The sequence below is a fragment of the Dinoponera quadriceps genome, unplaced genomic scaffold (assembly GCF_001313825.1).
Source record: "Dinoponera quadriceps isolate SergipeBrazil2010 unplaced genomic scaffold, ASM131382v1 scaffold1395, whole genome shotgun sequence".
Classification (NCBI taxonomy): Eukaryota; Metazoa; Arthropoda; class Insecta; order Hymenoptera; family Formicidae; genus Dinoponera; species Dinoponera quadriceps.
This window is the reverse complement of record NW_014556488.1, coordinates 1-103,683: the sequence shown is the minus strand read 5'-3', so window position 1 is coordinate 103,683 and position 103,683 is coordinate 1. Positions and strand designations below refer to the sequence as shown.

General features: G+C 44.9%; 7 protein-coding genes and 2 non-coding genes across 16 annotated transcripts; 4 read left to right on the top strand and 5 right to left on the bottom strand.

The window, feature by feature from the left end:
* Positions 1-298: 298 nt before the first annotated feature.
* Positions 299-2,664, bottom strand: LOC106747598 (iron/zinc purple acid phosphatase-like protein). Its single transcript, XM_014625263.1, has 8 exons — positions 2,364-2,664; positions 2,103-2,204; positions 1,764-1,958; positions 1,354-1,681; positions 1,104-1,286; positions 828-1,047; positions 559-753; positions 299-481 (listed from the first exon to the last, which is right to left on the bottom strand). The coding sequence occupies exons 2-8, from the start codon at positions 2,197-2,199 to the stop codon at positions 389-391; spliced, it is 1,311 nt and encodes a 436-aa protein (XP_014480749.1). The 5' UTR covers positions 2,200-2,204; positions 2,364-2,664; the 3' UTR covers positions 299-388.
* Positions 2,665-4,568: 1,904 nt separating this feature from the next.
* Positions 4,569-50,250, top strand: LOC106747595 (MAGUK p55 subfamily member 5-A). 7 transcript variants are annotated; one of them, XM_014625254.1, is made up of 19 exons: positions 4,574-5,602; positions 7,016-7,128; positions 7,289-7,346; positions 15,476-15,536; positions 16,346-16,427; positions 18,608-18,693; positions 19,278-19,434; positions 20,089-20,279; positions 39,564-41,004; positions 41,383-41,748; positions 42,269-42,442; positions 45,016-45,241; positions 45,509-45,744; positions 45,817-46,147; positions 46,207-46,421; positions 46,741-46,940; positions 47,010-47,182; positions 47,238-47,402; positions 47,471-50,250. In XM_014625254.1, exons 1-19 carry the CDS (start codon positions 5,539-5,541, stop codon positions 47,959-47,961), a joined length of 4,830 nt encoding a protein of 1,609 aa, XP_014480740.1. In that variant the 5' UTR covers positions 4,574-5,538; the 3' UTR covers positions 47,962-50,250. The 7 variants fall into 7 exon arrangements, with proteins under 7 accessions (XP_014480738.1, XP_014480740.1, XP_014480741.1 ...); XM_014625257.1 differs by having other exon boundaries at positions 4,601-5,602; positions 39,564-39,774; XM_014625252.1 differs by having other exon boundaries at positions 4,569-5,602; positions 39,564-41,748.
* A 1,954-nt stretch (positions 50,251-52,204) lies between these two features.
* Positions 52,205-67,968, top strand: LOC106747563 (protein stoned-B-like). The gene is made up of 13 exons (XM_014625204.1): positions 52,205-52,444; positions 55,200-57,640; positions 57,761-58,602; positions 58,663-59,019; positions 59,076-59,238; positions 59,304-59,502; positions 59,576-60,070; positions 60,144-60,378; positions 60,493-60,661; positions 60,855-60,969; positions 61,069-61,387; positions 61,561-61,771; positions 61,835-67,968. The coding sequence occupies exons 2-13, from the start codon at positions 55,233-55,235 to the stop codon at positions 61,977-61,979; spliced, it is 5,658 nt and encodes a 1,885-aa protein (XP_014480690.1). The 5' UTR covers positions 52,205-52,444; positions 55,200-55,232; the 3' UTR covers positions 61,980-67,968.
* Positions 67,969-68,929: 961 nt separating this feature from the next.
* On the top strand, positions 68,930-79,341 carry LOC106747722 (tubulin-specific chaperone cofactor E-like protein). Of its 2 annotated transcripts, XM_014625557.1 has the most exons (8): positions 68,930-69,215; positions 74,267-74,426; positions 74,512-75,116; positions 75,230-75,617; positions 76,166-76,335; positions 76,547-76,655; positions 76,932-77,036; positions 77,333-79,341. In XM_014625557.1, the coding sequence occupies exons 3-8, from the start codon at positions 74,524-74,526 to the stop codon at positions 77,483-77,485; spliced, it is 1,518 nt and encodes a 505-aa protein (XP_014481043.1). In that variant the 5' UTR covers positions 68,930-69,215; positions 74,267-74,426; positions 74,512-74,523; the 3' UTR covers positions 77,486-79,341. The 2 variants fall into 2 exon arrangements, with proteins under 2 accessions (XP_014481043.1, XP_014481042.1); XM_014625556.1 differs by lacking the exon at positions 74,267-74,426.
* A 156-nt stretch (positions 79,342-79,497) lies between these two features.
* On the bottom strand, positions 79,498-92,669 carry LOC106747723. Its single transcript, XM_014625558.1, has 6 exons — positions 92,401-92,669; positions 82,460-82,529; positions 81,667-82,215; positions 81,336-81,564; positions 81,174-81,264; positions 79,498-80,802 (listed from the first exon to the last, which is right to left on the bottom strand). The coding sequence occupies exons 2-6, from the start codon at positions 82,509-82,511 to the stop codon at positions 80,692-80,694; spliced, it is 1,032 nt and encodes a 343-aa protein (XP_014481044.1). The 5' UTR covers positions 82,512-82,529; positions 92,401-92,669; the 3' UTR covers positions 79,498-80,691.
* On the bottom strand, positions 90,293-90,365 carry Trnar-acg. The gene has a single exon. It is a non-coding gene; the product is annotated as a tRNA-Arg (tRNA).
* Positions 92,670-93,338: 669 nt separating the features above from the next.
* Positions 93,339-93,412, bottom strand: Trnai-aau. The gene has a single exon. It is a non-coding gene; the product is annotated as a tRNA-Ile (tRNA).
* Positions 93,413-97,049: 3,637 nt separating this feature from the next.
* LOC106747797 (short-chain dehydrogenase/reductase family 16C member 6-like) lies at positions 97,050-102,893 on the top strand. Its single transcript, XM_014625703.1, has 8 exons — positions 97,050-97,246; positions 99,486-99,645; positions 100,673-100,827; positions 100,925-101,102; positions 101,315-101,444; positions 101,591-101,711; positions 102,154-102,279; positions 102,459-102,893. The coding sequence occupies exons 2-8, from the start codon at positions 99,505-99,507 to the stop codon at positions 102,526-102,528; spliced, it is 921 nt and encodes a 306-aa protein (XP_014481189.1). The 5' UTR covers positions 97,050-97,246; positions 99,486-99,504; the 3' UTR covers positions 102,529-102,893.
* Positions 102,807-103,677, bottom strand: LOC106747798 (retinol dehydrogenase 10-A-like). The gene is made up of 3 exons (XM_014625704.1): positions 103,233-103,677; positions 103,027-103,156; positions 102,807-102,950 (listed from the first exon to the last, which is right to left on the bottom strand). The coding sequence occupies exons 1-3, from the start codon at positions 103,425-103,427 to the stop codon at positions 102,826-102,828; spliced, it is 450 nt and encodes a 149-aa protein (XP_014481190.1). The 5' UTR covers positions 103,428-103,677; the 3' UTR covers positions 102,807-102,825.
* Positions 103,678-103,683: the final 6 nt, after the last annotated feature.

Below are 103,683 nucleotides of genomic sequence, written 5' to 3'. Positions count from 1 at the left end.
ATATATATATATATATATATATATATATATATATATGTGTGTATATATACTTATACATATATTTATATTTTAACAATTAAAGGATTATATTGTACGCGTCTTGCATTTACTAATTTTTTACTCGCTCATATGTAAATTACACCAAATATTTTATCGTTCATGCATATATTTCAACTGTGACATACGCAGTTACACATTTAACAATGTGTACTGAATTCAAATTATATTCACATAATACATAAATGAAACTAATGAATAACAACTTTACTTACTAACTAATATTCACTAGACATATGCGTAGTGTTTTCTCCATGTGTTTATATTATACATTCTATTTTTTATTGCATGATATTACACATTTATCAAATTAAACTAAATTTGTATCACGTTATTCCGTAGAAACTTCTACATAACGTGGCCAAGACTTCTCTTTCACCAGCCAAATTCTGTCCAAGGCAGCACCTTCTTTATCATCGGACACCTATTGTACGATGGAAACAAAAAATTTAGCAAATTTCTTAGGATATTCGAGACACTTCTAAGATTCATATTACATACCTGTTCCAGGTACAGATGAGTTTTATTGAATATTTTCATCCTTGTGTATCCATAGTCTGAGCTACGATATGCGGACCATTCTGGTCGTTTTGGGACAAATTTCTCTCGACCTTCTTTGCAGCCAGCTGATCCTGTAATTATATGTACAGGAGCTTTGTAATTTTTATATGGCTCCTCATAACTACCATTGTACACCTGCAATTACATTTTTTTATTGTTACTCTGCGAATTCTTTCCAAAAAAGGAATAACATAATAAGAGACAATTACTTGGAAGTTATACATGGGCCACATTCTTTCATAACTATGTTCATGCGCCCATATCTCCAAATCTACTTTGTGCTTGAAGAACAAATCTTCCAGCCCAAACCAATTTAGAAATGGCAACCCAACTCTAACTAAACTTTGGTGATTGGTGCAGTCGTCTGCATTTGCATTGCTGCAATACATTGGCCTGTGCCCAAATGTTACTATCCACGGCCGCTGAAATCTGCAACAATAATTCTGTTAACTTTTATTCTCATTAAGATCTAATTGATGATATACCTTGCTTCGGGTTTATTTGCTTCCCGTAGATCCTTGTCCAACCATTCATACTGTTTGATCAATTGTTTTATACCATAATTCATAAAATAATAAGCTTCAGTTTCTATAGCTACGAAATGTACAGGACCTATATTGAAACTGTACCACAAGCCTTCTGAGTCACCAGGCATCGTGAATCGTGCTCTGGAAAATCCATTGAAATGTCAACTTTTGACAACAAGTGAAACTTACCGATATTACTCAAACCGACCTGTAATTGCTAAAATTGTATTTTTCTTCGTGATTACCAGGTACAGTCATGTATGGTACATAAGCGGCGATAGATTCAATTTGTCGCATGAATTCATCACCTACACGTGCGTCATCAGTGTGCATATCATAAGCAAAATCACCAACGTGAATAGCAGCATCGTATAAGCCAAGTTCTGTCTCTTCTTGCAACCGTGGCAAACTCTGTGCGTTCTCATTACCCATGTCACCAAAGATAACTATCTGTGGTGACCAATCTATAGATTCTTTAGGTGCAGTCCTTATGTAAAATATACTTGACCATCCATAGCGACTACCGCAATGATATACTGGTAACAAGAGGCAAAATAAATATTGCTATTAAAAATATGAAACATTAACAGTAAAAAGAAAATAAGATATATAGCTTACTGTATTTGCTGTTAGGATTTAAATTTTTTAGCCATACTCTATGAATATATTGTTTTTGCTTTTTAGCTCCACCATCGATGAAAAGAGTAGAATTTCCTTTAGCTCGGAGAACAAGCCCACCTATGCCATATTCTACTATTGATTCTTTAGTGTCATTTCTTGTGCTCCATGTTACAACAACATCATGAATGTTATCTGAAGATCGTACAGAATAATTAGGATTACTCGTATTTCTAGTTGCTATTGTTCAAAGAAGCATTAAACAGTCCACAAGTATAGCTTTTACTGAGAGATTGCAAACTTCATGTAGTTTATATATATTGAAATAATAAAACTTACCTCCGTATGAAAGATGTACAGCTTCTGGCTGATAATATAGCACACCAAACGCAGTAGAAAGGAAGGATAAAATTATAAACGTAATACGCAGAAGCATTTTGTCTACAACAAAAATTTTATTATTAAATCACATTTCACTCGACTATTACACACTATGTACGCGAGTATATTGGAAAAGAATTTCGTTCTGCTGCGTATACTGAATTTATATTTGCAAATAGACCGATTTATAAATGACGCTATTAAACTTGTTACACCTACCAATTTAATACGTCAATCGTGTCACGCGAGTGTCAACCGTTCCAGAAAGCTGTACAGAAATAACTGCATATCTGGGCGTGCGTGCGTCGGAAACAAAGAGCAATTACGCATTATCTAGAAAATGTACATGTTGTCTACATCCGCTTATCATAGTGATTAATGCTCTAAATATGGCATTTAAAATACTTGACTTCTTTGTTGATTTCCGGCAATAATACTGTAACTAATCAATGGAGCGATAAGACGCGTACACACTCGAAACAAGCTTGCTCGCGACATCGCTCGATGGCGTCAGGTAAACTTTTACCATGCAGAGGATTGGTAATTATTTGAAAAGTGTAGTTTCCAAATAATCCGCTACGAGCCGCTGTCATTCCAACTGACAAATCGAGATCATAGAACGTTTCAACGACAAACTTCTTTTATTTCCAAGCAGAAAGACTTTTAATTCGAGAGATCTTTGATATTGGATGATTGCGATAATAATTACAAGGTAATCGATTGTTCTCAATGTTTTATATCAATCAGATTAGCTTTTACTATTCTTAGTGGTACAACTCAATAACGGATCAGGCAACTTGTGTGTTCAAATGATACGACTGAAACGTAGATTGGAAGGACTTTTATTTTCAAATAAAATTCTATATAGTATGCATACGTTATTATGATTGAAATAATCCAACTTGCGCATCATAAACTGATTCTCCCGCATAAAAATGTATGTGTACGTTGCATATTATTATAAATATAAGCGAGAGATATTTCGTCAAGAAAGATAAGAGAGAAAACAATACGAACATGTTGTGCAAACTGGGATGCAAGTTGAGCGGATTTATAAGGCACGATTGGATCTGTAGACGTCCATTCGTAATTTTAATCGTGCACACCAGCATAGAATTATCGTTTAATGAGGAATAAAATCGCGAAAGTTAAAAACGTGTGATTTAGCAGTTCCGCTTTAAGCGAGATCTAAGGATGTTTAAGCAAAATTCAAGTAAAAACTCGATTTACGAATAACCACGGGTTACCATTAATCCGTACTTGAAGTAAAATGTTGCCGTCGATCGTAGACAATAGGACGGCGTTGCGTATTCCGTACGACGATAATGCAATTACATAAGACAGGAGCTGAAGAAAGGAGATCGCATGTGTACGTGCGATCGAGCGAGAGAGAGAAGGCAGAAAGGCAGTTACCAAACTAACATCCCCTATATTGATCTTACGGTCTTGCAGTTCTCTCTGTTCCGCCTGCACGCGTTTCCCGTGCACGTGCACCTGCAGGAACGTGCGAGGATCTTGCGGCTCCCCGAAGATAAACAGGTATTAGATATTTATGCCCATACGATAGTCCCCATTTCAAAGCCGACCAAATTCTCCAAAACTTTGCGAATAACTGTGTGGAGATTCTTGAAACGTTTGTGTTCGTAGAATTTACATAAGAGTAATTCAACGATAATCAAGATGTTGTTCGTATCAGAAACGTATTTTATTGTCAAATTTCATTTGCGTAGAAACGATTATTCATATATCGAAATTATTGAAGCTTCATATTATTTCCGAATTGTGACAACGTGCTTTGATGGTGGGAGATCAGTATTTTTGTATAAATCGGATCTTCAAGTATATCGTTCGTAAATCTCTCGTAATCTTCAATTCTTTGTACATCCGTATCACGTATTTCAGTCTGTTACGATTGCAATTTTTGTTTTATCGCTTTCTCTGGGTGTCTACTTGATCTATTACACGCTTTGAAAAGTGACACAATATGAGAATTACGAGAGAAGCGAACTCGTCCATCGATCGTTAGTCATTCCGAAGGTTCCTCGAGTTACGGAACAGAACAGAAGCGGAGTTAAAACTGAAGAGATTGCGCGGAATAATGGTTTTTCATTTAACTTCCGCCAAAGGAAAGTTTCCCATCGAAGTCATTATAGGAGCCGCAGTCAACAAAAGCTAGTCGATAAAACGTATAGATATCGGTGACTTTGGATAGCTTCTCCCACCGCAGCTTTGTTTCTCAGCACAGAAAAATGTCGAAAGCTCCCGATGGTTGGGACTGGCGGGGGTTGCCGCCAACGGGAGGACGCCGGCGCGTTGCCGACGCCGCTGACGCCGCTTCGTGGCGAGGGTTGAAGGCGCTTCGGCTCCGGAGAAACGGCGGTGTCACCGCCGCTGTCGGTCAACGCACACGGGTTCACACCCATCGCTGCGGGTGTGCTTTTCTTCCACCCCCGCTCGGTTAGTTAACTCGCGATTCGGCCGGGGGTGACGTTGCGCCGCGAGTGCGTCGTGACGGAAGAGAAATCCGATGAGCGGGAATCGCTCTGGAGCGGTGCGGGACATGTCGATCGCGGGATCTTCGACTTCCGTCGTCGCCGCGCTACCTGGAGCGACGTACATCGCACCGTCAAGGGTGTGAATCGCGCGATGCTGTCGATCGTCGGCGCTGGAAGACCGGGACGTCGATCCCCGCGCTGCGATGCCTCGTAACGATCGTCGCCGCACGAGGGGTGGTAGCGCTATAACGCGAGCAGCTCGTCGGAGGTACGCGCTTCCGGCACCGGCACGACGGGACGATGGCCGGCTGTGCGAGCACGTTCAATAAGACGTGAACCGGTGATCGCTAGGGAGGTCGCCGTAAGGATGTAGGGGGGCCCGCGCTATCGGGCCCCGTGGACCGATATCGAGAGGAAGGAAGAAGAACGTAAGAGATAATTATGTGTTCCTTAGCCCATCTCTCAGGTGGCTCCTCGTTATTGAGCGTGTCTCGTCGTAGTTGCGATTTTCTTATGCCACCCTCGTGTGGAGCATAGATGCCTTTTAGTGTTCGTTTAACGGGGAGAAAGAAAGAGAGTTCTCGACGTAATCAAGTGCGGTCAAAGGCGCGGTTAAATGCGCGTTGCGCCATACGAAAGAGCCGAGAAAAGTGCGTTTCGCGAAAAATATCACCGTTGTGTTAGCAGCGGCCGAAGTAGGTCACGAGGTCGATACTAATACGAAGTGAAGATGCAAGAGGAAAAATGGCATGTGCTAACGACGTTAATAACCGATTTTTCGGCCCGTCCGTACGCTCATAGTGCGAAGTAATTAGTGATTTACCGTGCACGTTGCGCGCGGAGTGCCGCGCGAGCTAATCTAATAGCGGACTACCCACCGAGGATAATCACTAGCGAAAATGGTCGATCTAGGAGGATACATTATTATACTGACGAATGACGACGGGAAGTTCAAGTTGTACGGTACGTATGCAGCCGTTCCGGACCTTGCGCTCCGATACGTGTGTGACGATCAAACACGCTTATTCCTCGATATATATCATGCAATTTTACACTTTGAATCGGATCTTTCGGAGTATTTAAGTAATCTATACTTCGAATCCGCTCACATTCCGTTCCTGCCTCGTTTCATCCATTGTACGTTATCTCGGCCGCTCCGACGAATATTTATTGAATGAGCGCATCATCGTTTCTCCCAACAGACGGTTATTTCTCCTAGAGATTAGCTTCCGTCAGCCTCGCTCGAATATGGCGATTGTGTAGAGAGCTGGAAACTTAAATAGGAAGTGAAAGTTTTCTCGTTAGAGATGATCACACACACGAGCGTCGCATGCTTTCGGAAACGGGAAATGCGCGACGGACGGATTTCCGATTTACACGGCGTGTTACAGTAATGCGCGACGATTTACATGGAGGACGTTTTGCGAGGATGTTATTTATAGGCTGACCTTTATGTTTACTTATCGTAACGAGCGCTCCAAAGAGGACTCGCTTATTTTATGTTTAACCCTTTCCTCATTGATTTCTGTTCAATGATATTCCTCTTAGCTAAAGGTGGCCGTCTTCTCGTTATATTTCGAGGATAACGTCATCGTGAAAAAGATGCGTAACATTGGGAATGTTGGTACAACCTGCGCATATGCTCTGCAGTTTTTATATGTTTCACAAGTGTAAATTAGTCCTCGATAAGTATATTTATCCCGAGGACGTTCAATTAGCAAGCAAGACTAACATTTTCAAAATTTATTATCTTCCTACTGGCGGGAGAGGACAAAGAGGAACGTCTGTCGACAACAACGTTGTCAAGTGTCGTTTTGTAATTTTCTTTTTGGCTTGTACAAGCATATATTTGTCTCAAATCACATTAATCATTAGTAGTCATCTTTTAATGATATCTGAAAATGGGCTCAATGAGATGCTGTAGACATTTGAAACGTAAAAAAACACGTTGATGGATCGATTCGTGTTCTTGACGTCTCTTGATTGAATTTCGCCGGAAGAAAATAATTTTGCGCATCATCCGATTTTGCAGAATTTAGAAAAGGATACGCCATTCGACTGGTTTTATAGTTCGCTTACGGCTCGCCCGATGCTTTTTGAATGGTCGGGCTCATTAACAAATACGTTCGCGTTTGCGAAGCAGATTATGTGTTACATTCACGGATGCTTAAACAGCGATTTCTGTATGCTTTAATGATTCGTTTCACATGGATCATTGAATGCGCCATCGCGTCTGAGTGCACATTGAAATATCCGTTCAAAACAAAACGTCCGTACACGCGGAATATACCGAAATCGTTCGTTACTCTCTTCATTTAGTATCTTTGTCGTTAAAATTCTAAATCATAACGGGATTATATGCTTGTTTTCACGCAGGATCGCCGGCGGATCATGCGGATTCTCTGGAACTGGCTGATGAAATTTTGGAGGTGAACGGTCGCACCTTGGAGAATGCAACGCATAACGAAGTCATTCAACACGTACACCAGGTAATTCATTACAACTTTCTTCTCTTCTTTTTCTCGTAAACTATCGAACTTGAAAGTTGGGGTAAATTAACAAAAAAGAAATCGACACAAGATACATATATTTTCTTTTCATATTCATGTGTTTAATTACACTTAACAAATTGTATTTGTTTATTTCCAGTGTATAAAGTCCCGAACAATATGTCTGCGTCTCCGGAGAAGAAGCGGGAACAAAATGGGTGAGTCGATTATATTTTTGGTATTTGTATTCTCAATTGCAAGCGGTGACTTTTATCGAAACCTTACTCGAGATTATCGAAACTTTAAGGAGAGCAGAAATAAATGAAGCGTGGAAAAGATAGAGTGGTATCTTCTTCGCAAAGTGAAAGCGGCACAATTTCCATGAGATTGTTGATCGGGGATCATTGATAAGTATTCTTAACAAACGTAATAATTAAAAGCTCGCGAAAGACGGAAGGAAGGCAAAGAAATCTAGAATTAATCGGAAGTGGCATAGCCGCTTTTCATTTGAATTCACCTTACGCCTGGTTATTTCAAACGTTGGCTCGACATGTTATTCTTTGAACAAGTGTTTTTAAAGCGAATGAGACATTCCATCTCGCTAAGCCGAACGGTGTTATTGTTTTATCATAAACGTTCCTCAAGCAAACACGCACGAATTCAAGTACATCGGTTGGCTACGATCGATCCTGACTCGCGCGATATCGTCGTTCGTCAGACAAACGCATAACATTTGATCGTTGTGTTAAGCTCGACGACAAAGTTAATAGGGGGAGGGGGTGAAAGTAAGACTTCGGTCATAGATAGCGGATTGCAGCGATATAAAATTGGATTCGATATCGACACATTTCTGCCGGCTCGAATTTTTCTCGAGCGACGATCGAAATTATAGTCGGAGTAACGCTGAGAAGGTTTGAAAAAAGTTTTCCTCATCATGCACACGAGAACATTTTACATAGGTGAATTATACGCATCAGCGGGTTCTCATTGCAATGATTACAACTCGTTTTTGTTCTTTTATACGACAAACGTAACGCAACGATTCGTTCGTATGAATGGCGCCGCTGTATCCCGCGAGCGCGCTGATAACAGGTTTATCATAATCGATTTCAACCTTCTGGATCCGCCGAGCGGATATTATGTGCGAGTTAATTCGTCCGATTCACATCCGTGTCACAATTTGCGCCAGTGTTGATCCAAACTCAATTATTATATATTTCGATTATTCCAATCATTATACTCTTGTTTGTCCGTTTGGTTGGAGAACGTACATTCATTTAAATTTGACCACGCAGCGCACATCTCTGATTGAACGCGATCTCCGGAATTTTCGGGCAGACCCATAAACGTGACAACACACCTGGAATAATCGTCGGCCGCGATTTAATCCGCGTATACACGACAACAAGAAGACGTTTGAAAGGAGGATCTCGCACAGTGGCGGCGCGCGCAAAAATTTGAATGGCGCTCGGCAAAATCATCGGCCGATTTCGGCAAGGCTCGTGCGAACTCGGCGTTCGTCAGGTAAACCGCTTGAGAGGTTGCGTACGGTATCGCGGCCAGGCAGGCCGGGGTGGGAGGAATGGAGAATCGCGGCGATAGGCAGGCAGGTAGAGTCTCAAACGAGGCAACGGTTGCACATGGCGGACCAGGAGGCATAACCTTCGAATGGTATTCCTTGTCACGCTCCGCGCCGCTCGGCAGTACGGAGCAGACATTCGTACGCGCGCCGAGCGATCTGTTCCGCGCGCGCCCTCCGTATCGCGAGGGTACCCACAACGCGCCACGACGACGACGCGGTCGGGAAGATCGTCGCGAATCGCGCGCGACGTGTGTGTTGCGTCCCGCCACGGGAATCGCGCGGATGGACGACGACGACGAGACCTCGTGGGTCGGAGGTGAACGGTCTGTAGCCGCGCGTACGTGAGGAAGGGGTGCGTTCGTGAAAAATCAGTGGTGCCGCGCAGAGTGGTGTTCCCGCTTCCAATACGACGACAACGACTACAGAGGAAAAAAAGGCGAGTCTCTCTCTCTCTCCTCGTCTCGCTCTTTTCGCTCCTTTCTCGGCGCTTTAACAGCGGTCCCGCGTCTCACGGTGACTCTCGCGCTTTCGGGGCCGCGCGGTACCAGAGCGTGCCAATGCTTCTTTCTCCGTTCGTCGTCCTTCCTCTCACTCCCTTCCTCTTTCCGTCCTCCCTCTCTCTCTCTCTCTCTTCCCCCATCTCTTGTGACATGTCGACTTCGCAATACCGCTTATTTCCAATACGTACGTTTTCGAATCGCGCTTGTAACGTTTACGCTCCGGTATCGCGGGTTGTAGCTTGACTTTTATCGCTTACGTCGCACGATCAGTCGACCAGATGTTATTTACATTTTAATCACACGTCGTTTGTTCATTTTCTTTTTTATCTCTCTTCGAACTTTCGTCCGCGCGACATCAGCTTCCTCGGGTTGCGTTGACATGTTGGCACGAGTTATTTTACCCGCGCGAAGATTCCTTCTTTTTCATCTATTTATTCGCTCATTCCATTTTTTTTGTAATCCGACATTATGTTATCCTCGCAGTGAGTAATTATTTAACCCTCTTCGTATCCTCTTCTTTTTCTATCTCGTCACCGATAATTAAAAAGTTCGCGTTAATACATTAGCCTTTTAATTCGATATGAATTCGCACATAGTCCAGGAGGTTCTCATATTTTCTCTCTCTCTCTCCCTCCCAATCTCTACTTGTACACAACACGGCACTTTTACGAAACGTTTCTTACGCCTTGAAAAAAAGCCAAGAATGACTGGCGAATATCTATAACATGTTCGGAGGCGTGAAAGTCGGTGTGTCATGTTCCAGTCCCATCGGTTCTGAATTTTGTTAATCCTTTCAGACCCGGTGTTGTTCGTTATGCAGAACGTCTCTCTTCTCCGTCAATTTTTTTATACATGTAACACATACACACGAATGGATTCGCAAATGTCCCGAAATATTCTTTTTTCCTTCCCGCGAGTGAAGAAGAGGAGAATCGTTGTTCGGCGCGCGGCCGTACTTCCGTGTGCGTACCGGAATGTTTTTTTCCCCGACGGAGGCTAACAATCGCGCTGCGCACGGTGCGTGTCGTGGTGGTGGGCGTATCCGCGCGCGCTCCTGGATGTATACCGACACGTCAGGAAGCGCTGTGTTCTGCTCTGCTCCGCGACGCGCGCTCCCGAACGTTAAGCCGGCGCTGATAAAGGCCGGGAGTCGACCGAATATATACGAACATGAGTCGCATTTTCATTCCGATTGAATCGCGAGAAATGTACACGAACGTCTTATCTTTTCCGTTGACTTTGCGGGGCGTTGGTTTAACAAGGTTAGCCCGAGACGTTGGAAATGAGCCAGTCGCAACAAGTGATATATCGAGCCCCGGTATCCGCCGTGTTTGTCTTTCCGCCGAGTCGTGCGATAAAGGCAGAAATCGATCGGCCGTCCACGTATAAATTAGGCGCGATCACTTAAATCGTCTCGCGCGCGCACTTTCTCTCGTGATGCGCGTTTAATTGTTTCGTCCCAACCTGTTGAATTCCATTCGGATCGTAGGGCGGGGAAAAAAGTGTATGCCGCAATTTTTGCGCGACGTGCGACTAACGAATCGTCCGTGATCGTTATTACATCCGCGTCCCGGATTTCATCGCGCGCTCGGATTCTTTCATCGCGTAGCGGATTCTTCCCCGGCGCACACACAGAGCTTTACGTCATTTGCGATTTGGAAGAACCGGTCAATCCCGCGCGATCGGAAAATGATTTGGCATATTCTCGAGAAGAGCTGACCAACGATTTTCGTTTATCGTGTTTAGCGGTAACACGAATCCAGCGGGCCTTCCATGGCCCGCGAAACACATCGCGCGCGATGATGTAACGCGTTAAATAAGTGTCATGTAATCGTTCGCAGATGTTGCGTTCGTGGTATTTTTATTCCCCGTCTCTATCTTAGATAGCCATCGATGATTAAGTATATTAATTCGCAAAAATTAATTGGATTCTCATTACGGATAATGATTGTAGTTTTTTCCTTCCCAAAGAGAAGAAAAAGAAAGTGTGTGTTACCTTCTCTTTACGCGTGCATATCGCGGATTACTTTCGAGTTAATTTCAGCTAAAAAGTTGATTCGCATCGCGTCATTTAGAACAGATATTTAGACGTATCGTTTCGTATTGATGTAATTATACATCGCATGCTCAACGTATTGGAATACAATGCCGAATAGTGCGCATAGTTTCTCCGGAGAATTCGACTGACAGTCACACGCCAAGATCGCAATCTCGAATTCGATGTAGTTACATCTCGGGGAAACAGTTATCGCGCTCGTAAAAGTTAGCGAACCGTTAGCGATTGTCTCTCTCTCTCTCTCTCTCTATTACCTCCAATAAATTGAGCGATGCCTTTCGTTCCAACGATTTGCCAGCCGTTTCGCGTTATTCGCACCAAATAAATGCTATATCACTCGGCCGTGTTTCTTATTTAAATTGAAACACGCTAAAGCAAGTGCACGAAAGAAAAGTAATCGTTTAACAAAGAGCGGGTGCAAAAAGAAGGAAGAAGCGACTGACTAATCCTTTCTTCGAAAGATGCGAATTCGCAACGTGCACGATTTCCTGGAGATGACTAACAGTGAACATTCATCGCGCGATTTACGTTTTTCAATGATCAAAATTGACGTTGGAATCGACACGTGTATGTTAATTTCGCATCTCTCTCTCTTTGTTTTAGTTGTAGCTCGTTTGGGACGATTCCTCGGACGACGAATGATAAAAAAACGTTGTCCCTCGTTTAAATCTCTTATCAAACGCACGCATGCACACACAAATCGACAGTAAGTTCGAGCGCGTCACGGCACAGAGTCAAAACATTGTAAACCATAGATTAAATATCCGGACATCGCCAGGCATCTTGCTTTTTGTTTGCTCGACTACGTTGCGCATATATATATATACACACACACACACCATTGTGGTGAGTCTTATACAGTTAGAAAACTGGTTTTCGCTTCCTCCTGCCGTCAAACCGTGCCGTTCATACGATCGAAACCGTCTTGCGGATCGGTACACTTTAGTTTCCACTTGTGTTTATCCGTAGGAGACGCGGAGGAAAAAAGAGCCTCGGACATTATTTCACGACATTTGAGAAAAGGATGCGAGAAAGTCGGCCCGTTTCAAACACCAACTTTTGCCAGCGTTATCCCGCGTTGTACCTTTCCATTTCTCCACTTTCTCCGTTTCCGGAGCGGCATTAATCATCCGCGAGTTAGCCGCGTTGTTCAGCTATCGTTTATCTTTCGAAAAGCGTTTCAGCTTACTGACACTCGTGTGGAGCCTTGACGGTGCCGCGCACTCGACGTGTGCGAGCATCTAGTTACCGTTCCACGACCAAGTAGATTCCGCCGGACCATTTGACTCCCGACGTTGATATCGAGGCAATGCATTGCTTGACCCGAATTTACCGAATTTGTGAACGTAGGCGCCTCTCCTATCTCCGCCGCTGCCTTCGCGCCTCCATTGTGCGCCTCCGTATTTAACGTCAAATGCGATTTGATTCTGTTGTGTGAATGTCGCATTCATTGCACAAACATAGCAGTTCTTGCCGTTTAAACGCGAACCGTAGCTACTGCTGTCGTCGTTGTCGCCGACAAAGAATTTGCACATTAATTACGTATATATTAATTGCGTTATTAATTTGCACATAATTAATTTGCACGTTAATAAAGTGATACTGTACCGCTGCGCCGCTATTATTACTATACAGTAATACAATATTGGCGCGCTGGTAATACTCCCATAATGATTAATATTTTATGTATCCGTGCGGTTTCGCGACTATATCGAGTTCTCTCTGTTCGCGGAGCGATTTGACGCTTCTAACGTGCGAATCGCTTCCTTCGAGCGATATTCGTTTGATGCCGGCGGATTCTTTGACTTTGCGCGTGAAAGTTTCGCTTCTCGTTCCTTCCGAAAGTAAATTCAGCAAAGCTTCTGGCTCTCTCGCATCGTGCTATTCACGCTGTCAGGAACGTTTCACGACGCGACTGAAAACAAGTGGAATACGAGGACTGTTTTCGAGATGAAAACACACTTTCGCCGAATTACCGAGCCACGTTTGAATACGTTTTGGAACCGCGCCAAAACATTTTGAAAAGGAACCAGAACGGAGGAGCGTCGTGAATTTTCTGCGTTACACACACACACACACACACACACCCCTCTGTCGTTCGGCGGCATACAAAAGGCTTTAAGGTAATGATTGTAGCAGGTAGTGACACGGAAAGCTTCGTGCGGAGACTAGAGCTTTTCAGATGATATGCAATCGCACGCTGCCGTGCACGAGACAAAGTACGAACAACGCGCGATATGCGTCAATCTTATACACACCGACTGACATCCCAAACTCGTCGCATAACACAGCTGCCATGCGAAAATTCGTTTTTCATCCAGAGACACCGTTGAACTGCGAGCGAGTGAGGAACAAAGGAGGCTCGTTGGGACTAATTCGACGAATCGCACATTATATTTGACATTAATTACTCCTCGCATCGCGAAGACAAGGCCCGTGTCACTCAAGGAGGTCGGACAAATTCGGGAGTTCGACTGATAATTATTCTCATTTTTGTTATTTCGAAGCAAGAAGCGGGGAAAGTATGCAGAATTAAATTGGAATTCTTGTTCGCGAATTCTCGACAGTAAAAAATGTCTCGAGGTTGGTCCCTGGAACGAAAACTGCCGCAGACGTACATTTAATCAGCTTCTCCATTCGCACCAAAGCGGATTGTGAAGAAACCAGGTCGGGGATCGCGTCAACTCGTGGCAAAAAGAATGAAACGATCTTCGAGAGAGAAAGAGGGTCTGCCCGTATTTTAGGAATTTGTGGATGGTCCGACATATCGATTTTCGGCCTTTATTCCCTCGGTCTTTCGCGAAAATTGTCTATCGCGAGACTTTGGCACGAATAATATATAACTTATAAAATATTCTGTCTTTGTTCGTGCCGCGTTAAGTGCGTTGAACTGGCGCTCTCTCTCTCTCTCTCTCTCTGTCAATTTTTATCGTCTGTGCCAGCGAGTAGTTCCAAATATAAACTCCTTCGTGAATGCGTCTGTGCTATCCATTCTCAGTTGCCGGCTGCGGGCGGAGAGTTTATTTTCTAGTTTCGTGACACGTGCACGCGAATACCGTCGTCTTTCGGAAAAGATTTCGGCGTTCTCACGCGGTATTCGATATCAACTTGCGAACAGCTACGATCGCAGCGAGTGTAAATTTGGTGAATTTTGCGCGGACTGCTAATTACGACTATTGAAACAGCGCGTTAAAAAGAATCCTTCTGCAGCAGTGTGAGGAAACATTGGCGCTCATTTAGTCAATTAACACGGGAAATTTCCTTGGATTTGCGCGGTGATAGCGGACGATTTTTGCCGAGCGTAAAGTTACGCGAAATAAAATTCGCGTAAAAAAAGTAGATATTTCTAGTCGCATTATTCCGGTATGCTCTTATTAATAGAACGTGGTTAAGAATAAGTCTAAATCAATGCAGTTCAATGCCGATTAATTAAAGCGTTGCAGAGCAGCAACATCTCGTCCGCAGAGTGCGTACCGTTGAAATTTGTCGTTTCTCCCGTTGAACATGTCGAAATTCTTTCGCAAGTTGCTCTTCTGTGGTTGCGTATCGCGGCCCTCGGCTCTCGACAGCCGGTCGATCGTCGTCATGGACGAGTCGATCGTGGACGATCCGCCGAAATTCGCGGAACTGTTGAATTATGACGCGCAATCCGACGACGTGGGGAAGCATTTTGATCTGTCGACTATAAAATTCATCGACGACGAGGAAGCCGAGGAAGATGCGTCCCGCACTAAGAACGGTAGCCGACGATCGATCAGATTTTTCTTTTTTTATAGAAAAGTGGGTTGATACGCGGTAGGTTCGCGTTATTCCCCGCTAAGGGACGATATAAATAACCTGCGGCAGGCAAAAAATTACGAGGACAATACGGGCTTTACGCGCGCGTACAAAGTTTTGTGCACGGGCGTATTGCTCGTGTGTGTGCAAGGGCTGAATTCGCGCCGGCACTTTGAGGGACGGTCCTCCCGCTCTGACCGCGCGAGGGAAAAAGTGCGGGGCAAGGGAGATATTAAATTAATGGAAACACGCCGGGGTAAATGAGAAAGGCAGGGAGAATTTGTCAGGCTCACGAAACGCGCTTCATTCTGCTCTCCGTTACAGCCGCGGCCGGCCGCCACCATATAGCACCGCGGCCCGGTAATGGGTCCTTTGACGCACGCTAAATATGCGATAAATTTGCCTAATTAATTCTTCGTGAATTCTCGACAGAAAAGCTGGACGGGCTAAACGTTGGGCGGATAGAAGACGCCTGGGTTATCGCCGTCGAAAGGTGAGATAATGAACGTCCCACCCCGCCAAGGTGTCTGCAAGGCGAGGATCTAACGCGCTTCTAGTAAATATGTTCCCGGAATCGATTAAACGTCATATAAAAGGCGCTAATGTCCAGAATGTCGGGCGAATGTGTTTTTGATCGAATGCATCATCTAAATGTCACGCATTCGAGCCGATAATGACAGTTCGCGACGGGGAGATGTCGCGAAATCAGGAAGTTCATTTTCACACACGAGTATTTTTTCCTTCATCATTGTCCCCCCCGTTCGAAATATTGATCTGGGACGAGCGTGTTATCTTGTGTGTAGGGCGGTACCGCAGCAGATATCAATAATACAATACGACTCGTTGAGAGACGCACAATACGTGCCGTAAATATATCTGCAAGTATTCTCTTGTTTTTTTCCTCTTCTCACGGCCGTGGAATTTACCCCTTTCAGTTTCGTTCGAACGTGTCATCTGTCTCGGTCGCGCTAAGATTGCATCGCTCAATCGTGTTCTTTTTCATCCGAGAAGATTGCGTCCGTTAAATTCCACCGTTTCCCGATCGCACCGATTATCGCCTCCTTCCGACGGAGTACCTTTAATAGAAGCGGATGATCTCTTGTCGCGAATTAGATTTCGCAAAAAGATTTCGATCGCAGTTTATAAACGGAATTACATCGCGTTTCCGAGAGAGAGAGGCTGAAGCGGTAAACATTAGATTCACGAGTGCGACGAAGACGGTGTGACTCACTTTAGTATCTTGTTCGCCTTCCCGAGGATAAACGCGACGGCTTTTCAAACTGACATTTTCTCTGCCTGCAGAAGCGCGAGGGAGAGGCTGCAGAAACTGACGGCACTGAAGAAGATTCAGCCGCGCGACATCCAGGCTATTTTACATCAGCAGGTACGTGAGACGTAATTAATCAAATCGCCCGTCGATATCGCGATCCCGCGTCTCACCGCGTCGCACGAAAAAACTCACCTTTTACACTCCAGAGCCGAACTCGGATTCGCCCTGCGCGAATGATGCTTCGACTTTTTCAAGTATTTCTTGAAAATTCAAAACATTGCTTCCCTGAATCTTTACCAACACAGCTCGTCATAAATTCAGTCAGCATCCGAGACCTTCGAGAGCGGCCTTAATCGCCGTCGACAGAAATGACAAACTCGATCGCGCATAAAGAGAAGCGCGTCAAAGGACATCGCGTTCATCGCGCGTTGTCCTCCAACGATTTTTATTCCCCTCGCGTCGGAAATACCGCGGCGCGCAAATGAATCGATCGGCCGCGAGCGAAATCGTTACGGAGGCTGCTTATGAAACGTGGAATGCGAAGCGCGGAGAGTAGTGAGAGGTGAACCCGCGACGATTATGCGCGGCCTTGCGTACGTACGGGAGCGGTGTGTGCGTGTCTCTCTGCACTCGCTCGCGCCCGAAACCCGGCATCTCGATTGCGCAATAACGAGTTCCAGCGATCGTCGATGACGCCCCCGTGTGCCCGGCAGAGGCGTCATCGCCGAGAGGAAATTACGCGGAAAGAGTAGTACGCCGGAGAAAAAAAAAAGGAACGCGACATTCGCGCGGTGTGAAGGTATTCCTTTGCACGGCCGTTTCAAATTTGAAACGCATCGACAATGTTTGATAGTGTGATGTACATCATGTTTGACTTCCTATCAATTACAAACGGCTTGCTTTCTCAGATCGTTAATCTTGCTTTATATGTAATTTATCTCGAAGAGGATGCAATCTTTAATTTGGGTAATGTGTGAAATACAATTGAATATAACGATGTTATGTCAAATGAACGAATAATTTTAAATCACCGCGCTACGTCAGCTGTTATCCGAAACTGACTTTTGGAATAGTGAATTTCTCAGCGTCGTTGCGCACGCTCGCTCGTTCGGTTCGGGAGAAAAGTTCCGCGCATTGTTCGTTATTTACCGCGTTGAGATATTTTCGAGTAGTATGCGGGATCGTTTCGCGTGATACGGCATGCGGGTTTAAAATCTTGCAACTCGCGCATCTCGTAGCGCGCATACCGCGAGAAACACCGTCGGAAAATGTCTCGCAACACCGATCGGGCCGAGTTTCCTCGATATTACCATCAGCCGTATCGTTCCCAATACTGGCTTAAACAAGGGTGTGTCGCGGCTTTTTTTTAATATTAATACGCAATTCATTTCAATGTTAGGGGCGGAGATAACGGGATTGGCGGTGTCATTTGGGAAATTGTTCGGTCATTTTGTCAATCTTTTTTCCCCGACATCGGTGTTGGGACGGTATCGTGCACTGAACGAGACGCTTAAGAAGACGTTCAGGTTGATGAGCCCTCGTCTAAAAACGGGTGTCCACACGTAATCTAGGCTGAGATGTTTATCTGGAAAAAGAAAAGGGAGGAGCGGTTTCCCGCTAAATTGTTGTTGCTCCCTTGAAACTAATGTCACGCGTTAAGAAAGAGACCATTGGCGCGCGAAGGTAATTAGCACCGGCGCTATTGTATATATATTTGAGGGAGGACAATTACAAGAAGAGTCGTTAGTATTCTTCCCTCTTGACGATATCCATTGTGACATTGTCCCGCATTCGCTCACTTCGCGTGTTTATCGTCGCTGCGCAGCAGCACGGCTGACCGGTTTCCAGCTTCACTTATGCAATACGACGTGCAATGTTGACGATTAATTTTTTTATTATGTTACCGTGTTCGTGACGAATCAATCCGCCTGGTTGGAGGGTCTGACATTGATATCTTTTAAAATTAGCTTAAAGCGACGCATGGCCGCGGATACGATTCACGCGTTGGAGGTGAAAATAAATGTGTCTTCTTCTTTTTTGTTTATGTTGACACAAAAATGTGAAGTGAAACTGTGTGATCGGCTTTTGCCGTTATTCATGAGGCTAAATTGAATACGTACTACTGTCACATGATCGCGGTGTAGCTATCCATTCGATGAAATTTTTAATCGAATGAAAATGCAACTGTGATAGGATTTACCGTTCGCTCCGAGTGTATCGCTGAGATACACTAGCGAACGCTTATTTGTCAATTAATGTGTGCTATTTAGCGCCGTTTATGGTGAATGTTTCAGATAAACGACGCGGTAGCGTCCACGAGCGAGGAGTCGGCTCCGAAGGACGTGACGAATGACCAAATTACGTTTACTTTGGCGGACAAGTGAGTTACATTGTTTTTATATAACCACTGTCCTTAAACTGGACAAACCTGTTAATTTTTAACGCGGTGCAAAGCATCATATATGGATAGAAATTATGATTTATTTACCATCGTATTACATCGGAAAGGCAACCTGGTTGTGACTTTGGTTGTACGGGATCTTCGTTTTTAAACTTCTGCTTAAACAGCATCATCATTTTTTCACGGTCCGCGTACCTAAGTTAGAGATTAAGGATAATTTGCGTCGAGGATATGGCAGAACGATGTTCCTTCACGGGCGTAATGCTCGTAATTAATTTCCGAAGACTTAATATCTCTCGGGGATGTTCCTGTCAAAGCGTAATAAACCTCCAGTGCCTGTTGTAATCGGGAAAATACACGCAACGCCCATAGGAGGCGTCGTTACGAAGCGGATGCGACAAATTGCGATTGTCGCGATTGATATCCTTTCACAATGCGTTTGCGCGGCCCATTTTTTTGTTTTCGATACAATAGCGAAAGTCCCGGGGAGGGAGCGTTCCTTTTTATAATTATCATTTATCGGTGACGGCTTCATTAATTCGTCCTGGGCTTGATTGTTTCAGGGAATTGGGGACGAATGCTTTCTCCACGAAACTTAGCAACGGTACGATTCCCAAGGGGTTAGGGAAAGAGGCGGAAATCCGAGTGGAAAACACCTCGCAGGAACGGAAGGACACTTTGGAGAAGCAACACAGCTATCCGGAAGAGCCGAACCTCTTGGTTAGTAATAGCGCGAATCTTCATTTCTCCTCGAATATATGTGCGCGGATAATCATCCGTGCGCTTAATTGTGCATTCCTTCCATCGCGACGGCACTGATAGCGCGTCGTCGCTTACATAAGCACATCCGTTGGATTTCTTAAGCAATTATTAAACAGTTTCCCGGAATAGTAAATCGCCATTGGCAGTTTATCGTGCTTAATTGCCAACGTTGAGCACGTTAATAAGCGCCTCCTCGAGCTACTATTATTTATGTTCTATAGAACGAATTAACGGTCGAATAATCGCATAATTTCTTTTTTATCATCATGTTCCGATGTGTTGATTTATTCGAATGAGATGAAGCGGATGTCTCACTAAAAGTACCGCCTTTTTAACTCGAGACCTCGAGAAAGTATACAACAAAATTTTATTGTTCGTTTAATTTAAATTCAATTTACCCGGGCAGAATTTTAATTCACGACCCAGTTGCAGTTACAAAGCTATTTAAAGCGGAGCGTTACAAAGTCACGAGCGAGACGGTGTCTAATTAAATTTTCGTTAAGGAGAAATTTGTGCTGCAAATTGATCAAAGGGCACATAGACGGGACAAGGTGTGTCTCCCTCTGTCGGATATCACTCCCGTTAAAAACACAAAATTGTTTGCCCCTACAGCAACCGGTGCAGAGCGGGAGAATCGGTGAACGTCGAGCGAGCAGCCCTTTCCAAAATGGTCGGACGGAAGTGCTGATCGGCGAGCCGGAGGGCGGCCCGAGGTCGCCGCGGGGATCGACGTCTTCGGCGGTGAACGACGGCAATTTCCTGAATCCACCGGACGAACGAGACTATCCTGAACCAATTTGCAGGCAAGTACATCGGACTGTGAGCGAGGGAACTTTTTACGCTCCGTGTCCTCTAAGTCGCTTAATCGGCTCTCTCCGCCATTGCGACATCGTCCTTTACACGTGTCGTGCAAACGACGCTTGTATTTCGACGTTTCCTTCGCTAAAACATCCGGCGTATCTTTACATAAATTCGATATTTTAAAGGTTTTATTGGTGCCCGCTCATTAATTACCGTCGTTCACTTATCCGGACGCGTAATTAATGACCGATATCGCGCCGCGTGTAACGGGATGATTGAGTGGGGTCTTGGCGAGAGCGCGGCTAGGTCGACGAGATATAATTTCGTGCTCGCAACTAGCGCGCGCGCTTTATTAACAACTGTTTGAATTTTAATTCTTGACTCAGATACCGCTCGCTCTGTCGTATCTTCGACAGACAGTTGTTCGCAGTGAGAGGAGAGGATCTTATTTCAGTTTTATTCTCTCCCTCTCTCTCTCGAGTTTTCAAGTCTGCATGTTCTGCTTTACCGCGACGGGATAAATTCAGCCGACGTCCGCAGGATGTCGCCATCAGCGTACTTAGCGCGATCTTTTAAAATCAGCCAGAACTCCCAGTTACCGAGAGATGCGAAGGCTCTACGAAGCGTTACGACGTGGCGCCCCACTTTTCACACTTTTTATGTTTCGTCATGTTTTACAACCGCGCGGCACTGCGCTCCATCAGTCAACATTAACATAGGAATACAAACTGTATCAGAAAAAAGATTTCACCGCTCGCAGTTTTTTTTCTCCGTAATTTACTGCGCGCACTATTTTCCGGCGAAATCCAATTCGAACGGTTTGCAGAAGCAGGCGTTTAATGCAAGCACTGAAACACGTACGATTATACGTTCACGGTTTCTCGATCGATCATGCGATTAAGTATCAGCGAGTGGGCTAATCTAAAATGCAACGTAGGAGACAAAGTCCGCAATCAAGGCGGAATCGATCAGTGGAGAGCGCGTCTCTAGTCGATAGATCAAATATTCTCTCTCTCTCTCTCTCGCTCGTTCTCTTCTAAATAATAGTCCGCTGAAATCCCTGGCACCCGAGTGAGGGCCGACTCACTCGACAGAGTCACTTCGCCGGTATTTCACGCTCGCGACACACCCACCCGAGTGCCGGTGTGAGTGCAGCCTAAACAATGCGTTTTCCAGTCCTCGGTATGCAGCGTCCCGACAGAGCTGCCTCCTGATCCCCCCTTCCTTTCTCTCTTCTTTTCTTCTCTCGTTGGATTTCGCGACCTCGCTCCTCCATTCTTCATCTCCTTCTCTCCTCGATCCTCTCTCGGCTTTCTCCTTCCTACCTTTCTATTCTTCTTTATTTCTTTCTTTCTGTCCGTTTTCTCTTTCGCACGAGAGGGATGCACGGTATGAGGCGGAGAAGAGAGACGGCACGAGTAGTTGGTATCCGTAGCTTCTCTAATTTCTCCCCGAGAGCGAGGGAATTTTTCTTATCGCGCCGCGAAATTTTTTCCCCTCGCGTTATTTTCACGCTCGGTGCGCAGTATCCTTCCTGTCCACGAAGAGCGTGTCCTTTCGCGCTCGCGATGTTTCAGGAACGACGACAAGAGCTCGTCTTGGTGTTCCTCCTCCTCCTCCTCTGTTTCGCATTTCTCTCTCGGACGCGAGCTCTCGAAATGTAATTCTTCGCGAATCCTGCCGCGAATTTCCCGTTGTCTCGCGTTTTTTCGCAACGTCACCCGTCTGATTTTCTAATTTAATAAACAGAAGCACGACTCTCTCGTCGCTCGGCGAGGCTGTTAAAATTTCGCGATAGTTCTTCGTCGTTGTCGGACGCATCGGACAACGAAAGATAAACAATAATTAACGGCGCGTGGAAAGTTTAATGGTGTCATTACGAGACGCGTCGGCGAGATGGACGGAAATCACTGTCAACTTATTCATGAGCTCGCGCAGAACGGTGCGAATGAATGCGCGCTATTGACACGAGGTACTTTTAACGAGAGCCCGTCGTAAATGGCCTCCGAAAATGAATGCTTCCGTCGAGGATGGCCACTCGCAAAACGTCCAACAAGCGATCTTTGAGAGGAGTTGGTATCGCCCTTCTTCGGGATCGTGATCGGTGCATCGCGCCCCAGTTTCCCCGCCTTCAAAGCCGAAAGATGCATTTCATGCGCGGCGCGTTCTAAAAGCTCGTAGCTATTGTGGCTAACGCATTTTTTGGCAGAATTCCATTTCAGGCATGTTGGTTTTTTTTTCTTTTATTAGTACACATCGCTGTGTATTCCGAAGCACTCCGTATCCTCCCAGACCGCCAAATATTTTTGTCACCACCGTCTAATTCGTTTTTCTCCTGAAACAGAATAGCGGGATGTTATAATCGTTGTCTGATAGTGGAAAAGGAGAATCGACGAGCAAACGCGATAGCGCGGACAAATTTTCGCGAAAAGTATCCACACGTTTAATATCTTTCGCGCGTCTCCGTAATCCCGCGTCAACCGTTATCCGAGGCGCCGATATCGATCCGCTCCTTCGTAATCGATATCGTACGGCAACTGCGTTTATGCGCGTCCGTTGACATTTTTTCACGTCGTAGCGGGACATTTGCATTGAACAGATCGAGCGACGACACATGATTGCCTTAAAAGTACGACAGTGTACCGTGATCCAGTATGGAGTAACCTTCGCCGACGTGTCGTCGCGTTACATCGAATTCTCGTGCATTGACGTTACTTTTTTTTATTTGCGCATACTGTGAAAATATTATCGAGAATGACTGATAAAGGAATCGCATTTCGCGAATATCTCAATTCAGGGAATATTTCAAGCGGAATATTCGTCGCGTGAAAATCTCCGCGAACGAGACATCCGCGAGCCGTTCTTTTATTTTTTTTTTCAAACCGGTCGGAAAAAGCGGATAACAATTTGTGCGGGAACGTGCTAGGCTCGCGGTCGATCTGCACGACGGCAGCCGGAGGGGGGCGATTTCAAGCGCATATCTATGATTGTGAACGTTCCTTCTCGGTGCAACTATAGCGGCTAGAGTTCCTCTCGTTATAGCGCGCGCGGTGGCATCGGCTCCGCTGTGTGTGACACAGCCACGGAATACCGATTGCTCACTCTCCCATGGCGTTTCCTGTTCCGACCACGTATCCCGCTTTCGAAACGAAAAAAAAAAAAAAACACGCAGAAGGAGGAAGAGAGCGATGCGTGGATGGGCGGATGCCGCGGGAAGGTGAAACAGCGGTAGAGAGAGAGGATCGACAGGGAGGAAGAGATGGAGGAGGGTATAGGTGGTGCAATGTGGATGACAAGGATCGGCGACGTTGTATATATGTACCGACGACACGCCTGCTGCCCATTGTTCACGTCTAACGCATTATGCGCATCATTCATGGCCTTTTACGCCGAGTCTGTGCGCCAAGTTCACGTTAACTCTTTCGAACAGTGATCTGAAGTCAGGTAGATTCTACGCGAGGGGAGAATTCCTTCCACGGGAAGGTGGAACGAAAGAAACTGCATTACTTATCCATGAGATCTCTCGTTTTTACGCGAGAAAAATTCATCTCATATCTCTCACTCTCTCTCCTCGCGAGATTATCGACGAAAAACATCTAATTGCTCGTATCGTTCTTTCGCGCGTCATACGTAACATACGGCCGCGCTCTCCCGCGCACGCGCATTTTTCTTCATTGCGCTCTAATTTTTTGCACCTCCGAGGAAGGCAATAACTCCGTGCGAGTTCCTCCGACTGTCAGCCGCTCTTCTGGAAGAGAGATCGGCTGCGCGACTTATGGCGATCCAGGTCGGTTACGTTCGGCGGATAACCCGGAGATGTGCGTTTCTTTAAATATCACGATGTTAAAGTAGAACTGTGCAATGAGACGCGGAATAGGGTAGTGCGTTCGGACGAGGAAATTCCGGGCTCTGTAATCTTTCGAGACGACTGTCGTTCTTCCCTGACCTACTATCGATATAGCGACAGAAATAACATACCGTACATTTACTCCGTACATGTAATCGACATTTTAAATGTCGCGAAAACCAAGCTGCCGTAACACGCATGGAAAAAATGACGAAAGATCAAATCACTTTTAACAATGTTATATCGCACGCATCAGTAAGATCCCAGTGGGCTATTCTAATTGACGTTTAATACACGCGCGATGAAATGAAATGGAACTTTTGTTGTTAAGTCACCGTTCATAGAGAGGAAGCAAATTATTAATACCTTACCGCCTGGAAGCCTATTAATAAGCTTTGTATATATAGTTGTTTTTAACACGATTTGAACATTTTTTTTTAACGTGGTTTTGGAATATATCCGAAAGAACTTTGAATCGTTTCCAGAAGCAACGACAGTATCGAGGAAAAAAGCGTTCAAATTCCGTGTTGTTGAAAGCAAATACAACGGCGATGTCGGTAAAGCAAAGTGTTAATAATCCCTTGCTTCCTACGTACCGTTCGTCGGCCGCGAATTTCGATTTTCACGGGAACGTAACAGATACGCGCGGGACATTCGAAGGTTTTCCGACTGTTCGATCCTCTCGAGCAAACTCGTCATGTCGTATAAAAATCATGCGTCGAATAATAATATTGCTGCATAGAAATTGTTCCTCACGTTAATTTCCCACGAAAGAGTATCTCCGCATAAAAGCGCTCGTATCTCCGGTCGGTGGAAAGTATAGAAAGAAAGCGGCGGGTTTAACGGTTCGAATCCCACTTTTCCGGCGGCGAACGAGAGCGCGCGCGTTCGACGAACATTCGATGCTTGCACTCGCGCATTGCAAAGCTGCCGCTCGTCGGTCCCGTGGAAATATACAGATTAAGATACGACCACGCTGTCATTACGTTACGTCACGTTATGTTATTTGTACGATGCGCCCGACGATTATACAATTACCGCGGAGAAAGAACGGCCATGTCTGAGGCTTCTTTGAGGGGAAAAAAAGGGACGAGAACGGAACTATTATTTCGAAAGAATTTATTAAACGAGCGAGTTTACCTGACGCGGTAATGACGTGATCCTATAATTAGTCGCGACTTTCTCGCGCGACAGACGGCCGTAAACAGTTCTGTAAACAACCGCCTGTTGCAACAGGCGCTCCGAATGTAAACTCGGCAAGGGTACGTCGCCGTTCCGTCGTAAATGTCGGGCCCTTACCACTCGTAACACCATGTATGACGTTATTCTATCATTTTACTGTCTTATATGTATATATATACAGAACAGCGCAATCCCGAGTCGAATTGATTTTACGTCTCCGCGTAAAATCTGTCGCGCCGCCCTCCATTGCGGAATTAAAGTTAGCAGAGAGAGGAAACGTGCTCCGGCGAATATCACAACGACGATATGTTTTGCGGAACCTAATAAAACGTTACGCCCGAGTAAAAATAGTGTTATACGCTTTTTAGCTTCTGACTAGGAGGCGAGCGTAAAGCCACTTTGCAGTGGGCGGAAAAAAGAGAGGATCCTCTTCGTTCTCGGGACGCGCGAAACAATTACCGTGGCCGCGGTGTGCACAAGTTGTCTTCCTTTAGTCACTTTTAGCTTTTCGAGTTACTTTGACAAATTCAGCGGGAGTGGATTATTCCCGAATAAGAATGCGGTACAGTCAACGGTTAGGTCGTCCGCAAAGTCGTAACAACACACACGACGCGTTCGTGCGGAAAAGTAAATTTCATTTCTCTGCGATACGGCCGACGATTAAACGATCGCGTCCGAAATGTTCCACCGAGAAAATAGACCGTGATGAGCGCGACCTACATCGCGCGAGGATGCAAGGATCGCATTGGATTCAATCATATTCGAAACTTCGGCGACCCATTTCTCGCCTTCGCGGACGGAGGGACGGGAGATTCTGAAAATAGCAGTCGGACAATAGTGGCTTACCGTTCGCTGGAGGACAGACACTTTCAGCTCGATATCTTCGACTAGCAATCGAAGAACTTGGCTCTAGCAGGAAGTTAGGTTCCAGTAGTGATTCTTAAAGGCGGTATCTTCTACTATCCGATTGAGTAATGCTAACGTAATGCACGCGGACAAAGTAGTTTTACCACGCTCGAATCCGCGAGCTGTTCATCGGAAAACTAAGTGGATGGCGCGATGAAAGCTCGCGTCGATGTGTGCGATCTTTTCTGCAAAAACATGTTTTCCCGAGACGCGCGAAATTATCGATACCCGCGATATCTGCGTTTACATTTTTCTCCGTCTCGTTAACGCGCGTAACTCCAAATTTCCTTAGATATCGCGAAGAGAAGGAAGAATGGTCGGTCCGAAAAGTTTGGTGTATCCTATTTAAATGTGTGGGAGGTAAAAGCTACACGCGAATAATGGCTTGTGGCCGTTGACAGGAACGGTCGTTAATCAAGCCGATTAATTGAGGAACCAGCCGCACGAATACCGCGCTATGGAAAACGGTACTTAAATAGCTTACCGATCCTCGCGTATAACGAAGCACAACAACGAGGTATCTGGGAAATGGAGCATTTCGCCGATGCGTTTCCTCTACCGCTGCACGAACGATGATGATAGTCGCCGTGGCGTCGTGTACATAGTCATCGCATACAATTGCGGTAATAACGCCGCCGGGGTAATGTCTGCTCGAACCCGTTTACGTTTGTTTTTTCTTCCTCTTCGCTCCTCACACCGGCGAAACGTAATTGATTTTCCGCGTAACGCGCTAGACGCGAACCTAGACGTTTTCTCGCGTTCGCTTGAAACTCAAAGGTATACTTACGAGAGGTTTATGGAAAAATCACTCTCAAGTATAACTGTGAAGAAATACATTAACACGTGGAAAATAAATTGTTGTCTCGCCCACTAAATCAATTTGAATTTTCTTCGAAGCGTTTCTCGATGATATGCCGTTCGTCTTCTCTTACCTCGTAGTCGGCTTAAGGAATTGTTGCCTTTGTTACCGGTCCGTTGACGTCCGTGCATGAGAACGGTCACAGATCTCATTGTCAAGGTTGGGACTGCTACACTAATTGAAAGTTCATTATATCGCGTGTCTATACGCGCGTTTCTTGGCATAAACTCAAATCCAATCAACACGCGCGTACGGTACATCGATGTGTAATTGCTCAAACACATTTCCGTAATGAATTCCGCGTTCCACTTAGTTCCGGCTATTACTTTCGCTATTTCACCGGCTCGCCCGTCGTACGTTGTCCACGGAAAGTAGCGGAATGTTAAATTTGATTTATGTTATGCGCGGAAATTATAATCAGTTCTTCGCGACCGTAGAAAATTCAAATCAACCGCTTGGGCGCTTCGAAATTTCACGTTTCTTTTTGTTGCCTCGAACGAAGTTTAATGGAGTTGATCGAGCGATTCGCCGAGATGTTAATAAGCGTACAGCCAATGTCTATTCGCGGAAAATTATTCTCCGCCGAGAGCATTTGATAATTAATACGGTTTCTAGTTCGGAATAATGACTTCTCGTCGCTTCTTTAGAAACGTCGACCGGGTCCCATGGTGTTTTATTCAGAGCTAATGCATTCGTTACTATTCACAACGAACGTGTTCTAAGGTGATTAACGCGCGTACATTTTACGAACGATAATGGAATTCCCGTTTGTAAATAATAGGTACTGCAACGAGTTATAATAATGAAGTCAATGAAAACTTTCTTCTCAATGCGATGAACTTAGAGTGTAATAAAATTTGCTGGTCTCACGAAGTTTACTGTAACGCAATTTTACGGTATTTCTTTACCTAGAGAAATTGTCATCTCGTAGTAGTAGAGACACGGCTCGGTTAGAAATTACTTCAACTTTTTTCTCTACTACAGATGGAAGATTTAAGAATGGAACAAGTAACAAAGCTGACGGAAAAACGATTATCTTGGAGAGTGAAAATTATACATTTTTTTTTTACTCTTGCGTAGGTCAGGAACCATTTGTAGAAGTCAACTGAAAATTGAATATTGTCTGTCTTTTTTTCGTAAGAGAGATTTTCAAGTGTAGAAGATGCTTAGAAAAAAAGTGTTAAAAGAAGGACCTGAGTCTAGGCGTTTACCTGCGACTATTTGAATGTATCCGATGCCATTGTAGATACGGCGGTCCCGTCGTTTCAACTTTCTCAAGAATTCTGTACTACGTGCTCTGCCATAATACCATGATAGTCAGAGGTTCGGGATCCGACCTCCTGTACACAGAACAGGTAGGGTGGATCCACCGACGTGCGCACCTGCGTTTCCTGTCGTACACTGCACGGAGACGCACACCTGGCAGACCGGAAGACCGATTGCTAGCATGAGAAATGCGGCCCATTTTTTTTTACATTCGTTAAATGTTGATCCTTGCGAGCTACAGGGTGTTGGAAAAATATTAATGTAAAGGAAAGTGAAAAGAGGAGGAACGAGATGTTAAGAGTAGCTGAGTGTAAATACGAATTTTTTTCCTCAAAATCAGAATACATTTGGCTTGTTTCTTTGTTTCACACAATTTACCGGTACAGGAGTAATATGTTTGACGATAAATATGAAAATGGTAAATCCTCGAATGCGGAAAATGGAAATTTTAATACCCGAAGGAAAACACTTTCATGAGCAAGTTCGTTTGCTCTCGTTACACCGCAAACCTGGGAAAGTAATTACGTCGGAGGAAGTGTGTGCGTGGATTTTTCACTCGCTTAATTAAAAAGCGAAGACCCGCGCGAGAGCACTTTACCTTTCAAACGGACTTCAATTATCAAAGCGGAGGACTCCGCTTTGAAGCCGCATTTCTCGGACACCGCGTATAATTGCGCGTAATCGCATCTCATGCTTTGCGGAACGTTCGGCGTTCCAGAGACATACACTGTGCACTGGAATTTCCAGTAAATCAATGAATTTTTCGGTCAAGAATCGGGTATAGTTGGTTGGTGGATCACATTACTCTGCGCGCGCGATTCGTAAAAATTCGGTCTATCGACACCGCGTGCGTCACAATTTCCGCACTGAGCGTCACGTCTCGACGACTGCTGGATACGTCACGGGAAGATCGTATCGTATACCTGCGGAACATGTAGCCACCGTCTTCGTCGTAGACGGGGAAGGTGAGCCCCCTCGTCGACTGCCTCTTTTATTTGCCGCAAGTGACTCATCGAAGGGGTTGTCTATCGCGTGTGTAATCGAGCACATGTTAGCTGCGCCGCATATATACTCACAGGTCGAAACCTCGTCAGGTGTGAGCGCAAGCGCCACGTGTCGCACGAGAGAATCAACATTTTCATATAAATAGATCCCCGAGACCACGCTGGCGCTACGATAGCGTACGCAGGAGGGGGAAAAAAACGTTGATTCATTGTGATTCGGTCAATGGTGGAAGGTTTGGAGACACGCTTTTTCTCGTTAAAGAGTCGTCCCGAAAGAAAAATTACAGCGCCTTCGTTTCCGATCGCTAATTTATCGATCGAGTAGCTTGTTTATTAGTAACAGCGGCTTCTCATCATCTTTGTGGGTCGGCGAGATAAATTTCTGACATTTTCTTCCGCATAATATGATAAGCGTTCCTCCGAATCAGCACCGCCAGATTTGAACGGAGGCGGCGTACCTACGGCGTCGCGCATTTATGCATGAAACGCAAAGTGCCGCCGCAGAGATCTCTTCGTGCGACGTGACAGCGTTATTACGCACACACGGCGATAAGCTTTCGATATCAAGCACCGACACCGATAAGCTACATTCCAGCCAGCAGTTCTCTCTTACCTCGGCGCCCAGTCGTCGTGTCAACAATTTCGCTCCCGTTCATCGCGCGCGTGTGGCACGGCTTGTTTTTACGGCGGTACGTTCACCCGCGCGTTATCGATAATTTTCGATAGATTTCATCCGCTCGCTTTTCCGCCGGCGAATATGGTGCCATGGTGATGTGGATCGACCTAAACCGGGCGTGCGACCCGTGCAAGGCATGCTGGGTATGCCTCGCTCGGCGGCTCGGAGTTTCCATTCTTTGCAGGTAAATCGCTGAGAGAGGAATTCCCACGATTGCGGACAATCAAGCGCGTCCTTAAAAAAAAGGGAGAGAGAGAGAAAAGAATTTGCGATAACACGTCTCGATCAGCTGTAACATATGTCGACAGCAGGTGTTGACTCGCCAAAATATTAACGAGGCGTTTCATCTTCATTTTTACGTATCTCGTTTTTTTTTCGACGAAATAGGACACGCTCTTCCTCGGTAGAGTCGTCTTCATCAAATCCCAATGTCGGAGCTTTCATTAAAATTTGATGCCGCGAATCGCATATATCTCACGATATATATGTATATCCGAGCCAGATATTAATATCTCGCACGTATCTTTCGACGATTCCGCTGGTAACACGCTATCTTGACAGATCGCAATGTTTGCGAGCGTAATAAATTTTCGCGCATTAGTGACTTTAATTAAAGTGTCCGTGACAATCCCGGCTAGCGCACCTCACGCCACTGCCGTAGTAACTGTATATTCGGTAATATCCCTCCGTGAATTAAGTGAGATTATCTGAAATGCGGCTCTTAGCAGATCCCTCTTTCACCGATTTCGTCCGAATATTACCGTGTGTCTGGAACGAGACAAAGGCCGATTGTTTTCGACACTTTACACATGCGACTGTTTACCGAAATCTCGTTACTCGGCTCGTAATTGGCTCCGCGCGATGGGGAAGGCGAGGTAACTACACGGATCATTAAGTGGCTGTCTTTTACGACGCATGTGGTTCGGCATTACGCGCTTTTGGTATTTCATCTTTCTGTCGGCATTTTAAGACTACCTACGAGCGAAAGCGACCGAATACCGTTCTGCTAACGCCTACCTACTGGTACCGCAGGGTACCGGGAACTCCGGGGACAAAGCCACTCGCAACAAGAAGACTTAGACGCGCGAACGTGAGGATTTCGTAGCCATGCGGGACTTGTGAAGCCGGCCGATGCGAAATCTATTTTACTCGGAAAGTCCATGAAAAGAAAGATCGGCATTGTACTCTGCGATTCTTGGGCGCCCATAGAACACTTTCAGTTGAATCTCGAGTTTCTGGCGATCCTATACATACACACACACACACACACGGGGAGTGCATGCGCTTCGAAATTTCGTGGGGGAGTTAAACACGGCATCGACAAAGCGCGCCTTCCAGCCTTCGAAAATCGACACGCTGTGATCGTAAAAGGCGAGTCGCGTAACGCGGTTTATAAAAGTGATCACGTAGCCCATATAAAGCGCGCTCTCTCTCTCTCTCTCTCGTGTGCCAAGGTGTAGAACTCAACTCGGTATTGCGATTCGTGCGTGCGCGCGACACTGCACTCGCGAGTTCGACGACCCAATATATGGGAGATCAGTAGACAAACAGTAACCGATAGGTGGATTAATCCACTCTGGAATGGAAACAACGAATGTGTTCTTGACGATTGACATACTTTGACAATGTCCATGGCCCAGTCGAGATAGCGATAAGCTACTCATTGATCAACGCTGCTTTCATTTGGACGAAAAAATTCAATTTATAGAACATTTAGAAACAGATAGATCGAAAGTGAGGGAGGTTATCGTAATATAAATTGGTTTTTAATGCGCGACGAATGTATATTCAATCTGTTAAATAATGACACACACACTTTAAAGCGATTTAAGAGATGCGTGTTCGTTTCTGGGAGCGGCTTTGTTTTATACATGAGCTTACACTTGCGAGAATATATTTGAGTATCTTCACACATTGATCATAATTGAAGGATCAATCAGCTACTGCAAATTCTACGACGATATAAAATGCACGAAAGCTGACTTTCAACACAATGTAGAGTCCGCATCATTTCTTGACATGAACAGCTTTTGTTACGAGCCACCTAGGATTTTTTTTCCGCATCTCCTAAGAAAGCTTCAGTGGCACCATACAGAACGAATCCGGAGAATAGCTGGAGCCGTGCCGAATTCAGTCACCTACATACCTTCCGTTTTATGTAAACCATATCGACGCCGATTTGTAGTTTTCTAGTTTTGAAAAGATTGGAAAAAAGCTAAAAGGAAGAGTCGAAGAGGAGAAAGAATGAGCACGGTAACCTGACTAAAATGCGGGAAGAAAAGAATCTTCGTCATTACTCTTGGCACAGATAGTGATAAAATGACGACCCGGACGAAAGGAGAGATAATAGCACGACCTACTGAACTACTCGTTCAATAAACGGATGTCGGAACGATGAAGTGAAATACATGCATCAGCCTCGTTGCATTTTTGCCCATTACCGCGAAATATTTCCGCGAGTCTTCGTATGAACGAGCGCGTAATATTTGTTTCCATATCACCTCTTTCGGCGGAAACGAGCTAGCCAGAACTTTATCATTCTCGCGTATTTCGCCATATGGAATCATCCAGCGAGAGGTCTTTTTTCGCCAGCAAGTTTCGCAATCAATTCGAATTTTACATCAAGTTGGCGTAATTTGTTTTCGTATCTCGGAATTATGATTGAATTCCTCGGTTAAATTGATACGCACAGCTCAATCCAGCGCGTCGCGAATGTACAATGAGAAATCTTCTTCAGGTATTTTATTGTGCAACTTACCCTTCAAACGACATTCGGACGTGACACGGATCAGTGAGCGCGCACAGCTGGATCTAATGAAGGTTTTAACACAATCGAATCGATAAATATTTCCGCGCTGGAAGTTAATCCAAACGGGCGTTACGGAACGCTCGAATAATGGATGTTGCGCAATGATCGAGGGCGGATACTCTGTTTCATTTGACACGACACACACTCACAATCGCGAACAATAAAATTGCAGAAAAAATCTGCACACAATATCAAGGTGTCTCACGATACCATTCAGCGTCCTGTATCCAATGGTCGAATGCCTCATCCATTTGCGATTCCCATCGCGGCACTTATAATGCATACCGATCCTATTGAAACCGTGTTTAACGCGTATCGATTTGTTTCACGGCAAAAGTGAGGCGAGTCCATTCGATGTAAGGAGATTTTCATGCGAAACTGAATCTATTACAATCTCGACGAATGTGATTACTTTGACGAATTTTAGCGTCGAATTCGGTCTAAAAATAATTCGGTAACGAAAGGTGCGTTTTCTCATTGGTACGGCGTTCCAGCCGTGCGTTCTGCCACTTTGCGGCGCCATCGTGTCCTTCTTTCGTACGGAAGAAGCCTCGGGCGTAGAACGTTCAGGAAGCAAGGTCGGACTGATAATCGTGAGAAAGATGAAAAGGATCGTCGAATCAGCTGAGAGTCGAAATACTACGCGAACGAGTTGTGTGTGCCGCGCAACATTAACGTGCGTGCACGTTCCATTTGTGTGCGAGTTGGCGCGAAGACGGAGGTGGGGAAGAGAGCGAGAGACTTCAATGCTGGGGCCACGTGATCGCAGCAAAGAGCGGAAAAGGGAGGAAGATGAACAGAGAGAAGGAACGAAGTGAACCACCTCCGAGCGTCGTATAGAGAAAGAGCAAAAGAAAAAGGATCGAGAGAGGACAGGTCCAAATTCGTCTGAAGGAAGACAGACGCGCTGCTGAGGACGGACAGAGATCCAGAGAGAGGAATGCAGGCCGAGTCGGGAGGGAGAAGAACGAGGCAAGTTGGCGAAGAAAGATGGAAGAGGGGATCTGCGAAGCGAGAGGAACGAATGCATAGAAAGAGACACTCGGTGTTTGAACCGGTGAACAGTCGGTGGGGAAGAAAAGAGTGGGAGAGAGGTAAGGCAGAAACGCGCAGCTGGAAGGTGAGCGCTGGAGAGGGAAGAGGGAGGAAGGGAGGGAGAAAGGAGAGGGAAGGTATGATAGAGGGGGACAGATTGGACAGGTAGAAGAGAGAGAGAGAGAGAAGGGGGCACCGGCTTGGTTGGCTCTCTCGAGGTAAAGCGAAGCCAACAAACTCGCGTCAGTTCGAAGCTGGAGGGACGCCAGCCCTCCTCGCGTGTTCTTCGTTTACTCCATTCTCGTACTCCCCTACTCGCTCGTGTTAATCTCGAGTGGATTGCGTGGCATCTCTCGGCAAAGTTAAAATCGAAGCAAGTGTGCGTCGATCGATCGGAGTTGAATCGATCGTCGCGTTGAGTTTCGACAAGGCGTGCGATGTAATTAGTAGGCGGTTAACGGAGTCGGGAATATCTGTCCGGCGGGCCAAAACCGGTACGAACGTTCTCCATGCGATATAGTGCGCGCCGCCACCGCCGCCGCCGCCACCAACTCCTCCTTCAACAGCCTTCGGAAGGTGCATACACCTCCTTCGTCGCCGAGAGCGTCCGTCGCGTGACCGCACACCTGTGCGTGTGTGCGCGTGTATTACTGTTGGAATGTGCCACCGTGAGACGCGCGCGTAGAGTCAACGAGGGGCGCGATAAGGTCGAGACGCGCAAGGTGTAAAAGTGGTTCACGAGGAGGAAGTGAGATAAGGACGACGCGAAGAGTCCGGTTTCGTCGTGCAGGGCGTTGTTGCGTTCGCAGTGAGGAAGAATCGATCGAGAGAGATCGACTTTGCGTGGGTGTCGTAGGATCGGCGCGTCTCCGTGGAATGCTTGAGGCCGGGGAAAGGTGGAGAATGAAAAATCGCGCAGCGATCCCATACTCGGACGGAAGAGCCGGCAAGAATTCGCCCGCGAAGAGAGGGGCTTAAATATTTAATCACGCCGGCGTGGAAGTGGGGTGTGGTAAGAGGAAGCGAAGAATCGTGTAGAGAATGTAATAATGTTTCGCGAAGGTCGGACCAATAGCGGATCATTCGCGATGCTATCGGCGAGTCGACGCTAGATAAATATCTCAAAGACAAAAGGAAAACGGATAAAAGTGTGTATATCGGGGAAGACTAGGAAGAGGAAGCGAAAAAATCGGCGGAAGGTCTCAGCGGCGCGGGACCGCATTGAGATTCTCCGCGGCTCCGTCGCGCGAGCGCCCATGAGGTTTGAACGAAGGACGAGTCGTTGAGAGGGCCACGCCATGAGAATCCTCAAAACGCTACACTGGTAGGTTTCCAGCGCTCGGTATCCGCGCGTATCGTCAATATATTCGACAAAATACACTTGTTCTTTTTGTGCATCTCGTACATCAAAAGCTGCGTGTTTTCACGTACCGAAGTAGCTGAAAATATTTACAATTACAATGATGTACACACAGTAAACGAGAGTTTCGCCAGTATTTATCGGAAGCGATATTTCCGATTACATTACAATATCGCGCGAAAGTTGGAGGATGTTGCGAAGATACGCCTCGTGTGAAATTATACAACGCGTAGCATTTAATTATCTACGCACGCATGTCCGAAAGTACGTGTTAATGGCAGCTTGCCCTCCGCGCAACGTTCCTTTAATTTTCGAGCAGCGCAAAAAATGTTCTTCCAGACGAGCGGAATTATGCCATGCGCGAAATCTGTGTCCGCGGCTCTTAATTAAAGATTCCCGCTTGAGAGCGGAGGAGAGGATAGTGAAAAGGTAGGGAGGCGCGCAAAGGTATTCCGTAGGGAGAAAGCGAGCGCTCGCACCCTGTGTGTAGGTGTGTAATATATTAACTTCTCATGAGATATAACCGCTTGATAGTTTAATAGCAGCCCGTACTTGTTATCAAGTGCCACTTATTGCTCGGCGCTCGCGGAAGATCTCAGTAATGACTATGCGTTATTACCATAGTTAGGGGGTTACAAATACGAGCGTAAGATTGTCCATCCAATGATTTGTCAACTTGCGTGTCGCGCACAAGCAGGGGGCGATCCAGTGAAACACGATGTATGTGACAGTTGTTCACGAAGTGTCTGAGTCGTTCCGAAAGAAACAAATAGAAAAGCTTACTCGACGCGAGAGCGAACAAAATTGGTAAAGTTCGGCCGAAATACCGGGAATTCAAGGTAAAAAATATATGTGCGATAAAATCCTCGTCTCTACAAAAATCGCGCTGGGAAGCGTATCCTGACTCTGGGAACATTTAACGCGAATTCTCACGTGGAATTCAAAACAAGGGGAGATCACGTGTTTCCATTCCCGACTGCGCGGCACTACATGCCCCCTTCTCCACGGGTATCGTTAAGTCAGGGACGGATACACCGAATCGCTACGAAAGCCTAACCGCCCGTTCGCTGGCTTTTTCTTGCACGTGGAATGATGTTTGGAAAGAGAACGAAGGCGAGAGGTCGATCGCGGGAGAAATTCTTGCGAAGAATTTCCACAGGAATCGCCTCGAAGTTCGCCACGATGTAGCTTAGTTTAAGCGACACCGAGGTGTTGTAACGTCTATTCATTCCGGTGTAACTCGCATTACATAATCAAACTCGTGGATTTCGCACGCGATTATACGAATAATTGCTCGGGCCTTGAGCACGCCTCGATCTTCCGCTAAATATGGGTAATTACGTGCGTCGTAATTTAGTGACTTGATTTCCGCACCACGGACAAGCCGCGCGATCCCACATCGGGGGTGATTATCGATAAATACCGTTATAAAAATTCATCTCCGTGGTGATCGACATTTCAGGCGTTGCACCACCTTAAAGTCCTATAGAGAAAACTGAGAAAATCAATTCTAAATGTGCTATTTCATTAACGAACATTGCTGTTCGATTGCTATTTCATTAACGAACATTGCTGTTCGCGCGATCCAGTTTCTGGCGATAACTTAATCCACGATATTGCCATTAATAGATTGTTATTACACACACACACACACAGTGACTCATCACGGTCGTTTTGTTTCGCATATTTGCGTCAATTTGGATATTTAAGCGCATAATGACGCGGCGGCACGGTACGACGCATTGTTAAAAACTCGAGTGAATGGAGTTTCGCTGAATGCAGCTGCGCATCGGTGAGAACATGACGGTACGCCCAATAAAAATGTCGGCATGAATGGAGAAATTAATTGAGAAAGTAAGAGTGACCTTTCGCGAGGAGTCACGATTTGTATAGGGAAATGCGACACCGGTGGTACACTCATCATTAGACTCTTGCATTCCGTTTTGTAAGTCGCCCCCGTCAGGAAGCCTGTGTAACTTACTTTCACTCGTATATTCTGCATGGCGTGAATTTTTCGACGCAATTAGCGCAAATTGGTAGCATCGCTGTAAATGCGACAAAAGCTGTCTCTCATGGAAAGCAACATTCTCCGTGCAATTAAATTTCTGCATTATTTCATACGAAATGAGATAGAGAGAACGGAGAGGAAGTTTTTACGCAAAGCGTCGCTTCGCACTGCCTGAGAATGAAGAAAAAAAAAAACCTTTTTGCGAAATCCTTGAAATCATAGAACTGATCTCGCAAATAATAAATCTTGGATTCGCGAAAGCCGTTGGAAAATCGGTGAAAACTTTTTAATTAGACTTCTTTCTTGAAAATTCCTCCGTTTCAATGGAAACTCACGAACGGGGCGCGAAAGTGTGTCACATTTTCATTAAGGTTTCATTATTCGCACGGAGAGACGATTTTCGATCACGTCATGGTATCGGCACAATGATAGCTTTTGACGACTCGATTTAGTTAACTCGCTGATAAAAGCGTACGGATCGCTATTGGATTTAATCGATCATGATATAATTTAATTACATTTATACGTTACTACAAATGTCATTTTTCATTCCGCATTTTTCACTCCGCGTCGACCGCTTCGCACGCTCGTATGGATAGTACTTTGCACGCGTGAATCGCGTCAATTTTTACCGGCATTGTCACATTTTCACGAATACGACAGACGCGGTTTCGTCGGATTATCGACAAGAGAATGCGCTTAGTTTTATGTCAAAGGAATTCGCAACTTTGGAAAAGTCACACTTCTCGAGACTAGGCTGACCCATCCCCGTTTGCCTGTAAATGCATCCAGACGCGACGCCAGCCTTCCTTCCCTTTAAAAGCGATCCTTCTCGAAGGCCTTACCGTGTCGATCAGTGCGTGCTGCAGGCGGTATTCACGCAGACCTGCTCACGTTTTCCGTTACGGAGTCCACGTGGAACGAACGGATGCGCCGATCCGCGTTCGCATTAGCGATCGGTTAACTATTGGAAAGTACGTGTTTCTTACTGGAGGAAAAAAAGAAAAAAAAAGAGAGAAAATAACGCGGCGTTTCCTGGGCGAAATCCGTCTGGACGTCGCAGAAATTAGGTCTCGCTCTCCGCCTCTTAATGATATTCTATTCCCGCGAAATAAATGTGTTTGGAAACGTTGCGTGCTTGCGGAATTACGCGAGCGAGAGGAGGGAAGAGGAAGAAAGAGAAGATTCGGCTTTCTTAATTCAACGATCGAGAGATTGAATCTTTTCTCTAAGGCCGAAAGACCGAAAACGCACGGCGTCATTAAGCGTCCGCGTATATTGAATCGCGGTACCGTATTTCCTATCGTCTTTGTTCGCGATTTCCATTGTCCCGTCCTATGAATGTCCACGCGCGTATTTGCGTAAGGACCGACGAGTGTAATGGCGTTCCTGTGTTGAATATTCTATACCCGGTGATCCGCGAAGAGGCCTATCGCCGCTGCGACCTTTGTCGCAGGAATCTAATTTCCGAAACAGAAGAAAGCTCGCCGTGAGAGAAATGATATTTGACGAATTTTTCGAGATTTTTTCGAGCTTACTTTCATGGTTTTGCCAACTTTATAACGGAGAAATTACCGCCGAGATAAAGCGGCGGCTGACAGCGCGTAATACGTATATTTTAGGTTTATCGTATCGAAAGTTTCTTTCCGGTCTGCATATCCTCGGCGCGATCGAACGAGCGGAAGATTCTACGTTCATTTGAAACATCATATATAACATGAGAGTCGCGTGATACATAAAGCGGGTTGAATTAATTTCCACCGTCATGTTCTACAAAATTTAAAGGTACGAAAGGAAGGAATATTCATGGCATCGCCGTCGGCACGTGCTACCAGCGATTGATACGCACGACCGGCTCAACATAATTAAGCGCCGCATATATATTTTGGGACTTTTTTTCTCTCATATTTCACCAGCTCGCTAGGTTTTCTCGACGTGAAAGTATTGAGACCATTTGACCGCATTGCTTATTTACTCCGCTGCCGTGCGTCCAACTTGAGAAAGGTTTGCGCTATAATCTCACTCTTTCGTTGAAGGCAGCAGCAAATATTGATTTTAATCGCGTTACTATGCCGTGATTCTTTGACTCACTTTCCATCGCGACCTTTCTTAATGATACGTTGTCGCACAGTCAACATTGAGTTAGTTCGCACCTCAAAGTTATCTAATTAACCGCACGTACCGCTTCGTAACAGCTGGCAATTTACCCCGTTGCGTGTGAGAAATATAGCCTGGTTATCCTTCATTCGAGTTATTTCCCCCAATACAGTTATCTCGCGGAAAGGCAACCTTGATACACGGTGTCGAAAGAATAACGCCTTCTTCTCGTTTCAGGTCCCGAAGGCGTAGCGGTAGTGGCGTGACGGACATACACTCTCAGCAACAGCAGCAACAGCTGCAAGAGAACAACAACAGCAGCTCGCGCGACGCGAAGAAGCCGCAGGAGGGGCCCGATGAGATGTGGGCCCCTGGTGCCCTGGGCCATCATCGGGAGCTACCTGTTGATGTGCCCGACACCCTTCTACAGAAGGCCTATCCCAATAAGGTAAAGAATCGCTCTTCCGATTATAGGAACGGGCTACAGCACCGTCCCCGTAGCGCTAGCGACCTCTCCCTTAACCTTAAAAACGAGACCCTTAAGACCCGCACCATCGCGGACGGACGCGTATCGGACGACGTGACCGACAACGGGCTTCAGCCTTCCATGCTGAAGATCGAGCTAAAGATCGAGGACGAGGAGGAGGAGAAGGCGGTGAGAGCCGGTGAGAAAGACAAGTATCACGGGAGCCCGTCTCCGGACTTGAAGAGCACCTTCGGGGATTTCGAGGAGGAGAACACCGCCGGGCAGAAGGAGTCCAGCGTCGACGTCGAGGACGACTATCCCTTCGCCAAGGAGGATTATCCCACCATGTTGAAGACCTGCAGCGACGATTCCGCGAGCCCGAGGAGTTCCTCGGGCAGATCGGACAGTACCGCGCCCCTCGACACCAGCCTGATGCTGAAACCTGGTAAGAATCGCAAAGATTCGCCGACTTACGACGTCAGAAGGATAGACCTCGGCTCTCCGTGCAGGTCGGTGGTGCCTGACATCAAGGTAGCCCCGCTCTTTGGTCGCGCCCGCGACGCGACCTCCTTCGACAATCCGGCGTACGGGCTGACGGACTTGCTGATACGCTCCGACGAAGTCTCGGACCTGACCAGGCTGATAGACGAGCAATGCGCGATCCCGAGGATACCGAAGGTCGACCAACAAGATCAAGCGACGGAGCCCGCCGCGCAAGCCGAGCTGGTGGTGGGCAAGCGGTCGAAGCGCCGTCAGAACGACGAGCGGCCGAAGGCGCGCAGCCTCGACATCGAAGAGCTGATCGGCTCGAGCGACGATCTGAGCAACCTCTCCTCCTCGTCCCGACAACGGCCGAAGAAGAAGCGGCACCAGCAGATCTCCAGCGGCTACTCCACGCTGAGGAGCGAAGCCTCCGGCGATTTCGAGCAAGATCGCAGCTTTCTCGTGATGAGCAAGGCTTACCGCGAGGTGGCGGTCGATTGTCCGGCGGATTTCGTGCCGGTCACCAAGTGCCATCCGGTATACCCGCCGCCCAAGCACAGCGAGCCGAGGCGCGATCGCGAGGGAAGCGTGTACGCTACGATCGCAACGACCAGCGCGACAGCGCTCGTAGCCTCCCCCTGCCTCTCCCCGAACGATAATCTGTCTAGTGCAGATGGTAGAGAGACCGTAGTCGCGCGTACCGTAGACCGTAAGCACGACGCCAACAAGGTAAGGATCCGAGCCAAGAGCTTGCTGCTCGACGGCTTGCACTCTGTCGTCTACCACGAGCGCTGCAATTCGCTTCGCGCTTTCAACACGCATCCCTCTAACACGCTTGGGCCGGCCCCTAACAAACCCGCCACCGAGCGGACGTCGCGATACCGGAAGAGGTCCGCTCGCTCCGCCCTTCGATACCGGCAGTCCTCCGTTATTTTCCACTCGGAAAAGCTCGCTTTCTTAACGGGATTCGATGACTTCGCGTCGTGCGGCGCTTCCTCCCGTCTTCTCTTTCCGAATGAATCCGCGGATCCTTCCCAAAAGACAGATTCCTCGCGCGAGCTCTCCGATGACACGCGCGTTCCTCCGGACAGCGATGATAACTTTCAGGACGATTCGTCTGACGCGCGGAATCGGACGAGTTCCAACGAGGCTGAGCGTTCGAAATTCTCGGACGCCTCGTTCACGTTTCCCAACGGTATCGGGAAATCTCACGAAAGTTTCGCCGGCGTAATGCCTCCGAGGAACGAGCCTTCGGATTTAACGTCCGATTATCAGACTTTCGCGATTCGCCTCACACTCTCCGACTCTGACTTACGCTCGACGAAAGTCTCGTGGCGCACCGTAAAATGGAGCAAAGGGAATTGTCCGCTGATTTCGCACAATTCTAACGAACGTATGGAGCAGGGCGAGCCGTCGACGCACACTTTGGAGAACAGTATAAGCGAATCGCACGAAGACGTTCTTGGACAACAGGTAAACCGCACAACAGACTTGGTTCTTTCGCCTGAACGAACGATTCGAATGGTGATCTTTGTACCTTGGAGATTTTCACTTGCGTTCTTTTTTTTTTTTTTTTTCAAAAGATGTGCCGACAATTTGTCCCGGGAGATAAAGTCGTTTAACTCGCAAAGAGAAAAGAAAAGAGTGCAAAGACGACCGTTGAATTAAAGAGGCGAAATGAAGAGCATGCGTGTGGGGGGATATCTAACACGACATTTTACTTCTGCTTGGTATTCTTGCTTTCTCGTAACGCACGCATCTCTCTCTCTCTCTCTCTTTCACTCACATTTTTCTATCGCGTCCTCTAGCTTTCTCTTTCATCCTTCTGCGTGTCGCGGCTCTGTAAGATATTCTTGATCTGAGATGCGAATAATCTGTTTCGGAAGTAACAAGAAATAAGAGGAAAAAAACGGACGAAAGATCCGGCAAAGTAGTTTGCGCGACGGCAAGCACGTGGGACCATTAACACGGGTTGTTTGGAATGCATTTTTAGGCCGGTCTCAACGGGGTTAAACCTGCCATCCCGCCTCGGGACCAAAAGAGGGCACCTGCCAGACCGCCGAAGGATAATCTGCGTCTGTCGACGCAGAACAATAATGTCGAAAGCAGCGACAACGCCAATGCGGAGCCGACGCAACAGCAGCTTCACTCCATCAGGAAATATCAGGTAGGGGACGAGAATATCGGCGTCTCCGTATTGTATCGTAAGCACGCGCGAGATAAGCGATTTGCACTGCGCGGCAAATCTCACAGAAGGAGAACACGTGACGGAATGTCCGTTTAGGGAGAAGAAGAAAATATGGACCACTTACGATACCGCCGTACTTTTACATGTCTCGCCATCAGAGTCATCAAGCGAGTTTGACAAACGTTACGTATCAATAAATGGGACCGCGGTAACTCCGCTTCCGCGTGACGCAATCATTGTCATAAAAAAAAAAGGAGATCCACGGTATTTGCATATTGGAAGAATTGACTGCGTAATAACGCGCGGTCGTAAAACGCCACGACGATTCTATCGTCGCGGCCGTAAAACTTTTTGCCTTCGTCGACGATGGAATTTACGATTTTGCCCTATGATCGAATTAAATCGTTAATGGGCAGTTCGGCCGGAAAAAGTGGGGGTTTTGTGGAAAGCTGTAACAGCCGTGAGAGTGGCGCGCGAGAATTTCGTATGGGAAAATAGTAATGATCGCGTTGCGTAACGATGCAGTAAATGACAGATCGTTATTTAAGAGAACGTACAATTCGCTGGCCACGTGAACATTTGCCCAGGAAATTGCCAGCCGATGACAATGGTTATTGAAGCGTCGCTCGACGTCGGCCGCGCTATAGTTTCCGAATCTCCTACTCCTCCGGCCGAAGTTTGATTGATAAATGAGTTCGCGGCGCGACCTTGCGTGTGCGACGCGAAATTAATTAATTAGGCACATCCGATCGGGAACATCTCCGTCGGACGAACGAAATTATTCAACAAACGTCAATTAGCGGCCGATTTTATTCATCATTTGTCGCCGTAAGCGCGAGTACATACGAGCGTGTGTTACAATGGTCAGTGTCTCCGAAACGCAGAGGTCGTTAGCCGGAAAAGCCAGAAGAAAGCTCTGAGAAAATCGTAGATAAGCCCCGGAACGTTTCGAGTGTCGGTGCTTGAAATTCATACGATCGCTGCGGTGTCTATGAGTGTGAAAGATGCCAGAACACCTTCTGTGGCTGGCGTCGTCGGGACCCCCGAGTATGTTTATCTTATAGAATCCTCACGCCGCTTTACCTGCCTTAAGTCAAGTGTGGCCTGGAATGTAAAAGGTTCCGTACAATAGTCTAAGATTACACGGCCCGACTGTAGCCTTACGAACTTTCGATAGTAGTGTGGACGTAGGGTGGTGACTANCCCCCCCCCCCCCTCCTTTTTTTGTCCGGATCTTCTCCCTGACCTCAGTTTCTTGATCTGCCTCAAGGAAACCGGCGCTCCAGAATTCCAACCCCACGCTCGTCCCGCTCGATATCTCGAAATACGCCACCAGCTGATATCTCAAATTGAATTCTGGCTTTTTATTAAACTTGTTGGTCGTGTTTCCTAAACAGTTTCTCCTCTTTCTTCATTTTTAATATTTGCCGCACCGAATTTTTCCTCCTTTCGAATGAAATGAAATTTTATTTATTACTCGACGTATAAAGTGTCGCGAATGAATTCACGTTACAGTTGAATTGCACAAAAGTTGCACGTATGCGCGTGCCATCTCGTGGAAAGCGTTGTTTTTTTTTAAAAGCCGGGATTTATCGGAATTCTTTTCACAGTCGCAATCATTAATACAGCACGCGTTGTCTAGCGCGCTGCTCCCCAAGCTCAGGTTCCACGGGAAACCTTATGTCCACTGTCGCGGTAAGCAGGGCTTCGCTGAAATATTTCTATCCTCACACGGCCGGTGCTGCGTCCGTTATATAAATGAAAATTACGAGGATGTATTTCTCTTCTCGCGCGACATTCTTTATCGTCAGCCACGCGCACGCATCTCGCGATTTTACGTCGGCGAAACGCATCGGCTGACTAACACCGGCTTTATCAGCTGACGTCGTCGGTGGGCGTAGATCACCGAATAACAGCGACGATAATAGCGAATTCAGTGAAATTCGCTCGCAAGTTGAAGATTCATCGAAGATAAAAGATGTGTTTCGTCAATCAGATCTCAATGAATATCGCTGCTGATGTCGAAAATCGACAATCTTAACGATGACACGTGCTTTGCTGAAAATAGAACGCGCGGAATTTGTTACGTCCGCACAGATGGAACATACGCGCATTGATGCGCCGTCAGATTTAGTTGACACTTGGAACTAAAAGCGTACTTCTTCTCTGAATATAAGCCGCTTCGGAATAATTGATCAGACGGCACATATTCACAGAGACGTTCGATCGTTCGTTCAAGGTCTCTTTATTTTTGCGCATAAGTTCGCGGTCGCCCTTGATATGCACGCCGAAATATATCGGACTCCTTGAAAGATGCTCTCACAAAGATATATTACTCAGGCATGGGAGCGGCTCACTTTCCTCACTTTTTCAAGAATGAAACTCACTCTATTTTAAACCGCTCCCATGCGTAATTATATGCTCCAACAGCAATCTCTCGGATAGCAATCTTTCGAAATCTTGGACGATTTCCAGGATGCGAGAGAGAGGGGTATCTTTTTTACATCTCGTGGTATATGGATCGTTTTTATCCGGTTATGTCGCAAACACAGGAGCAGTTACGGAAGCGAAAGGATGAGGAAGAGAGGCAGGAAATACTCAGTCGTTCTCTCCGCGGCTCTAAGAAGCTCCAGGCTTTGGAGAGCCACGCGACGAGTCTCTCTGGTCAAGAAAATCTTGCTTACGCACAGGACGAGGTGACCACCGGCATCAGTCGAGTTGCTGCGCAACCCACTCCGAATGCAGTCCAAGAAGTGGAGGAGCCTCCCAGACCCCTCAGTAAGTCATTTTTCTTCTCGCAATGCACTCCCGCGAATCGATTGTAAATAAGATTGAGAAAAATCGGCCGCGATCTTATTGTATCGCTCTTTTCATTTCATTTATTACGCTTCCTCTCTTCAATTTGTGAAATTGCCGCAAAGAACGTTTAGCAGATATTGTCGCTCGGTCAAATTCTTCTCTTCTCTTCTCGCACAATTCGTCGACGCGATGTAAATAATAACTAGAACACGAAAGTCTCTAACAAGTGTGCCTTTCGTATTTCAGCGTATGGAGAGGTCGTCGCTACGCTGGAGAGGCTGCAGCTTCAACTGCGGAATATTTCAGGTGCTCTTGGCATTTCGGGTTCAGGTGTCGAAGCTGAACTCGAGGCGGTCCGGACGCTTTTGGTGCAGCATCGATTTGCGAGTGCTCTGGCGACGCGTCACACTTTGAAGAATCGGCTGAGAGCGAGTAAAATCTTTAAACATCACGTGGACGACGCAACGAGCCTAGCGCGGGACGTACGTGAACACCGTGCAACGATAACGGATGCAACGATAATGGCGCTTGTAAGTAAGAACGTGATGTTTCAGTGCGTGGACATCCTGGAAAAATGGCAATCGTCGGCGACCGCAACAGGTGTCGGCGGAGCAGAAACAATAGCCGCGGTGGGGGAGTTAACGGGTATTCTGACGAGTTACGACATAGAAGCTTTGCTTCTCGCGCACGACTCCATCGTCTCGTATGTGGACGGCTTACAAAGGAAGCAGAGCCCGGCGTCTTCGCCGCCCAGCGGCCCGCCCAGCCCTACGAGCAGTTGGAAGGACTCTCGGGTGGTCGACAACATCAAGATCATCCGAATCGAGAAGACGAACGAACCTCTGGGTGCTACAGTCAGAAACGAAGGGGACGCTGTGATTATAGGTACGATACGATGCGTGCGATCCGCTCGCGTGATCCTGTCGACGACGGTTCTTTTCTAGGACGTGTCGTACGTGGCGGTGCGGCGCACAAGTCGGGCCTCTTGCACGAGGGCGACGAGGTTCTCGAGGTGAACGGAGTGGAAATGCGCGGCAAGACCGTCAATGAGGTCTGCGATATTCTCGCTGGTATGCAGGGTAGTCTCACATTCTTGGTGCTTCCGGCTCCGACAAGTCACAGAAATAATTTATCCAACAGGAGGGAAGACACGACACAGGTACGATATATTTAGCACATCCTACATGCGGGGGTGAAAGAGCAAATGTCAGATTCGAGTAACGAAATAACATTGATTACTTACGCTTACGATTTCTAGCTCAGAGAAACGTCAATACCATTTAAGGTACTTTTACCGCCTACGGTTTGCCGCGAATGTACAAAAGCGCATGCCACACATATGAACGCGTGACATTTCTTCTTTTGACTGTGAAACAAGAGACATTGCGCGTATAGAACAGAACGACTGTCCCAGTTTCGATGTATGGAAAAAAGAAAATTACAGAGTGACGATTGTGTGAAACATTGTCTGCATTTAGATACACATACGGGCGCACTTTGACTACGATCCCGAGGAAGATCCGTACATACCGTGCCGCGAATTGGGCGTGAGCTTCCAAAAAGGCGACGTGCTCCACGTAATTTCCCAAGAGGATCCTAACTGGTGGCAAGCATATCGGGAAGGCGAAGAGGACCAGACTCTGGCCGGCCTGATACCTAGCCGAGCGTTCCAACATCAGTGAGTAAACTCCAATAATTGGAGCAGCCTGCGATTGTATTACGGCCTGACCCACATTCGTATTCACAGACGCGAATCTATGAAGCAAACGATAGCCGGCGACAAGTCGACGGTGCGCGGCTCGAAGAAGTCCAGCACGCTACTGTGTGCGAGAAAAAATCCAAAGAAGAAAAAGCGAAACAAGTTCGGCTCGAGCTTCAACGACGATGGGTACCCCCTTTATGCGACAACTGCCATAGATGGTACGTTGGAAGAATGGTGGAACGATTCTTATTACAGATCACCGTTTGCCCACAGATTACGACAGCGAGGAAGTGCTGACGTACGAAGAAGTCGCCTTATACTATCCTCGTGCAAATCATAAAAGGCCAATTGTACTGATCGGACCTCCTAATATCGGCCGGCACGAACTCAGGCAGAGATTGATGCAAGACAGCGAACGTTTTGCCGCAGCGATTCCTCGTAAGTGTCTCGATAACCGATTCGGGGATGAAAGGAAGGAATTATTCAGAGCGTGTGTTGTTTCTCAGACACAAGCCGCCCGAAGAAAGACTCCGAGGTCGATGGTCAGGACTACCATTTTATTTCACGTTCTCAGTTCGAGTCCGATATCCTCGGTCGGAAGTTTGTCGAGCACGGCGAATACGAGAAGGCGTATTACGGCACGTCCGTCGAGGCCATCAGGACAGTGGTTAATTCCGGTAAAATCTGTGTCTTAAACCTTCACCCCCAGAGCCTCAAGATCCTGCGGAATTCGGATCTAAAGCCGTACGTTGTGTTTATCGCACCACCGAGCCTCGAGAAGCTCAGGCAGAAGAGGATCAAGAATAACGAGAGCTTCAAGGAGGAGGAGCTGAAGGACATAATCGAGAAAGCGCGCGAGATGGAGGACAAGTACGGCCACTTGTTTGACATGCTCATCCTGAACAACGATACCGATCGGGCGTATAATCAGCTTCTCACGGAGATCAATTCACTCGAGAGGGAACCTCAGTGGGTGCCTGCGTCTTGGATTCAGTAACCAAGAGCGACGTTGCAGCCGCGCTTAGCATCGTTGCACGTGCTCGGCGACGAAACGGCCAGTATTGCGGTATCTGTTTGCAGGACAAGCGCTTTCAAGCGAGGCTTCGCGCGAGTCTGATAGATATTTGAAGGACTGGTTCTTCTACAGGTGCCTGTTATATAGTTTTATGTTTCTTACGCAAATCTCTCGAATCTTCCCCGAGTTATTATACTGCAAGTACTACTACCCGTTTGACAGAGTCTTCCGCGTGTGTGTTGTCGTATTTTGGTGCCATGAAAACGATGGAGGATCATCATCGGAAGCAGAACCGGGAGAAAAATAAAGAGAAGAAATTTTCAAGGGGAGAAACAGAGAGAGAATACCCCGCAGGAAATTCGACAGACTATTCCCCGACTAGTAGATCGTTTGGAATAGAAGCAAGAGTATCCTCCTCGTGTATCCTCACACCATGACGGCGGGCGTTCTCGTGGCTCGGTTGCATCAACGATGTTTCGAATTTTGAGTGACGTGTATAATCAAATCGCGGACGATCATCGGCCGAATTTAATATTTAAGTTACGCTTAAATTTCGAACAGAGTCGCTGCAGCTCGGCCTACGTCTCGAAGTAATTCCGACTGAAAGACGTTCCTTCCCAAAGTATTTATGCCCTCAGACTGATAAACGGTTAATTGTTATAGATGCGCGATTATTCAGAAGTATCATCCTCGGTGCGCCAAAGCATAGCTCTACCGAGAGCGTATCTTTCGCTCTTTCTACATCATTAGCCCATTCTACGTGAGGAAACGTACCTGACGACTTGACGTCGTCTCCTGAGAGTGAAAAATTTCTAATTCTCGGCGACTCGTGAAAATACTGTGTAATTTTCTATGATCATGCATATACGTATACGTTTTGATAAACTTTGATAAGTGGAGGCAGCCCTCTCGATCCACATTTTTTAAAAGATCCCCACAGCGTAGCGAATGTTGACGCGTCGCGGAGTTCCGCGTAGAATATCTACCTTCTTTGCGTTGTATCGCATCATGTATCGTACGTACCGAATAAACCACACGCCGCATACGATCATAGAAAGTCGCATATTTTTTTCACGTGACTTTTGATTAGAAATTTTTGCCGATCCTGCTTCTATTCTAACCGAGCGCAAACCGTTATATCGTTAGGAAAAACGACAAGTAAAAAAGACGAGAGAAAGAGATAGGGAAAGATATTCCGAAACGACGATCCCGCGAAAGAGAGAGAGAATGTAACGATACATAAATATATCTCTTCGAACGCATGAGGAAACGTCTGCGATCTCGAAGAAGGGTGAAACTCGCTTACCGTTCGCCCTAGACAGTTTCGTGTTTGTTTAGAGAGCAGAAACTCGTGTTTCTAACCTGTAGATTCGTTAAACGCAATAGACTTAGACTCGACTGTGGTCGTCGGTATACAAGCTTTCGGAAATTTCGCGTAAGAAATGACAAACAAAAAAAAAACGATTGTTTCTCTCGAGTGTTTTTTTACAGGAAGCGATTACTATGATGCGTCAATAGGATAAAAAAAAGGTGTTTATCTGTGTCATTGTGTCGCTACGAATAGGGATCGATATGAAATAAGAAAAAAATAAAATAAAAGTAGTAGAGAAAAACCATCGCGGTCTTTCGTTGGAAATTATACGGTCCGGTATAAATCGCATCGTAGCAATGTGCGCGACGTGTGTCTTGCAGGTATTCTTGCGTTAAGCAATAATAATAATTGCGTATCAACGGAACGGGAGTCTGTTTTGTTTCCCGATGAATTTACACGACTCTGGTAAAGTTGGCAAAGATGTGTCATCAATTCGTCTAGAGACTGTGGGCTACTGTATCGTGATTAGATCAGTCGTAATGTTAGTCGATCGAGAAAAGATAGATGCACTAAATTCAATGTGAAACAGTTGTAAAAGCGGACGCGCTAGAGAGATGTCTTCGATGAAAAAAAAAAAAAGTCATTATCCCCATTTTTAGCTATTTAAATCAATTCTTCTAAGCAAATCAATGCGTGACGGTTCGTGCCAAGTATCAGACCGCATGTGAAAGGACGCAAAACTGAGATGTGCCAAATAATTCTGGATTATTTCCAGAGGAATCCAGGTCTTAAAAAAAAAAAAAGAAAAGAAATAATAATGCGCTCAAAGGCACCTTAGAATTTGTCAGTATACTGAGTATGTAAATAATTGTGCACTTGTATAGAAAAGAGAACAAGGAAAGGAATGTTGTTACTCGAATTATTATTATTTTTATAATTATATTGATTACTCAAATTTATTATTATCATCATTGACATCGTTATTGTATATTTCGTGCCCTTTTGTCGAGTGATCACGATAGACGAATGCTGTTGAATGGTCCTCTACGTAACAATGGATTCGGAGGAATCACATTTTTACCCAGCTCAGATATCTGTGTCAAATTAGCGAATCAAATTTTTGACAACAGTTCCTCACTTGGCAAACTTGTACGTTGACGAAGATTATGTCATAATTATGATCATTATACGTATGATTCTGATTGCCGTCATGATTATGTAAACACAACGGTGAAAGTATGTACATTATTATTCTTATAATTATTGTTATTATTCATATTATTATTAATTATATTAATTTTATGTGTAAAATAAACGTACAATTTCAAAGAGAGAAGAAAAGAATATACATATATATATATATATGTATATACACACGATGAGAAGATATGCGTATATACAAATGTATATACATCGTATATACACGCATACATGTATCGTTGGAGTCGAAGGATTACCGAATCTCGTCGAATATACGGCCAAAAAAGTCCCGGTTGCAAAAAGTAATATGTATTATTTCCACTGTTGTTACCGTTTCAGTAATACAATTCAACGTCAGAACATTAAAAGAACTTTTATTTCTCGTTGGTGAATAGAGACAAAGGTTCGTTCCGCTCGTCGTTTGATCACGTTGTTAAAGAATAAAAAGTTTATTTCGTATATTGTCAAGTGGTACTACCTGAAAAATTAAAGGTCCTCCGACCCGAGTCTCGCTGTTTGAAATGATCGTCCGGCACATAATAGTCGCACTACTACCTCGAATCTTTGTGAAGGACGGTGGCGGCTCGTAACGGAGAAATTTGGAACTAATTTTCCATGCTGCGGTCAAACCTTACTTCTAACCCACGGGCTTCTCGTCAACACCGCTAGGTGGCGCCAGGCAGGCAAGATTTCCGCTACAAGCCGCCATTAATTTTAACGACAAATCGAAGTCATAATTTTCAAACAGAGCAGCAGCTCGCATCGTCAAGCCAAAATATCGTTTTCTTTACGATCAGTATTATTTAACAACGAGCCGAACCTCTCAGTTTTCAAACAGTACGGCTTCACAACAGGTGAGAAGATCTTTTATTCCCGAATATTACGACGGGCTATACACCACCAACTTCTTTTTCTTCAGTCAGCGATCATCGATTGAACAATGTGTCGGATAGACATTGTCGCTATTGAGTAGTAAGGGTCCTACCCTTAACATCCACCCCCGTAATTTTACGTTTAACTAAAAGTTTCATCGTATGCGACCACAAATATGACATCGCGTTAAAATCTCATACGCGCATATATTCTCTTGTGTTATCTTGATCTTTTCAACGTAAGCGTTGCCTCATACGAGCGCAAGTCGCAACGAATTTGTGTATGATAAACTTTCAATCAAGGTTGATCGCGTGCTCGCTCGATGTATGACGAGTGGCGCCTACAGCAGCTGAGGTGGGCGTCGGGGTGATCCTCGGCTATCGAATCGCAGGGGCGTTCTGACCTATTTACGGGCCCTAGACCACGTTTGTCATCCCCGAGACCCGCACGTAAAACTGAATTGATAGAAAGCAAATTCGTCCAATTTACCGCTTTCGCAATTCGGCTGTTACGCAATAAGCCGATGTCGAGACGGTCCAATGAGAGAATTTGTCTCCCGAAAAGGAATTCTCCTCATTGTTCCGACGACAACGTATCGTGTAACAGACCGAAGAGATAAAGGGTTTTTCGGGCGAAAAAATCGCTCCCGAAATTGCGCGAATTTGGGGTTCGCTTTCTCTCGACTTTTCGGAGCATCGCCGCCGCCGGCGTCGCGAAGCTCGGCGTCGGTTCGCGCTGCGCCGGGGGCGGTGGGTGGCTCGGCCGCGCGCATGTTTCTTCTCCGACGGAAACGGATCGATGCTGGAAATAGCTCGGCCCGCAGGAGAGTACGAGGTGAGTCGCCTTCGCTTTCGGCAGGGCCTTCGTGCCTCTCTCTCTCTTTCCGACACCCGCTGCGTTGTTCGTTTCCGGAAAGTAAATAAGCTTCCGCGCCAATCGTCGTCTTCAAACGTCTGTCTTTTCTTCTCGGCGCGGCCGTGTCGTCTCCTCCTATCTCTTTCTCGAACGACCCGGGGGTCAGCGGGATGACGCGAAAAAAATGTGTACCGCATCGACGTGGCGACTGATGAGGCTGAAATCGTGAGTATTACGTGTGCACGACACACTCTCTCCAAGGGCACCGCTACCCCCCTTCGAAAGGCGCACAAGGGTGCTGCACCACCCCCGACGGTAGGCACACACGTAATTCGCGAATTGATCGCGAGCACCGCCGGAGGAAGCTGCTCTTTTCGGCCCGCAACAGGCGAGCTTGTTCATTGATCTGACGACGCAGCTCCGGAATCTGACGTAATCGGATCAACCGCTCCAGAATGTTCTCTTCGACGCAATTAGGACGGATGTGTTACCGTTAGCTAGAGACGTAGTTGTTGCTCCGCCCGTGATGGTCGCTTTCTGTTTGCACGTTCAATTGATTTTATCCCCGCAGTGGTCCGTGCTGCAGCTTACGCGGAGTAATAAGTGGTAGAGACACACGTACGTACATCACCGACTGACATTCCGCGCGTGCTAGGAAAAACGTCGCGTCGTTAATCGTAAGTTGTACCATTTATGCCCCGATTCCCCCGGTGTGCTATAGCACCTCATTTCATCTTTCCTCGGCACACTGGCTTGAAGAGGCGCGGTATCGACGATTTTTAGCCCTATTTGTAAGATAATAACGGTGCTTTTTCTTCAGTAAGCAGTTTTACACAGACATTAGAGATCACCGATGAATTTGAGAGGAGCGATTCGTCGTCTTAGAATTAATCAAGTAAGACTTTGCGCATCGAATCCTTCACGAAGCTGCGTCGAGGCGATCACGAGAGAAAATGCCGGGAATGAGAAAGATATCGCATAGCCGCTCGCGTTTATCTGAGGAAAAAAAATCACAGCAGTTTGTCCGGCAGTGACAGCACCGAGTCGTTGGCCCTTGTGCGCTTCGGCTAACCCAGCAAAGTCTAGTATGTAGAAAAGGTCATCGGTTTCCTATCTTATCCCGCGGTCGATTGTACCGTCGCGCGCGTCGTTTAATCATTTTTCATCGAGGAAGTTATTGATTTTTCTCGTCCGCGCGTTGTTTCTCCAAATCCGTCTATCACGCGAGCGCCTCGAGAGATCTCGAATTCAGACGGAGAATTCGCTCATGAGGGAAAGAGAGATGTCAGCAGCTCCGTGAGAAATTTTTACAAACGACCGAAATAGATGAACCACGCGCGTGTTGTCTCGGCTCCGAGTAATTGCCTGCAATCGGCAGCGGTCATTTTACGGGAAGACGAGATTTAATCGGAATAACAAGTCCAAGTTTCTCTCTCGTATTGCGACTGACTTCCGATAAAGTGTACAGGGTGTACATAGAGTCGCCCCGGAGGCGTGAGGAATATCATTACGACTGCCTCTCCTTGAAACGGCTGTAGAATGACAGATGCGATTGGTTATTGGATTTTGGATTTTATCGTTCGTAGTATGACCCAATTAAATATAAGCCAGATGGACATTTTTACGGAACATCGTCCCTGTGACGATGCTTTCACAGTAAATGGCGCTCTCTCTCTCTCTCTCTCTCTCTCTTTTGAGAGCGTGGCCTTATTCTTGAGAAAATGAAAGCAGCGAATTTGCATCACGCTTCACTTGACACGCCAATCGAGGCGCTGATTGCTCCCTTTTTTCACGAGCATAATGTGTAGTTGGGATTTTCATTAGTTAACGAGAGTTCAGTCTGGATGCTTGAAATATTGATAAACGTATAGCGCAGCCATGAGCGCAGGAAACAGCGGGAGACTCGCTCTTTAGAACGAGCATCAGCTTAACCTAAGCCGCCGCGTTTCAAGTGTGAGAAATTTTTTATGACACCATGAATATCGATGCGTATTTTCCTGCGTTCTAAAATTATTCGACCATTTGTCCGTTATAGCGTGGACTCGTTAATAATACGTGACGTTAAGACACAGTTTACGAGCGTAAACTGAATTTTCTCCCGTCACGGCGGTTCTTTCTTTTTTCGCGTATCGATCATAGTTTCACGACACACACGCGCGCGCGTGTACGCAGCGGTGCTTCGCAGAAGAGCTGCTCAGCGACCTGTGACAAAACGTAACTACGCCGAGGGGTCTGCGGAAGGGTGTTACCGCCGTGGTGTAACGTACAGCACGTGAGCTGCGTTTGATAGACGGGATGTCACATTCGTGGTTAATATCTCTGTTTCATCGCGGAAAGACTTCTCTCCCTTTAAAGAGTCGTCGCCGAGGGTAAAAAGTGGCGATTGGGATGTATCGTCATTGCCGACACGTATCGGAGGCACCGGTGTATTAATGAAATTCCATCGAGGTGTGTTGTTTGATTAAAACACGCCGTACGATCGTAGGCTTAATATTAGCGTATATAATACGATCGTTTGCAGCACACCTGATGTTTAACTTAGCATAAGATAATAAATACGTTTCGTTATACGGATTTGTCACGTCCGTACATTTGAAGGAACTTCGTTTCCAAAGTGTTATATCGTCGTAAAATTGAGCGAGGACCACACTCAACATCGTGAACATTTCGGTGGGATCGAGAGGTACATCGGCGAATCTATCGGTTTTCTATTTAAAGCGTGATTATTCGTAAAGGACGTGGATTTATAGAAGCTCTCAATTTGGTGATTCGCCGCGATCGTTATTCTTGCCTCATCGGACGACGCGGGGGAAAAGACGTTCGGCTACTGCACTGCGATCGATCGGCCTCTGGCAATGATCCCAGACGCAAATTTCTATCCGATGATGTACGAAAGAGCGTTTAGCACGCTTGATGTTGGCCACGCGACGAGAGAGAGAATATTACGCGCGGTCCTCCAACCGAACGTCTCTGCTTGCAGGAGCCTCTCGCGCACAACGGTAGGTCTTAGAGGATGCACAAACTAGCCAAAGGCCTGAAGAAGAAGAAAAAGCCGAAGAAGGGGAAGAAGGGCGCGGAGGAGGAGGAGTTCGATCCGGAAGAGCTCGAGCGTTATCGGCGCGAGCGGGCGGAGGCCCAACGGAAAGCCGAAGAATCCGGAGAGTCGACCGGCGGATCCGACGAGTGGAAGAAGTTCCAGGCGTTGACGGCCGGCGTCGACTCGGTCTTGAAGAAGACCCAGGGTGACCTCGACCGGATCAAGTCCACCTCGTTCTTTCAGCGGAAGGCGCCGTTGGAAGAGAAGAAGGTAGAGGAGAGGAAGTCGTCCTCGAAAAAGTGGGTGGGCTTCGACGAGGAGGGCAATCCAATCGAGCCGCCGGAGATCGAAGGTCAGGCCAAGAAGGAGGAGAAACCCAACGAGGACGGTTTCGTGGACGTGCCGGAGGACGAGGATGAGCCGGAGGACTCGGCCGATGAGGACATCTTCGACACCACTTACGTGGACGTTCTTCAGAATATCGATGTGCAATTAGCTTACATACCGGACAGCCCGACCGAGGAGGAGGCCGGGGACGATCCCTTCGACACTACCAACGCCGAGAAAGTACTCCGAACGGTCGACAAGAAGGGCAACAAGTTAGTCAGCCTAGGCAATGCCGTGGAGGTTCTGTCGGGACGAATCGATTATGTGAGCACCTGTAAACTCACCAAAGGCAGGAGGCCCAGGACTCAGCAGGATTTACTGTTGGACGATTTCGCGGAGTTATCGGCGGAAAGCGCGGAACCGGTGAAGACTCTGCTGGACGACGACAGCGATCTTCCAGACATCCCTGTTGACTTGACGAAATTGCCAGCCGTGCTAGCAAGACCGGAAGAAGCTGCGATCGAGGAGAACGGCCCGTTGGACATCTCCGAGTTTGAGGTGCTGAAGGAGAAGACTTCCGTCTTGGAAGAGATCCCCGATTTGGAGGACGGCGAGTTCGACTTGGATGAGTCGATTCGCCTCGAGCAGGCAGACGACCCGTTCGCGACCAAGGAAACGAGCGACTTTCAGGGAGAGATAATCGAGGCCAGCTTCGAGGCGGCCACCTTCGCCGACGAGGCCGATCCGTTCGACACCACCTTCGCGGATAACATCTTGCCGGGTAAAACGGAGCTCAAGTTTATCGAGAAGGAGCTGGAGGAATTGCCCGTTTCGGAAGTATCCATATCTCTGACCGACCCCGCCGGCTTCAACAGGGACTACGAGACCGGTTTGCTCAAGTTGGACGATGAACAGAAGGACGAATTGCCTAAGCAGGATCTGCTAGGTGGTTCCAGCACCGATCTCAGCCAATTGGCGGACCAGCCGATCGCGCCAATCGAGGAGATCACTTACGTCGATCCTTTCGACACGTCCGCGGTGAAGGAGCTTCCGCCCGGCAAGACGGAGCTGAAGGTTCTGGAGAAGGAGCTACTCGGCGGCGAGAACGACGAAGATTTCGATCCGAGGAAAGACGAGGCACAATTGGCCCGACCCCCCAACGTAGCTAGCAGCGAGGAGGAAGAGGAGGTGGTACACTCGAGAAACGAGAGAAAGACATCCGGCCGACCGGCGGTCCTCGAAATTCTCACGAAGGCGGTCGCGTTCGAGCTGCCGACACCGTCGAAGAGACCCGATCTTCTCGCGACCAGCGAGGAGGAGAAGACTCTACCTTCCAAGCCGTTGACACCGTACTACTCGCAGAAATCCTTGGAAGAGTCACTGCCGGTGGAGGAGGACGATGTCGATCCCTTCGACACCAGCTTCGTCAATAACGTCGCGCCGGGCAAAACGGAGCTCAAGCTCATCGAGTCGGAGCTGTTGAAGCAGGAACCCATGCTGCCCCACAGCCTGAGTGATCACGACTTTGATCCGAGAACCAACGCGGAGCCGACCACCAGGAGGCAGAGCGACTTCACGGCCACTTCGTTCGGCAACTTGAAACAGTCCTCCTGGCCGCGGAAGGTAGAGGAGCAGGAATACCACCGACAAGAGAGCCTGTTGGACGCTGAGGTCGAGGTCGACGCGAAGCCTCTGACACCTAGGATCGAGAGCAAGCCTATCGAGGAAGAGATCTCATACGTGGATCCTTTCGACACCTCCATCGCGACCAACATCCTTCCCGGCAAAGCGGAGCTGAAGATATTGGAGAACGAGCTGCGGCGGATACCTCAGCAGCCACCGTCGAAACCCGTCATCTTCCCCGTGGGCAAGGCCGACGATTTCCATCCCAGAGCGGACGAAGCGAAGGACTTTTTGGCGTTGGACGGACAGGAGGAGACCGGCGACAAGGTATTGACGCCGCAGCAGAACTTGATCTCGGATCCCTTTGATACCAGCTTCGCCACCATCGAGCCTGGACGGACCGAACTGAAATTGCTCGAGTCGGAATTGATGAAGTAATACCGTCGCGAGAGCGGATTCTCAAAAATGCTCGATCCAGTTGAAATCGTCCGAAGGGAGATCCGCTTATCAACGCGTTCGACACGCAGATCTCGTCGCGCCGTTGGTTAATCTTTTTCACTCGACTTTACGCTCGCAATGGATCCCAAGGGCGGAAATCCGTTCCTGATGGACGATTACGCGGCAGAGACGGCGGGCGGTCCGCAAGGCTCGAATCCTTTCCTGCAGGATTTCGCCGACACCGCGAGTTCCGGCGAGAATCCATTCTTGAACTTCACCGGCGGCCAGACGACGGTCGACTCCACCAATCCGTTCGCCTCCTTCGGCATTGAAAGTACCGCGCCGACAACCGATACACCAGCAACCAACGTATTCACTAGCCAACCATCCGACGGTGACTTCGTCACTGCGTCCGACAATGCGAGCGTGGTGGACCTCTTCGGCGCGACAACGCAGTCGAGCACGGTGGTGAGCCCGCCCCCGTCGAGGAACGGCAAGCTGCCGCCGAGACCACCGCCACCGAGGCCACAGCCGCCGGTTAAGAATACGAAGGACCTCATACTGTCGGTCACCGGGGCGATGGACGCGACCTCGAACCATCTTCTCGATCGCTTGCAGATGACCCGAACGCCCAGTCCCACACTGATGCACTCTCCGTCGCCCACTCCGGAGCACAGCTTCGCCGATCTTCTGGACGTCGACAGCAACGTGCCGGATCTGATCCCGGACGACAGCAGGAACGTCGTCGAGCCGCCGAAGGACATTATGGACCTCTTCGACGCGCCCAACACGGACGTCGGCGCGATCTTTCCCACCTCCGTGAAGCAGGACAATCCTTTCGATCAGCCGCAACCTGCTTTCCCGATGGAGAGCGACCTCGGCGGCGGCGGTGAGAAACGGCCGTCGGTTAGCTCCGTGACTCCCTTCGAGGAACCCGTCGTCGAGCAGCTCTTCCAAGGTTCGTACTCTTCATTGAATTATCCGACGAAAAATCGAGTTTCACCGAGTTATCGCACAGGAGCGGATGAGATTCCCACCAGCGCGAATTTCTTCGACACCACCGCGACGACGCCCTTCGACGTCACCACCGCTCAACCCTTCGCCTCGGATCTGCTCGGTGACTTCGGCGAGACGGCGAAAGAACCCGCCGGCGGCGGCTTGATCTCCACCAGCCCCATCCCTGGAGCGGAGTTTCCCGAGGCTTACCGGCCCGAGCTGGACAACTTCGCCGCGACGACCAAGGCGATCGAGGACACCGGCGATTCGTTCGACGCTTTCGCGTCGAAATTCGACAAGGCCGCCGAGCCGGAGAGCAACGGGGACCCCTTCTTGGACGCTTTCGGCGGACCAACCGCCATGGATACTTCCAGCGACGGTAGGTGGACGTTGCGTTCGCACCTGCGGATACTCATCGACGTCGGTCTCTTTCAGTCTGGGGAGACTCATCGGCGGCTGGCTCGGAAACCGCGGTCACCGGTTTCGGGGAATCCGACGGCTTCGACTCCTTCTTAAGCATGACAGCTCCGCCGCAAGATACGAAAAAGGCCGAGTCCGCGGAGTCGGACGAGGAGCCGGATTTCAGTGTCTTCATCAAGTGAGTGTGAAAGAAAGAGCGAGAGAGAGAGAGAGAGCGTGTTTTCAACACGTGATGTTTTTCAGACCGAAGGAAGGGGATCAAATCGCAACAACGGAAACTGGGCCTGTACCCACACTGGCGCCGCCACCCAAAAGCCCGCAGATACCTTCGTACACGGACTCCTCGTCGCGCTTCAATCCCTTTGATAAGTCTGGAATGGCGCAGGACGCAGCGATATCCGAAACCGCTCAGACAGCCGAAATGGCTAGGACGGATTCCCAGGTGATTCCGTGTATCTCACGCGTTTCTGACGACACGAAGAGATCGCGTTCTGAGCGAAGAAATGCGCTTGTAGGAAACGCCGCCCACTCCATTGTTCGACGAGGACGTCAGCCAGCCGCTCGAGGACTTCCCCAGGGTGACTTACACCGGCGATGGCTGGGAGATGCAGCTGCGACAGCCGAACAAGAAGAAGATCACGGGGCAACGATTCTGGAAGAAGATCTTCGTCAAGCTGGTGTTTCAGGGCGACAGCCCGACTCTCCAGTTGTTCAACAACAAAGACGACAAAGACCCGTTTCAAGAATTACCTCTGCTCGCCTGTTACTCGGTTTCGGACATCGGTGCCCAACAGTTCGATCAGTATGGGAAGATCTTCACGGTGAAGCTGCAGTACATCTTCTACAAGGAAAGGCCCGGCGTGCGACCCGGCCAAGTGACGAAGGCGGAAAGACTCACCAACAAGCTCAGCCAATTCGCCGCGTACGCCATCCAGGGGGATTATCAAGGGGTCAAGGAGTTTGGGAGCGATCTAAAGAAATTGGGTCTCCCGGTTGAGCACGCACCTCAGGTAAACGATTTTACGACGACAAGCCGGCTGCGATAATATCTCGGTGTGTAAATTAAGTCGCGATTTTTTCCAGATCTCCCAGTTATTCAAGCTCGGTTCCCAATGTTACGAGGACATGAAGCAATTTTCTTGCACCGTCGAGGAGGCTCTCTTCAAGCTGTTGGCGCACCGAGATCGAGCGCTAAATTACAAAATGGAGGAGGTTCAGATAACGGTAGTGGATGAACTGTACGTCGAGCAAAACTCCGAGGGCCACGTGGACAAACAGATCGCGCGTGTTCGTCTCTTCTTCCTGGGGTTCCTCACTGGTAGATATTTCGTTTCGCATTTTATCATCGAGATACACTCACTGTAACTTGGAAAAGTCATGAGACTTGACCTTCATCTCGCGTGTTTTCCTGAAATTTAATTTCTTCCTTCAGGTATGCCCGATGTAGAATTAGGAATAAATGATATGTGGCGACAGGGTAAGGAAGTTGTCGGTAGGCACGATATCATTCCTGTTGTAACGGAAGAATGGATTCGCCTGGAGAACGTCGAGTTCCATGCGTGCGTCCAGCAGGACGAATACGAAAAGTCACGGATAATAAAGTACGTGGCAACTTTGCTGCGATAGAATGTTCGATCTACGCTAATCTACACAAATCTAACGATCCTTCGTATAATTACACATAAAAGAATCCTTTGCATGTGTTGTCGCTAAAAGTTATTTAAAAAGAAAAGAAGAACTAATGCAACATTTGACACGCATGTAACTAATTTCCCCTAACTAACATATCCGAAGGTTCAAGCCGCCGGATGCATGTTACATCGAACTGATGCGGTTTCGTGTAAGACCGCCTAAAAACAGGGAACTGCCGCTTCAGCTGAAAGCTGTTATGTGTGTCACTGGTAATAAGGTAATTCCTTTCGTATTTAACAGATAGAGACCCCCTCTTCTCGTTGCGGCCAACTTTCCTAATCACTGATTCGTTTGACACCATCTTACGTACCATCAGGTGGAGTTGAGAGCGGATATTCTCGTCCCGGGTTTTGCATCCAGGAAACTAGGCCAGATACCATGCGAGGACGTGATGGTTCGATTCCCTATACCCGAGTGTTGGATTTATCTCTTCAGGGTGGAGAAGCATTTCAGGTATGGCTCGGTGAAATCAGCGCACAGAAGAACCGGCAAGATTAAGGGTATCGAGAGATTCTTGGGCGCCGTCGATACGTTGGAACCGCAGCTAATGGAGGTCACTTCCGGTCAGGCGAAATACGAACATCAACATCGCGCTATCGTGTGGAGGATGCCCAGGCTACCGAAAGAGGGACAAGGTACCGATCTTCTCTCGTTTCGTCCTAAAAGTATCCTGTTTCACTCGAGGTTTTCATTTCATTTCCTTTTACGCGAGCCAATTGAGCGATTTCGTGTCGTGAAGAAAGGATCTTTAAACGAACGAATTCAAGCGTTATCCCGCCGCCTCCAATATCGTTTATTTGCTCCCCAGGCGCGTACACGACGCATCAGTTGGTTTGCCGTATGGCTCTCACTTCCTACGACCAGATCCCCGAAACTCTCTCAGAATACTGTTACGTGGAGTTTACGATGCCGGCGACGCAGGTGTCCCACACGACCGCGAGGAGCGTCAGTCTCCAAAACAGCGACAGCGACGCGCCTCCGGAGAAATACGTGCGGAATTTGTCGCGTCACGAATACAGGTGAGTCGATAAATTCCTACATCCTAACACCGAGGAGAGAACCCATTGTCGGCGTCTCTTCAGGGTAGGTATCGAGCACACGCAGGGAGAAGGGCCGGGTGCGTACGTCTCGGCGACGATCTCGAAGAAGATACCGGAGTCCACGCCGGAAGCTCACAGCGAAGTGTCCGACACGCCAGCCGAGTCCGATTCCGACTCCTCGGAGTAATGTGGACGACCGATCGATCATCCGCGTGGTAATAATAATTAACAGGAGGAGAAGAGCGTGTTACGTTAAGTCGATCACGGCAGTCGCTTAAGAAGGTGAACATAGGTAGTACACCGTGTACTAGTTTGTACGCAGAGAGAAAATACGCGCGAATCGGTCGTTTCGCAAGCCCCCCNCCCCCCCCCCCGATAATCATCCTGCGAAAGCGTAACACTTGGTGCGAGAGTCTCAGTCCATCGGCTCAGAATCGGCGGTTACGACCGAATAAAACGGAACCAGGTCGGCAAAGGCCGAAATAAGTCGAGATTCGCAATAAAAATATCTCACAATCCGGCACGAGATGCCGAACACGAGATTCGAACGAAATAATTAAAGTGCGCACGGCAAAAAGATGATCCGCTTGAAATATCTGGTAGAGCAAAAACTGCAAGCGTCTGAATTATCCTCATGAGGTTCGCTTTCCCTCCCGTTCGAATTGCAGGCTGGGGAGGGTCGGAGAAGTCTCGGCCCGCATTCGCGCGTAATATAGTGGTTAATGACGAGTAAGTAACAGGAAAATAACATGTAAGGAAGGACAATACCGCTTTTTCGTTCAGTTTAGCTCGTTAAGTCGTAGAACACTCGCAGTGAAGAAGGCTTTGTGTCCATGACGTTTCAAAGGCGCGTCTCAGCGTTCTCTCGAAGCCCCATAGATGATGAAAACAGCCATTCTCTTAAACGGACGGACAATAAATGCTATTCATAATTAGACGCGCGGTTTTACCGTACTACAAACATCATTATCTAAGCGTTTAAGAAATTTTCACGAAATTGATAACATTCTAATGATTCCTCTATTGAGTTCTCCGGCGAGTGAAAAACGCATCGCTCTCATATCTTGCAGATACATCACGTCGTCGTTGCGATCAGAGGGCAACCGTTTGTTAGATGTCATTATGATTTTCTTCTTGACACCAGCATATCCCATTGTTTGAGCTTACAGATGATCTATGCGTATCGTTATCTAGTCGTTGGTAGGTGCTATGAATTACCGATCAATGATCACGTTTATTCGTGTGTTAGGGCCTGTAGGTTAATGTGCGGACAACAATAATAATGAGGTATCGACAATTCTACAACGGGAGTGTGTCTAATGCGTGCGTATTATTATAAGGTTGTGCGAGAGTTCGTCTAGTCTCTAGCAATACTTGCGTAAGAGCGTAGCCATAGTCGATTGAATGACTAATTTCGAAGAAGCGAATAATCTTTAAGTGCTTGTAGCGGTAGAGAGTTGTAAATTCTAGAGGTAAGTTTCTGTTTCCTTATCGTTTTACTTTGTCGTTAATGGTCGGCACGTAACATGGCCGACCTGTCGCAGAAAAGCAGCGTACCAAAGAATAGGATTAAGGTGGTATCAGTGACATGATACGCGCGAGATACGTTCAAGTATAGAAAAATCTCCAGTAATTATATATATATATATATATATATGTATGCTATAAAGAATAAGCTAGTCGTGTTTAGAGCATCTATTTAAGGTATTGAAATAATTAGAAACGTAAGTTTCCGTTATGTTTTGAATTTTTTGTTTACACGTTCTCAACTTGCAAAATGCCTGCAAGCTAAAAGGAGTCTTTCTAGTCGTATTTATTAAGAGAATCGTATGTGACGAATATACGTCAATCATACGTTAGTTGTTGTAAGATCTAGATTAAGACTCGGTTAAGCGTAACTTCCGCCAACACTCGGCAGTGTATGCCAACAAAGTCGTAGTGTAAGCGCGTCTGTTAATCATTAATTGTCACTCTGATCCGCGACGACGTAAATTCGATTCCATTCCCCGGCGATGTCAAGTCAAATTGCACTTTCAATTCGAGACTGGCACGATTAAAATAATGAGAAAATGCGTTTTCACCTCACATTTATTGTTTAAATTGAAATTGAAACAGCTTTGCTGGATTTCTCCGTGTTATTTCTCTCGCAACATATTGTGGGTAAATTTGTTAATAATTTATTATCTCACCAAAAGTTTCAAGTGTGCGAGAAATCGGCAAAGTCCAACATCGTCGGAATCGACGATGCTCTTTTCGGCTTTAGAAACAACGCAAAGCTTTCCGAGCTACAGTGTTAAGGTTTGTTTGAGTTTGGTATCTTAAACGGATTTTGGGCAAGTTCTTCACGGAAGCTTGCACCAAGACGTGATGTTTCCAGCTCGTGATCTCAACATACGCGTAATCGTACCGTCGTGCAATCCAGAACGGCGCTCGTGTATCTAAGCAAAGAAAAAAAAAAACACATAATTACAGTTAAACGTTGCATGTATAGATTTTAGAAAGGAACAAGTAGTTGGTGAATAAATGTGGTTCTCTGACGTGTTTGCAATGACTCTGCGAAAGAATGGATGGCGGTGAAGTGAGGAGATTGGACGCGATATGTATTGGAGATTTTCAATATTCCACGGAAAAGGGAAAAAAGAAATATATTCGTCACATGTTTCTTGTGATTCTGCGTTTGCTTTCTAATAGCCTTTCTTTGTCCCGGAGGGAGGAAGAAAACAGAGTTATAAGAAAGACAAACATATACGCAGAAGTTACAAAGAAGTTACACAAATTGTCTCTAAAGTTATTACACTTTATATAAACGGCGCATTACGATGCAACTAGTTGGTTTGATTTATAATCGTATTTTAATACACAATCACGTAATGCGTTAGAAAGCTCATTGTAGCGTAGGGTATGATATACAACTCGAGTTAGTTTCGTGAAATACGGTTATATTCTCCACTTCTGTAAAGAGTATAGTTTTCGATGTTAGCATGTGTGCGAACAAGTTAGGCGTGGTATTAGCATCACAACCTCCATTGCAATATATAAATGTGCGTATTGATCGATCCCTCGCATTATTTATCCCCATAATATGAGAATTATATCGTAGAGGCGAACCCTGTTGATTTGGCATCAAGGAACTAATTGTAAAGGAAAGCGTATGATAATATAGAGCGATCGTTGCCCCTATCATAATATAAAATGTTCTGTACAGGTGAAGAGAGTCTGTAAAGATAAAGTCTAGTCGCGCTTTTTGTGAAACCGATATATTCATATTTAGCAATAGAAGATACGAAATGTGAGAGAGATATTGCAGCGAGCGGTGCATATGTGACGCAGAAATGAGGAAATAATGTGCGAGAATACTGCTTTTTTCTCAATTTGCATTCGATCACCCTTAAATGAGATCATCGTAAGAAGAAGGCTTTGTTGCGCGCTTTGATCATGTATTTGCCACGAATAAAGAGCTTTGTAAGAAGGTTTCGCAAGAAAATTACATCGGACGATGTACTTGAAACTCGAAATCCTTCGATACATATGCCAAATTCTGCTACATTGATTTTAGAGAACCGTTCTTTTTCCTTTTGTATCGGGGCGAGTTATCACTTACGAAAAGTCTGCCAAAGAGATAACGAACTGTACGATTCAACATGTGTTCAAAGCAAATTAATTTTTTTACACCGTTAAGATTCAGCGGAGAAACATTGAAGCACGTAAATGTATGTTTTGTCAATTCACGTAATATCGATGTTAAAATTGCACGTCGCTTGTGTGACGCCAGTGAACATTATTTTAGCGGGTGATAACATTTAAGGGTTAATCGACATCAACCTCGCTGTGTGAATCTGTGCCGTGTCAAACGCTTAAAGTTTCGTTTCACCGTGGCAAATAGCAATGTATGCAAATATTACCGAATAAATAACTTAAGTTACATATCGTAATCCAGAGCTTTTAATAGAATAACAGTGCGAACTCAGCATGCGTGTGAGCGGTGTTCCTTCTAAGCTACGCAAGCGCATAAGTCACACCGACGTACAAGCAAATTTTGACCAATTTGATATCGTGTGTACTTAGTATTTTAGGTTTGTTTGTAAACGGTGGCTGTCGCAGAAGGCCCTCCACTTTTCTCGCGGACGCTCCGAGGCAATTAGAGGGAACATTGCGCGTATAAGACATATATATATATATACATATATGTATGCATGTATAAGTTGTTGCAATATGAAAGTAAACCAATGTTTCCCCAATTTAATTTAGGCACGGAACCTCGGAATTTCGCGGAATTCCCGACTGTAAGCTTTTATATCGAACTGAAACAATAGATCGCACACAACAATAGCAAGAGTAATAAACAAAAGGATGCACGAAATTTACGATTTAATTGCACTTTGATTTCAAGAGAGAATTGTTTACAAGAGTAAGTAATACTCAGAAAATTATGTTATCGTATTCCCGAAGCAAGCAGTGTATTTCTCGGGAGCAGGGAGAGGGAGAAGGGGAGACATTGAAATAAAGCGTATATATACAAATATAATACCCGAAAAATATGAATAACGTAATACAGAAAGTCACATCGATTCGTTCACTTGTTAAAATTTCCTCACCGTTACCTACCGAATGTGAAAACTTCTCCACGTAACGTCTGACCAGCAGCAACTGATAGATCGGCAATCACCAGAATATTTCTTCCTGTGCAAGATTCATGGTGTAATAATACATTGTTGGTATGCATCGCGGTATCGGTAATTTTAAGTCACTGGCATTTCCGCGCTTTGGAATTTATAGGGCGATCGTTAATCAACGAACGGCGTCGCAAGAGAGGGAAATAAAGTTTTCCTCGAAAACTTCTCCCATGAAAATCTTGATCGAGAGAGCATTCCATTGAGAAACGAAGATACTAAACTAAAGAGCTCTTTGAATACTGAAAACCATTCTCACTCAGTGTTTACGTATGTACACTTTTCTGGGATAGGGATTCCTAAACTATAAAAGAGAAGGAAAGAGAGTATGTCTCGACAGATGCTACTTTCTACCAGGAAAGATCCAGGCAGAAATAAAAAAAGAAAAGAATCAGTTAAACGGTCGACGAACTTTCACTCAGAATATGTCATACGAACAGTCTATAGGAAAAAGGAAAATATCGTCGGAGACATTGGCCTGAGACACTTTCGGGAGTTTTTGTCTTAGGATAAAGCGAATTTGCGTTTTAAGTTGAGCGAGCATGTTGCAAAATTACAATTTAGACGCTGAGACGACACGAATTATTTTCGCCGTTGTGGCTATACGCTCTTGTGGTGATGCTGGTATAATTCGCGTGTAACTATTATACATATAGTAGACACTTTTCTCGCGAGTCCGCAAATTAACGTAAATTAACAGATTGTATAACGTAGAGAACAGTGTGGTGCGTAGATTAGAACACTTTTCATTTCGGTTTCTCAATTTGTTTCACCTTCTCGAAAAGGGCATCAGCCCTTTCCCAGTGCAGCTGAATGATGATGAATGGAAAATAACACATAAAATGAAGATTAATTACAGTAGCTGAGTAGCTATCCTTTGATATAGAATCGATAGCTTCGTAACTTTAAAAATCGTAACTTATAAATATATACATATGCGTGTGTGTAATGATGTAATGTGTAATTATACGTGTACCTATTATTTTAATTGTACTCTAATCCGTATTACATAACCCTGTAATGTATACAAAAAGCACCAACGTGACGAGAGCAGAGGCATTTCAAGGGTTCTTCTCGGCTTGTATATTAATCTACAAGTGTGTGTGTATATGCATGTATGCGTGTGTGTGCGAAAGAGACCATTTTTGAGAGCAAAGACGAAACAAGCGTAACACTGTTAGCTAATGATATCACCGATAAATTCTATGTATCGATAAATAATATAACATTGTTTAAGGAGGATGAAGATTAACCAAGCCCCGAAGTTGTATTTTTCCGACAAGAGTGATCTCACAGACGCTTCGCAGCCTTCCGTTATAGTGATTCTATTTTCTGATGTGTACGTTAATTTTCCCTCGCTTGTTAGAAAACAAACAGATAACGAAGAAAAGATGATTGAATCATTCCTCCAATCTCGTTACATTAATTTTTAACAATACGATAGGGGAAGGTAATGTTGTGAATCGTAATAAAATGTAATGGAAAATATATGATATTTTTTCCAGACAATTTCTCTCAAACATCAACATGGTGTCGCTGATAACTGATAAGCAACGATATTAGTTACATATATATATATAATGACTACCAATATGAAATACTCAGCAAAAAATAATATGATAAAATATCTCCATGCCAACTCTCTCTAATAATTCGCTCTCCTCTCATCATATGTATGAACATTGCCCCGAACAAACGTACGTCAAAATTTTTCGTGTATAGCATAACTCCTTCATTCTTAGTCCTTTTTTCTATATATCAATCAAACAGTCCGATTAAAATTCCGGGTCCGGCCAAGCAATCGCGCGCAACGTTCTTCCAATTTTCATTTTCGTAAGTACAAGATAAGAAGGCGCAGCATCAAGTAGATATATGCGCGCGTAACAGTTTGCATAACCTGTTTTTTACGAATATCCATTCAATTAAATGCATAGCTTTCTTTACGTACGATTTCTTTACAATCGATATTACACTTTTGCGGTGCGTGTGAATTTAAAATTCATTTCTATTCTCCCCTTTCCTAAATAATGTAAACGATTATATTATGCGTGTTGCATGTGTCCAAAATATGCGTTGACATCGACGAATTGAGAAAATTTGAGAAAATACTCCATTTATTTTGGGCATAAGTTTACTCCGGTGTTTAAACTCGGTGGCGAAAAAGAACTCAGAAGCGGATATTGGACACGAATTGTAAAAGAGGGAAGGAATGAAATTGAAAATTGATCCCGAGATTTCTTTTCAGCCAAACCCGAAGTTCAAGTTTCGTCAGTTCAGACAGGACCGTTTTGGAAAATTCCTCGAAATCGAAGAACAACAACTCCACATATCTCGTCGAAAGACTGCGTGTGCATCCATTCTCCGACGGCGCAAGACCACGTGATCGTGACGCATGACAGCGCGCATGCGCTGTACGGTCGATAAAGTCCCGCTGGTCCCGTCACTGGTTGACCGCTCAGCTGTTTCTGTTTACTAAACAAAGGAGCCAGTCGAACGCTGGATGGCGGACAGTGCGTTGGCGCGCGACGCCGCTCTTCCGTTCGAGAGATCGACGACGTAGGTTCGCGCGACGCTGTGAAGCCTCCGCGCGAAGAGGCCTCGCTCTTTCTCTCTCTCCCTCTCTCACCTGGCAGGACTTGGAATGCGAAGGAGGAGATAAGCGTGCGCGACCACTGTGGCGTTGCCTCCGACGAGGAGCACGGCGAGTACGTGAGAGGCGGCCCGAGAGGAGAGCGAAGGGCGGCGCGCAAACAGTGAGTAAAAATAAAAGCGACGTGTCCAGGGCCAAGCTGGACGGCCGCCCATCCGCCTGGTCCTTGACACGATTCCTGAGGTGTGTCGGATTTTTATCCGGGATGCTCGCGGAAGTCGTCTCGATAATGCGCGACCGACGGCGTTTAGACGGCCCAAAGGGCCGCCGCTCTCTCGCTCTTAGCGCCGCGCGCTCGAACGAAGGCCGCTTGGATATGGATCCGACGACTGTTGATATCTACCGACGCATGTGTAATGGATGAGCTTCGCGTGGGATCCCCGCGACTCGTTTCTTGCACTCGCGCGTCATCTGAATGGCGGCGACCTTACGGACTTTCGTAGGAAGCCATCGGATCTCTCTCTCTCGACGTCCGTCGAGCGGTATCGGCGATTAAATCTAATTGCAAGATGGTGTCGGGAAACGACGCGGAGTTCACCTTCTTACCGCCGGGCCGCTTCGATTTAACGTCAACAGCTCTCTTCGTTGCTGTCAGCTGACGGCGGGCGACAAAAAGTAAAATTTCGTATGATATTTGCGTGAGATGTGGAAAATAGACAATCACGCGGTATCTGTGGTTCGCGAGAGAGAGAGACGTTCCGCTGATTACGCGATGTCCGTCGGTCCCCGTTGGACGCCGTTGCACTTTAGCGACTTGCGCAACTTTCAAGCGAACGCGTTTACCAGTAAAAGCGTCGTCTCTCTCTAAGCGCTCGTTCATCGGTTATGTAATCGGATTTCGACGTGTCAACGGTGCCCTCCGCACCAGTCGTTTGATTGTCCGACAAACTTTACGACTGTGTTTTTGTGGGAGGGTACGTATTCCCTCATCCTTGGTAATTGATGAATCGCAAGGTTGAAATTGATGAGACATCCATTGTGCGTAAATTTCGTACAGCTCGGTCATGATGACTTGTTCAAGTATAACGCTGCAATTGTTGTACAATTTTTTATTGGAAGAACATATATGCTGCCAAAACATTTGTTAAGGATGTATACAGGTACTCCAAGTCAAAATGTAGAAAACCCTCTGGGAAAATGGCGGTAATTAATGATCTGTAGTGTCAAACGTGACGACAACAGCCTGTTTGCAGGTGTAATATAATATAGAAAATTCGAATTTGCGAAATTCCGTTTTACGAAATTTCGTGATACGGCTAAAGAAACTTCGCGACATTTTCGATCGTCACGTAGATCGACGCATCGATGGCCCCGCGTAATACGGTATCTACACCGTAACGTAACGTAGTCGGAGTTGTGTTCGTCGCGATGTATTGCGTTCTAGTGAACGGCCCATCCGGTATACACCAGGTGTTCCAGAACTACTACGCAGCATTTCAGATACAAATAGCAGAGTGAGAAGAATAACGATTGTTTCTCGCAGGCGAAACTCGGCACGCGCGTATCTTTTTAGAAATCAATAGAATCTCGACGAGAGAGAGACGAATTAAATTCTCAGTCGTGTGAGCAGTCGGCAGGATCTCGTCAAGGTTTCATCGCGAAAATGTCGTATCGCGTATTAAAGACTAACATCACGTCAGTCGCGACGCATAAATCGCTGTCTTTTCCTTGAGAGGTTGCTTTGATATTCATTGAGAAATCTGCGACGTCTGAAAAATTGCGCAGTGTATTTGTGACACTGTATACCTCTCTCTCTCTCTCTCGTCGGTGCCACTTTCTCACACACACGCATCGATTTAATTGCTGTGCACCGATGCGGGACGCGGTTTAGGAGTCGAGAAACGGACAAAGAGAGAGAGAGAGAGTACATTATCTGATTATACGTATTGAATATTTTTCCACGTTGAACACTCCTATGAGATAAGCGCAATCGTCGCTTATCAATCATCGCCTCTGTATAGTCGATAATATCGAAACTCGCGCGAACATCAAAGGGATGTTCGGTGATCCTTTTCGCGAATTTCGTATGATTTATAGCGGCGAAGGTGTCAACGATCGAATCTGCGGGCTTTACAGTCGCTATGCAAAGCTGTAGACGAGGCGCGGCAGATATATAGATATATCGGTACGTGCATTCACAATGCTCTCTCGGGTGGCAAGCGCGCAATAACCTTGAGCAAGTGAGTAATATTCCGCGACTTGGCAGCATTTGCGCAGCGGCGACTTTCGTCAATGTTTCTTCATAGGTTTTTATTACGAAGCGGCAGCAAAGTGCCGTCACGCTCCGCTCCGTTTGGCGCTTTTGGTTCCCATTTTGCGGTCGGTGAAAGGACAACGGAAAGCTCTAATCTCGTCTGTTCTTAGCCTTTGGATGTGCGCTTGAATATATCGCGCGAAAGAGGATTCCAGACAGCTTTAGGCGACTTGTTCCCTCATTTAAAATCGCGCCTTTTGGAAAATTTGGAAAGACGATTCGCAGTGCCAAGCCGGGGAAGCGTATTTATTTATCTTTCGCTCGCTCGCTCGCTTTACGAGTCGGAAGGTCAGCCGCATCTTTTCCGTGTGACCCACTGCGCCGTCATATATTTAGCGTTGCGATACGGGACAGCTGGTAGGTTCATTTGACACCGTCGCGACTCAGCTGATTGTTACCGCCGCACCCTCGCTGAGTTTTGCACTAACGAGGGGAACGAGCGCTCTTTTTACTCGCGCAAAAATTACGAATTATCGGCCGTTTGGCATTTCCCTCGCCTCGCTTCCACAATGGTCATAACGCAAACGTTAGAATCTCAGAAATCTCGAGACACAAGCAGCGTGAAATTACACGAATGTAGAGAGTGAACGTCGGTGCTACTACTATTGTACTCCACTTACGGTTTCCGTAAGTCGTTTAGATCCGCGTTCACTCTTGCTTTTCCATTTTGTCGCGATCACGGTTTCGCGGGCGGGCTCAGCTGAAATTTGATTTCGCGGCAAATTTTGTCGCTTCCTGCAAACTCGATACAACTTTCCCCGTCTTTCCACTCGCACTGTTTGATCACGCTTATTTTCGCTTGTACGAAAGACTCGGTTAATGCGTTCCAATCAGGCGCATCATGCTCGGTTATTCGTGCATGATGATTGTTGAGAGACCACGCTTGCAGTCACAATGCACAAATATTTAGAAGCGATGCATTCCCTACCAGGTATAATAATATCAGAAATTATTTCTCAATATTCGCGAATGCTGCTTTGGGACGAATGAATGACACGGTCCTGAATTATGCCCCAGAGGACGGCACGACACTTTGACGTTGATATTATCGGAGCTTCTCGCGAAAATTGCCTCGCACGAGCGTGCGGACTTTCGCGACTCCCTATATCGCGTCGATATCGCAACGCTCCTCTGTCACGACTCCAACGCGGTGCAATGCACGGGTTCTGCTAGGCTTCTCGCTCGCTGGAGAAAGTTAATTTCGCATGGCCGTTGAACCGATATCGCTATTACGTAGGGGAAGCGGAGAGCAAAGCATGGACGGTTAGGCCAATTTTCTAGGCCAGCCCGATCTTATTTGATCCTACCGACGCCACTGGATCGAAACTAGCGCATCCCGAATTAACCGATCTGCGTTCGTTGCTTTTGTTTCGCAGCGAATTCCCTCGTAGGATAAATCATCGGCATCCTCTAAAGAGTCCGAAATACGCGCGATGTAACGTAACGTCGATGTAATATCTTTCTTATGTAAACGCAATTTGGCGCGCATCCAGCGAGCGGCTTTTTACATTACGTCTCTCGTTGAATCAACGCTTCTACTGGCTTTTCTTTTTTTAGCGCACCTCGGAAATCGCTGCACGGTAAACAGTTTTGTGTTAAAAACGGTCCACTGAAATTTTATATTACTTTAACGCGGAGAATGTCTTAGAAAGTATACAAATATTTTCTAATACATTAAAAAAAAAAACATGTATTTTTTAACACATCCCACCATGCTCAAGGTAATACAAAATTTTAACAGAAAATCTATTACTCTCATCTCGCAGTCGTTGTTTGTCCCGAGGATTCGAACGAGAGAAATCATTTGTTTCATCCGCGAGATGTCGATATTCTCCCGTTATACTTTCGCAGACGTCACTCTCTTCGGTCGCACTTAATAACAATGGGAGTGCGTTCAATTGTACACATTATAGTCAGGTATGCATCGTGTTGTGACACGTGGAAGATGGTTTGTATGGCAGCCGTCATGCATAGTGAAGACGCAACCGTATATAGCGCGTGTAGAAAGACATTTATCACTGATTGAAGATGTGGTAATCCGGCTACGTATTAATAATCGTACCGTGCAATAGATCGGAAAGCTCGTCCACGGCGAAGCCGCCTTTTACTCATCGACGTACGCACGAATCTTCCATGTGTTCGAGAAATCGCGACTTTCGCGGAAAGTTGGAATATCTTTTCGCCGTAAATGTGACATTAAATGAATAACTTGCACGTGGAAAAAAAAACAATTCCGTCGATGCAACTGAATTTGCCTAGGAATCAGATGACTGAACTCGTTGGTAAGGATGGGAAGATTCCCGCTCGATCAATTGCTCCCAGTTTTCTCAATCGAATTCAAGTTTTCATTTCTCATCGGCGGGTTTTCATCTATTCAATTGCAGGAACAGAGTTTTGCCTTTACTTTCCGTGTGTGAAGATTCAAGCGACTTTGAGAAACAGTTCGGCGAAAATGACCATTTGCAACGGTGAGAATGAAAAGTTGGTGGAGGTATCAAAGCGAAGGCTTTTTCGTGCACTGTGCTCTTCCATCGATTTTTCTCAATCGACACGAAGTGTCCGCCGGGGTTCTTTCTCTTCGGCCGCGTGGGCGACGCTATGCGCGATCACGAGGAATCGTTTTGTCGACCGCTAAAGAACCGGTACCGGTTCTCAGTCGTTGCACAAAAAGACAATGGCGTGACCTTAACGAATATGGTGAAACCAGATTCAACTTGTGTGTCTCGAGGATGACCGGCTCGAAGGTTTTTCCTTCCTTTTCTACGTCAGTCGCGATTTGGCCGGATGTCGTGTTTATCAATCTTCGCGCACGTCCCGAGCAATGGTTTAAAAATAAATCAAACACGTGGATAATATCATCTTTCTCCCTCCAATTGCCGACTTTTCTCCGATATTTTCAGAAAATGAGAGAAACGTCCGAGATTTGATTATACGGTCGCACTATGTATCAATGTAATCGAAAAGGATGCTTCGAGCATCAAATGACTATGTCGCCGGGAGAAAGGCAGAACGAGAGCAGCGGACGTCCCTTCTAATAGTTAGACGCTTTCTATAGATTTGGTAATAACCGGTTATTCGATAATAACACGGAGATTAGAAGTTGCGTAAAAATAAGTGAAACGATGAGCTTACGACGAACTTGCAGAATGCTGTAAAAATGCCGTCGTTGCTGGAAGCCTTGGAGCTGAAGTACGGCAGCTCGACGACCGACTGCTCGTTGACAGACGACGAAGCCGAGTCCGGCTCGCCCAAGGCCGCCCTGTCTGTCAGCATTTTCATCCCCAAAAAGTCACCCCGGCACACTGTGCCGGCGTTGCTGGTGCTTCAGGACTGCGACATCGAGTCGGCGGGCAACGACGCCGAGAAGCTCCGCAGCAAGTGCAAGAACGTCGAAGAGCTTGATCTGGCGCAGAACAAGCTGTCGCAATGGACGGAGGTCTTCGGTATCTTGCAGCACATGCCCAAGATCAAGTTTTTGAATTTAAGCTTCAACTGTCTGGCGGAGGTGTTGGAAATCAAGCACGGTAATTACGATCTTCTGAGGAATCTCGTGCTGAACGGCACCAGAGTGTCCTGGTCGACGGTGCAAGGACTGATACGGCTCCTGCGCAATCTGGAGGAGCTCCATCTGTCTTTGAACGAGTACAAAACGGTGGACCTGGATTACCAGAAGCCGGAGAATCCGGCGCTGAAGAAGCTGCATTTCACCGGTAATCCGGTGGAAGTCTGGAACGAGATATCAAAGTTGGGGTAAGGATTGATTGGCTTTTCGATAACATATTTTCCCAGAGAATAATCTGTTTGATACAACGCGAAAAGATACGTAGGTTGTTAGTTTGTGTTGAAATGTGGCGTTCCTTCAGGTATGCTTTCCCGAATCTGAAGAGCCTCGTCTTGGCCGAGTGTCCGATCAGATCGCTCGCTCTGGAGGAGAATCGGAATTTGCCGAACGAGGACAGCCGCCGGGCGATGGAGGAGGGTCACGACAGCGAAAACATGAATCATTTAGAAGCGGATGAGCACACGGACGAGAAGGGAAATAGGATATTCGAGAGCAAGGTTAACTACGACAGATCCGAGTCGGAATCGGAGTCCTGTGGAACGACCATCAAGTCTTCCCACGATCCCTTTAGGATGCTAAGGTTCTTGAATGTGAACGGCACACTGTTGTCAACCTGGGACGACGTTGAGAGGCTCGCTAGGTTTCCCGCGCTTAAATCGCTCAGGATTCAAGGATGTCCGCTTTTCGAGGTGAGAGCGGTCTTCCCTTTAGAGGATTAAAGGTCGGGAAGCATTAACTCGCATCCAGTGGGAAACATTTTAATCGACGTACTCGTTCATGCACTCGACTCGCTGACAGTCTAAAAGACACGCGTTTAATTCCCCATGCTGAGCAACCGAGATATCTTTTCGCATACGGAGTCTTGGCACGCTCTCTCAACTAGCTTTATAGATTAATGCAACGTGTGGAAAACAACTTCTTGGAATCGATATAATATTTATGTCACACACTTTCGAGAACTCTCGTATTATTGTGATTTTAATATCAGCAGAACGTGCGAGACGCCTTATTCTTAACAAAGAATTCTTTGCTTGTCAAATGTTATCTGATTATATGAGTTTGTTAAATTGTGTCATTGAAATCATCTCGTTTGTATCAATTTTTTTATTTGAACCTCTCTCTCTCTCTCTCTCTCTCTCGATGAAGAAACATATGTACATTTTGATTTATTGTCTCTAACAAGTATGTATTAAGATATCGTTATTTGCGTTCTGTAAAGATGCTTAACATTTCCCAGAGCCCTCGAGAATACACGGAACACGAAAGGCGGCAGCTGCTAATAGCTCGACTGCCAAACGTCGAGACTTTGAACGGCGGCGGCGTGATATCGTCTCAAGAGCGCGAGGACGCCGAGAGAGCCTTCATACGTTATTACATGGATAAACCGGAAGCTGATCGGCCAGAAAGGTGAGTCTCGACATTCCGAACTTTTTCCCTCGATGAACAAGCACCGCACAGACGATTCGTGTCTTTAAGGTGCGATTCCTCTATGAATGCAAGTTGTCCTCCGTTACGGTTCCAACTTTGCCCGAGTCTATTAGACTCTATTCTCGTTTCATGGTCGCCATGTTATTGCCTTGCGGTAAAACCCAACTTGACCCTCTTCTTCGATTTTCAGGTATTCCGAGCTCGTGGCTATTCATGGAAAATTGGACCCCCTGGTGAATGTTGACCTAACACCAGAGAAAAGGGTCAAGGTCACTTTCACGTATGGGGATCTCGTTGAGGTATTTCATTTCTCATCAAGTTTTGCGACGAGATATGTCGTTAAAATTGTCCCAATCACGAATAATGGGCCAACTTCAACAAGCTGTAAAATAAGTTACGACAAAAATGATTGTATCGGTACAGTAGTAGATTGTGTATCAATACCGTTGAAGTTTGCCTATTTTTCGTGATTAAGAAGTGATATTTTTATTTTTATGCATTTATATTAATGGTTAGTTGTAACGCATTAAGTAATTGCGCGTTGATTATAAATTAACCAAGTTCGATATTTTCAGGTACGGTCGGTAGATGTATATAGAACAGTTTTCGAATTGAAAACCAAATTGGAAAGCATGGTGAAGATACCTGCTAATAGAATGAGACTTTTCTATGTTGATCAGGTGAGCTATGTTCTATATTAGTAAAATGATTTTAATATTGTTCGCAGAATATTTGCTTTCACAAATCCTATAAGAAATCCGAAATTTCGATATAAATCCTTCCGAACAATCCCCTTATCCTCACCCGCATGGTCACTTAGAACTCGTAATTATCCGAGGTATCCATGGTACAAGGTATGCAAAAAGATTGTTTAACATATATTTAAAGTTTCGCGTAGATTATGAAGGATGTCTAATAAATATATAGACTGTTGTGTGCCAATGTTGAAGAAACGAATGAATCCATAATATTTCAGGAAATGAAAGCGCAATATGGTCCGGAGGAAATGCTGTACCCTAACAAGCAACTCTATCGATACAATATCAGGAACGGCGACGAGATTATCATCGACAGCAAACTGAATCGATTCGTATCAACGTCTTCAGGTACATCTTCCATTCGTTCCTGAAGAAGATCGACAAGTGGATCGAGCGGTATCGAAGAAATCCGATGTGCACTTCGGTCTCCACTTATCGATGCGACGATCGGAATCGTCAACGAATAATGATAAAGAGAAATATTGATGGAAATCCAATAATTTATCAGACGTGAGGACACCGAGTGTTTCCTTATGGAATGAACGGACACGCGAGGAAGCGCGCATTTTGTCTGACAATCGTTACGGATTGTCGCGATTAATACGATCGAGTCGTCAACGACGCTATAGCTAATTATTTCTTCGTATAACAAACTCATCCAAGCCTCGACGTATAACTTAAACTGTTACTAACGAGCTCATAGGGGATAATTGTGTACGTACATATTACGTATACGCGCATACAGACGCATTTAGATGAGTAGATAGCTGTCGATTTATCAGTTTTTCGAGTGTAGCGATACTCTCGTCTGTCTTATAAGGGAGTAAAATGTAACGGGGAGAGCAGAATTGTAAATAGCGAATTTCGATTTCCAGCCAAATTCGATGCAATTACGAAGGTAACGGAGAGTTTACTTGATTTCACCGATGCTCGACGAAAGTGGACTTGACCGATCATGCGGTGCGCTCGTCGAGGCTGCTATGACGAAAAGAATGAGATATTTTTGTAGATCGCGAGCAGGTATCGTTGAACGAACGAGTTTTGTTGGGCAATGATAAAAGTGTACAACGCGCAATTATATTTCCGTCGCGCGTATTCGCGATAGATATAAACGCGCTCCTTCGCAAAGTGTCATCCACTTGTACGCGTTGATCTCTCTTTACTTTCCGAAGGTACATTCTTTCTCGTGCAAGCGAAATTACAAACGCGCCATCAACCATTTTTTCCGCTCTGTAAAAACGTGACGGCAGATCTGCGATAGTACGCAAGAGTTTTGTCAATCTGAAGATGCGCGCACTCGTCTGTGTGTGCACTTGCAAATGTTCAATCCCTTCTAGATTTAAGGCATTGGATTGTTGTACGAGTGGACGTTCATTTCGTAATACGTTGAGAAAACGGAAGGGCTAACAACAATTTTAAACGCGATGCGATAAAAGGCGGCCGTTTGTACAATTCGTGCGCTCGAGCTCTCGTAATGATTTCGTATCTATCTTCACAACCTTTTCCCGAATATGCTACAAGTATCCGTCGTTGCATTTACAACTTGTCTCGATTTAAGACTCGAACGAAAAGAATTCAAGTAGAACGTTGCGTTGCTTCGTCATCGCCATGCCATCGAGCTGAACCGTTAGAGAGAGAGTACATCAGGTTTCGATTTCTTTGCTCACAAGCAACGAAGCTTGAAGAGTCACTTAGTGCCTGCCTTTTACTAGCGTAATTCGGATACTTCTAACACTGCCCTGTGCATTTCGGGATAAGGCTCTCTAACGAGAAACACACTGCAGTATGAAAGCGCAGCACCGGAAGCCAAAATCTTTCTCGACTATTGCCAGTGGGACGGAAAGGTCCTTGTTGTGTTGTTGGATGCGAATATTTTTCGAATCTTTTTATTTATGATATATCGAGAGAAAGAGAAAGGATATTAATTAATGGGGATCCTTGCTGCTTCGGCTAGGCCGTTTCACGAAGAAAGAACATCGCGATGATAGTCGGGAAAAATATTGTCGACTGTTGGTGCGCGTCCTGTTGCAGCGTACGCGACGCGTTTGGTCGATGTAAACAACGAAAAGGAAAATCAATCGCGAAGAAGGGCAAGGACGGACCGGCGGTGGAATCCTGCGCCGTATGTGTCTAGTCTCGGCATTACTCTCATTTTATATAAAAACGATTCTTCTTTTGTGCTGGCGCAAATGTACGTACTAACGAAATAAATCGTTTATACGATGTAGTAAGTCGCTCTTTATTCCTCATCCTTCGACGACACTTGATTAACTCCGCGCGATTAACAATCGCTCCTAAATCACTGTCACAAACAATGACAGTGCATACAGAATGTGCTCACAAGTTGGGCGAAAAAATTCGCTTCTGTTTGATCTGCTCGGACTAACTTTCGCTAGACTACATTTATTTATTAAAACTATATTTATATTATATGTACAATAATGATATAAAATAAGCATCGTAAATATGAAACTCGCTAGAATTTTGGTGGCTGTACGCCACGGTGAATTTAACAACCGGGCGTAATATCGAAGCAAAGTTCACGAATGAACAAAGGTGTATAATACACGAGTGTGTTTATTCACACCATAGACGACGTTGATTTATATTAAACGCTATCACAATAGATTCTCTGTCCGCCCGCTTTATCGGATATATTGAAATATATCTGACCGACAAACGCTGAAGCTACTTAAAATTAATCACGCCACGCTGGCGCGCGAGATACCGCACATCTATACATAAAACTTGACGATTTTGTATGTACATAAGTACAAGCTAGACTCGTAATGGAAAACGTGAATCAATCAATCGTTTCAGCTGGATATGTCATGAAGGCATAAAGCTAGATCTACATTTGGTCCGATCATTCGTAAATCCAATATTCGAAAATATTTCAGCTATCCGACTTAAGCGACTGTCAAACATGGCCGTGCGATGTAATTTCGAAGTGAGATTGTAGGAGGAGAGAGTAGTACGATCAAAGAGACGTTGTTAAGTACAATTGTACATATACGAGTTCCAATTCGCAGGTATTGTACTCTGAATAATCCTAAGGATTATTTCTCCTGTTACTTTTTCAGCGACAGTTATGGAGACTAAAAAATGTAGTCTTATTTGTACTTACTTCTCTAGGGTAGCATTATCGTGTTAATTTAATTTAATAATAAAGTACATTTTTATTTATTTATTGCACTATACCATTAATGGGGAAATATTCAAAGGATAATTGCGCCACTTCCTGCCTGTAAGCGCGACTTTGCCAACCGCATGCGTGGTAGAAAAATATAGAGACGATAGAAGTGACGTGAATCAACGCTCGGGAAACGTCGCCTCGCGGTTTTGATCTGCAATTCCTTATACGGTCACGTCGTAAAACGTTTCGACGTCTTAGAACTGGATAACGATTTTTCGACGCACCCTACCGTGTTTGTCGTTGCGACGAGACTGCTCGCAGCGAGAGAGTACGTCTCGTGTGTAAGTACTATTGCTCGAGCAGAGAGATTTGCTCGTGTGCTTCACCGTCGGAAATGTTGAACGATTCGATTCTCTTTCCGGGATGAGTTATCCTTTTTTGTCATAGCTTCGTATGCTTCACACTGTCTGTCCAGTAATTCTGTATTGTCATCGCCTCTAGCGAATTTAGGAACGAGTCGTTATCCAAACTGTACATCTCCTCGGAGTTATCCTGTGAACAAAGGAGGCATTACATAACAATCTCATTCGCGAAATGGGATCTTTTACTCGAATTAAAGAACTCTTAGTTTCACGAAAACATAGAATAGGCAATGGGTTTTCATATTGTATCTGGACGATTATCGTGAGCCTGCCACAACACTTTTTCATGTTTTCCAGACGACATGAACAATCGTTAATGTTTAGAAGCAGGAAAGGTATTATTAAAGGCGGCTTACGAGTTTTGTAACATAATACAGGCCAAAGGAATTGAGGAAAATTAAAAATTCCACGTTTCTTATATCTTTCTCTGACTTTTTCTCCGGTTTTCCAGGTCTGTGGCAAGCCTGATCGTTAATTGACCGCCTACGTAACAATACTAACACGAATGGTGGAATCGTCGATGTAGCCGGAGCTATCGGGATTGCTGCATTTATCGCTGTTCAACGTTTGCGGAGGATTCAAGTACTTGCGTCTGAAAAACAAAAGAAGACGCGGTTAATGAATGCACGCTTAACAGGAGCAATTGCATTACGAGTCCATTACCTGTACATAATGAATCCAAGACTACCCATTGTACTGAGCAGGGCCACAGTCGCTAAACAACTGCCTGTAATAGCGGCTATATCCGCGGCGGATCTCGTCGAGCCTTGCTTGGCGCTGTCATTACCGGCATCGTAATCGGAAGGCTGATTGTCTCCTTGATCTCTCTGGAAGGGCTTCGCGATGAAAGTGTTCCTCGCTCTGCTCGAACGAGTGGATTCGCTCACGCCAACTGCACGAAGAATTTCGCCCGAGATATATTAAATCAACCATGCTGTGCTCGCATGAAACTAGAGCGAATTGTTCTTTAAAATGTACTCAGGGGAGTTGATACCTTCGAGGATAGACGCCGCTGTGGCGAAATGCTGCGTCTGGGCCACCTCGATCTCGACGTCGTCCTCGGATCGATTGAACGTCCTGATCGCGGCGTTACCGCCGACCGACGTTACGAGAGCGGATCTCGTCCGATTCAGCATCAGATCCGACATCTCTTCCTGGAGAGGTAGCACCGTGAGATCCTCGACCTCCTCGTTCCTGCCGCTCGACTGGTTCCTCTCCTCCTGATCGTACTTCGATCTACCCGACTTGTTCGTCGTCAGGATCCACGTGACTTTGCTGTCCTTCTTCGTGGTCGAATTTCTAATCCTCTCGATGTTCTCGGCGGCGCGCTGCGTAGTGGGCTCGGAGGTATTTCCACGTTCCAACGGTGCCGAGGTGACGGGTTGCCTGTCCAACACGACCGCCGTGTTCGTCTGCGGATAAAGACCGATGGCCTTGGCGACGCGGAAGCTCGCTCTCGGCGACTCGGAGGTATCTTCGGAGGTCGGAGACGGCTGGTTGATGGGGCCCGATGTGGTGGACGGCAGGGGACTCCCGAGAATCACTGCGCGAAAGGATGATTATTAAATTGTGTACACATCGAAGCTTTCTCCTTTCGCTCGAAAATGTCATGCAGCATGTTGAAGATAAATTCTCTAGCAACTTCACCTGGTTCTCTTTATTCATTTAAAGACGCAACGTGTGACTAATAAAAGACGATTACTGGCGGTAATAACGGAACGTATGTATGTGTGAAACGGGTTTACCGTGTTAATGTGTTAAAATGTCCGACGAGAGGTCTGACTCACCGAGAAATTGCGCGGTAACCCAGAACCAATGCATCCACCAATGTAGCGTCATTGCGTCATCTGGGTGTATCTGCAAATATGAATGCCAATCTATGTGTACCAACAACGAGGACAATTAATCGAATGCATTAAACGAAAATAGCGGGTTCGATCATCACGTCACTGAGAGGAAGAAATATTTTTGAAAAAACCGGTAAGCTGAGTAATCTGCGGCCGGTCCACTTGCTTAATCGTGAGTCATTGTGACCGGAGGAATTTTTAAAGCGAGATATACCGGCGACTCCCGCTTCCAAGTAAACGATTGCGAGGTAGCCGGCGAAAAAGAAATACCGTAAAACGCCCTTGATACTGAAATCACACATATCATCTTTATTCGCCGGGTAAAATTTATTGCATGGAGAAAGAAAAATTGCTTGAATTAACCAAACGCGGTTTCGACGAAACAGAAATTTCTCACATATCGAATTCGGTTATAAAAACCAGAAATTCCGTTTCCTTCAACCAAAACGGGCTTCGTTTAATTCAACCGTGTGGATCCGAAATGTTTATATATTATATCCGAACACAGAGAGAGAGAGAGAGAGAGAGAGAGAGACATTCGCCAAATTCCTCAGCATGCATTCAACGCTCGTACTTACACGGCCAGCAAAGAGAGTCGGTCGTTTCGATAAATTCAAACTCAAGCGCGCACTTGCGATTATTGCCTGCAAGTGCGGCAGCATATGTTAAAAACAAAGCAGATGAAAGGAATGAGGCCAAATTTCCGGTTAGAGAAACACCGTACGATGTATCGCTCAAACACGCAAGTAACGTACACTAGGCTTGTAGTGTACACGGAGGAAGATTTCTTAATAAAATTCACTTAATTGAAAAAATCAATCTTTTTTAAAACGGAGTAAATAAACGTTCGATTCAACAAATAGGATTATTTGGTTTCTCGAACAATAAATATCTTTACGTCAAACAACATACTCCATTTTCTTTCAAACACCTATCATCCTCATCAAACAACATGGTTTACTCTAATAAAATAACAATATTCTCACTGAAACAAAATAATATTTGATATTAAATGGTGTTTTTTACGTTAAATAAATCCAAGTCACATAAAGACATCTTTTTTTGGCGTGCAAGATTCTTCGATTAAATTAACACAAATAGAAAGGGGACAACAATTTCACACTAATTTCATTTCCACGTTAAAGGCAAGATGGGAAATGAATGAATCATTTGTGAAATTAAACTCGATAGAGGGATCGTAGTGAACTTACTTATGCGCCAGCCCCGCGAACTTTGTACACGCGCAAAACGTAGCGGAAAGATGCGATACGTTGAACAGCAGGATATAGTGCGACGGTCACGCTCTGTTGGCTACAACCAGTTGCAACTCGCGACGTGACGCGAATAGTATTCCGTGGCGTTATCCAAGGATCGACCGTCGCTATTTTTCACTTATACTTAACAGAAAGAAACACGCGATTTATACGATATCGGCATACGTTGAAAAAAAGAATTTCACCAGCCAAGATAGACTGGAGGTCGATTTCACGTGTTTCTTCCTCTAATAGGGAACAAAGGCATCAGCGCGTGAAAGAGAATTCTCCGGGAGAGTTAACCCTCGGATTTTGAGGTGAAAAAATCTCGACAGCACCCTACCTACGTTCGGACAAAGTGCCACACGATCGTAGAATTAAGGAGCGTGCGAGACATACTCGGTGTACAGTTAGCCAAGCCGGTCATGCTCCCCCGGTTGTAACCAGTCGCACCTTTGCGCGGCTCGGTGGTGAGCCCAAGTCGAAAGAACCGGCCATTGCAATGTTCTCAAATTCAAACTTAATAATGAACAAAAGACTCTTTTCGGGAGACGGTAGGTCCCCTACCTGCCTTGACAACGCATTCTTCGCCGAATGACTTGATTCTCCGTACGCACACAGACGACGGACTAAAGAACGACGAAAGATTGGAGATTTTTCTCTTTAGAGTTATTCAAACGAAATTTTCCAATTAACGCCGATATACTCGCTCTCTCAGGTCGAATTAGTTATTGAAAATGTGATTAGCTAATGGAATATTCATTGTAAATCGCTGTTATGCGTTTCCTAACAAAAATCTATATACATATACGCACATTTAGCGTAATTCGTACGGCAACAGAGCCAGAAATCTCGGGTCGGGTCCCATCAAGGTAATACAATATAAATTAAATCAAATCGACGTAAATAAGGAAAATCATCACTGAAGAATCTATGTGATTAAAAAGTAATAATAAACGATATCTTTTCTTATCGTTTTTGACTGATTTACAGTGTTATATTTACAACTATCAGTGACTACGCTGTCATTTTAAAACGTATAAGCGTATAATTCGGCTCTTTTTACATGTTTCGCGTCGTTAACTAAATTAATCAAATTAAGTTTAATCGTTGTATTGAATTGACACGTATTAAAGTGCGTTGTGATTTATATGGCAAGAAACATATAAAAAGAGCCAAATTACACGTTTATGCATCTAAAAAATAACATATTTGCAATGATATCGCTTTTTAGTGATAATATACTGATTGCGTTTTAGAAAGTGGATTAGGGAGCACACACATGTGTACCAGTAAGGATAATATTCGACAAATGCGCGTCAGCTGGACGGTTGTTTAGCAAAAATTACAGTTTACCGGGTTTACGGGCCGGTGTTAGCGACGACGGTTGTTGCTGAAACCGTTGGTTTCCGCAAATAAGACTGGTTACGCCGACGCCTCTGCGAATTTACACGGATTAAATCCAGTTCATAACCGCTGCATATTACGTCGCGTTCCATTTCGTTTCGAGATCCAAAAGATAACGCATAAATAATACTACTGGGTCGCATTAACACGTCGATACGATCTATCCCTTCGTACGAAACAATTAGTGCGCGCGAAGCGTGATTCGCAGGCACGACCGACGACCCCGCTCGCACCGTAAAGCGCGCGTACAGCGCAAGAGAGAAAGAGAGAGAGAGAGAAAAAAAGCGCATTACGTAACATCGTTTCCGCATGTTGAGCCTCGCCCTACTTCGCTTTTAGACCGAAAGGACGCGAAATGTATTTAATTAAGCGAACGCGCATCTCATTGTTGGCATTAACCTCGATTGATTGCGCGTAAATCCCCGACGTGGAAAATGAGACACGCACCAGCCTTCAAACGAATAATTGCACACACGCGGCGGACTGTAGAAATTCCACACGGATAAAACACGGAAAAGCCGTGTTGTCAATCATCACTTATCCGCGAGAGTTTTGAAAACAAAGAAATTAGCGCGGATACGCCGAATTCGAGACGTCCACCTTCCCATACGTACGATTCGTTCTACTTAGTTTTCAGACCAAAGAGCGTAATTGATTTAATGAATTCGCTGCTATTGCGTGCCGCTGCTTTACATGCTCCTCGTGAAAGCTCGTAAAAAAAATTGGCCGCTTTGCGGCCCGTTGAGGTTCAACAACCGTCGTCGTGACGAACGATCGGCAACTAGTGCCGCAAACTTCTCCGAGCGGGATATACCGCGTTTGATATCCGTTTAAATGTAGAATTCGAGTTTGCAAGTAAAAGTAAATTTTTATCGATCTATGTGCCAACGGATGCAATTTATCATCATCGTTGTATTACGTAATCGCGCCACGTAGCCGTGTCAATCGTATAATTAAAAGCCTCCCGTGACAACAATTTGTGCAAACCTTGATTTTGACGTTCGCGTGACATTGTATCTATCGACGATGGAAAATCCGATAGACTCGGCTTCCGTCTCACGATTTCCAGAACGGAGGCAAGAAAGCAAAGTGCGACAGGTTGCGATCGTCGGAGCAGGACGACGTAAGAAACGCGATCTCCGTCGCGATAAAAAGCGGCGTGTCGAGTGGAAACCCGTTTCTTCGCACTTGATTCACTTTCCGTGTATATCCCGGGCGAAGGTTAGTCCGACGTTCGATACTCAACAACAACGCTCGAATTACATCAGAGTGTGTCTCGTTAATTACACCTGCTCGCCTTCCATTCGTCATTGGCAGCTCGCGGCTTATCGTTCGAGAGGAGGGACTAACGAGGAGAGCGAACGTGAATTACGCAGCCCCTCAAAACTAATGGCCGTGAACTGATTACTCGGCTCTTCACCTCCCCGTTTTTCCATCGTCTCGGAAATTCTACTCCGTGATTTTAAGTGTTATGTTTTTTTTATCGAACGGCAATCAGTCTAACCACAGCTGCGCGAGATGTTTTCCCGTCGCCGGAGCGTGCTACTTCACACGATCTCAATTATTAATCACTTGTTCGGCTCCGAGAAAATTATCATTCGATTTCACTGAACGAAGGATTTCTCATTCTTCAGTCTCTTCCGTACAATTCTCGATATGCTACGTGGAAAAAACGAGAATTAAACATAGTTGCAAGAGCTCGTGTTTTCTCCTCGTGTAATCTATTTAGATTGTCGAGCAATTGTCCGCTTAAAAACACAGGCGGAATCGAATTAGGATTCAGTCAAGCCGAAAGTAATCGCGCGACGGTATGCAGAAAGAATGAACGTCGCGCGTTTAAAGGCGGCCTCTCCGGGCGAATTTAGGCGGCAACAGCTGCGCGATCGTTTCCGATATTATATTCACGATATAAACTTTCACACACACGAGTGCGATCGCAATCTAATTTCCTCCGGTGTAGTTTCACCGTATTTCGGAACGCGGTCCCGATTGTGGAACAACGAGATCGTCTTTCTGCCCAATTAATCTTACGTAAAAGTGTATCACACGTGAGAATCTCGGCCACGAGCGGGCGAATCTGGCGCAATTTAAAGCCTCAGTTGATAATACCACCCGTCGCGTTAAACGACGGGATTTTCCAAACTTTCAAGTAATATCCGCGACTTTACCCCTCGAAATTCCACGGAGATTAAACCGCGAAACTTGCTTATTATCTGTCAAGAATCGATCTCAGCCGCGACAGATTTTCAGACGGTCTGACCTATTCCTCGTTTCACGCCGCGAAACGTATTCTTAGAGCCATCCATTGTTTCTCGCGCTTTTTCTCTCCTCCTCGCGGGAGAATAGTTTTTAGCTCACTGCCCGCGCTTCCTCTCTCGTACACCCTCGCGATTGACGCTTTCACTTTGATCGGTATCACTTCTACAAGACTTCTACGACGAATACTCTTGGAGGGATACTCTTCTTTTTTCACGATACCTATTATCGAGATAGTGGAAATAATTTGTCTTTTAAAGCCGTAACGAGCGACGCTTGCGTTTGAATTATTGCTTCAGGAGGAATTCCTGTGAAAACAAAGATTGAAGTTGAACGTGCGAATTCGCTTCCTAGCGATCCGTCAAATAAAACGTATCAACAATTATTCGCGGGAGATACATCCGGCAGATTAAACTGGCATCGTTCGTGAAAGGAAGAAAGTGAAGATGAAATCCTCGACGGTAATTATATTCGTATCGATCCCCCCACGAAAGTGGGACTCGGGAACTAGCTGCGCTACTCATCCGGCCGATCATGAATTTTTCTCCTTTACACGATCGTGTCGACGGGATCGTCGATTCGCGCGGACTTCTATCTAATCTGATCGATTATTCGCCCCATGAAATTGCTGTAGTACACTCTATTTCCGAGAATATTATACAGTTAATTACACGAGCCTAATTGACACTGAGTGCGGAACGGGCTGACGAAGTACTTTGATACATATCGATTATGCTACTTCGACGTAGTGACCGACCCTTTACTTCGCGCGCCTCGTAATTTGTACGAACGATCGTACGTCTCTACTGTTTTTAATGAAAATTGTCGAGACACGACAAGTTGATCCCTTTCGGAAATGACAGGAAAATATGGGGCATGGTATGTAGAAGTAGTAACTATAGACTTGAACGTATAAGAGAGAGAGAGGCGAGTCAACGTGTTAATTTTGTTATGTCACATGAAAGTTTAATAATTGTTAATTATGAAAGCGTATTAATGAATGTTTCAATTAATACAAAGTTTCGCTAAGCCTTTTTCTCAGCGTCTTACATCACATTCCGCTCGTTGAATATGTTTCTCTGTCGTTGCATTAACGACGCACTTCGCTCGTGATTTGTTCTCCAACAGATGGACTTGACAGTCGATAACGATACGATCCCGCTGCCGGGAGAGCAATCGCGGTGTCAATTTATTGATATTCGTCGTAAAAACAACGTCGTTTTAATTAGTCAGCTCGTAGGAATCCTGCTTACAGAGCAACAACGCAATAAAAGATGACTCGTTATCGTTACTTAACCGACGTTTAAGTGATATTACCTCGACACGACGAGCGCGCTCCGAGATATATTTCATTATACGGGGAGAAACCCCGCGTTGGATATATAATTTGCCGTATTGTGCTCGCGAATCTCTCTGGCTTCGCGTGGGTAATAAGTTGTAGTGCATATACTATTTTTCACGAGAGCGAAAGCTTCTACGTATAGCTCGCCACTAGTCACGCATGCGTTGTTGCAAAACTAGCGAAAGTTAAGATTCGCTTTCGTAGCCATTTATTGTAAGTAAGTCCGATCTAATTATAAACGTGTAAAGGGACTAGTACTGCACTTTTGCACCAATCTACGGCGATTCTTCTCTTTCTCCCCTCGCAAAATAACGGAAGAAAGTTGATAGACACATTGCATCCGTCTACTTTGTTTATACGTCAGTCTATTCAATTACTACCCTCTCTCCGCGACAAAGCTTAATGTGACTCGAAATCGGCTTGGCCGTAATACTCGACGGACCACCCGGATTACCGCCTCGGTAGGTCACGAAGGATATCTTTTAATCAACAACGCGACATCATATATACACGCACATCTGTTTTCGTCTCTCTCATGCCCTAATGCTCAACGAGTACAATAACGGCTTAGGTAAAACCTTCTCGCGCACCGATATTTCGAAACGATAAAGGCGCTATTGCGAGAGAAAGAGAACGGCTGATTGTTTTTCTCGACGGTAACCATTGCGCGCGAAGAAAAGCCGAGATAACCGAAAGAAACTTCCGTTTAAACGCACATCCATCCACGATAACACTGTATTGTGATAAAGAAGCCGCAGATAAGCGGATCGTCGGACTTTGAATGGATGCCCGTCTATGCTAATATTCATTTGGTCCCGTGACAAAAAAGTTCGTTTCTCTACATTGTAGGAAGAGATTTGTTGACGCGCGGGGAAGAGGCTCCTCCTCCTTTCACTTAACTACATTTCCTCGATAGCGACCCAGCGGTCAGCGAATATCACGTTCCAGTTGTACACGCACGAAGGGAATAGGGACTTCCTGTGCGGAAATTCGCTACCCTCAACGGAAGCCTGAATAATTATTCGCCGTGACGTTTCACGCGAAATATTAAGTCGAATCTTTCTCTCAGATACATTACTTTACGTCTTATTCGTGTTATCAAAGTGGAAAATGCGGAAATTTCGCAAATGTTGCGAGCATGCACTTTGAAACGTGAGAAACAAAAGAAAAAAAGAAATGAGGAAGTAGACGCCGCGTCTGGTCGGCACGCCAAGAACGTGGACTATTTCTGGACATTCCCCGGAGGACACGTTGCGAAAAATTTAGTTCCTGGTTGTGCTGAATTTAGACGCGCGCTCCAATGCACCGCGATTGTCCTCGACTCTCCTCCTCATCGCCGCCTCTTTGTCTGTTGAAGCGAATTACAACGATTGCTATGTTATATTTGCGCGTGCGCGCCTGCCTCTCTTCGCTGCGTTGATATTTGCGCGCTATTTCGTCCATTATGTCGCGCAATCTTTTTCAATGATAGATCCCGAGATTTGTCAAGATGCAATCAATCAAAAATAAAAAAATCGATCCTGCCAGGATTCGAACCTGGAATCTTCTGATCCGTAGTCAGACGCGTTATCCGTTGCGCCACAGGACCACCTTACCGCGAAACCGTTCAAACGTTGTATTGTCGTGCGCAAGAATCAAAAAAGAATCTGTTGCAACAGCTACGTAAATAACTTTATGTTCGAAATAGACGAGAAAGGGTGCTCTGACAGTGGTTATCGATAACTTGCAAATTATACGTTATTCGTCTATAAATAATTGCAGATTTCGCAAACGAATGAGACGAAATATCCGTCCCATTGAAAATTGTCCCGTTTAATTCGGGATACTTTGCACGAAATATTAATACGCGCGTATAAGAATGAAACGACCGGATGTCCTACTTTACAAGGACGAGTTCTCTCTCTTGAAGCGTCCTTGAACGTTCGCGTAAAAAAAGCTTTTTTCCTTTTTTTTTGACCTATACTTTCGTATTTACAACAAAAGTTGACACGTATGAACTGTGCTTGAAAGCTGAGCTGTCGTAACTGTATGCAAAATTCTGAATAAAATACATTCGGTTCTTCTCACCGCGCAAGACTTCAAAAGGAGCATGTATCTCCGTAATTTCATTATGCGCACTGCGCTTGCCTGTTCTTCCGGGCAGGAGCGAAATATTTCACGGACACGTTGAATTGCAGCAGCGCATCGATCTTTGGGCAAACGTTTTCGCGGCGTTCACATAAAACGTCGTTCAGCGAGACGTGTCAATAACGCACGGCCAATCGCGAAATTTCCTGTTCAAGTTCTAGCTCTCGTATTTTTAAAGCCGCACGACAGCTCTTCTATTCAATTATTTCGCTTCGATTCAGCATATAATCTCAACGTATATTACGTTCTCCGATAAATGAAAGGAAAAAAAGTCAAGTGGAAAGAGACAACTATAATGAAGGTGACGTCATTTCTTTCTAATGAGTCCCCGAATAATATTCCATTAGCATTCGCGATTGTACGTACAAGTTCTATTATCGGCGATTTTATAAGGTTTTCTTATAAACAAGATAAAATGAAATTTTATCAATTAGCTGATATTGAAGATATACGAAGATAGCACTTATCGGAAATAACATACGGGCTGGTATTGTTTCGTAACTCATTTTTATGTATCAGTGACGATTCGTACACGTTCTTGAAGTTCTCGATAGCCGTGTTCAACACGTGTCATGTTTTTTAACAAACGTGCACATCCGTCGACAATCAATACGCGACAATGTAAATTTCAGAGAATAATTCCCGACATAATGGAAAACAAAGCCCGTAAAGCGTCGTTTCAATATTTATAGGATGTTTAAACGGACTCCGTTATTTCGCTAAAAGGGCAAATTTCGTTGAAACACAAAATCACAATCGGAGAATCCGATATTACAAGTTCATGGCAAATAAGGGATGTAGATTCTAAATTCTGATTTTATTGTTAATTTAGATTATCTCAACCTCTCAGGGTGACTTTGATCAAATTCTGATCAAGCCAATCGACGGTTAACTCAGTCGGTAGAGTGGTCAACATGGAAAATAAGAGACAATTTGTTTCTAAAACGAGTAGAAAAATTCTCTTGTTTTTTTTTTTCTTTATAATCTCCATATTTAAAAGTCGCTATCAAAGTAGCACGCGCGCGCATTAACTGCTTTGCTAACAGAATGATTAATTTTCTGAACATTACTGGACGACAAATTATATAATTAGAAATGACAATTTTGCCGGTTAATCACTGGTTAGCTTAATTTGTTGAAAGTCGAGCTACGGGTGTTAGAATAGTCGCATCTCAAGCCGCCCGTCCGAAATATTGACCTCCGCACTTTGTTGTTATTACTCTCTGACATGCCAAGTACTAAAAAGCGTGCCGATTACGTAGATTCCACGAGGAAAAGTTCATGTAACGAGGACAATATTCGCGGAGAAACTCTAGTTTTCTGCTCTTTATGTAAGATATTCGAAGCAGCGCGTTGTTTCGCCGCGTGCATAAGCGTGAGTCGATAAGCGCGCGACGATATTTACGTCGGTATGTCACGTTGACAGGAAGCGCACCGCGACGCGAAAGTAGAGCGAACAACCGATCGCGTATCGATGAGTGCGAAATTATACTTACGATTAGCTCCGGGAAATTGTCAGCCCGTCGATCGTCCGAGATCGGGAGGGTGTTCGATCCGACTGGTCACACTGGCTGGATGTTATTGTACCGATGAAAGAAACGCGAGTTCGACACGCCGATCGACGGTTCCACGAGTTTGCCGCGAGTGTCGACGCGAGTCACATGGATCACATTATTGCGTGCGTCCCGTTCAGAAAATCGCGAGCGTGCTCGAAACACGCCGCAAACCGTCGCGAACCGCCATCACACTCGCCATTTTGGTTTACACTGACTGCCGTCTCGCTCGACGAGAAGTATCTTGCGCTCGGTGCGCGTGCGCGCGACAGGTGGCTGCCCGGGAGTCACGCTCTCCCCTCTTGCGAAACGCGCGCGATCTACCTTGCCGAGGGACTCCGAGCGCCGCTGAGTATTTATCGGTTAAGAACGCCAAATTTAGCCAATTTCATCTGTTCACAAATCAATCGTCGCGATCAACATTTCTTCAATTTCAACGAATTCGCCTTATCAATTAGCATTTTTCCAAATAAAGCTAATACATCGTTAGCAATTGTAGATAATATGCCGCTCTCTTTATCTTAGTGTTTTCTGACTAATCAGGAATAGATAATTAACTAGAGGAGAATCACGGAAAAGAGGACGCGCGATAACATCATCGAACGAAGATGAGTAACAAAAATTAAACATGAACTGTGCCGTGTCCTACAAAAAAAAGGTAAAGATAAAAGGACTACTACTTGTCCTCTCTCTCACCACATCGAGTCTCTTTCTTCCTTTCTCGATTCATCTCAAACAAAACAATCGTCTTTGAATGGAACAACGGCTAGGAAAGAGAATAAGAAAGAAAACGAAAAAAACAACTCGTGCGCAAATCGAAACACTTCGGATTATAAGTACTCACATGTTAGCTTTATAAAAATTGAACAAAAAAAAAGTACTGGCCCATGAGGGGATCGAACCCGCGACCTTCGCGTTATTAGCACGACGCTCTAACCAACTGAGCTAATGGGCCTTCTTGAGTTTACGTCCTTGTAACAATACTTTCACATACAATTTACTTGAGAAAATCAAATTGAACATATCATCAAGGTATTTCGCAAAGAAAAAAATAGTTTAACCCATAGAATCCACGCGATCTTCGCGTTATTAGCACGACGTTCTAATCAATTGAATTAATAGGCAAAGTTCTTTGTATTTTTTATATCGATATTCGAGGAATTTAGAAACATTGCGATCCCCGCATCCTGCGATAATTTTGAACAAGAATTTAATTAAAAACAAAAATACATAGGATAAGTTTGATACGCTGTTGTATGTTTGGATACAGATTTCATAAATAATCGTCATGTGATATCATAAATGTGCATATTTTAAAATATGCAGAATATCTCTGAATACGATATATCTACATTATTTATTCGCGTTTCTCAATTTCAATGACATTTGTGATAATTTTCAAGTTGAAATTGTTTAATTCTTGTTTCAATAAGGGAGAGAATCCAATATTATCAAACTAAATTCAATATTATAAATCACATATAAATATAAGAAAGAAACAAAGATACGTTTTATCACAAGAACGTCGATACTAGCATATTCTTGCAATTTGAGATAGTTCAATTTACAAACAAATTTTCCCAGCTTCTGTAATAACTGCTTAAACAGATAACCTGTCGAGTGCATTTTCCTTTCTTCTTGTTACTTACTCGTGAGATAACGTATCGCTGTTGTGCGAGACTTTCAAAAATATCATCGAAAAAGGGGATCATTAAGGTCAGGATTTTTACGAAAGCAGAAAACACAATTCTTTGGCATTCAATTCCGTACATGTTAACCCGTTAACTCTTTCGAAACTGAAGGGCACGTGCCGTCTTCACCTGGGAATTTGTCTTCGCTGCTTGCGGGAGTTCGTGAACCCTATATCGATTCCACTATTCATAGAAAGACGACAAGGAACGGTCAATGGACTGCCGTTCGTTTGATATTACGTAGACTAACAACAGGTCTATAACTGACTTCCTTCTTTTACAACTTTTATGTAAAGTGTAAATTGGTCGGACGTCAACGAACATATTTCACAAGGACAACACTGTCGCCTTTCATACCGGTATCACCAAATAAAGACGTGAAATCTGGATAACAGCCAAAGTTCAAATACATTGAAATGATGTATAATCGAATTCATCATTTGGCGTTCTCCGTGAAACTTAATTCATCGATTTGATCCGTCGAGTTTTCCGAGCGAAAATTACGCTTTCGAAAATGCTGCTCGCGAACACACTCGCGGAATAACATAACGACCAATAATATAGATCAACCAAGTTCACACGGTTTATCAAAGTGACAAGAGCTATTTTATCAGAAACAAGTAATTATCGTTTGTGATACGCCAATAACATTATCGCAGTGCAACCAAAGGAAATATGTCGTAGCATTCTATTCGGAGATTCGCGTATATACAGGCTTGATATCGATCGATAGATGTTACAGCCGAAGGAAATCAATAAATTGGAGCACTGCCCGAGGTTGGCTGGTGGTATACTTCGCATAAAGAGAGAGTAAATGTAGAACCGAAATATTTAGTCTCGAATCGGTAGCTTTCGATAATTACATAAGAATAATAATCAAAACATATTGAAACGATTTTGCAGAACGTGGTCTAACACGCAGAAACGTAATAAATCTAACAGGCGTTTTTGATCAATCTGTTAGCGGCGTCGAATGTTACTTCATTTCATTGAAATATTCTCTCTTGTATCGATCTTATGTCATCAATCCGTTTCCTTTTATTATGAAAATTGTTTTATCATTATGATTCTGCATTTAAATTCTATCTCGTGCAATACATAATGTGACATAATAATTGCATATAATCACGCATTCTTCCGTTCCTTGGTTAAATACATCAAGATCGTGAAGTTGCGTCATTACTTATATAATTTCATGCAATATTATACGCAGTGCGCCTGAGTGTTTACAAGTCGCTTGAAAATAGTCGAATGGATCAATAAATTTAACAACAATAAAGAGCGTCGCGTAAATGTCTACGTGTGTTAAATAATAAAGTTGAAGGAACTAATAAAAGATCTTGAAAGATGAGAAAAATTACAGAAATTGTGTCCGCCACCTATTTTCCATTCGCCCGAAAACATTCCAATACAGTATAAAGGCCACATACGTTTCGTAAACAAAATTATACGCAATATCCCTCGAGAATGTCCAGATAATTATTACTTCCAATAAAGTGGACGGTCTTCGTGAGCTTCAGCGGCCTCTTGCCCGCTGATGACTTTCATCTCGATTCTTCACGAAACAAAGTTTAGTACGTACATACGCAATATATTAATAAGTTCCTCATCGTCTACATGACGAGACGATATATTATCCTATCTAACGAGTCAACATCACGAAAATAACATTAGTGATGTAATATAGCAACGAAAAGCATTGAAAATTGTGGCAATTCTATCCGCGACCTTGGAAGAACATGAGTTTCTGTAAAACGCGTCAAACTATTGATAGCGTAAATGACACAAGAAACTAATTGCGCAAAAATTGTGTTAAAAAAAAGGAACAGATCTTGAGCTCGAAAAGATGTTGGCCTCGTGTGTGTAGAAAATCAGAATAAAGAACCGGATGATCGATCTCCTAATTTTTCTTTTCATCCAAATCCATAATTCTACCACAATGAAGAAATCATACACGTGTTAACTGATGTACCTCGCATTGCCACAGTCGACTCCAGATTCTTCGTGGATTCTAAAATTAACGTTGGTTGCCGTACGATGGAATATGAAAAGTTAAAGGTGGCTTCTACGAACTCATTATTTTGGGTTGACGACGCGTATTGTCGGTATGGCAGATGTAGTGAATGAATTTCGCTCGACGAGACGAACGGCTGCACGCAACGAAAGTGAAATTGCGTAAACAAAAGCCTTCACTGTGAGCTCATTTCGTAGGAAGGAAGGTCGCAATTAGCGAAAGGGTACATTCATTAAAATTCCTTGCAAAAATTTAAGTAAAATCGGTGGCAGACAATATCGTTTCGGCACTCAAAATTACAGAGTTGTAAAATTACTGAACGAAAAGTACACAATAAACTGATGCAATAATGAATTTATCATCGACTCAACTACAAAAATTAATGGCAATTTATACATCCGATTAATGAGATATCATTCACCTATATGTATATACAATGTGTACCGTTGCATAAATTTTCACTAGATATTTTTAACAAAATCGCTCGATGAACAGAAATGAACTTTGAATCTTAGACTTTGCTTGTTCTTGACGCGATTTCGCTGAGGAGTTTGATCCACAGAAGTGGTTAAGGTTGCTTACTTCCCTATCTCCCATTAATATTAATCGATAAAGTGACAATTTCTCGTAGAAGCCTCGATCATTTCAACGTACACCGCTGTTGTACTCTAATTGCGAAGAGACAGCCTTCCCTTTTCGCAAAGCTCGAATAAAGCACGGTCGGACCGACACGAAAAGATGGAATATCGTCACGATAGTTTCTCCGCGGCCATAATTTCCCTCGGAGCTCTAGCTACGCGCTAGCGGAAGTGCGGACACGGAGCAAACGACTATCCCACCAGAGATAGTTCGCTTTAATAGTCGTTTCTACTGCGCACTGATAATAGTCGTCTTATAAACAGCGAGCCATGGACAACGCGCTCAGTCGCTGCTGAGGCCAACCAGCTGTTGCGGTACAGTGAAGATCTCGATTGCGTTGGTAGTGGTAAGGAAAACTCTATAGCCAGACGGTTCAGTCACGGTCCGTACGCGAACGGCGACAGTTCTTGCCGGGACGGAGGAATTGTGTGTACCACTGTTTAAAGTGAGTAGTCGACCGAAACACCATTGTGATTTTTCGAAATGCGTGAAATTAGCCGAAGCCATTTCCCCTGCAAATGTAAAGTTCTTTCTCCTCTTCTCAATTCTTACGGTTATACTGCCATTTTTCCAACTATTTTTCGATCGCGCCTTTGACCGCGCCGGGGAGATCGAATTTCTTCAATTGTGTGTTTTTTTAATAATAGCGCGTTTTGAAAATTGCTTTCTCTCCTCAACGTTGAGCAACTGCTAGTTAATTCGATTTTATTACTGATGTCATCAATTTTACAAGTTGCAAAAGTGTGCTATACAAATTTGATAAACGCTGTAGCAAAAATGTGAAGGAGAACCTTTATTCCGAGATCCTCCAGCATCCTTCCCTATAGCCCTACTATGATCCAGACGAATAATAACAGACTAAAATAGCCAGAGGGATGTCGAAGGGGGTCTTTCAAACTGAGAGACGCGTGAATATAATGTAGACGAAAACCGGCGCCGAAACAACACAGCGTCTTTCTGTTACGATACGTCACATCGACATTTTATTCAATGAGACATTGTAATTACCGTCGATGATAAGTGTATATTATTCCGCGCGGCAAACGGTAGAAATCATTTTTGTGGAAAAAAAAGTATTTCAAATTATTTGCAAAATCGTGTGAAATATTGCAAAGTAATGCATCGTTAAAACACTCGCGTTACTTCACATCTTAGAAATAAAATCATACATGTTATGTAATCTCATTTTCTCATTCTACTATCAGCAAAATCAAATCTGTCGAAATCAATGCTCACTTGCGTTGGCATATCTGTATGGGCGCGTGTTTATATACCACTCCATATTCATTCATATCATATGTTTGTACATCACACACGATAAGTGACACGTAATCAGTATTAACCGCGATAGTGCTATAACCTTATTCGAGATAGAAGGTTCAACGTACATATTAATATTCCTAACGCTGTTTCGAAGAAATTCAAAGAACGTACAGTAATAGTCATTTTTCTTTCGATCTTCTTATGCAGTTATTTCAGTTATTAGCGTTATAATGACGAGTGCAGTTAATAAGTTTAATTAGTTTAGAAATTCCTATCTTGTCACAGACTATCTCGTGTTTTTGTACAAAATAGACGTAGAAAATATGACTTGTCGTCGTATATATGTTACGTGAGAAATCCTTACATAAACATACTGATAGCGAACGAGTTAACATTTTAATCAAGTTTTTATTCGAGTTTATTCGATAATACTAATACTGATGATGACTTCGGCAAATTAACGTACTAAATGTTATATCGACAAGACGATATCTAGGTCGACTATTACTCGTGACTATCATCAGTTTTTTTTAATCAAGTTAAAGAAATTGAAGCACGAAAAAATATGTAAATTTTATAACATTATATGAGAGACAGTAAAATAACAGCGTAGGAACGATATTATAATGACAAAGCAATTGGTAATTTTTATAAAATATCCTTTTTATAGTTGCATGCGTTAAGTAATGCACAATTATAAATTGATGCAATAATTGATGCAGCAATGATCATAGTACAATTTGAGAATAATAAGGTAAAACTAGATCAATTTGAGTAATATACGACATGCAATTTGTTATTTATAGAACCAATGCATTGAATGTGCATAAAACAGGCATTATGCAATACAAATTCGAATATATAGCAAATTGTTCCTACCAATCCTTCAATTAATATATCAACGCAACAGTCATTTTCAATGATTATATTCGAGATTTTACTTTTTGCAAAAAACATAGAAACCCATATTTGGTAGAAAATTCGTGCGACTTCATAAAATAATTATATTATCTGTCTGATATCGATAGGAAAAACAAATGTGAAACAGAAGCTGCTTCATTTGAGTATACACGCAAAGTTGACGAAGGTCTCATTGCGATCATTATGATACGATCAACTGTGCGCGTCGTATAACACAATTACATTGAGCAATATACAAAGACTATGAATACATAGGATGTTCCGTGACGCGTCGCTAAATATTATATATAAAAGAAAAATCTGCGAACAATTTTTAACGTTATGATGACTGTCATTATCATTTTTGGCTTCTTAACACTTTTTGTCTGTGTGTGTATTATATAAAACGCGTATACTATATGTTTCTTTTTGTTTCAACCATATATATTACTGTTGCCTAAGACGAAATTATATTTGATTTACCTGCGATTATAATCAAAGAACTTTTCTGCGCTTTTCAGGTCGGAATATCAAGCAGCCATGATAAAAGCGTACAATGGCGCGTTGGTCCTGGCAGATGTCCTGTTACTTATTCTAAAAATCCTGTATTATATCTGCGAAAGTGTGTATAAATTCTTTGTGCCAACGGAGGAGAAGAGCGTAGTCGGGGAGATCGTTCTGGTATGTATCGAATAGACATATTAACAGTATTATCACATAGAATATTACTAATAATATTGTATTTATTTTTTATGTTATAATAATACTGTGTCGTGGCAGTTAATATTTTTTTTCTGTGTTTCATCTTTTTGCTTCTGACTCCTCTCCACCTATTGAGATCAATCTTCTATTTTATACAGTTTTTATTAACACGTTCCCTGTATTATTTTTCGTGCGCGCCGATCTCCACACCAACTCATATTTTTGTTATTGAGAGACAAAAGAGAATAAAACAATTGATCACTCATTCGTTATTATATATACTCTGTTACTATATTTGCGGCAATTTTAAAGCCGTGGGCTGATTTCGGTACACACGGCGAGTTGTTATAGCCCGATTTAAAAACGACGTTGCACTTCTTGCTATAACAAAAACGTTCAAAATTTGCGTGCTACAACTACAAAACAAAGCAGACAACAACATTTTTAGAGGATCCAACAAACTGTACTTGTGTACAGATGGTTTCAATAAAATATATCGTACTATTCGAGTAAAACGCAAAACAATTATACTTGATTTGCTTCATAATAAGTTATAGTTTGCAACGCGACACGACAGACTATTTTTAAGTCGTGAGAAATAGAACACAATATTCGCAACAAGCTTCTGTCATTTTCAGATGCTGCAGGCATTCCTACCAAATCACGGTCACGTTGTCGCGCTCTCGTCGATAGCGTGGCCTTTTGTTTTTCCGACAATATTTGTTTGTTATTTTTCGATTCTTTAGTTTTGAAATCAATTTATTTGTTTTGATTTACTGTGCATTTTATACTTTGAACATTCACTTTTATAATAACTTTCTAATTTACAAAAAAAATCAACCAAATAATTATATCATATTTATCAAGCTCTATATACACCGTGAATTGAAAGAAAACTGATAGAAGAGGAAGAGAGTCTTTCGGTTAAACCAAATTAATTTGAAACGCAGACATTATGACTGCTTAATGATCATAATATAGTAACAATTGTTATATTAATTTACAGATAACAGGCACGGGCCATGGTATCGGAAAAGAGCTGGCACTCCGTTATGCCTCTCTAGGTGCGACAGTGGTATGTTGGGATGTGAATGAGCAAGGAAACGAGGAGACGGTGAATGAAATTAAGAAGATGGGATCAAATGCAGCGTATGCGTACAAGTATGTTCTCGATTTATTTTCGCTAAAATCGAGAAGGATTTCAGAGGTGATACAATTGATAGGGAAAAATTCTAACTTTTTATCTCTCGTTGCTCAGATGCGACGTATCGAAGAGAGAAGAGGTCTTTGAAGTAGCCGCGAAAGTTAAGAGAGAGATCGGTGATGTCACTATCTTAGTTAACAATGCCGGTATAATGCCTTGTCATAGCTTCCTCGATCATACCACCGATGAAATTAGACGAATTTTCGATATCAACGTGTTAGCCCACTTCTGGGTAAGTGAATTCAAGTACTGATACGTAAAGTTTAACAAATATATGAAAAAGGAAAAAAAATAGATATACGCGTAGTATGTCACAGCATCGTTAGTAGCGACAGCTCGCAATGATTTAGTAATCGGACGATCATCATTTTTGAAAAAAAAGATTCAACGAGTCGCAATAGATTGTTTTTAAGTTGTGAAACGACAAGGTTTTGTCATTTTCAGATGCTACAAGCATTCCTACCGAATATGATTGAGAAGAATCACGGTCACATTGTTGCACTCTCATCGCTAGCGGGGCTCGGTGGCATGCCGAATTTAGTTCCTTATTGCGCTAGCAAGTTTGCAGTTAGAGGTAACCGATAATTATAACGTTGCGTTTTTTTTTTTACGCGAGCATATTTATGTAACAGAAAAAATTTACTGCTCGTATATTTAAAATGTCGCGCAAAAACGACAGTCTTCTAAAGGACGTCTATCCGTTTGACCGGAATATTGCAGGACTCATGGAGGCAATGGGCGAGGAATTGCGAATAGCTACTAAAGGAAAATCATTGATCAAATTCACCACCATTTATCCGTACATGGTGGACACCGGGCTGTGCAAGAAGCCAAAAATAAGGTGGGTGGTTACAGTGAGACTAACGCAAGATACGTTTCACAATGTAATTAACGTGTAATTTTGCGTCGTTCGGTCAGTGACAATTATGTACTATTACTACTTACTACGTAATATTACTAATTTGTAAAATTAGACATTTCGTGATTGGTATGTGTCACGATACAACTTGCGCAACAATAATTACATATCGCTAACCATTTTTACATTTACATGCAGACTAGATTTTTGGATACGAGGTGAGTTTTTTTCCGAATTTTTCGACAATATGTAAAAAAAGTAAACGCCAAATGGTTTATTTTCAAATTTTTCTCCAATTTCTCCTCAGTTAAGTAGTCTAATTTGAAGTCGGTTTCTCGTCAAAATCTTTCGTCTCGAATTTATCTGTTAAGATAAATTCGTTTATCATTGCGCTTATCGATAATAAATATCTCGGCTTTCGCAGGTTCCCGAATGCCATGCCGTTGGTTTTACCGCACCAAGCAGCCTCACAAATAATTAACGCCCAGAGGCGAGATCAACGGGAAAAAGCAATACCCGCCCTTTTCCTGCAACTCAACAATATTACGAGGTAATTCGCAAAATTATCGTACCAAATGTATAATAAAACATCGGAGAATTGTCATTCTAGAGATATTTTTCTTCGCGTTCAATGAAATCAACCCCTCCGTCAGCTTGCCGAAGCTATTGACGGAGTGACTGACAATGAGAGAAGTGTGACGGTATAATATATAAATATTTTTGTTTCAGGTCTTTGCCCGACGATGCGTTAAAGTGTATTGTAAACTTCTTCGACACCGGTGTCGAGGCTCATAGTTAACACTTTGCGGTCCGCGGCCCACCCGAAGACGTTTGACAAATGTGTCCGAACGTCTCGAAGGCATAATACACAAGTAGCCGCGCTTATTTCGTTGATTTTCTTCTCATACAAATGCGACGCAGCTACTTCCAACGAAACTATCGGCGTGAGACTCGGAAATCTGTCCAAATTAAAAAGATTCGTTATTAATGAGCATCAACGACCTATTGAAAACATAATGAGATTTCTCGGGAATTTCCAGGAAACACGGTTAACTCGAAGAGTGTTCCTTACGTTAGTTGTAGTTTCATCACAAACTTACTTTATTCTTGGCTTCTTGCAAAATCCGGTGTCCACTATATACGGATAAACGGTAGTGAATTTGATCATTGATTTTCCCTTGGTAGACAATTGTAATTCCTCGTTAATCGCCTCCATGAGTCCTACAAGATTTTTAACAACAATTCAAAACCATTAGGAAACACTTTCACAATCCTTTCTGAACNTACAATCGACGACCTCTAACTGCGAATTTGCTGGCGGAATAGGGAATTATGTTTGATAAACCAAAGAGCCCTACTATTGATGAGAGCGCGACAATGTGACCGTGATTCTTTTCAATCATACTCGGTAGAAACGCCTGCAGCGTCTGAAAAAAAAAAATAATAACCTCCTTATGAATATCCTATATTATAAAGAATTGCATGTTTGCCTTTACAACTCACCCAGAAATGTGCTAGCACGTTGATGTCAAAGATCCGTTTAATTTCGTCGGCAGTATGATCGAGAAAAGCATGGCAAGACATTATACCAGCATTGTTAACTAGAATAGTGACGTCACCGACCTCTCTCTTGACTCTCGCGGCTACTTCGAAAATCTCTTCTCTTTTCGATACGTCGCACCTATATAAAGGTGTCATTGAAATTTCATCGATCCACTTCCGATTAGAATATTTTAGCTCAGGCTCGTCGTATCTTTTTGTACCGTAACTGTTGATTTCAAGAAAAACTCACACACAGTTACATTAAGTGCAATAGTAATAATGTGCATTCGTCGTGTGCCAAGATATTCCAACCACAAATAAAATACATTATCGTAGGTTGTGTGTATCATTCCGCAACTTTATCGAATTTTATAAACTCACTTGTACGCGTACGCCGCGGTTACGCCTAGCT

Coding starts and splice junctions, on each gene's coding strand:
- LOC106747598 (XM_014625263.1), bottom strand. CDS start 2,199: ATGCTTCTGCGTATTACGTTTATAATTTTATCCTTCCTTTCTACTGCG. Junction 1,959..2,102: donor TGTACATCTTTCATACGGAG/GTAAGTTTTATT, acceptor TACGATCTTCAG/ATAACATTCATGATGTTGTT. Junction 1,048..1,103: donor GCAAATAAACCCGAAGCAAG/GTATATCATCAA, acceptor TTATTGTTGCAG/ATTTCAGCGGCCGTGGATAG.
- LOC106747595 (XM_014625252.1), top strand. CDS start 5,539: ATGGTCGATCTAGGAGGATACATTATTATACTGACGAATGACGACGGG. Junction 7,129..7,288: donor TCATTCAACACGTACACCAG/GTAATTCATTAC, acceptor GTTTATTTCCAG/TGTATAAAGTCCCGAACAAT. Junction 15,537..16,345: donor TGGGTTATCGCCGTCGAAAG/GTGAGATAATGA, acceptor CTCTGCCTGCAG/AAGCGCGAGGGAGAGGCTGC.
- LOC106747563 (XM_014625204.1), top strand. CDS start 55,233: ATGCACAAACTAGCCAAAGGCCTGAAGAAGAAGAAAAAGCCGAAGAAG. Junction 60,379..60,492: donor CTTCCTGGGGTTCCTCACTG/GTAGATATTTCG, acceptor TTCTTCCTTCAG/GTATGCCCGATGTAGAATTA. Junction 61,772..61,834: donor TTGTCGCGTCACGAATACAG/GTGAGTCGATAA, acceptor GCGTCTCTTCAG/GGTAGGTATCGAGCACACGC.
- LOC106747722 (XM_014625556.1), top strand. CDS start 74,524: ATGCCGTCGTTGCTGGAAGCCTTGGAGCTGAAGTACGGCAGCTCGACG. Junction 76,336..76,546: donor GAAGCTGATCGGCCAGAAAG/GTGAGTCTCGAC, acceptor TTCGATTTTCAG/GTATTCCGAGCTCGTGGCTA. Junction 77,037..77,332: donor GACTTTTCTATGTTGATCAG/GTGAGCTATGTT, acceptor ATAATATTTCAG/GAAATGAAAGCGCAATATGG.
- LOC106747723 (XM_014625558.1), bottom strand. CDS start 82,511: ATGACGCTACATTGGTGGATGCATTGGTTCTGGGTTACCGCGCAATTT. Junction 81,565..81,666: donor AGCGGCGTCTATCCTCGAAG/GTATCAACTCCC, acceptor TTCTTCGTGCAG/TTGGCGTGAGCGAATCCACT. Junction 80,803..81,173: donor TCGACGATTCCACCATTCGT/GTTAGTATTGTT, acceptor CTTTGTTCACAG/GATAACTCCGAGGAGATGTA.
- LOC106747797 (XM_014625703.1), top strand. CDS start 99,505: ATGATAAAAGCGTACAATGGCGCGTTGGTCCTGGCAGATGTCCTGTTA. Junction 101,712..102,153: donor TGCAAGAAGCCAAAAATAAG/GTGGGTGGTTAC, acceptor CGGCTTTCGCAG/GTTCCCGAATGCCATGCCGT. Junction 102,280..102,458: donor CAACTCAACAATATTACGAG/GTAATTCGCAAA, acceptor TTTTTGTTTCAG/GTCTTTGCCCGACGATGCGT.
- LOC106747798 (XM_014625704.1), bottom strand. CDS start 103,427: ATGACACCTTTATATAGGTGCGACGTATCGAAAAGAGAAGAGATTTTC. Junction 103,157..103,232: donor ACGTGCTAGCACATTTCTGG/GTGAGTTGTAAA, acceptor TTTTTTTTTCAG/ACGCTGCAGGCGTTTCTACC. Junction 102,951..103,026: donor CAGCAAATTCGCAGTTAGAG/GTCGTCGATTGT, acceptor AAAATCTTGTAG/GACTCATGGAGGCGATTAAC.